This window comes from Melozone crissalis, unplaced genomic scaffold, assembly GCF_028551555.1.
Source record: "Melozone crissalis strain CALT ecotype California unplaced genomic scaffold, PUWL_Pcris_2 ptg000080l_1, whole genome shotgun sequence".
NCBI classification, from domain to species: domain Eukaryota; kingdom Metazoa; phylum Chordata; class Aves; order Passeriformes; family Passerellidae; genus Melozone; species Melozone crissalis.
The window spans coordinates 168,670-311,559 of NW_026535857.1; the positions used below are offsets into that span (position 1 = coordinate 168,670).

A 142,890-nucleotide genomic window follows, 5' to 3' on the forward strand; every position below is an offset into this window, starting at 1 on the left:
GATTTGGGAACAGGGATGGAGATTTGGGAACAGTGAGGATGATTTGGGAACAGGGATGGAAATTTGGGAACAGGGATGGGAATTTGGGAACATGGATGGGGATTTGGGAACATTGGTGGGAATTTGGGAACAGGGATGGGGATGAGGATTTGGGAACGGGGATGTGGGAACAGGGATGGGGATGTGGGAACAGGGATGAGGATTTGGGAATGTGGATGGGGATTTGGGGACAGGGATGGAGATTTGAGAACAGGGATTGGGATTTGGAAACAGGGATTGGGATGGGGATTTGGGAATAGTGGTGGGGATTTGGGAACAGGGACGCAGATTTGGGATTTGGGAACAGGGGTGGGAATTTGGGAACAGGGACAGGGATTTCCCCCCAAAAGGATTGTGGATGGCAGGAAAATCTCCCGGAGAGGATGGAGGGAGCCACGGAGGCTTTTCCAACATTCAGCCCTGGTTGGATGAGGCTTGGAACACCCTGGGATCATGGGAGGTGTCCCTGGCCATGGGATGAGCTTTAGGACTCTTTCCAACCAAACCATTCTAGGATTCCGTGATTAAATCCAGCCCTCCATTAACAGCACCTTTAATTGCTCCCACTGTAAGAACCCCTAATTAACGAGCCCAATTCCAGCTGGGAACCCCAGCAGGGATTTCCTGGGCTGCTTTTCCACCCGGCAGGGATTTGTCGGCTCTTCCCTGGATCCAAAATCTCCGGGCACATCCAGAGGGTGCCGGGTGAGGCTCGGCCGGGGCCGTCTCAGGCCTGGCTCGTTATCCAATTACCAAATTATCCCGAGCCGGCCTCTCCTCCCCTCCACCCCTTTTCCTTTCCCGGGGTTGCTTAGGAACTGCTGCGACACCGGAGCTGCGGCCGGGGGGTTCAACATTCCCTGGCTGGGTGCAGGATCCATATTCCAATATCCAATATTCCAGAAATTCCCTCCTGGAAAGGGGCTGGGAGTGCTCCTAAATCCATTGGATTCTCATCCCCGAGCCACAAATCCCAATCCAAAATCCCTCTTTATTTCCAGCACCAGAATTCCATGGGGGAATCAGACATGGATGCATTGAGGGGCAAAGAGGACTTTTCTGCTTGGCTTTTTTCCTTTCCCCCCAATTTTTAGGGCTCAATTTGCATTTTCCAGGCTGTGGAAGGAGGAGAATTTCCCTAAAATCCTGCAGCAATCCCTTCCTCTGCCTCGAGGCTGATTTAGGGGATTTTATGGGATTTCTCTTCCTTCCAACCCCATTTTGGGGGTGATTTTCACTCCTTCCAACAGCTCAAATCCGTAAAGTTTCCCCAAATATTGGAAAACTCCATCCAATGGGGAAGAGGAGAGCTGGGAATACAAAATTTTGAATAATTATTTTGCCACGAGGGTTTGTGAGCTGGCGTGGTGAGCTTTAAATCCCCGATTTCCACAAAGCTCAGCCTGGCTTTTCCCAAATCCTTTCTCCAAAGGATGTTCAGGAATTTTCTGCTTCGGAGCCTGGAAAGCCACCAGGAAACCTGAAGCCTCTCCCCCCTCTGCTGCCCCGAGATAATTTCAAGGAACTCAATTAGGCTGCTCTGACATTTCCAGGGAAGCTCCAGGGCTCCGTTCCCGGAATGCCAAAGCCTGGATGGCAAATCCGTAGGGAACATTGGATTAATCCAGGAGAGATTTAAAATAATTCCAGTTCTCAGCTTCCCCAAGCTCTGATGGGAATTTGAGCTGGGTTTAATCCACTGGGCTCGACCTTAGGCCTGCCTAAATATCGGTTTTCGCTTCCCGGCTCTTCCAAACCTGGATTGAATCACTTGGATCCCTCAGGAATGTGGATTTTGGTGGAGGGTTTTGAGCCAAATCATTCCTTTGGGTGGCTTTTCCCAACTCCTTTGGATGCCCAAGTCTTTCTTGGATTTGGGATTTGGAGCCAAAAGCTGCTGAGAAATTCCAAAGCCAGGGAGGTGAGGTCTGATCTTTAAGGATGGCACTGGGCTGGGAAGGGAAAATGAAAGGATTGTCCCAAAAAATTCTGGGAATAACAACACAGGAAGGGAATTTCCTCAGGCTCCCACATCCCACAGGTTCACTCCTTCCCTCCTGCTGCCTCCAGCCCTGTGGATTCCCAGCCCTAAAAAGGATTTTCATGGAATTTCTGCTGCTTGGGGTCTCCTCAGCCTCAGTCAGAACTTCCCACAACTTTTGGCTCCAAATCCCAAATCCAGGGCTGGAGAAGGATTTGGCCTCCTGATCCTGGAGTATCCAGGGGAGTTGGGAAGAGCCTACCAAGGGATACATAGCGGGGAATGAGGGATTTTTGCTCTTGGATTTGGGAGAAAACTCCACTTTGACTTCTTAATGAGCACTTAATTATCGAATAGGTCGCTATCCTTAATGGAATGGAAGGAAGAGGATTTTTAATACGGAGCAATAGGACACAGGGAATGGCTTTTAACTGGAATAGGGCAGGGATGGATGGGGTCTTGGGAATTGGGAATTCCTGCCTGGGCTGGCATTGCCAGAGCAGCTGGGGCTGCCCCTGATCCCTGCAGTGCCCAAGGCCAGGCTGGAGCAGCCTGGGATGGTGGGACTGGAATGGGATGGGCTTGAAGGGCCCTTCCCACCCAAACCATTCTGGGATTTGGGACACTCAGAATCCATCCCCAGGGATTTTTATGGAAGTTGGGGATGGCAAAGGGAAGGGAGACCCTTCCTGGAGTGCTGAGATTGCCAGTGAAGCCCCCAGATCCCAAAATTCCTTCCTGGAGAGGAGTCGGGGTGGGGATGGATCCAATGGCAGGCTGGGAGAGCTGGGAATGGAGGGAATTCCCTGGAGAGGGAGCCTGGGGTGGGATTTTGGGAAGGGATTCCCAGAGCAGCTGGGGCTGCCCCTGAGCCCTGCAATGGCCAAGGTTGGACACTGGGGCTGGAGCAGCCTGGGACAGGGGGAGCTGTCCCTGCCATGGATGGGGTGCAATTGGATATTCCTCAAAGTCCCTCCAATCCAAACCATTCCACGATTTTATTTTCCAACCAGGGAACTTCCAAGCCTCTGTTTCCCTGATCATTTTTGTCCATTTAATTCGGAAGTGAGATTATTTCCTGATTATTTGGAATCCTTTTATTTCCCTGCATGGTCTCAGCTCCCTTCAGGCTGGAATTCCACTCATTCCATATTTCCTGGGGTGTTGGATTCCAGAGGCTGCAGCATGCCAAGATCAGCATCCTTCAGCATTCCTGGGTAAATTCTCACAGGGAAACCAGGAAAATGGGAAAATGTGGGAATGTTTCCCAGAATTCCACTTGTTCCCATTCCCTCCCTTCCAGGTGACGCCGCTTTTCCCACCGGGAATGTTTTGTTTCTTCTCCCAGGGAATATTTTTCTGGAATGTTTTTCCTGCCCAAGGACATCTCAGGCCAGACCAGGATTTCAGGAGGAGAGGCTGGGATTGTCACTCTGGAAGTGTCTCCTTGCCAAGGCTTACAAAATTCCATGTTTTTTGGTTTTTTGCGGGGGGAGAAAAAGGAAGAAAAGTCCCCAAATCTCTGCTCCTCCCTCCTCAGTGCCTGGGATGTTGTGGGGCCGGAAAATCCTGGGATTTTGGGAGTGAGGAGAATCCTTTTTCTACCTGTGCTACCAGGAGCAAAGGGCCAACCCCAAATCCTGGGAAATCTGGGAATGCTGAAACCTGGGAAATCCTAGCTCAGTTTTACCAAGTTACATGGAAAACTTTTAATAAATCCCTGTTTTCCCATTGGAAATCCTGGGATTTTGGGAGTGAGAAGAATCCTTTTCCTACCTGTGCTACCAAGAACAAAGAGCCAACCCTGAATCCTGGGAAATCTGAAATCTGGGAACGCTGAAACCTGGGAAATCTGAGCTCAGTTTTACCAAATTACATGGAAAACTTTCAATAAATCTCCATTTTCCCATTGGAAATCCTGTAACCTTTCCCAAGGATTGTCCCATGGAGCAGGACCCCTCTCAGCTGTGTCCGTGTCTCCATGGGGCCAAAATCCTGGGATTTGGGATCTCTCTTCCTGGATTTCCACAAGCTGCAGCTCCAAGCTCCTTGAGGAATTGGAAGTGGCATTTTTTAGGGAGAAGCCTGGCTTGGATCTCTGTTTTTTTCTTGGAGATTTTGGGATGGCTCCTTTTAACCTGCCCAGGGAATTCCTAAGTGGAGGAGAAGGCTGGAATTCCTGAAGGCCATAGAAAATTTCTAAAGGCCTCAGGGAATTTCCAAGTGGAGGAGAAGGTGGGCATTCCTGAAGACCACAGGGAATTGCCAAGTGGAGGAGGAGGTGAGAATTCCCAGGGAATTTAGGGCCAGGCCAAAGGGATGGGGCTCCACCCGATCCAGCTGGAAAAATAGATATTCCCACCTTTCTCTGCCATTCCCAAGGTTTCCCTCTTCCAGGCGAGAGATCCAGAATTCCACAGCATCGAGACACTTTTATTTTACAAAAATAAAACTCGGGATTTTGTGCCACCTGGTTTGGCTCAGGAATTCTGCCCTTCCCATCCTCCTTTTCCTGAGCATCCACAGGTTTCCCTCTCCTCATCCCATAACGTCCATAATTCCAGTTTTCTGACATCTTTTTTTCCAAGATTTTGGTGTTTGTTTTCCTTGTCCATCCTGGAGGTGTTGGAGTCACTCCTCCCAGTCCCATTGGATTTAAATGAAGCACTTGGAGCTGCTCATCTCCCTCTGCCTGGTTTGGGAAAAAGAGGGAAGAGAAAACAATGGGAATGTTGGCTGCAGTCTGGGCTCCCTCTTGGAATTCCCAAGCGGCTCAGGAGGTCCCTGACACCACGGGATTGTCCCATCCCACACCCACAAAAAGCAAAATCCCAATCCTGGCTGGATCCTGGCTCTGTTTAGGATCAGCCAGGAAAAATGGGCATGAGGAGGACTCAGGGATCTGTCTTGGATTGGGATTAATCCCATTCCCAGTGGTTGTTTCTTCCCACAGACTGTGCTGGAGGTACCTTCAGCTGCTTTGTGAAGCTCCCAGTGGCTCCTAAAGCAAATTCCCTGGAAAAAAAAATTTCCAGGGAATGAGGAAAAAATTTCCAGGGAATTCCCTGGAAAAAATTTGGGCAGGAGGAGCTTCACTCATTTTCTGGTGCTGCTGGGCCTGGATTTCAAGCCCTTGGAGGGATTCCTAAAATTATGGATCTGAGCCTTGAATTCCTCTCTCTTTTTAAAGTTTCCCTCAAACCCAGCGCAGATGAACCTCACCAGAGATTTTTTTAATGGATTGTGGAGAATTTATGGATTTTTTTTTTCCAAAGGTCTGCAGGCAGAGGGAATTCTCAGAGAGGAATATTTTCCTTGGAAGGCTGGGATCAGTCCCAGCTCCTGCCCTGCTTGGAGCAGGGTTTGCCTTCCTGCCAGGCCCCATTTTCCCTGGGATCACCTGGAGATGAGGGAAAATCCACATGAACGGACCCCAAAACCCCTGGATCTGGCAATGGGAGCCAAGCTGTGCTTCCAGGAGATTTTCCCACTGAACCCCTGGATGAGGTGAGACCCCAACCCTGGGCTGTTAATCCAGACTTAAACTGGTCTGGATTAGATTTAAGGCTCTGCCTGGAGATGCCAGACTGTGCCTGGATGGAACATTCCAAAGGGTTCTGAGAGCGCAAATCCCCAAATCCCTGCAGAATTTCACTCCTTGGAAAGCAAAAAAGGCATCCAAAACATCAGGACCTGGTGTCCAGGTGGGTCCATGCCCATCCCACCCATGGAATTAACCCAGAGGAGATGTCCAGGAGCTCCTGGGAATGATCTGGGAACGGGAAGGGAAGAAAACTCTGCAACTTCCTGGCGCTTCCACCTTAGGGAAGTGGGAATGGGCGAACTCTGGGTGGGTTTTCCTGCTCCAGGCTGGAGGAGGAGGGAGTTTGGGGGGCCCAGGCTCACCTGGGGGGCTGTGGCAGCGGCGCTGGCATTCCCGCCGGGATGGGAAGCGGTTGCTGTTCCCGCCGCAGCCCCCGAACAGGAAGGGCCGGCAGGAGCTGGAGGGGACGTGGAAGTACCAGAGCAGGGAATGGCGCTGGCAGGAGCCCTCATCCATGGGCTGCAGGCACCGGGCTGCAGGGAAACACCCACAAGTCCCAGGGGATGGATCCCAGTGGGAAAACACCTCCCAATTTCCAGGGGTTGGATCCTGGTGGGAAAACATCCCCACTATTCCCATGGGATGGATCCTGGTGGGAAAACACCCCACAATTCCCATGGGATGGATCCCAGTGGGAAAACACCTCCCAATTTCCAGGGGTTGGATCCTGGTGGGAAAACATCCCCACTATTCCCTTGGGTTGGATCTGGGTGGGGAAACATCTCAGTTCCTCATGGTTTGTATCTGTGCGGGAAAACACCCCACAGTTCCCCTGGATTGGATCTGGGCTTCATTCCTGCCCAGTTCCACATTCCCTGTGGGTTGGCTCCAGGTGGGAAAGCACCCCACAATTTCTCATAGGTTGGGTCCTGGTGGGAAAACACCCCACAATTCCCAGGGGTTGGATCCATGTGGGAAAACACCCTAGAATTCCCCATGGGTTGGATTCCCATGGGTTGGATAAGGGCTATATTCCTGCCCAATCCCACATTTCCCATGGGTTGGATCCCTGTGGGAAAACACCCTACAATTCCCATGGGTTGGATCCAAGTGGAAAAACACCCCACAATTCCCACGGGTTGGATCCCAGTGGGAAAACATCCCACATTCCCCATGGGTTGGATCCGGGTGGGAAAACACCTCACACCCACCCCAGGGGTTGGATCCACTCTGGAAAACACCCCACAACCATCCATGGGTTGGATCCAGGTGGGAAAACACCCCCACAATCATCCACAGGTTGGATTCAGGTGGAAAAGTACCCCAACATTCCCTTGGCTTGGATCTGGGTGGGAAAACACCCCACATTCCCCACAGGTTGGATCTGGGCCTCATTCCTGCCCAGTCCCACATTACCCATGTGTTGGATCAAGGTGGGAAAACACCCTCACAACCATCCAGGGGCTGGATCCGGGTGGGACAACACCCCCACAACCATCCACATGTTGGATTTGGGTGGGAAAAGGCCACATTTTGGAAAATATCCCCGTAACCATCCATGGGTTGGATTTGCTGTGGAAAACACCCCACACCCACCCCTGGGCTGGATCCCAGAGTGGGCAAAGGAGGGAATCCAGCAGTGGATTCCCAGAGTGGAAAAATGGGGATATCCAGGAGTGGATTCCCATATTAAACAAAGGAGGGAATCTGACAGTGGATTCCCAGAGGAGACAAAGGGCACATCCAGGAGTGGATTCCCAGAGTGGAAAAATGGCGATATCAAGGAGTGGATTCCCAGAGTGGACAAAGGGCACATCCAGGAGTGGATTCCCAGAGTGGAAAAATGGGGATATCCAGGAGCGGATTTCCATAATAAACAAAGGAGGGAATTAGAGTGTATTCCCAGAGTTGAAAAATGGGATTATCCAGGAGCGGATTCCCAGAGGGGACAAAGGGCACATCCAGCAGTGGATTCCCAGAGTGGGATGAGCTCCGTGTTGCTCCATCATCCATCCCTGCGAACTCCACCATGGAGGCCCCTGACCTTTCCAAAGGGATGGTTAAACCCTGGATTCTGGGTGGGATATTTTCACAGGAATGTCCGCATTCAGGGAATTCCAGGAGAATCCTCTCAGTGTGTTTTTCTGGATCAAATCCCCCTCCAGTTCCTTCACCACCAGCTCAGCACCCCTGGGGCAAGCCCAGCTGCTTTAAGCCAAGCCCAAACTGAGTTTTAACCTCGTGTAACTCCTTCAGTGCCACATCCCTTGATCCCAAGGCCGAGCAGCCCTTCCCACCTGGGAACTGACTTCCCAAAATGCCACTTAATTCCCAGCTTTTCACCTGGTAATTGGCTGTCGGCTTCTCCCAGAGAGGCTCCCGCCGTCCGCCGCGCCTGGGCTGGGGGGGATAAAAACACCAAGGAAATCACACGGAATGAGGGCGTGCAAACAAATTATCCCTCATTTAAATAAAGCTCCTCGGAGCCTTCCGTGGCTAACGAGTTCTCCTCATAAATGTCACGGAGCAACCGGGCCGCGGGCAGCGAGGAGCCGGCGGCGGCAATAAAACCCTTAATGGTGTTAAACAACTCCGTGGGAAAGGTTGGGCGTTCGTCAGAGAGGATGGCAGTGCTGGTGGTTGTTTGCAGGAGATAAATGTCAGGCTGGAGCTGGGGAGGCTCGGAAAAGCCGGGAGCGATCGGAATCTGGCGGCAATAACGCTCCGGCCGCACAATCCTGTTAACGTCTGGAGCCTCGTCACTTAGCAGAGGGATTTATGAGCCCTCCTGCCTCAGCCCCTGCTTGTAATGGGATTGTTGGCTGCTGCCGTGATTCAATAACACCTGGAACGTCCCATCCATCTGATCCCGGGCGCTGCCGCGGTGCAAATCGAGTTTGGATCCAGATGGGAGACTCTGACGTCCGGCACAGACATCGGGAGAGAGCGCGCAGTGGGGATGGCTGGGGTTTGGTTCGGTTCTAGGCTTGGCTGGGTGTTTTGGGATGTTTTCATCCCTTACATGGGGCCATCATCCATGGGTTTGACTTAAAACCCTTCCCAAAGCTCTTCCCAAAGCTCCCCATCCTGGGGAATCGTGGAATCGTAGAATATGAGCTTGGAATTGGATGATCCTTAAGGCCCCTTCCAACCCAAACTGTTCCATGCCTCAAGATGGAAAGGGGGCTGTAAAAACCCTGGAATCCAAATCTCTGTTGGACCTCTTGGATGATTTTTAAGGTCCCTTCCATCCCAAACAATTCCACATTCCAAATTGGAAGGGATCAATAAAGACCATTGAGCCCAACTTTCTGTTGAAATCCCTGGCCTGGAATTGGATGATTTTTAAGGCCTCTTCTATCCCAAACCGTTCCGTGTCCCAGACTGGAAAGAGGCCTGTAAAAATCCCGAAATCCAACTCTCTGCTGGACCCCTTGGCCTGGAATTGGATGATTTTTAAGGCTATCCCAAACTGTCCCATGCCCTAAATTGGAAGGGTCCATAAAAACTCTGGAATCCAAATCACTGCTGGACTCCTTGCCTTGGAACTGGATGATTTTTAAGGTCTCTTTCATCCCAAACCATTCCAAGTCCCAAACTGGAAGAGATCAATAAAGACCATAAGTCCAACTTTCCGTTGGAATCCCTGGCCTGGAGTTGGATGATTTCTAAGGCTATCCCAAACAGTTCCACGTCCTAAATTGGAAGGGTCTGTAAAAATCCTGGAATTCAAATCTCTGTTGGACCCCTTGGATGATTTTTAAGGCCTCTTCCATCCCAATCATTCCATGTCCCAAACTGGAAAGAGGCCTGTAAAAACCCTGGAACCCAACTCTCTGTTGGACCCCTTGGCCTGGAATTGGATGATTTTTTAGGCTATCCCAAACCATTCCATGTCCCAAATTTGAAGGGGCTGTAAAAACCCTGAAATCCAAATCACTGTTGGACTCCCTGCCTTGGAACTTGATGATTTTTAAGGTCCTCTCCATCCCAAACCATTCCATGTCCCAAGTTGGAAAGGAGGCAGTAAAAACCCTGGAACCCAAATCTCTGTTGGACTCCCTGGCCTGGAATTGGATGATTTTTTAAGGCCCCTTCCATCCCAAACCATTCCATGTCCCAAACTGGAAGGTGTTGGAAGGATCATGGAGTCCACCTCTCTCTTAAACTTGAGTTTGGAGCATTGAGACCTCCCCTAGAGGATATTTTTGGGGTGACCAACAGGATTTAATGACAGTGCTTGACCACGTTTAATTAAACCCCAAACTCTCAGGCTGGAAAAGCATTCCACTGCTCCATCTCCCTAATTTGGAAGAAATTCCCCAAGAACTTCACACTTGCATCCCATAATAAACCCCCACACCTGTAAACTGCAGGACAACACTGCAGCTGATTTTGGGGTGTAAAGGCGACAACACTGGGGTGTCTTGCTCAGTTTTTAAAATTATTTTTAATTTTAAATGGGATTTTTAATTTATTTTCAATTATTTCTCCAGCTGTGCCATCCATTGTACCCAACCTTCCTCCTCTTCCTCCTGGTGACAAAATCTGAGCATCTTCACCCGCTGAATTACAAGAAATTATCCCAAACTTTTTAATCCTGTCCTGAAGTTTGGATTTTGAGCTCCAAGTAGGAGAAATCCTGCCACAAATCACTCCACAATCCCTCAATTTCCCTGTCCTGTTTTCCCTCTGTCCCACCAATCCAGATGGAAATCCAAGCCCCGGTGAGGAGATCAGGAGGTCCGTGGGTGGCTCTTGCCCTGCTCTGGAGCAGACCTGGCTCTCCCAGGGCCCTTCCCTCTTGGAAAACACTAACAGGAACAGCTCCAGTGGTTTTCCATGAGGAAAAGCTCATGGAAAACATGTTTTCCCATTTTTTAAGCTGTGGTTTTATCTTTTATTACAATGTTCACAATGCCCTGGACAGGAATAGTCTGGGATGAGGGTTTGGTCTCAGAGATGCCATTTCTGCCTGGTTGGAAGTTTTACTGGCACTTGCCAAGGATGTGGTAGGAAAAATTGGACAAAACCACCCTGGAAATGGCTGCCTCCTCCCAGCTTTTTAAAAGGAGCCTTTTGGAACATTGGGATCACCACTGATCCCATGAATATTTAGATTTTCCTCACTTCCAGGGGCATGGGCTCGTATCTTCTCCAAGAGTGTGGGAGCCCTCACTGGGAATCCCATCCCTGCCCAATTCCAGGGAAGAGGATTTACCATGGAACGCTCCAGAGGATTCATTCCATGGTTGGGAAGATGGGAAGGAAGAAGCTGAACTCACCTGCAAGGAGTGGAGGTGGCTCCATGAAGGGCTTCACTGCAGTCTCCAATGTGGTCTTGCTGTGAGTTGTGTCAAGCTTTTCCTCCCAATTTCCACCATTCCTGGCGTATTCCCGAGGCTGGGAATACCCTTGGAGCCCCCTGTGGACTTCAGCCACCTCCAGACCTGCGGATTGAGGGTCACTGAGGACGGATCCGAAGCTTTGGGGTGGGCAGATCAGCTCTTCAGGCTCCGTGGACCATTGGATGTGAGGATTCCATGAGTCCTGGAGCTGATCCTGGGGATGGTTTGGGATGTGGAGCAATCCCGGAATTTTGTGGGCAGGGATTGGGGTTCCTGTGGGCTCAGCTTTAAAAACTGGGAGTCAGGAAGGGATTTGAGCACGTCCTGGAGGAGAGGGTGAAAACAGGAGACTCCCAGGTGTCCCTCTGATCCCTCAGATTCCTCTCAGGAAGACCCATCCCCCTCAAACCAGGATCCAAAAGCTGTTGGTGATCCAACATTTTCTGCACTGTATCCCAGGAAAAAACCCCATTTATTCCTAAAAACAACTTTTTACAGTTTTGGGCTGATCTGGGGCAAGGAGAAAATCCTTTCCTGCATGAATTCCCAGCCTTACCCTTTTCCATGGACATCGTTCCCAACTCACCTCCACAACCTGCAGGCAGAAGAGACAGGGAAGAGTTTGCTGCTTTTTTTCCCCCAACATAAATAAGATTTTCCAAAGAAATAATTATTTTATTAATTATTTTTCATCCCTTTCCCCCCCTTTTCAAGGATCCAAATGCTTCCTAACAATTCCAGTGGTGGTGAACCTAAAAATCTTCCATGTCCATAGGGAAAGCCCTGGGAATGGGTTCTGCCGGATCTCAAATAAATGGATTTCTTCAGGGCAAGGAAAGCAAGACCCCAAAAAGTTTCAATGTTGGGATTCTGGGATAAAACCATCCCCAAATTTGGTTGTTGTGGTTTTTTTTGTTTTGAATTATTGTTTGTTTTTTTTTTTTGTTTGTGGGGTTTTTGATTGTTTGTTTGTTTTTGGTGTGTTTTTGTTTGTTTTGGGGATTTTGCTTTGGTTTTTGTTTTGTTTTTTTGTGGTTCTTTTTTTTTTTTTGGTGGTGCTGGTGGCAGTTATTTCCTGTGGGAGCAGAGAATTCTGTGTGCCAAGGAATGCCACAAAAAACTGGGAATTAAAAGGTTCAGTGAGCTCCAAGTGACCCAGCACCTTCTCAATCCACGAGGAAATGGGGGAAAGATTTGCTGACAAAACCAAATGGGAAGAGGAGGGAGGTTTTAAGGGATAAAAATGGAGAATTTCAGGAGGTCAGGAATCTGCAGAGCCTGGAATTCCAGACTCCTGGAGAGGGGCCCCAGCTCCACCTGCTGCTGACGGTGACATTTGGATGTGTGCTGGCACAGAAATGGCTCCAATTTAGCAGCTGGCAGGGTCACCACGGGGCCAACTCACCACAAATCCCTCGCATTTCACTCCTCAGCACTTCCTTCACCTCTTCCTCCTGTGCCAGAGTGGGAAAAACGGAATTTAGGGATGAATTCCAGCCCTGGCACCATCTCCTTGCTTGTCCCATTGAGGTGGAGACACCTCGTTTGGGGTGTAATGAGAGCAGAGATTTGGTGTCATGGTTCAAGATTTACACCTCATTCCCTCTGGAAATTCCTGGTTTTCCTGCAGCTCCTTTGGCCATGAATGTGACTCAAGTCCCACCTCAAACCCGGGCTGGCTTTCCAAGGAGTGTCCCCACCCTCCTGGTGTTGTCCCACTGATGTGGAGCCACCTCGTTTGGGGTCCAATGAAATAGGAGATTTGGTGTCACGGTTCAAGATTTGCACCTCATTCCCTCTGGGAATTCCTGGTTTTCCTGCAGCCAGCTCCTTTGGCCATGAGGAATGGACTCCAAACCCAAATCAGCCCTCAAACCCAGGCTCGCTTTCCAAGGAGTGGATGATTTTTAAGGTCCCTTCCATCCCAAACCATTCCATGTCCCAATTTTGAAGGGATCCATAAAGACCATCGAGTCCAGCTCTCTGTTGGAATCCCTGCCTTGAAACTGGATGATTTTTAAGGTCTCTCCCACCCCAAACCATTCCATGTCCCAAACTGGAAAGGATCCATAAAGACCATCGAGTCCAGCTCTCTGTTGGAATCCCTGCCTTGGAATTGGATGATTTTTAAGGTCCCTTCCATCCCAAACCATTCCATGTCCCAAACTGGAAAGATCTGTAAACATCCTTGTCACCCATCAACCCATGTCACCCATCACCCCATGTCACGCATCAAACCTGGGCTGGTTTTCCAAGGAGTGTCCCCACCCTTCTGATGTTGTCCCATCGAGGTGCAGCCACCTCATTTGGGTGCAATGAGATTGGAGATTTGGTGTCATGGGGAGCTCCAGCCAAGGTTTGTGGCTCATTACCTCTGGAAATTCCTGGTTTTCCTGCAGCCAGCTCCTTTGGCCATGAGGAATGGAATCCCAACCCAAATCAGCCCTCAAACCCAGGCTTGCTTTCCAAGGAGTGGATGATTTTTAAGGTCCCTTCCATCCCAAACCATTCCATGTCCCAAACTGGAAGGGATCCATAAAGACCATTGAGTCCAGCTCTCTGTTGGAATCCCTGCCTTGAAATTGGATGATTTCTAAGGTCCCTTCCATCCCAAACCATTCCATGTCCCAAACTGGAAGGGTCTGTGAACACCCTTGTCACCCATCACCCCATGTCACCCCTCAAACCTGGGCTGAGTGTCCCCACCCTCCTGGCCTTGTCCCCAAAGCCACGATCTCCCAAACTTCCCTGAGCTCTGGAAAGCCATGGAGCCACCTGCACCCAAATTATCCTCCAGGACTGCCCCTTGGGAATGTGGAACCACATTTGATCATTTGGAGCTGCACCTCCTCCTGCTTTCTCTGCCTCCTTCCCAGCCAACAGCATTCCCCATGGAATGAGACCTCCAATCTCCTGGGTTTGGAGCCCATCCTTCATCCCTGGGACAGCCAACGGACACTGATCCCATTGGGAATCTTCCCTGTGGGATGGTCGATGTCCTGCCGGACTTCCTGGGGTCATCGCCTCTTATCCTTCTTGGGATTCCAAATTTTGGGGCATTTTCCCATGTAGGGAGCTGGAATTTTCAGCAGCCCAAATTTAGGGGATCCTTTCCCTGCTAAAATTAATCCTGCTTGGAAAATTAATCCACACCCTGGGAAATTGGAAATATTGTCTCGTGTCAATCAAGTGGCACAAAATCCAGGATGAAGGGTTGTGGAGGGAGCTGCCACAGGAACTTTGTCCTGATCCATGTGGCTCAAGCCCTCCTCTTCCTCAGGATTTGGAAGCCCAGGCACATCTTTTCCCTAAAAGCTTTGAAAATGGGCACAATTCCCCTCTCCTGTTTTTCTTTCGGCCTTGTTGGCATTGATCAGCCCTGGAGCACCGATTCTGGTCGGACAATCAGGAGTTGAGAATCATGGTAAAGATGGGAGAGGGAAAATCTGCTTTAGGCTTGGCTTTGTAGAGCCCAGCTCTGCTCCCGCTCCACTCTGCCATCCCTGGGTAACACCCACAGCCTCATTTCCCAGATATTCCCAGAGCAAATCCATTTCTCAGCATTTCCCTCCTCCTCTTGGCCTCTTACGGCTGTTTGGCCAATTTTCTCATTTTTCCCCCCAAAATGGGAAACGATCTTGGGAAGAATCACTCACGGAAAGGCCCGGCTCTCCCTTGGCTCCTTTCTGCCCGGCAGGACCAATTTCCCCCTGTTAAAAACACTTGGATCATTATCACATCACTGGAGATTGTTGTGAAATGCTCTGGGGATAAGTGCTCCTCAGGGATGATAGCTCCAAAGGGAGATGGGTAAAAAGCCTAAAAATTTGTAGGTGTTTTCCTATAAATTTCAGGGATATCTGTGAGTGGCTCAGTGGGGTGACAGGAACAGCCTCATCCATGTGTCCATTAGATCATCCCAGATTTTTTGGGAGCTCTGCTCCATCACAACAATACTCATTAAAAACGGGAGCTGAGAGCCACCGGCTGTTTCCCAAGCCTCGGCATTCTGATCCTGGGATACATTACACAACCTGATGTCCTGATCACTTGCAATTATCTCTCCATGGAGAGGTCAAAACTTCCCCTGAGGAGATGAGAAAGGAGGGGAGGAAAGGGGATGGAAAATCTCCAGACGGAAATGAGGTGGGAGATGAAATCCATGGATCAAGTCAGGTTGGTTTTCCATCTGGAAGAGGTGGATACATGGAGGGGGTCTGGCCTGCACAGAATCTTTGGGAATCAGCTCAAGCAGAAGATTTGAAAGTGGAGCTGCAATTCCAGCACTGGAAAGATGGAAAAACCAGGAGATGTTGAGCTTTGTCAACAAGGGATAAAAAACACCCAGACAAATTTTCCACTCACAACTGCTGGAAACTGGATTTGTGGATTAAGGGTGCTTCAAAATATTAAAGGACAAGGAGCACAAGAAGGATGATCCCAATTAAAGCCGGCAGGATCATTTTTCTCAATCCATGCTCACTTCCAGCGCCAGGGAAAATCACATTATGCACCAGCAGCACACGGAGTTACAGCAGTGCCACTGCTGACCCTAAAATCCCTTGGGACATTGGGGTTTGCAGGGTGTAGGGACAGACCCCAGACTAGTTGGGATCCAAAGCTCTTGTTGGAATTCTCTGCTGAGCGTTAATTATGCATTAATTACCCTGCACTGATTATTGGTTCATTCCTGCTCTGCCTCGGGGATTTGCTGATCCAAAGTTTGATGTTTTCCAAAGGAAAGTCCCTTCATCTTCCCCACAGCAGGAGACACCTCCAGGCAGGAATCTGGGCAGCACTGCCCGTGCCCAACACCTGGAATTTGGGATTCCAACAGCTCTGCTCTTGTTGGAAAATCTGGAGAGCTGAGAAATGAAACCTGGAAGCTCCAAGGTTCACCCAACCCCAGTTTGGAATTTTGGGAACCCCACTGGATCGTTCCCATACTGACCATTTCTCCTTTTGGCCCGTCCATGCCCGGGGGTCCCTGGAGGCAGAGCTGGGATCTCCCTCTTTTCCCTGGTGGACCCTGGAGAAGAAAAGGAGAATTCTGTCAGCACTTCCAGAGATATCCCACTTTTTTTTTTCCAGGATTTTCCCCCAAAAACCCAACCTGGATGGGAATCTGCTCTGGAATTTTTCCCTTTCTCCCCCAACCCCTCAAGCCATTCCTGGAGCTTCTCCTTTAATTCCAGGAGAAACCAAGGAGCAGTGTGGGTGGAAAGAGTGGCACCTCACAGCCTCTCTTTAATCAGTGTCCAAAAAAAAAAGCCGTTTATTATCCCAGACAGGCTTTTCTGGGCTCGCTAACAACATCAAAAATCCAGCCTTTTAAAATATCCATGAGGGAATCTTGTACTTTCGCCTCCCTCCTCCCTCCTGTCATTCCTTTGATTTATTTTTCATGGCAAGGCACAGCCTGGGGAGCAAGAGGAGGAAGAATAATTTTGTTTCCATGGGCTGGAGTGGGATTTAATCCATATTTTATTGTTCTGGAAGGACCTTTTTCCACCTTTCTCCTATAACCACCCTTCAAAATTCCTTTTAAAGATCCCTATCACACTTGCAGCATCTTTATTCAGTGACTTCAAGCTCTTATTTTTAAGGAAGGTGCTGATTTCCAGAGGTATTTTCCAGGTAAAATTCAGCTCCCAAAAAGGCAAATTAGCAGGGAGAAAATCCAAGTGTCTTTGGGGGAATAAAAAAATGAAATATTTAGGAGTTGTTTTAAAGTGGATTTTTTGATAAAGGAGTTAATCAAGGAGATCTTGTGCCACAAACAAAAAAAATTATTGGGAATTTCTGGATGTGGATTGAGTTCCTTGCTCATCCTTTCTGTTCTGCATCCTTCTTATTGCCTTAAATCCCTTTTTTCTTTGGGAATTCCATGGGATCACAATTTTTTTTGTCTTTCTGAAGAGAAGCCTCGTGTTCTGATCAACATCTCCTGTTCAAGATATTGATATTGCAGTTTACATAATTAGATATTGGAATTGTAGTTTTTAATTAATTAATTAAAGCATTATTTTTCATGTGGAATTTGCCAAAATCCCACCAATATTTGATCCTGCTGGAGCTGATGTGTAAAAGTTGTCAGTGGATATCAGCTTGGGAAAAAAGTAGGAAAATTATGCTGAAATGAGGTGGAAGAGAGATTTTTTAGTGACCAATCCATGTCAGAATTCCTGCAAAAATCTGTAGGACAGGGAGACCTTGGAGATCCAGGAGAGTGGATCTGATGAGATCCAGACTTAGATTTTCCCAGAAAATTGGGAATTGTCCCAACTTCCATCCTCCAAAATCCAAATTATTGCCAGGAATCAAGCTGGGCTTACAGATAAAATTTGGTTTTCCAGGTTATTTTATTCCAGCTTTTCTTTGATTCTTGGATCATCCAGGTAATTTTTATGTTCTTTAATCCAAGCCTGAAACTCTCCCAGCAAAACCACGGAGGAAATTTTAATTTCCAGCCTTTTTTTCACTTTGGAAAGTTACTTATTTCTCAGAGCTGTCTCAAGAAAACTTCCAGGGCAGGGTGATCCTGCTCATTGATGGAATTAACATCTCATTTCCCAGGATTTTTTTCCCCTGCATTTCTAAAGGTGCCCAGCGTGGCTGGAATGCAAAAATATTCATTAAAAACAGGAGCTGAGAGCCAGCAGCTCCTTCCCAAGGCCTGGCACCCTGATCCTGGGATAATGAACCACTTGGTGTCCTGATCACTTGGAATTATCTCTCCATGGAGAGGTCAGATCTTCCCCTGGAGAGAGGGAAAGGAGGGGAGAAAGGGGAGGGAAAATGTCTGGAGGGAAAGGAACTGGGAGAGGGAATCTGTGGATTGAGATTCTGTAGGAAGAGGGAATGTGGGAGAGCTTGGGAGAGGGGGGACATGGGGACATGGGGACATGGGGACACTTCAGGGGTGTTCAGGCACACGAGGGTGTCCAGGAGTGGATGCCTGTGGGATTTGGGATCTGTGGGATTCAGGATCTGTGGGATTTCTGTGGGATTCAGGGCCTGCTGGGATTTGGGATTTTTGGATTCAGGACCTGCTGGGATTCGGGGCCTACTGGAATTCAGGACATGTGGGATTCAGGATTGCTGGGATTTGGGACATGCTGGGATTCCTGTAGGATTCAGGATCTGTGGGATCCCTGTGGGATTCAGGGCCTGCTGGGATTCCTGTGGGATGCAGAATCTATGGGATTCCTGTGGGATCCAGGAGTTGTTGGGATTCCTGTGGAATTCAGGACTTGCTGAGATTCAGAACCTGCTGGGATTCATGACTTGTGGGGTTCAGGACCTGTGCGATTCCTGTCGAATTCAGAATCTGTGCAATTCAGGACCTGTGGTATTTGGGATTTTTGGGATTCAGGATCTGTGAGATTCCTGTCGAATTCAGGACATGCTGGGATTGAGGACCTGTGGGATTCAGGATCTGTGGGATTCAGGACCAGTGGGATTCCTGTGGGATTTAGGGCCTGCTGGAATTCAGGACATGTGGGATTCAGGATCACAGGGATTTGGGACCTGCTGGGATTCAGGACCTGATGGGATTCCTGTGGGATTCAGGATCTGTGGGATTCGGGGCCTGTGGGATTCCTTTGGGATCCAGGATCTGTGGGATTCCTGTGGGATTCAGGACTTGCTGGGATTCCTGTGGGATTCGGAACCTGCTGGGATTACTGTGGGATTTGGGGCCTGTGGGATTTGGGGCCTGTGGGATTGAGGACCTGTGAATCCTGTAGGATTCAGGGCCTGCTGGGATTCCTGTTGGATTCGGGATTTATGGAATTCAGGGCCCACTGGGATTCCTGTGGGATTTGGGATCTGTGGGATTCCTGTGGGATTCCTGTGGGATTCAGGACTCGTGGGGTTCAGGACCTGTGGGATTCCTGTGGGATTCAGAACCTGTGGGATTTGGGACCTGTGGAATTCAGGATCTGTGAAGATCTGTGGAATTCTTGTGGGATCCAGGACCTGCTGGGATTCAGGATCTGCTGGGATTCCTGTGGGATTCAGGACCCACTGGGATTCCTGTGGGATTCAGGACCTGCCCTCACCTGTGGGCCTGGCTCTCCCTGTGGCCCTCGAGGTCCAGCTGCTCCGGCCCCTCCAGGCTTCCCAGGCCATCCCGCTTGTCCCTTGAATCCTCCCAATCCTGGAACTCCCTTGGCTCCCTGGGAATCACAGGGGTTTTAGGGATGGGGCAGCCAAACCTCATCCAAACAATTCCATGGCATTGGAAATACGGGAACACCTCCCACATTCCTTTGCTCTCCACCTTTCCTTGTCCAGAAGGTGCTTGGTGACTTGGATTTTCCATCCAACTATTCCCAGGAATCCCTAAATTCCCAGCTCACCTAAACAGAACCCTTTCATTTGTAACCCTGGGAAAAACGAGGAAAGAGGAAGATCCCAAACCTACAAATTTCATCTTCACCACTGAGCTTTCTCCCAGAGCTGCTGGAACGGAAAATATTCCCATGAAACCCTCCAGAAGGAAAAATCCAACACCCAGCAGTGGTGGAAAACAATTCTGTGGGAGAGGAGAGGGCCAGGAGGGGAAGGGAATGAGAATTCCTTGGGAATGATCTCCAAGCCACCAACCAGAGACTTCAGGATGTGCTCGACCATCAGGGAATAGGGAACAGATTTGTTATCAATGAAATCCTTTAAGATCCCAAATCCATTGGAGACTGGAATGTGGGAAGGGCCTGAGGGGCTGGAAAATGCCAAGAGATTTGATGCAGGCTGATGAGATTTTGTTTGGTTTTTTTTTTTCCCTTAAAAATTTACTATTTTAGCAGAAATCACTATTTTCTTCCCCTACGGAAAAATACAGATTTAGGTGTGTTTTTTTTAAAGAATAAAGCAGGAAATTAAGGAATGCCAAGAAGGAAGATCGGTGGGGGAGGTGATTCAGGTGGGAATTCCTGAACGAGATGGGAACAGAACTCGGATCAGCTTGGAGACCTTTCCCATTTCCCATGCCACAGCCTGATCCACTTTTATTCAAGGATTTACCCTGGGAATGGTGGTGGAATAACCCTGCAAAGTGAATCCCAGCCCCTCTGGATGGCTTCTCCTCACACCCAACTGGCTCCTCCTGGGATTTTATCCATGCACAGAGGGGAATTTAAGGAGACCCTCTCTCTCCTGCCCTTTTCCAACTGCATTCCCAACCCTAACATTCCAGCCAGTTGACATTTCCCCTCTGAAAGGGCACCAGCGATGTGGAAAATGTTAAATTTTGTTAACTGCACCTGATGGATGTGGGATTTATTCCTTGGAAATGGCAGCGTGCTCAGCACCAACCTTTTCTCCTTTCTCCCCAGGAATTCCCGAGGCACCGTCGCTCCCTGAGGCTCCTGGCTTGCCCTGGAAGGTAAAATCATGGGCTTGGAAAAGCTGGATTTTGGGAATTAACTGTTTTTTTCCTCGATTAGTTTTTTACTGAGTGTCACCTCAGTCTGGGCACTGGTGGTATTCAAGGAGAGGGAAAATTCCCATAAAAATGGAAAAGAGCCTGTGGAGCATTGAGATTGGGATGGACGAACTCAGCTGAGGAGGTGAGTAAAGATCCCAATCCAATATCCAAGAATCCTCACCCTATCCAGGCTGATTTATGGGAGCAGATCCAGGAAAACCCAATTGATGCCCTTTGGAAGAAATGGGCATTTTCCACAGGTGGAAGGAGCCAAGGGTAAAATCATGGCTAACGCGGGCTTGGAAAGGCTGGGATTTTGGGAATTAACTGTTTTTTTTCTTGGATTAGAGTTATTTACTGAGTGTCACCTCAGTCTGGGTGCTGGTGCTATTCCAGGAGAGGGAAAATTCCCATTAAAATGGAAAAGAGCATGTGGAGCATTCCATTAAAATGGAAAAGACCCTGGGATTGGGATGGACGAACTCAGCTGAGGACATGAGTAAAGATCTCAATCCCAATATCCAAGAATCCTCACCCAATCCGTGCTGATTTATGGAACAGACCCAGGAAAATCCAATTTATGCCCTTAGGAAGAAATGGGCATTTTCCAGAGGTGGATTTGGGAAAACTTCTGGGAAAAGTCTTGTGGGGCGACCTTTAATGTCCCTTCCCAAAGCATTCCATGATTCTGGGATGGTTCAGACCCTCACCTTCGGTCCATGCTGTCCATTCAGTCCTGGAATTCCCGGTTTTCCAGCACTGCCAACTTCTCCCTGTGGATGGAAAAGCAGTGGAGGGGCTGTGAGGACAAAGAATCCCCCCCAAAAAATGGGAAAACTCTGGAAAAAGCAAGGCAAGGGATACCCAGGGGTGACACTCAGAGATGAAGTCTCACCTCAGCCCAAAAATTTCAGATCACTAAAATTTAACTAATAACAAATGAGACAAATTAACAAACTAACACTAATTTAACTCATAACCAAGATAATTTGGGAATCCTTAAAACTGGAGATTATCCAACTCCAAGCTCACCTGGAGGGGAAGTAGGTGGGGAATTCCCCAGATAAAAATTCAGTTACCAAATGGAGCGGGGCTGATGAATCCAAATGTTCATAACAACAACAATAAAAATAATATTAATTTTAAAAATTATTATAACCACAATAATAACCACAACATTGCCTCTGTCACCAACAGCTCCCATTTCTCTTATCAAGCTTCCCAATCCCTCCATAAAAAGCCCATTAAGGCTCATTAGATGTTGTTTACTGATAGGGAACTAATGGTGATGATAAGAGCCGGGCACCAATTTAGACCTGAGCCCAGGCCGTTGCTAAGCCACGGATCAGGAGGGATTTGGGCTGGGTTTAGTTTCGTTTTTAACCCTAGATTATCCCAAAGTTCCCTGCAAACCTTAAAACCTTCCGATCCGTGATTCCCTGCTCTTCACAGGCTTTCAAGGGGGATTTTCCCTCAGAAATGGGGTGGATTCCTCAGGATTCCCAGATCAGGAGGGATTTGGCTGGGTTTAGTTTAGTTTTCAACCCTAGGATTATCCTGAAGTTCCCTGCAAGCCTCAAAACCTCCTGATCCATGATTCCCTGCTCTTCACAGGCCTTCCAAGAGGGATTTTCCCTCAGAAATGGGGTGGATTCCTCAGGATTCCTGGATCAGGAGGGATTTGGGCCTGGGTTTAATTTCATTTTTAAACCCTAGATTATCCCAAAGTTCCCTGCAAACCTTAAAAACCTTCCGATCCGTGATTCCTGCTCTTCACAGGCTTTCCAAGGGGGATTTTCCCTCAGAAATGGGGTGGATTCCTCAGGATTCCAGATCAGGAGGGATTTGGCTGGTTTAGTTTTCATTTTTAACCCTAGATTATCCCAAAGTTCTCTGCAAACCTTAAACCTTTCGATCCGTGATTCCCTGCTCTTCACAGGCTTTCCAAGGGGGATTTTCCCTCAGAAATGGGGTGGATTCCTCAGGATTCCCAGATCAGGAGGGATTTGGCTGGGTTTAGTTTAGTTTTCAACCCTAGATTATCCTGAAGTTCCCTGCAAGCCTCAAAACCTCCTGATCCGTGATTCCCTGCTCTTCACAGGCCTTCCAAGAGGATTTTCCCTCAGAAATGGGGTGGATTCCTCAGGATTCTGTGCCATGGATCAGGAGGGATTTGGGTGCCACAGACCAGGAGGGATTTGGGCTGGGTTTTAGTTTTGTTTTTAAACCCTAGATTATCCAAAGTTCCCTGCAAGCCTTAAAACCTCCCTGATCCGTGATTCCCTGCTCTTCACAGGCTTTCCAAGGGGGATTTTCCCTCAGAAATGGGGTGATTCCTCAGAATTCCATGGATGAAGCTTTCCTGGGAATGGGTGGGAAGTTTTGGGAATGGGGCAGCTGGAGCAGGGTGGAAAGCTGGGCTCGGCTGGGCTTGGCTCACCTTGGCACCTTTGGCTCCGGGAGCGCCGGTCCGGCCTGGAAGGCCCCGCAGGCCCTGGGAATTGAGGAGATCACAGGGAATGAGGGCAGAGGAGGAATTCTGGGCCTGCTGGAAGCTCCTTCCCCATCCCTGCTCATCCAGCCTTTATTTCCCAGGATCATGGAGTAGTTGAGGCTGGAAGGAGCTCTGGAGAACGTTTCTCCAGCTCCCAATCCATGCAGGGCCATCCAAGCTGTTCCACCACGTTCCCATCCCAAGGAATGGGATTTCCCAGGATCTCATCCATGTCCTACCTTTGTCCCTTTCTGCCCAGTGTCACCAGTGGTCCCAGGGTCACCTTTCCCTCCCTACATGGAAAAAAGGGACAAAGGAGATGAATTTTCAGGAATAACGGGCCAAAATCCCAACCTGGAAGTTTTTTTGGAAGCCTCCCTGTAGTGAGGGAGCTGATCCCAGAAAATCCATGAGGGATTTAGTGAAGGATTCCTTGGTTTCCTGCTCTCCATCAGGCTTGGGATGTGAAGGGAATTGAAATTTGGGTGTTGGTAAGAAACAGAGGAAAACTCAGGATGGGAAACACGGGACAAATAAGAAATTTTGGGATATGGACGTGCTGGGAACGGGAGGAGGACAATTCCTAAAAACCAGGCCAGGATGTGCATTGAAGACTGTTCTAGGATTTGGGAAAGACCCTGAGGAAGGCCCTGAGGCTTTTAGGGTGTAGGAAGGGAAAGGAAAGTGGATCTGGGAAGGAGCAGAGAGGAACGTGGGATTTGGAAAGGCCCAAAATGAATGTAGGGATCTGGGAAAGAGCAGACAGGAATGTGGGATTTGGGAAGGCCCAAAAGGAATGTGGGACCCAGGAAGGCCCAAAAGGAATGTGGGATTTGGAAGGCACAGACAGGAATGTGGGATCCAGAAAAGCACAGACAGGAATGTTAGATTTAGGAAAGCACAGACAGGAATGTGGGATCTGGGAAGGGCCCAAAAGGAATGTGGGGTCTGTGAAAGGAGACAGAGAAGGAGCAGAGCGGAATGTGGGATCCCAGAAAGCGCTGACAGGAATATGGGATTTGGGAAGGAGCAGAGAGGAATGTGGGATCCCAGAAAGCGCTGACAGGAATATGGGATTTGGGAAGGAGCAGAGAGGAATGTGGGATCCAGGAAAGTACTAAAAGGAGTGTGGGATCTGGGAAGGGACAGGAATGTGGGATCCATGAAAGCACAGACAGAAATGTGTGGGATTTGGGAAGGCCCAAAAGGAATGTGGGATCTGGGAAGGCACAGACAGGAATGTGGGATCTGGGAAAGCACAGACAGAAATGTGAGATGCAGGAAGGCACAAAAGGAGTGTGGGATCTGTGAAGGAGGTGACAGGAGTGTGGGATTTGGAAGGAACACACAGGATTGTGGGATCCATTAAGGCACAGACAGAAATGTGTGATCCCAGAAAGGACAGGAATGTGAGATCTGGGAAGGAGCAGACAAGAACGTGGGAGCTGGGAAGGCACAGACAGGAATGTGGGATCCACATTCCAAACAATCCTTCCACTCACCGGCTTCCCCTTCTGTCCCTGAAGGCCTCTGTCCCCTTTGGCTCCCTTGATCCCGTTCTTCCCCATCCAGTCCTGCTGCACCCTGCCAGAAAGTTGGGACAAATCCATTCCAGAGCCTGTTTTTCCCAGGGAAAAGGGATGAGAACAGTCCCGGATGGAATCTCAACTCTAGAACCCCTCAATCCAAGGGCAGAAGCTCCCCCAGGAACAGCCCCAAGGCCTGAGGCTGGGATTTCTCTCCCACTCCTCGCCCCAATTCCATGGATTGCAAATCCCTGGGAAATGAAACCTGGGAGGGGATGAATTTGTAATTCCAGCTGGGGAAGTTGTGGCAGCAAAAGGGTCATTCCAGGCATGGAGATTTGGATGGGGTGGGAATGGGAACGGGGATTTCAGGAATGATTTAAGGGGGCTGCAGGTTTTTTATCCCATTGTGGGATTTTTTGGCTTCTGGAGCCACATCCAGCACTGGGAGCTCATTTCATGGAGTATCCCATTGTTGTGGCAGCAAATAAAGCTGCTAAAAATCCTCTTTTTTAATTTTTATTTTTAAATTTTAATTTTTTTCCCAAGTTTGCTGCAGTCTCCTCATCCATCCTGGCCAATTTTGATGGCATTTTCCAGCACCTGGATGTGAAGGAAAAAATTGGATTTATCCCCACTTGAGCCCCTCTCAGGGGAGAATGAATTGGCTGCTTGACAAAATCAGGAGCTGAACAAGTGGAATTCTCTGCTTGGAATTTGTTTGCTGTGGTTGTTGGAAGGAAACAAATTCATTAAGATAAAAAAAAAATCAGATTTGTGTGCCAGGGACTCCCTGGATCAGGGCAAATCCATGTTCCTCCATATCCCAGGCACGGATATCTCTTTATTGGTAACTATTTATTGACATACTCAATAGAAAATTCCATCTGGGGACGTAAATAAACCATAAAACCCCGGGAAAATGGGAATATTTCTGTTTGCTGGGACAGATTGGAGGGTAATAAACCATTTGTGTGGTGGTTAAATCCCACAAATCCAGGATACCTTCAAGTGCCTGGAGTTTTGAAGGAGCTGGGAGCTGGGATCAGACCAGGAATGGCTCAAAAATCTTCTTTTTTTTGCACTAAAAACCCTGACATTAATTAGAGTTCTTCTAATTTAATTTAATTTAAATTTAATTTAAGCTTTAATACTTCTCTTAATTATCCCAATTATCTCCAGTGCCTGGTTTTCCATGTTTTCCTGTTCAACTCTCCTTCCTGCTTTCCATGAGATCCTTCTCCTCCTGAGAGGATCCCAGATGGTTTTAAGAAAAGTTAAACTCACTTAAGGATATGCTGAAGGAAAGCTGGGCCTAAGCCTGGCCTACTTAGTCCAGGCAACATAAATAAGATTTAGACTCAGGTTTTACCTCTCTATAATTGGTTTGCTGCTTGTCCTGGGCTGGAGAGATTTTGCAATGTGGATTGGAAGGTTTAAAATCATAAGGATGGGATGGAAAGCTGAGTCTAAGCCTGGCCTGCTTAGTCCAGGCAACATAAAGATTTAGACCCAGGTTTCACCTCTCCATAAGTGGTTTCCTGCTGGAAAGATTTTGGAATATGGATTGGAAGGTTTAAAATCTTAAGGATATGCTGAAGGAAAGCTGGGCCTAAGCCTGGCCTACTTAGTTCAGGAAACATAAATAAGATTTAGACCCAGGTTTTATCTCTCTATAATTGGTTTGCTGCCTATCCTGGGCTGGAGAGATTTTGGAATATGGATTGGAAGGTTTAAAATCTTAAGGATGTGTTGGAAAGCTGGGTCTAAGCCTGGCCTACTTAGTCCAGGCAAATAAATAAGATTTAGACCCAGGTTTTACCTCTCTATAATTGGTTTCCTGCTTATCCTGGGCTGGAGAGATTTTGGAATATGGATTGGAAGGTTTAAAATCTTAAGGATGTGTTGGAAAGCTGGGTCTAAGCCTGGCCTACTTAGTCCAGGCAGCAAATAAGATTTAGACCCAGGTTTTACCTCTCCATAAGCGGTTTCCTGCTGGAGAGATTTTGGAATGTGGATTGGAAGGTTTAAAATTGGGATTGAGCATGGCCTGAAAGGGAAGAAGGTCGTGGAGGTGATGCTTTCCTAGGACAGGGAAAAGGTGGGATTGGAGGAATTTAAAGAGAAGAAAAAAAAAAGGGGAAAAAAGAAAAAAAAAAAAAAAGAAAATGCAAAGAAGCCAAATGGAAATTTGTTCCCTCGGATTTCCATCCTGGTGTCGTGCCAGGGAAGTCAAAGCCGGACAATAAATGGGAGCAAATTAAAATTTAAATGGCAATTTAAAGGCAATTACTGCAGGAATACTGGAAACAGACTCCGGCTCTTTGGATTTGGGATTAAAACATTGCTGGAATTGCGCTGCCAACGCTGCGGGTCCACGCAGGGAGGCTGAGTCACCAACCCTGTGACGCAGGCTGAGAAACCTCGGATCCTCCCCGGCTCCTGGGCAAAAATTCCTGCGGGCTGGAGGCAGGGAGGAGCTGGGAATGAGCAGGGACACGCTGGAATCCATCGGGATGCTCCCCCGAAAGGATGGAGCCCTTTGAAGGCACGCATCAAAAGGAGGATGATGAATTCCCAAACTTCTCCTGAAAGGTTTTGCACCTCCTGGGCTCCCGCTCCTCAGGATTTGATGGGATGATGGAAATGGAATCTCCACCCTGGAGCTCCAGACGTGGTTTTTAGCCCTGGGTTTTAGTTGGGTTTATTTGGTGCAGTTTTGAGCAACTTTTCACCTAAAAATTTGGTGTTTGGGGTGGGAATTGCCTGGTTTGGTGGAAAATTCCCCAGTTTGATGGAAAATTCCCCTTGGCAGGGGATTTGGAATGAGAGGATCTGGAAGAGAATGATCCAACCTTCAGCATTTTAGGATTCTGTGTGATCCCAGTTTTCCTGGCAGACTTAATATCCATCACAAACTCAAATTCCTGCTTATAAACCATTCCCACTCCTGCTGCACTTTTCCAGGGATTCAGAATCCCTGGAAAACTAAAACAGGGAGCAAGAAACAAGGGAAAAGCGCATTAAAAACCAGAGTTTTGGGGAGAATAACGGGCTAACCCAATGTTATTTTAATGCACAATCACAGGGAATAAAGAAGAGGAGCTGGAAGCCCGAGTCCATGATCCAAATGACGAGTTCAAGGTTTTGCACCTCCTGGGCTCCCGCTCCTCAGCATTTGATGGGATGATGGAAACGGAATCTCCACCCTGGAGCTCCAGACGTGGTTTTTTAGCCCTGGGTTTTAGTTGGGTTTATTTGGTGCAGTTTTGAGCTCCTTTCCCCCTCCAGAAATTTGGTGTTTGGGGTGGGAATTGCCCGGTTTAATGGAAAATTCCCCTTGGCAGGGGGTTTGGAATGAGAGGATCTGGAACAATCCAACCCTCAGCACTTCAGGATTCTGTGTGATCCCAATTTTCCTTGGACACTTAATATCCACCATAAACTCAAATTCCTGCTTATAAACCATTCCCACTCCTGCTGGACTTTTCCATGGATTCAGATTCCCTGGAAAACCAAGAAACGAGGAAAAAGTGCCTTAAAACCCAGAGTTTTGTGGAGAATAACGGGTTAAGCCGTGGTTATTTTAATGCACAATCACAGGGAATAAAGAAGAGGAGCTGGAAGCCCGAGTCCATGATCCAAATGACGAGTTAATGGGAATAAAAGGCAGCAATTGGAACATAAAAGAGGGAAGCGAGGCAGGAACAGCAAAATAAAAAGGGAGCAGAGCTTTTAGAAAAGAGGGGGAAGGAGGAGGAGGCGCCCGGAATATCAAAACTGAACCCGTGTGGGAAGTCAAGAGGATCCATTGAAATTTTCCGAGGAATAATTGCAGGGAGAAGACACAGATGCTGTCAGCTCTGTTGGGAACTTCCATGGATCAGAAAAATCGGGAGAGTAAATGGATGAGGACGCCGAAATCGCTGCCAGGGAGTTCAGCAGGAGCAGCAATTGTGGGCAATTTGTGGGAATAAAAGATGGGATTAGAGGGAAATGAAGGAAAATGAGGAGGACGAGGCTCTGCCTGGAAGATTTGGTGCTGGATCCAGGCAGGATGGGAGTTCTGTCCTTGGTAAAAGAGGATTTAGGAATGAGGGAGAGCTTGGGAATAACTCAGGGAAGGAATAATCAAAGGGGAGCACTTAGGAAGTGAAGTGGGAGCTGAATTCCCATCAGGATCCTCCCTCAGGTGCCTGAATGGACGGGAATGATGGGTGGGAATTCCCTAAATCTTCCAATGAAACCAGTGGGAAGTGAAGCTGGCACAGGTGGCCCCAGATGGGATGAATTCCAGAATTTGTCATGGATCCTCCAGCAGCGTCCCAGCTTGGATCTGGCTTTTGCAATTTTGGGAATGTGGTGAGGGATCAAACCCCAGCTTGGAATCCCAGGATATTTCCAAAAGGAAAATTCCTTTGCTTTGCTAAGATGGTGGATGGCAGGACACCACTCTGTGGGAATGATTATCCCCAAAATCCAGGGAAAACCAGGATGCTGGGATCCCTTTGCACTCAGCAACCTCTGCTCCATTCCTGGATGGATTCCCCCCGTGGAGCCAGGTGTTCCCTACAAAACAATTCCACAAATATCCTCAATCCCACACCTGGCAGTGCTGATCCCAGGTCTTGCAGCATGTTCCGGCGTCGAGAGTTTGGCCAAGAAGGTTGTTAATAATTATTAAAAACAATAATAATTAATAAAATTACTAGTTGGATGAGGGCCTTTTCCTCAGGGAGCAATTCCCACTTGGGGTTTCAGGCCTGTCAATAATTCCATGGCTGTGACCAGGAATCAGTGGGGATTTATTTCTTTGGACAACCGTGGAAATTTGGAGTTTGGGCCCTTAATTTAAGAGCTGATGATCCTGGTGGGTCCTTTCCAACTCCAAATATTCCATGATTCCGTGATCCTGAGAGTCTTGGGAGCTTGGAGTCTTTTCCACTTGGGGCGAATACACCAAAGGCATTAAACACATTAAAGAAATGTATTTTTCTTGCGTTCCTTAATGCAAAATCATGGAATTGTGGAACATTTTGGGTGGGAAGGGACTTCAAAGCCCATCCCAAGGGCAGGGACACCTCCCACTATCCCAGGTTGCTCCAAACCCTGTCCAACCTGGCCTTGGACACTTCCAGGAATGGGGCATTCATAATTTTTCTGGGAATTCTGTGCCAGGACATCCCAAACCTCACAGACAGGAATTTCTTCCACAAACCTCTGGCTGTGATCCCTGATATCCAGGCTGGTTTTCCAGCAAAACCTCCTGGAACACGGACTTTGGGGAGCAGCTCTGAGTTCCCACGGCCTCTTCCCACCCTTTCCCAAATTCCTGGCCCTGGGAGAGTCCCAGGGCCCTTCTCCACACCCAGGGTTTGGAAAGGCAGGGAAACGTTTGGAAACGTTTGGAAGCGTTTGGAAACGTTTTCTGACTCACGGAAGATCCCGGCGAGCTCGGTTCTCCTGGCTCCCCCTGCAAGGAAAGCGGGGATGAGTTACCCTGGGGAACAGCTGGGATCCCTCTGGAAACAGGGAATGCTGTAGGAATTCTGGAAAAGGGACAAGGAGAGCTTCCAGCAGCAGCTGGAAGGGCAGTGGGATATCCCAAATATCCCACCTGGAAAATAATTGATTCCACTGGCTCTGAATGGAGCTTGGAGACCATCTCTCACCTCCTTCCTGGAATACTGACATTCCAGCAACTCCTTACTGACCATTCCAGCCTGGGAAAGCTCCCAGAGCACTCTGCTCCTTTAAAAGCTTCAGGATTTTCCTGGAAAATGCAGCTTCTCCTGCTTTTCCAGATCCTCAGTCATTCCAACCAGTAATTTTGGGTAGGGAATGAGGGATTATATCCCATGGGAAAACCAGGATGGGATTTTCCACCTCCGTCCTGGCAGATTTGGGGCTCACCTTCTGTCCCACGGGTCCTCTGCTCCCGAAAAGTCCCATCATTCCCTTGGATCCAGCTTCTCCTTTCATTCCCTGAAATGTTAAAATCCCTGTTAAATACATTGTGAGCACCTGCTCTCTGCAATTTATCCATGGAAAAACCCGTGGAGATAACCAAGATGACCAAAAGCACCATTTCCATCCCAAAATTCCATCCCAGGGGTTGGGAAAAAGCCACCAGTGCCAGGAGTTTGCAGGAACCCCTGGGAATTGTTCTGGAAAAGATTCCAGTGGTGGGGATTGAAGGAAAACAGGCAGGAAGGGGGTTTGGATCCTCGGGATGAACTCTGTCTCTGCCAAAAATCCAGGAGAAGACCCTGCTGGGCTCACTGGGGCTGGAGATTCCACTCTCCAAAGCCATCCAGATATTTATCCAAGAGGAGAGGTTTGTGCGTTATTTTATGGATTATTTTTCATGGATTATTTTTTCTGGAGTATATTTTTGAGTTATTTTTCATGGATTATTTTTTCTGGAGTATTTTAATGGGTTATTTTTCATGGATTATTTTGAATGGAGGATTTTTATGGGTTATTTTTCATAGATTATTTTTTCTGGAACATTTTAATGGGTTATTTTTCATGGATTAATTTTTATGGAGGATTTTTCATCAGAGTCCAACCGGGCAAATGAAATGCGTGGAATTTTATCCGACTTTAAAAAAACATGGGAGAGTCTCCAAGAGTTTCCTTCACTTTGGGGACCTGAGCAGCGGGATCAGAAACGGGCAGGCTCTGCCTCTTCCCAAGGGACGTGCCCACCTTGGATCAGGCAATTCCCACCTGGATGCAGCTTCCCGTGGGAAATAACAGGAGCTGGATGTGTCACTGCTGCTGCGGGAACTTCAATTTATTCAGCCCGGGGTCAGGCTAGAGGAGCCAAAGCCATTTCCGTGAGATGGAAATTGGGATGAGTAGGACACGGAGATGACAGCTGTGACTCAGCTGGGAGTGGGAGAGTTCCGTGATTCCTCCCAGGAAAACGGGGCCGGGTTGGGACCTGGGATGAGCTCCTGGGGAGCTGAGGGAGAGGAGGAGCTCTGCCACCACCCAGGGGACACAACAGGGACACGGGAGCCATCCAAGCCTTACCAGGAGCATTCCAGAGGCTCCAGGAGGAGGGACGGCTCCTGGAGGGAGAGGGGGATTGTCGCCCTGATTTTTAAAATTTTCTAAGCCTTCTGATGTTGACATTCTTGTAACGAAGTTTCTCACACACTTTCTGTAAACAACTCATTGTTTTACATTCTTTCATGGAGGAGGACTAACTTGATGGACTGCTGGTTTGCCCATTGTCATTGGAGAGGTGGCACTGTCACCGTCCAATCCACTGGCACTTTTGGAAAACTATAAATGTTGGAGTCAGGAAATAAACTTCCCTTTTTTCACCTTGAGAGTAGCAATGTGTGCACTCGTGTTCTTTCGTATCCTATAGTGACAGGGGATGTGGGAATGGAATGGTCGCTTTTCCCAGTGGGACACCTGAGGAATGGGACATGTTTGGGGTCCCCAAACCCCTTTCCAGCCCCTTCCTCTCCCTGTCAGTGACAGAACTGGGTGTGGCCATGTTTTCCAGCAGAGACCGGAGAATTCCAGGATGGTTTGGGATGGAAGTGACTTTAAAGGTCACCCAGTTCCAATCCCAGCCCTGGGACACCCTCCATGATCCCAGGTTGCTCCAAGTCTCATCCAACCTGGCCTTGGGTACTTCCAGGGATAGGGTAGCCACAATTTTTCTGGGAATTCTGTTCCAGGGATCCAGGGGTATCCATAATTTTTCTGGGAATTCCTTCCACCACCCTCAGTCCCTTCCTCACAGGCACTTTGGGAAGTTCCCACCTTTTCTCCTACGGGTCCATCCTCTCCCTTCTCGCCTTTGTCTCCATCAAAACCTGGCAGTCCCTGCTCACCCTGAAAGGAAAACCAGGAATTGGTGGATTTGAATCATTCCACCTCTCCTGGAAGGATCCAGCTGGATCCAAGTGCTGCTTCCCTGGGAAGGGACAGCTTGGAAAGCCAAACTTACGGGATCTCCTTTGGTGCCTTTGTAGCCCTGGGGTCCAAAAATTGTCATGGATTCACCCTGGAGAAAGGAGAGACAGGGAAAGGGATCCACCAGGAGCTCATGGATCCCACTGGGAATGCAGTGATTAAAACCAATGTTAATTGTTAGGGTTAATCACCCTTCATTAAAAGCTGGGTCATGAATGTGCCCAAAAAGCCCCAAATCCTGAGGTTTCCCAGCGGCCTCCTGTCCCTAAAATCATCGGAGCCCGCTGGTGTTATCGCAGTGGAAAGGGATAAAGGGATCATTCCCTGATCCCAGTGCTGGGACAGATTCCGTGAGTGACCCGTGGCTTTGTCACTTAGAGGATCCCACTGGGAATGCAGTGATTAAAACCAACGTTAATCACCCTTCATTAAAAGCCTGATCATGAACACGCCCAGAAACCCCAAATCCTGAGGTTTCCCAGTGCCCTCCTGTCCCTAAAACATTGGAGCCCATTGGTGTTATCCCAGTGCATTTCTCCCAGATGGAAAGGGACAATGGCATCATTCCCTGATCCCAGTGCCAGGACAGATTCTACAAGTGACGCCTGGCTTTGTCACTCAGACGATCCCACTGGTAATGCAGTGATTAACAAAAATGTTAATTGTTAGGGTTAATCACCCTTAATTAAAAGCTGAGTCATGAACATGCTGAGAATACCCCAAATCCTGAGTGCCCTCCTGTCCCTAAAAATGTTGGAGCCCACTGGTGTTATCCCAGTGGAAAGGGACATCGGGATCATTCCCTGATCCCAGTGCTGGGACAGATTCCATGAGTGACACGTGGCTTTGTCACTCAGAGGATCCCACTGGGAATGTGGTGATTAACAATGACGTTAATTGTTAGGGTCAATCACCCTTCATTAAAAGTTGGGTTATGAATGTGCCCGGAAAACCCCAAATCCTGAGGTTTCCCAGTGCCCTCCTGTCCCTAAAAATGTTGGAGCCCACTGGTGTTATCCCAGTGGAAAGGGACAAAGGATCATTCCCTGATCCCAGTGCTGGGACAGATTCCGGGAGTGACACGTGGCTTTGTCACTCATGGGGTCGGGATTCCCAGCTCTTCCCAGCTGTGGGAAGCAGCCACCAGCAGGGAATGGAGCTGTCCATGGTGCCCTGGATTGTGGATGCAGCTCAGGAATGGCACCAGGATCACCCCTCAGAGGGAGGTTTGGGTGGGTGACACCCCCAAAGTGTCACCCCTGGGAGCCACAGGGACACAGGAACCCCATGGACACACTCATGCCGAGCTCCTCATGGCATGGAATGCTGTTTTTCCAAGGAATGTGTCTGCTCTGGAGGAGGGATGGTTGTATCTCCAAAGGTGGGCAGCTGTGTTCCCTTCGGAAAAAATTCCCTTCACTCAATTCCCTTCAGTGCAAATATTTCTGATCTGGGTGATTCTGCCTTGCTGGGGTTTTACCAACTCCACACCCGTCAATATTCTCAAAAATCCAACACTTTTTGGACTCTGTCCAACCCTCACCACAGGACCATTCCCAAATTCTGGTTTCGTACACATTCCTGCTTCCCAGCTCTCAAACAGAGCCAGGATGGGGCTCAACAAATTTTGGGAACAGAAGGGAGACTAAAAATCCTGCAGTTTAATCCAACCCTGGCATCCATGGAGTTATCCTTACACTAATCCAGGGAGAATGAGATGGAAAATAAAGCTGGAATCAGGTGGAACAAACCCAAACCGGATTTTCCCCTCCGGCTCCCGTTTTATCTCCGATTCCACCTCATCTTTTACAGAGGCATCCTTTGGAAAACTCATCCCACATTCCTCCGGCCTGGGAAGAATTCCGAGGCCTCCTCACGAAGCAAATTAAGAATTGATTGGTCTCCGGGGCGAGTTCCTTTCCAGAGGAGTTTCCTCAGAGACAAATGGGCCTTAATCACGGAATATTGCGTGACTCGAGGGCGGCATCATCACGGAGCTTTTCCAAAACCTCATTTTCCGACCAGCCATTCCGGCCAGGAAGGGACTTAACAAAACGCCGGGCACGGGTTCAGCGGTTTCTGAGCATTTTTCCAGGAGCACTTGAGGAGTTATTTTCCCATTACCTGTCAGGAGCCAGCTCGGGCTGCTGGAAATTAAGGTTGGCTCTGGGGTCAGCTGCTCATTCCAAAAATCAGGGGGAATTTTCTTCCTCTCTTAATTCAGGATTTTTGTGCCCCAGCAAATCGTTCCCAAAATTACTTTCTCTTTTTCTTTGGGTTTTTTTTTTTTTTTTTTCTGTTGTGCTTTGTAGGATCCCTTCAAATCCATCCCACAAACTCAGCTCCCAGAGATATTTGCAGTGTGAGGATGGAATAAAAAAATTTGATTTAAAGTGGTGGAGACCCCCACAAAGGAAGGGGAGAATCCAGGTGTTGTCTCCTCTTAATTTCATAGGCACAGCAAGGAGAGGATGGATCCAGGCTTTTGTGGGAGCCACACAGAGAAAGGAAAACCCCAAAAAATCTGGAATGTCCTTACTCGTTCTCCTTTTGGTCCCAGAAGTCCCCGATCACCCTAAAAACAGGAAAACAAAACAAAAAAGGTGAATTATTCTCTTTTTATTGCTGCTTGTGTTGCTCAGGCCATTGTTTCCCACTCCAATCCACTAAAACCTCCTGGAGCTGGAAGTCAGATCCTCTGGACACTCTGGAAAACCCTCAGCTCGTCATGAAATGTTGTGGAAACCCCAAATTTATGGATTAGACAATGAATAAATCCCCAGGGGACTGAGGTGGGGTTTTCCTGGCTCCATGCTCAGCACAATGTCGGATTGATGCTGGATTTCCCACTCCAATGGGATTCGGCACTTCCATCCTGCAGGCGTGGGATGGCACCCTGAAAATGAAGGATTTCCCAAATTCTTCCCTCAAACCTTTTCATGGAATTTGCATGGAATAGGAGCTGGAGTGCAGAGCACATGAGGCTGATCCAAGGACTCTCCCAGGCCATTCCCAGGAGATCTGGGATAATTCCCAAAGGCTGATCCAGGGCCTCTCCCAGTCCATTCCCAGGAGATCTGGAATTATTCCCAAAGGCTGATCCAGGGCCTCTCCCAGTCCATTCCCAGGAGATCTGGAATTATTCCCAAAGGCTGATCCAGGGCCTCTCCCAGTCCATTCCCAGGAGATCTGGAATTATTCCCAAAGGCTGATCCAGGGGGTCTCCCAGTCCTTTCCAAGGATATCTTGGGATGATTCCCAAAGCCTGATCCAGGGGCTCTCCCAGCCAATTTCCAGGAGATCCCGGGATGATTCCCAAAGGCTGATCCAGAAGCTCTCCCAGGCCATTCCCAGGAGATCCAGGAGCTCTCCCAGTTCTTTCCCAGGATATCCAAGGATTATTCCCAAAGGCTGATCCAGGAGCTCTCCCAGGCCATTCCCAGGAGATCTGGGATAATTCCCAAAGTCTGATCCAGGGACTCCCAGTCTATTCCCAGGAGGTCCAGGGGTTCTCCCAGCCCATTCCCAGGTGATCTGGGATGATTCCCAAAGCCTGATCCAGTTGCTTTCCCAATCTATTCCCAGGATATCCTGGAATTATTCCCAAAGGTTGATCCAGAGCCTCTCCCAGTCCATTCCCAGGAGATCTGGAATTATTCCCAAAGGCTGATCCAGGGGCTCTCCCAGTCCTTTCCAAGGATATCTTGGGATGATTCCCAAATCCTGATCCAGGGGCTCTCCCAGCCAATTCCCAGGATATCCTGGGATGATTCCCAAAGGCTGATCCAGGGGCTTTCCCAGCCCATTCCCAGAAGATCCAGGGGCTCTCCCAATCTGTTCCCAGGGGATCTGGAATTATTCCCAAAGGCTGATCCAGGGGCTCTCCCAGCCCATTCCCAGGAGATCCTGGGATGATTCCCAAAGTCTGATCCAGGAGCTCTCCCAGTCTATTCCCAGGAGATCCAGGGGCTCTCTCAGTCCCCACTGTATTCCCAGGAGATCCTGGTATAATTCCTAAAGGCTTATCCAGGGGCTCTCCCAATCCATTCCCAGGATATTCTGGGATGATTCCCAAATCCTGATCCAGGGGGTCTCCCAGTGCATTCCAGGAGATTTGGGATGATTCCCACTGGTTTACAAGGGCAGCTGCTCCCCGCAACACCAGGACACCATGTGGATAAAAGATGTAGATAAGAGTTGTAGGTAAGAATTGCAGATAAGAGTTGTAGATAAGATCAGTTCTTACTCTTTGGCCTTTCATGCCTGGGAATCCTTTCGGACCCTGGAAAAAAACACATAAAAAATATGTGAGGGTCCACAAAACCAGGAGGAAAGTGGGAATGTGGGAAGTTGGGAAAGAGCAGCCTCCATCCAAAGGCAGAGCTGCTTCCAGGGATGGGCTCCAGCATGGAAAATCTGCTGAAAGAACCAGCACAGGAGCTCCTACTTTAATCCTCTGTGCACCACCAGGATCTCCTGGCAGGGGGATAAATTCAGCCAATTTCCCTCATTTTGAGAATCCCACTGGGGTTTTTGGACCCTCAGCATCAAGGAAAAGCTGGGTTGCTCCAAGAGGTTCCTCCCAGGTGGAGGTGGATCCTTGATCCCGTGGGATCTCCAGATCCCGTGGAGGCCAAGCCGGGATGGGAAGCACATTTGGGGAGGGGAAAAGCCATTGTGGTCACCCCTGTTTGCTAAATTCCTGGGAATATGCAGGAAGGTGGGAATTTCCATCTGCAGGGACAACTTCCACTATCCCAGGGTGCTCCAAGCCTCGTCCAACCTGGCCTTGGACACTCCCAGCAATGGGACAGCCAAAACTTTTCTGGGAATTCCGTGCCAGGACCTCCCCAGCCTCACAGTGAAGAATTTCTTCCCAGTATCCCATTTATCCCTGCCCTATTCCAGTTTAAAGCCATTCCCTCATTTCCTATTGCTCCGTGTCCTTATAAAAAAATCCTCTTCCTTTCATTTTAAGAAAAACTAATACATAATAAATAATAAATATATAATAGTAAATAAAAAGCCTAATAAATAATAATTAATAAATAATAGCGAGTTTATCCAAATTCCAGCTCCAATTTGTGTCTCCCCCTACTGAGCCCCCTCCAACAGAACAAGAGCCTGAAATTCCTGCCTTGAAATTCCTGAAATTCCAGCAGACTGACAATAGCAGGGAGAGATTGAAATTCCAGGAGAGCTTCCAAACCTTGGGATGAGCCACCCAAATGAACAAGGACAGTAAGGAACTCACAGGATTCCCACTCCCCCATCCCACTGGAATTCAGGTTCCCAAATCTCTATTTCCCACTGGAAGAATCCCATTTTATTTCTCTCACGGCCATGGATCCATGGTTTTCCGGGAATATCGGAGCACTCACCATCATTCCGGGGGGACCCCGCATTCCCACGATGCCCTCGTCACCCTGGGGGACACAGAGGGGCAGGGACAGAAACGGGGAGTGAGGCACACAGGGGATCCCAAACCCACAAACCATCCCGCTGGGAATGGGGCAGGCAGAATTCCCTGTCTCCAGAGGACCTGCCCAACCTCCTTATCCCTCCATCAGGATGAGGTGGCGGCTGTTCTTATGGATTGGGATGGAAGAGCTGCACTGGAGGTCCCATGGAAGCCTTGAGCTGACCCTACAGGAGCTGCCTTTAAACCTCAGGAATTGCCCAAATTCCAAACAACTGAGGCCAAATTTAGGTCTCCCATATGAAGCCAACACAACCTGAGATCCTGGGATTTAGATTTATGCCGGAAGTCGGAAGAGCAGAAACATTATTCCATCATTTCCTTTGGATAATGAAGCTCCAGCGAGGTTTACCCACAGCTGTTGAGTGTTTTTCCTCAGGGGCCTCATCCCAAAGCAGGTGGGGAGTTTGTCCCAATGGATTGGGCCATAAAATCCCGATTTTTTTGTGGGACAGCCACAGGAGCAGCAAATTTAAACACGGCCTCCAATTCCGACTTCATCTTTGCTAGAACAAGACCAAAACTCCTCAGGGACAGGGAATTGGGATGGGAATGGAAAGGGAATTTTGCTGCCTGAAACCCTTCAGGAATTTCTGGGATGGGTGAGAGGGATGGATGAAGCTGCCTCCAAAGGGGGCTGGAGGCTGCAGGAATCCAAGCCTGGAATATTTATGGGATATTTATTTATTTATTTACCCGAGGGCCAGGGAATCCATGGGGACCTCTCGGGCCAGCGGCTCCAATGCCGGCTTCTCCCTGGAAAACAGAGAATTCCAGAGGTGCCACCGGGAGCAGGGAAACCCCACCACACAATTCCTGGTTAGTTGGCCAGGATTGAAGTCCCAGGAAGACTCAGGAGACCCAAATCCATGGATTTTCTGCTGTTCTCTCTGGAGGGTGCTCCAGGAACCGTGGGAGGAAGGGAGCGAGGGTGGAATGGGATGAAGTAGGATGGGGTCAGGGATGAGGAGCCAGAAGAAGGCGGGGATTTGTCCCATTCCCATGCCAGGATTTCTGCTCATGACTTTCCTGGGAGGGGGGCACTGACCTTGTTGCCTTTGGGTCCAGGTGTCCCAGGAATTCCCTGTGGGAGAAGGAGAACAAAATAAAAGGGAGGATTTGCTTTGGAAGTGCTCAGTGGTCTCCTAGCCCAACATTCCCAGGGGATTGAAGCCCACCCAGCCCAGATCCCTCATCCATCCATCCCTCCCAAAAGGCACAGGGAATATGAATCCACCTCTTTTCCTGGGGATCCTGATGGTCCCATGGGCCCAGGAGATCCACTCCGGCCTCTCCTCCCACGTTCCCCCTGGAAAACAAAACCCTTTGAGAGGAGAACACACGGATGGGAAAGGTCCCAATTTCCCTGATCCAAACAAAGGCAGGAGCTGGTGATCTGAGGGTTCCCTGCACCAGCAGGAATTTCCTCATGGCAGGAATTTCCCCATGGAAAGGGGGGTCAGGCCTTGGCAGGGGCTGCCCAGGGAGCTTTGGAGTCCCCATCCCTGGAGGTTTCCAAGGAATTCCTGGATGTGGCACTCACTGGGGATTTGGCACAGCTCGGACCCCATGACCTTGGAGGGCTTTCCCAGCCTGGGATTCTGGGATTCCTCCCTCTGTTCCCAGGGATTAATGACCCCAAACCTCCAGCTGCCATCCCCATGGCCACTCCTTCCCAGTCCCACCACTGAATTCCCAGGAAGAACAACTTCCTGGGAGCTCTACTGATTTCTTTTGGAACCTGAGGATCATCCCGTCATTCTAATCATTCTCGGTACCTTTCCTTTCCCAACTTCCTGACAACCTCCAGGCTCAGGAAAACCTGGAATTGTGGGGGTTTGGCCCACAGGGGCCACCTGGCACGGGCAGTTTGCTCACTGTGGTCACCTCCAGGTGACAAACACAGCCCATGGTGTGCCCTCACCTTCTGTCCCGGAATTCCGGGCACACCCGGAGCCCCTCTGTCCCCCTGGGATCCGGGAGTGCCGGCGTTGCCGCGGATTCCTTGGATGCCCTGAGCTCCTGGAGGTCCTGGGGCCCCTGGCTCGCCCTGGAGAGGGAATCACAAGGAATTGGGATATTGGGTGGGATTTGCTGGAGCTCCTGGAGAAAGTCTGGGATGTCTATTTGAATTCCCACCACCAGTGCATGGAATCTGGGACACCACTTCCAGTCCTGATCCATGAGGAGATAAAAGGGGTGGAGAAATTGCCACTGAATTTCGGGATGTCTTTTCTTCTCAAATTTTGGTGACAAAAGGGCTTTTCCATGGCTAAATAAGGACAGAGCCTTTGGCTGTTGACCTGTGGCATCCCAGGGATCCCTGGAGCTCATCCCTGGATTTTTTTCCCAGCCTGAGATGTCCCTGCTGATTGCAGAGGGGTCAGCCCAAACTCTTCCACGATTCCATATTTATCCTCAGGATCTCCCTCTGGATCTCCCTCTGGAATTGGGATACTGGGTGGGATTTGCTGGAGCTCCTGGAGAAAGTCTGGGATGGCTCCTTGAATTCCCATGATCAGTGCATGGAATCTGGGACATTCCAGTCCTGACCCATGAGGAGATCCAAGGTCTGGAGAAATTGTTACCAAATTTTGGGATGTCTTTTCTCTCCGTATTTATCCTCCTCACCCTGTGCATCTCCTTCTGGAATTGGGATATTGGGTGGGATTTGCTGGAGCTCCTGGAGAAAGTCTGGGATGTCTATTTGAATTCCCACCACCAGTGCATGGAATCTGGGACACCACTTCCAGTCCTGATCCATGAGGAGATCCAAGGTTTGGAGAAATTGCCACTGAATTTTGGGATGCCTTTTCTTCCCAAATTTTGGTGACAAAAGGGCTTTTCCATGGCTAAATAAGGGCAGAGCCTTTGGCTCCTGACCTGTGGTGAATTCAAACATCCCAGGGATCCCTGGAGCTCATTCCTGCTGAGCCCACAATTCCCTGGATTTTTTTCCCCAGCCTGAGATGTCCCTGCTGACTGCAGAAGGGTCAGCCCAAACCCTTCCATGATTCCGTATTTATCCTCAGGATCTCCCTCTGGAACGGCCCTTTGGAGGACACAGAGCATTCCCTCTGTCCCAAATCCCTCTCCTGCCTTTCCAGGATGATTTTGGTGCTTTCTCTTTGCAGCCACTTCCGTGCTCCACACCCAGCAGTGGAAAACCAGGATGGCAAAGAGGAAAAACCCAGGGAATAAAAAATTCCATGTGAGATTCAACCTTACCTTAAATCCAGGTGCTCCAGCCTGGCCAATGGGACCTCTGAACCCAACTCCAGGCTCTCCCTGTGAAAGTCAGGAAAAATCAGGAATTCTCCTTCCAGTGTAAACCCAGCACAGGGAGATTTCGGTTCGTGCTGCTCCATGGAGATCCAGCTGGAATCCCACGGAGCTGATCCCATTCTGACGGCTCCTGCAGAGCCCTCATCTCCTCTGGATGAGACAAAGCTGCTGGGAAGCAGCTCTGGAAAAGAGGGAGCTGGAATGTTCCTGGGAATGGTATCCCAGGATTCTGGGTCAGACACATTGCCTGGCATAACTTCCCAAGGTGTCCTGTCCATGTGGTCCTCCTGGAATATTCCTGGGAATGTTATCCCAGGATTATGGGTCAAACACATTCCCTGGCATTATTCCCGAGGTGTCCTGTCCATGTGATCCTCCTGGAATATTCCTGGGAATACTACCCCAGGATTCTGGATCAGACACATTCCCTGGCATTCATGACTCATTTCCAAGGTGTTCTATCCATGTGATCCTCCCAGAATATTCCCAGGAACAGGATCCCAGGACTGTGGGTCGCATTCCCTATCATGACTCACTCCCAAGGTGTTCTATCCATGTTATCCTCATGGAATATTCCCAGGAACATTATCCCAGGATTCTGGGTCAAACACATTCCCTGGCATTACTCCCAAGGTGTCCTGTTCCTGGGATCCTCCTGGAATATTCCTGGGAATGGCATTCCAGGGTTATGGGTCAGACATATTTCCTGGCATTCATGACTCATTCCCAAGATGTTCTATCCATCCAATCCTCCTGGAATATTCCCGGGAACGTCATCCCAGGATTATGGGTCAAACACATTCCCTGGCATTACTCCCAAGGTGCCCTGTCCATGTGATCCTCCTAAAATATTCCCAGGAATGTTAGCCCAGGACTCTGGGTCACGCTCATTCCATGACATTACTCATTCCCAAGGTGTCCTGTCTATGGGATCCTCCTGGAATATTCCTAGGAATGTTATCCCAGGATTATGGGTCAGACTCATTCCCTGGCATTATTCCCAAGGTGTCCTGTCCATCTGATCCTTCTGGAATATTCCTGGGAATGTTATCCTAGCACTCTGGGTCAAACACATTCCCTGGCATTACTCATTCCCAAGGTGTCCTGTCCATCTGATCCTCCTGGAATATTCCTAGGAAGGTTATCCCAGGATTCTGGGTCAGACACATTCCCTGGCATTACTCCCAAGGTGCCCTGTCCATGGGATCCGCCTAAAATATCCCCAGGAACGTTGTCCCAGGGTTCTGGGTCAAACACATTCCCTGGCATAACTCATTCCCAAGGTGTCGTGTCCGTGGGATCCTCCTGGAATATTCCTAGGAACGTTATCCCAGGATTCTGGGTCATGCTCATTCCCTGGCATAACTCATTCCCAAGGTGTTCTGTCCCTGGGATCCTCCTGGAATCTCCTCCTGGTCCCCAGCCACACCTGAGGAGGTGCCCTGGACGCTGATCCCGAGGTGGGAATGTGGGATTTGGGAAAAGGAGGAAAAGTCCCCCCTGGCTGGCCCCAGCTTTGTCCTTTACCTTCTGACCTTCTTCCCCTCGGTCTCCTTTGGTGCCCTGGGAATAAAGAGAGGATTCCGAGGTCATGGAATTGTCACCCCTGAGCAAGAGATTTCCAGGGATTCTCTGCATGGAATGTAGGGAAAAAGCTGGGAAAACTCCCTAATTCCAAGGAATTCAGTGATGGAATGAGAGGGGAGAACAAACGCCCCTCTCAGGTCGTGTCTGGGTGAGTGACATCAATCTCTACTTCAATTATTGGGATTTTTGGCCAATTTTAAGATAATTGCTTAAAAAATATTTATGAAATAGGAAATATTACATAAAATAATTATTATTAAAATTATTATAAAATAATAACTAATTGCTTTAAAAATAAATTAATTCTTTTCAAACACCGAAATAATTAATTTAAATTAATCTAATTACTTCGGTATCATGCACTGTTCCGTCCTGTCTTGGGAGTTTCAGCTTCTCCATAATAAATAATTCTGATGAATATATTTTTGTCTAATTATTTATTAATAATAAATAATTAGACAAAAAGATCTTCATAATAAACAATAAAGAATTAGTAATTATATCATTAAATAATTAAATAATAAATAATAAATAATTAAATATCAAACAAATAATTATTTAAATAAACAAGCAAGCAAATAAATAAAATTAATAAATAATAATTTTTTATGTCAATATTTTTGGTTTGCAATGTTAGTCCTGCTGGACAGCAGCTCTGTAATTCCTTGGATTTAATCCATTGATGTTCCAGGGTTGGGATTGGATCCAGCCCCACCCAGGCTGCTCTTGGAGGAGATTCCCAAATTAACTTTGGAGCCAATTCCAGCACTCACCTTCTCTCCAGGTTCTCCCATGTCCCCAGGCTGTCCCTGCAAGACAAAATTCCCTTTCCAGCCACTCCTCTTCCCTCCTTTTCTCCCAGGATTCCATCCGAAATTCCCCATGGGATTCTGCCTTTTCCCAACCCTCCCTTTCTCCTGGAATTCCGTGTCCCGTGCCCCTGGATCTGCCACCTGCTCCCTATAAATTTTCACTGCCCAAAGTGTCCATGAAATGAGTTTTTTTGTGGCATTTTTTTCCATCCTGGCCCTCACGCAGGGCTGGAATTTCCTTGTCCATCCCATCTTTTAGTTCTCTTATCCAGCAGAAAATGAACATTGGGGACCCCCCCTTGAATTTTCAGCATCATAGAACACAACAATTCCATCATTTAGGCTGGAAAATTCCTCAAAAATCACTAAATTCAAACTTTAAATTTTGGATTTCCTCCTGAGCATGGCAGATGTGTGGGGAACTGCTGGAATTTCAAAGGATCAGGCTGGAAAACCCCATCCCTACCTTTTCTCCTTTGTCTCCACGGGCTCCAGGAGCTCCCATTTCTCCCTGGAAAAGAACAAATCCCAAAAAATAAATCAATCCCAAAACTTCATTATTCCTAGGAACTTTCCCTTCCTTCTTTGCACTGCTTGAATTTTTGGAACTGTAGGATTGAATAATTCCATTATTTAGGCTGTAAAATTCCTCAAAAATCATTAAATCCAACCTTTAAATTTTAGATTTCCTCCTGAGCATGGCAGGTATGTGGGAAACTGATGGAATTTGGGAACAAAACCCCCAAGGAAGGTTTTGGGATAAAGGTGGGAATGTGCCAATCCCATTTCCATTGATTGCCCTCTCCATAATCAGATTCCCAACTGCCTTTCCCTTTCCAGACCCTCTCAGCACAGGGAATTCTGGTTTTAGAGCATCAGGAAAACCCCATCCCTACCTTTTCTCCTTTGTCTCCATGGAATCCAGGAGCTCCCATTTCTCCCTGGAAAACAACCAATCCCAAAAAATAAATCAATCCCAAAAATTCATTATTCCAAGGAACTTTCCCTTCCCTCTTTGCAGCAGGTGGGTGCTGCCCCCATTCCTGCTCCATTTTTTGGCAAATATCCATGGAGGAATCCCTGAATTCCACCATCCACATTCCCACAATGGATTGGGAATTCTCCTGTGCAGTGGGAATGCAGAGGGAAAAGCACAAATCCTGGAGCAAAGAACAAATCCAGGGTTTCCCTATCCCAGGATACTGCGGGTGTTGAAGAATTCCATGAATTTGAAGGAAACACAGGAGGAATCCCAAGCTGCTTGAGGATTCCCAAAACACAAATCCCATGTTTGGATCAGCTGTGAAAGATGAAAGATTCCACCCTGGAATTTCTGCTCATCACCAATGGCAGAACTGGTGATTTCATCTCGATTTTCCTGGGGTTTTTTTCCTGTGATTCCTCAGTTTCCAAAGTGAGACAGCTCTGGGAAAACAGATCATTATCCTGGGAATGTCCATTAAAATGTGGGATAAAAGCACTGACCTTGGGGCCAGGGGAGGAGGGATCTGCTGGGCCACTTCCCTCCTTCTGCAAGGAAAAAATGCACTGGGATGGGAAGGGATCATCCATGGGATGGGGTGGGGTGGGATGGGATGGGATGGGATGGGGTGGGGTCCATGGGATAGGATCCATGGGATCGGATGGGATGGGATGAGATGGGATCCATGGGGTGGGATGGAATCCGTGGAATGGGATGGGATCCATGAGATGGGATCCTTGGGATGGGATGGGATCCATGGGGTGGGATGGGATGGGATCCATGGGATGGGATCGGACAGGAGGGGATGGGATGGGATCCATGGGATGGGACAGGATTAATGGGATTGGATCCATGGGATCCCATGAGATGGATGGGATGGGATTCATGGGATTGGATCCATGGGATTAATGAGATGGGATGGGATCCATGGGATCAGATGGGATGGGATCCATGGGATGCATGGGATAGGGTGGGATGGATGGGAGAAAGGAGCAGCTGCCTCCTCCCTGGGATAAGAGCAGAACAGACAGAATTCCGTACCTTAATTCTCCTTGGATGATGAGGGCCTGGATATGCCTTGGATTCAAAAAGAGGAGAGGGAAGTGTGAGAGCAGCTGGAAAAACTTTTCCTTGAGCCATGGAAAAGAGACCTCTGAGGAATGGGATGTGAGGAAGGAGGTGGGAAATCCCAGAGGGAAGCTGGGATTTTCCAGGGATCACCGGGATTCTTTGGAGGGTTCCTGACTGGATTTGGGGTGGCTCCAGGCTCCCCATCTGCTCCAGCCTGGATGGGACACCTGGGAGCCACCAGGACCAAGGAATTCCTGAGCAATTCCTGAGCAATTCCTGAGCAATTCCTGAGCAATTCCAGGCTTTTGGCAATGGCACAGGTGTCCCACTTTAGCCCTGGAATTCCTGGAGAAGGTGTGGATGAGCTCAGCTCATTCCTCCTGGGAATGCAGGGCGAGGGTCACTCCCTGCTTTCAAAGAAATTCACGGGAAAATCACCCTGAATTTCCATCCTTAACTCCTGGGAATAGGAATTTTTGCTCCTAAATTTTATAAAAATCAACTTTTCCCCCCCCCCCCATTTCTCGGATCTTGTGTTAAAGATCCCTGGACTGTCCAGGTGTGCCAGGAATGGGCAGGTTTATCACCAACCACCCCCACAGGGAAATATCTTCGACATTCCAAGGCGATTCCAATTGCTCTGTTTTCCCCAAAAACCAGATTATTCTGTTCCCTCATTTCCCTGGATAAATTCATGGAGAGGGATCTGTTTGCCCATGAAAAATGGTTCCTGCAGCACCCGTTTCCTGCTTTATTTATGGATATTTATCCCCAAATTTCCACGTTCATCGTGTCTTTACCCAGGTGGGAAAATAAGGACCCACTTCCATGGCTCACCGTGGATCCCAACGGGAATTTCCGAGCTCCTGGAGCACCGGGGGGATGAGCTGGTGGTGGAGCCTCCGGGGAAGGGGAATTGCTTCCTCCTGGATCACAGGGATGGCTCTGGAACGGGATCCTCACGGGGTGGGATCTCCTGGATCTGTGCCTCAGGATCGCGGAGCCGTTGTTGGAATTCCCGTTTTCCTGCGGGAAGGGAAACGCAGCGCCTGATATATGGACAGGGAATGGTTTAAAACCAACAGAGAGGAGAACTGGATGGGGTGGGAGGAAAAGATTCCTTACCCAGGGAATGGGGAGGCCCTGGGAAAGGTTTCCCGGAGGAATTGTGGATTCCCCGTCCCTGGAAGTGTCCAAGGTGAGGCTGGATGGGGCTTGGGAGAACCTGGGATAGTGGAAGGTGCCCCTGCCCATGGAACTGGGTGGGCTTTAGGATCTCTCCCACCCCATTCCACGATTCCATGAATTTCTAATTACACAATAACAATATTAACACCAATAAACCAACATTGTCTTTCCCAACCTGAAGAATTCCATGGTTCCATTTTCCAGTTTACGGCCAGGCCACAAATCCGTGGCCATTTCAAAGCAATAAAACCTAAAATATTCCAAATTTGAGCTAAAAATCCCTCCCTGCTCCAACCATTCCCAGGCAACTCCGTGTTTATTGCATCCAATTGGAAAAAACATCAATTAATGCCAATTAAGGGCCATATGTTAATCAGCCCCCTGGTGATAATTTGGAATATTTAAGGCACACAAGGTAAAGCAAGTAATTCCTGACCTGGCTCCTAAATTGTTCCTGCTTTTCCCTAGCAACAGTAGGAAATAATCCATTGGAAAAATGAGAATATTCCTATCGAGAATATTCCCAGCAATTATTTCCTGAGGCAAATATTTGGGGTATATTTGGATCTGAAAGCAGAAATTTGAATTTATTGGTCATAAATGTCCTGAGATCTTCCAGGAGCACAAGAAGGAGAAGGAAAAATCAGGATGTGGTGCAGTTATTTAGGGATATTCCCTTTAAAAAAATTATATTTATATATTTATGTATTTATATATTTATATATTTACATATTTATATTTATGCAATTTAGTTTTTTATTATATTTTAATTTTTTTATTTTATTTTTTTCCCAATAATTTAATGGATTTTTAGACGGTTTAAGCAGGCAAAATAAATCCTAAACTCCGAGGGAATGTTGGTGAGTGCAGCCCAGTGAGGTTTTCAGGGATGTTCATCCCGTTTTCCTGGATTTTAACAAACCACGGGATAATTCCACCTCATGGATAATGAACCCAGCAAATTTCTGGCTCATGACGGGATAAAAAAACCAATTTTGAGCCAATTAAAACTGGAATTCTTTACTGGAAGAGGATGAGGGAAAAAAGGATAAAAGAGGGATGAAGGATAGGGCGGCATTTTTGGGATAAAGGAGGGAAAATCTCCCAGATTTTTGGGATAAAGGAAGGAAAATCTCCCAAAGGTGCCACCCTGGGGTGGCATCACTGCTCATTTCCCTGGGAATGGCTCTAAAAAGCTCCACAGATCCTCCTGGAGGCAATTCCAGAGATTCCAGAGGCTGCCAAGACCTGGCTGAGGTTTGGGATGGATCCCATTTGCTTGGAAAACGCCTGGGGTAATGAAATTCCATTAATTCCAGTAATTCCTCTGTGATTTTGGCAGTTTCCTGCTCCAGGAATGAGGCGCTTCCAAGAAAAATTGGGAGGCTGCTGCTTCCTCGAGGAATGATTTGTTGCTGGCAAAGGGGGAAAAAGAAAAGGAAGGAAAAGAGGGAAGGGGGAGAAAAGGAGGGAAGACAAAAATGTAAATAAAAGGGAGAGGGAAAAAAAATATTCCTATTTAGAATATTAGAGGGAAAAAAAATATTCCTATTTCCCTAAATAGAGGGAAAAAAAAAAAAAAAGGAAAGGGAAAAATAGAACAAAAAGAGAGAATTTCAGGGAGGAAAATGAAGCAATTGTGGGTTTATCCATGTGGAGATGAGGGGGATTTATCCAAATGAACACTGGAAAGGAATAAGCGGAAATCCGGGGATGGAGGAGCAGGAATTTTTTGGGATGGTCCCATAACCCCAAAGCAGAGGCTCATTCATGGGTGAGTATCCAGCCTTGCTCTGGACGTGTGGATTTGGGTTCATCCCGCTCTTCCCAACGGTTTCTTTGGTTCCAATTAACTCCTGCCAGGAACTGCTCCTCAGGGATGGAGCTCCTGGGCTGTTCCAGGTGGAAATTTGTGATTCCTGCTGCTGCTACCAGGAAAAACTGGCAGGAAAATCCGCTCCATCCCCCTTTGGCATTTCCAGGATGTGGAGCTGCTCCTTCCCTGCCTTTGGAATCTGCTGTTCCCTTCTCATGAGGATAAATGGGATTTTACTCCAAATGCAAGTGAGGAAAACATCCTTGGGATGCAGATCCCGTCCTGCTGAGGGAGTTTGGAGTGTCCTAAGAAATTTGTGGGAGTCGTTCTGTGTTTATAAAGCTCCTGAGAGAATGGGGATCATCAGGAGCTGCTGGAGCAAATCCAGAGGAATCCATGGAGCTGCTCCAGGGCTGGAGCCAGGCTGGGAGAGCTGGGAATGGAGGGAATTCCCTGGAGAGGGAGCCTGGGGTGGGATTTTGGGAAGGGATTCCCAGGGCAGCTGGGGCTGCCCCTGATCCCTGCAATGCCCAGGGCCAGGCTGGACATTGGGGCTGGGATGGTGGAAGATTCCCTGCCATGGATGGGGTGCAATGGGATGATCCTTAAAATCCCATCCCACCCAAACCATCCCAAATCCGATGGATTTGGGCTCCATCCTCTGTGTTCCTGCAGCCCGACCATTCCCAGGAGAGGGAATTGCTGCATCCAGGAGGAAAAGCAGAGCCCGGGATGCTCCTGGCACATCCCGGTGCCTCCAGAGCCGCAGTTCCCACTCCAGGATTTTCTGTTGGAGCCGGGAGCCCTCTCGTGGCTGCTGAGCCATCGGGATCCCAGCTCCGTGGTTATCCCTGGAATTCATTTCCCGAGCCAGGGCTGGGATAAAGGGACGGGAGCAGAAGGAAGAGCTGGATAAACCAGAGCGGGATTTCCTGGGGCTGGATCTTCCCACTTCCAGTGACTCCCGTCTTGCCAAATAAAAATAAAAATAAAAATAAAAATAAGTAAAAATAAAAGTAAAAATAAAAATTTTAAAAAATTAAAAATAAAAAAATTATAAAAATAAAAAAATTAAAAATAAAAATAAAAATAAAAATAAAAATAAAAATACCCTTGCTGATGCTGTTCCTGCAGCTCCAAGGAAACATCCCAGGAATTTTTCCCCTTTGCTTTTTACAGCTGGTGCTGTCCTGCCTCTGGGCATTTCCAAGAATTCCATAGGGATACAACAATGTCCAAACTGGAGAGTGCTGGGTTTGGAGAAGGATTTGGGAAGGGAATCTCTGCCCAGGAGGGTAGGAAAACAGATTTTAGGGATCAGAGAAAATCCCCAAATTCCTGCCTGGACCCTAAAATCCTCCTCTTAAAATGACTCAGATGCTCCAGAGCACAGCAGGAATATCCTGACACCATATCCATGAATTTCCATACCCATGGAAAGTGGGAAGGAAAAGGAAATGTCCTGTAGGAGTCAAATTTTCAATTCCCTGTTTGGAGTCTGCATTATCCCTGTTTTAAAAGTCTTGGGAATCATCAACTCTTCAGCCAACCAAGCTGGAATAACACAAGGGTGGGATCAGATAAAATGGGATTATCCTGGTTTTTCCCCCAAAATTGTGGAATTAACCAACAAAACATTTCCCAAGGGATTTTTGACACTGCCAAAGGGATTTTTTTTTTCTTCCTGCCCATTCCAGGAGCTCCCCAGGGATATGGAGAAGCCTCCCCAGGATTAAGATTTGCATCCCAGTCCTTCTGAAATCCTTGGAATATCGTACCTGGCTGGTGTCCTGCTGGGCTTGTCCTTCCAGCCTCTCCTCCAGGGGCTGCAGGATTTCCAGGGAATGGTTTTCCTGCAGGTCTCCTGGATGTGGTGGGGTCACAGCCAAGCTCTGCAGGGAGGGATGGATAAATACCAACAAAATTCCATTAATTACTGGAAAAACTGGGAAAAATGGACAGCAGGACCCTTTCCCAAGTCCTGACGCTGATCCAAAAAATCCTTTCTCTAATTTCATTTTCCATTGCAATAAAATAGGGGGAAAACTCAGAATTCCAGTGATCTGTCCAGTCAAGCTCTGGGAATTTTAACTCCTCTGGGAATTTGCACCATCCAATCAGCACCAATGGAAAAGGAAGGATTCCCTGAGGGAATTCCTTCCCTGAGGAACTGAGGGATGCTCTGATGGTCCCAAATCCTTTTTTTCTGGTTTGGGTTGGGCTCCCAAAGCTCACCAGAGGCAGTTTTGGGGTCTCTGCATCCCAAATCCCAACTTTTGCCAGCTCCAGGGTTGTGTCTCTTGGTGCAAACCTCCCCTCTCAAGCCCCCCTAAAATGTCAAAATTTTGGAAATTTTGAAAAAATCTGGGAAGAGCCTGAAGACATGGGAGGAGCCTGTGGCTGAGGGGGAATGTCCTGTCCCACCTTGTCCAGGTCTCCGAGGAATTGGATCATCCTGATCCAGCCCCAGAGGGAGATACAACACAGGAAGCCCAGCATGGAGAGAAGCCTTAAAAATTGTGGATAAATTCCTGATTCCCATAAATAGGAGCTGTTAATCAGGAGGCAAATGAGGCCGTTCCCTCTGCTCCTGTCCCTGTTCCCTGGACTGTCCCCTCCTGGCAGGGACTTGTGCAGAGCCACAAGGGCCCCTGAGCCTCCTTTGCTCCAGGCTCAGCCCCTTCCCAGCTCCCTCAGCCCCTCCTGGTTCTCCAGACCCTTCTCCACCTCCATTCCCTTCCCTGAACACCCTCCATGTCCTTCCTGCTCGGAAGAGCCCAGAACTGGACGCATAAAAACCCCAATTTCATCTTTCCTGCTGTTTATTTTCACCTCAGGGAATCCTCCAGAGTGTGGCACCTCCAGGGCCTCCAGGTCCAGGCTCTGTCCTTCTCCTGCCACCTCGGTCCAGGTTGGGACATGGTGGGAAGTGTGGGACACCAGCGGATCCTGCCACACCAGAACAAGGGATTGGTGTGACAGTGACAGCCCTGAGCTCCCAGGAGCCAAACCCATGAGGAGCTGGGTCCTGGTGGCGTCATCCCAACCTTTCCCAGCCTTCCAGCACGCTCTGTCCCACTTGGTGACATTTCTGAGCCAGGATGGGGCAAATATGGGCAGCAATTCCTTGCTGGCCACATCCAGACTTTTCTTCCAAGGAATCCTCCTCCCTCCCTGGGATCCTTTTTGTGTGGGACACCAGTGGATCCTGCCACACCAAAACCAGGGATTGGTGTGACAGTGACAACCCTGAGCTCCCAGGAGCCAAACCCATGAGGAGCTGGGTCCTGGTGGCTTCAGGGGTTGGTGTGACAGTGACAGCCCTGAGCTCCCAGGAGCCACCCCAGAACAAGGGATTGGTGTGACAGTGACAGCCCTGGGTCCTGCCACACCACAAAAAGGTATTGATGTGACAATGACAGCCCCAGGAACCAGACCCATGAGGAGCTGGGTCCTGGTGGCTTCATCCCAACCTTCCAGCCCGCTCTGTCCCACTTGGTGACATTTCTGGGCCAGGATGGGGCGAGTGGGCAGCAATTCATTGCTGGCCACATCCAGACTTCCCTTCCAAGAAATCTTCCTCCCTCCCTGGGATCCTTTTTACTGTCCAGACCCTGCTCATGACCCCCTTTGGTGCTTCCAACCCCACACCCACCACTCCAAAAGCTCCCAGAGGGCACAAGGACGCTTTGGTGGCTCTGGGAATGGCTCCTAGGGAAAACAAATGATTGAATGGGGATGATTGAATTTCCTACAAGACATTGGGAACGATTCCTTCATTCCCATTTAAAAATGAGTGTTTTGTATCCCTTTATCCCAAAGATCCCAGATCCTGCTGCCAGCCACAGCCTCTCCCAAGCCACTGTGACCTGCTCGAGGACAGAGGTGACCCCGATGGCTTTGGTGGCTTTGGGAATGGCTCCTATGCACAACAATGACTGATTTCTTAATTCCCATTTAAAAATGAGTGTTTTGTATCCCTTTATCCCAAAGATCCCAGATCCCGGTGCCAGCCACAGCCTCTCCCAAGCCACCATGAGCTGCACAATGACAGAGGTGACCCCGATGGCTTTGGTGGCATTGGGAATGGCTCTGATGGACAACAGTGACTGATTCCCTCATTCCCATTTAAAAAATGAGTGTTTTGTATCCCTTTATCCCAAAGATCCCAGATCCCGGTGCCAGCCACAGCCTCTCCCAGGCCAAGGTGACCTGCTTGAGGATAGAAGTGACCCTGACAGCTTTGGTGGCTTTGGGAATGGCTCCGATGGACAGCAATGACTGATTCCCTCATTCCCATGTTTTGTATCCCTTTATCCCACAGATCCCAGATCCCGGTGCCAGCCACAGCCTCTCCCAAGCCACCATGAGCTGCACAATGACAGAGGTGACCCCGATGGCTTTGGTGGCTTTGGGAATGGCTCTGATGGACAACAAAGCTTGGCTGATTCCTTCATTCCCATTGAAAATGAGTGTTTTGTATCCCTTTATCCCAAAGATCCCAGATCCCAGTGCCATCCACAGCCTCTCCCAGGCCACCATGATGACAGAGGTGACCCCGATGGCTTTGGTGGCTCGTTCCCACCTCCCTCATTCCCTGGCAGCTGAGGTGACTCACGGTGACCGGCACGGCTGCCTGGTTTTCCATGGAAGTTCTGCTCGTCCTGGATCCATCCCGGTGCCACAGGAGCCCGTCCAGCCCGTCCCGCAGGATCGCCTCCGAGAGCTCCCTCAGCAGCGCCAGCTGGGGTTGGGCAGTGATTTCAGGGTTTACCTCAGAACTTTGGATCCCTCCCTGGTAATTCCCTCCCAGGTGTGTCAGGCACCTCTCCTTCCCCTTCCCAGCACTGTCTGTCACTCCTGGAATTCCAGAAGTGATTGGCAGATTCACAGGATGCCCTCTACCCTTGGGGGTAGATATTGGGAAGGAATTTTCAGTTGGGAGAGTGGGGAGGAGCTGGAATGGAATTCCCAGAGAAGCTGTGGCTGCCCCATCCCTGGAAGCGTCCAAGGCCAGGCTGGATGGGGTTTGGAACAACCTAGGATGGTGGAAGGTGTTGGGGTTGGAATTAGAGGTGTTTTAAGGTCCATGTGTCACTGTCACAGGGGCCTCAAAGCCACCATATAAAATTGCAGCAAAAAAATCTGGTCCAGAAATGTCTAAATACAGCCTGGAAAAGGAAACGGATTGAACCTTCCTGGGATGGCTGAGGGAGCAAATGCCACCTCCAGGATTCCAGAGGGAAGAGATGGAGAAGCCAAATTACAGCCCCAAGGTCAGGAGGGAGGACAAAGGATCTCCTACCTTGATCCCGTACTCTTCAAAAAGCCTCTCCAGGTCCTGCAAGGGGAGAGAAAAGTCCCATCTTCTCCCCCTCTGCTCTCCAGGAGGTTTCTCCTGGAGGTGGCCGATGGCCAAGGGGACACACATTGGGTCCCCTCTGCCATCCCAACCCAGACAGAGGGGGAGGTGATTCCAACATTGATACGGTCATTAATTTTGATTTATTTACCTTCATTTCCACTCCTCTTCCTGGTGGGCCAGGTTCTCCCTTGGAATAAACGAGATCAACTCATTAATTCCATCATTTCCACGAGGAGCTAGAAGAGGGAGGGGGGTAATCCCATATCTGACCCTTCATCGGCCACCAGCCCACTCCATAATCCCAGATAAATCCCATTTAGGAGTTTGAATCCCTCCCTGCTCCTTCTCTCCTCCACTGGACACAGGCACAGATGGATTTTTGGGGAAGCCTGGCCCATGAGCAGCATCCAAGTGAGGTTTGGGCCAGAGCTTTGCTCCATGCTTTTCTCCACCTCTTGGCCATGGGGGAAAGAAAAGATTGTTGAGGTGCCTCGGTGCCACCAGCTCACTCCATAATCTCAGACAAATCCCATTTAGGGGTTTGAATCCCACCCCACTCCTTCCCTTCTCCACTGGACACAGGCACAGATGGAATTTTTGGGAAAGCCTGAAATATGAGCAGCATTCATGTGAGGTTTGGGCCAGAACTTTGCTCCATCCCCTTCTCCACCTCTTGGCCACAAACATGTGGGAGATTAAAGATTGTGGAGCTCCCTCAGTGCCACCAGTGCAGAGGACACCAAGAAGGACGATGGCCAAGGTGTCCCCGAGGCTGGTGGTCCCTTCTGGAGGTGGCCATGGTGCTGGTGGCCCCACACGTGGCTGGGCCCAACATCTCCAGCAGGATGGGCTCCCACAGAAGGTCACGGCGATGGAATTCCATCTCCAGGCCAGAGATCTTGGATCATGCATGGATGAAATCACGGAGGAGCTGCAGGGTTGGGGAAGGTCCAGCCTGGAGGCTCCTGGGGTGAGGAACATCAGCTGAGGTGGGGCTGACCTGCCTCTCTGAGGGGCTTCATTTCACTGAAATCCGGGTTCTGCATCGACAGATTCCGGTGGAATGAAGGGCACCAGGAAGGCCCCGAGGGCATCTCCAGCCAAGGGACAACTTGGGATGCCTCTTCCCTGGACAAACTTCTGCTTTTCCAAAGGTTTGGATCTTGTGGCAACCAGGAAATCTCCCTGTCTCCACTGGTGCCGCTTCCTGCAGCATTTTCCTCTCCGTTAAGGAAGGAGCTGTTCCCACTTCTAAAGATCTTGGATGTGTGGGATCCAAAGACATTCCTCCTTCCAACCCTTTCCATGTGCTCTTCTTCAGCTTGCAGGAGGAGGGAAGGAAGGAATAATCTGTGAACATTCCAGAAATTTATCCTGTTTGGCTTCTGAAGAACATTCTTCTTCCTTCTCTTTGGAGATGCGGGACCACGGCCCAGGAGCCACCACGAGTTCCTGACCCCATCCCAGGAGATCTGCTTTGAAATCCTGAACTTTTGGGGGGTCAGAGGAGACCTGAGCTGGGTTTTCCTCCCCTCTGACCTGCCTGAGGTGGTGGCACTACCACAGAAACGTGGACTCAGGACCTACCTTTGGGCCTGGGGGGCCTCTTTCACCTCTCAGGCCGTCCTTCCCCGGATCTCCCTGAAAAACAGCAAGAATGTGTTAATTCCCATCCATAAATGGATCCATTTCCTGGATGCTGGTCCCAAACTAACGCCACCTTTTCCAGAGGGACCAACCAACCCCTTCTTGTGTCTCGCTACTCCTATTTTTAGGTTAAATTTGGGGTAATTCCTGGAAAACCAGTAGGAGTGTGTTAGTACTCCTTTATAATTCCCATTTCCTGGGTTCTGATCCCAAACTAGCACCACCTTCTCCAGAGGGATCAACCAAGCCCTTCTTGTGTCTTGCTACTTCCTATTTTTAGGTTAAATTTGGGGTAATTCCCAGAAAACCAGTAGGAATGTGTTAGTCCCTCTCTAAAATTCCCATTTCCTGAGTGCTGGTCCCAAGCTAACGCCACCTTCTCCAGAGGGATCAACCAAGCCCTTCTTGTCTCTCCTAATTCCTGTTCTTAGGTTAAATTTGGGGTAATACCCTGAAAACCAGCAAGAATCCATTCGTTCTCCTTTATAATTCCCATTTCCTGGGTGCTGGTCCCAAACTAACACCACCTTCTCCAGAGGGACCAACCAAGCCCTTATTGTGTCTCCCTAATTCCCATATTTAGGTTAAATTTGGAGCAATTCCCTGACAACCAGCAGGAATGTGTTAGATCCCCTTTATAATTCCCATTTCCTGGGTTCTGATCCCAAACTAGCACCACCTTCTCCAGGGGGACCAACCAACCCCTTCTCGTGCCTCCCTAATTCCCATTTTTGGGTTACATTTGGAGCAAATCCCTGAAAACCAGCAGGAATGCGTTAGTTTCCCTCTAAAATTCCCATTTCCTGGGTGCTGATCCCAAACTAATCCCACCTTTTCCAGAAGGACCAACCAATCTCTTCTTGTGTCTCCCTAATTCCCATTTTTAGGTTAAATTTGGAGCAAATCCCTGAAAACCGGTAGGAACATGTTAGTTTCCCTCTAAAATTCCCATTTCCTGGGTGCTGATCCCAAACTAATCCCACCTTTTCCAGAGGGACCAACCAACTCCTTCTTGCGTCTCCCTAATTCCCAATTTTAGGTTAAATTTGGAGCAATTCTGCTCCTCACTCAAAGCCTGACCTCCAGAAGGGCTCATGTTCCTGCAGTTTTCCTGCTTTTCCTGGTTTTTCCTTTGCTATCCCACCTGGAATAATGGAATTACCCAAATTTTGCTTTTATTTCCCTGCCACCACATCCTGGCTGAGGAAGCAGCACCATTTATTTGGGAAAACCTAGGGTTGGATCTGTTTGGGATCCATGGGGATATTTCCTGCCGCTTTTCTCCCAGTCCCATTTTTCCTGTGACTCAGGACACGATTCCTGCAGGCAAATCAGGAATTTGGCAGGAATGACTGTAAAGGATCCATCCAAAGACACCCTTTGGACCTCTGGGAATGAGTTTTTCCTCCCAGCACAGCAAAATTTCTTGGGAATTGCTGCTGTGGCTGCTCTGCCTTGTGTCCTTCCCTGTCCCCAAAAAAAAACCGGCAGGAATAGATAAAATCAAAAAGGAATAAAGTAATAAATAAAAAATTAAAATAAATAATTAAATGTAATAAGTTAAATAATTTGCTAGAATAAATAAAGTAAAGTAAATAATAAAGTAAATGAAATAATTAAATTACAAATTTAAACTCTCAGTTCTTGAAATTGGGAAATTCCCTGGGCCACAGGGAAAATGGTGGGAGAAAGGGAGAAGCTGCAATATTTTTGGGAATCTCCCAAATAGGATTTAGGTAAAGTCATGAGAAACTTGGTAATATTTTCCCTCATTTTTTTTTTCCCACAGGGATGATAAAAGGATGGAGTGAATCCATCTCTGCTGGATCTACCCGTGTTGGATCCATCCAACTCTAATCTGAATAAATAAATATTATTTATTTCTGATGCTGGGAATAAATAAAAGCTCCCCTAAAATCTACCCTCTCCCAGCTGCTCTTTCAGGGATTCCTTACATCTTTTCCAGGTTCTCCCGGATTTCCTTTCAGTCCTGGCTCTCCAGCTCGTCCTGGGAGTCCAGGAGGACCCTGCAAGAAGAAATTGAGAGAAAAAAAATCCCAAACAGAGCCTGAGTAGCCACTCAGAAAAGGAAAATAGCAAGGAAAATATTATTTTTTCCCCCACAGGAAAGGAATAATTGGAAGGGGATATTTCCAAGTGAGGTCTCCCATTGGGATGGAGAAGGGAAACAGAGCAGCCCCACCACTCTCCAGGACAGGAAATTATTATAATATAAATATAATATAATACAATATAACACAATATAATATAACACAATATAATATAATAATATAATAAAATATATCAGAAAAATTGAATTATTACCCTGATTCCTCTCACTCCTGGCTCTCCAGGAACTCCAGCTTCTCCCTAAAAGAGAGGAGCAGCTTTCCAAATGTTTTCCCATCAAGTGACAGGGATTTTATTGCACTTACACCTGGGGGAAATGGTTTAAAGGGAGAGAACTGAGTCCATCCCCAAACATTCCAGGGGATCTAATGGAGGTTAAATCTCTTTAGCCCTGCTTAATGCTTGGAAAACTGGGATAGAGGCAGGTTTTGGGATACCTGGGATATCCTCAATTAGGGATGGTGCTTTACAGCATTCCCATAAATGAGGAAAAAGGGCAACAAAGTGAGGAGTGACCGTAATATTTAAATTTAGGGGTAGGATGAGGTAATTGCCACCAAATCCCACTGGTCTGAGCTCCAGGAATGTCTGGATAATGATGCTGGGTACAGATGGGATTGTTGGAGAGTCCTGGGCAGGGCCAGGGGTGGGACTGGGTGGTCCTGGTGGGTCCCTTCCAACTCAGGATGTTCTGGGATTCCATTCATGGCATTCTGTTTTCAGCATCTCCCAGAAAACAAACAAACAAACAAACAAACAAAACCCCAAAACCAAGAAACCCCACAAAAAACCCAAAACCAAAATAAAAAACCCCAAAAAAACCCCCCAAAAACCACCAACAAAAAAACATTTAAATTATTTTTTGGCTTTTCTATTCCAGTCTTTTGGAATACGAAATCCAAGGTAAAAGAAAGGTGAAGAGGATTCTCCACAGTCTCATTTAAGGACAAATAAAGAGCAAATAAAACAAGCAGGGATCAACTTCAGGACAAATCCAAGATTTTAATTTTCCAGCTGCTCCTTTCCTGGCATCTTGGGAAAGGGTGGGAGCACCTTGGTCCCAGGGGAGCCTTTCCTCCCTGCAACACAAAAGTGCTGGGTTTTCCCTAGTTTTTTTACCCTAATTTCCTACTCAAATTCAGAGTTCTTGTTCTGGAATCATGACTCCAAAGTCAGGGCTGTTGGAATGCAGCTGCTTCCTTTTTTCCAAGATTTCCCTGCGTGATTCTATTCCACTTGTACAGGAATCAACCCAACACACATCCAGGGATCAACTCACCCCTTGGAGCTATGGAAAGCTCTACACCGACTGCGGTCAGAAAAGGTCTTCCAGGAGCAAAATTGGGAATTCATGCGAGGTTGGGAGGAGACAGAGGCAGGACAGGTGACCCAAACTGACCACTGGGATATTCCAGATCATGTGACATCAAGATCCATATTTAAAAATCCACTTTTCTAGAAGCCAGTCAGGATGTTTTTGTGAGGGGTGATCTTCTTTTGTGAGCGACCATCTTTTTTTGTGAGGGGTCACCTAGTTTTTGTAAGGGCCCGTCTTGTTTTTGTGAGGGGCCCATCTTGACTTTGTGAGGGGCCATCTTGATTTTGTGAGGGGCCATCTTGATTTTGTGAGGGACCCATCTTGATTTTGTGAGGGCTCACCTTGTTTTTGTGAGAGGCCATCTTCTTTTCTGAGGGGCCATCTTGTTTTTTGTAAGGGGCTATCTTCTTTTGTGAGGGGTCACGTTGTTTTTGTGAGGGCCCATCTTGATTTTGTGAGGGCCCATCTTGATTTTGTGAGGGCCCATGTTCTTTTGTGAGGGCCTGTCATGTTTTTGTGACGGTCCACCTTGTTTTTATGAGGAGCCACCTTGTTTTTTGTGAGCAACCATCTTCTTTTGTAAGGGCCCATATTGTTTTTTTAAGGGCCCATCTTGATTTTGTGAGGGGCCCATCTTGATTTTGAGAGAGCCCATGTTCTTTTGTGAGGGCCCATCATGATTTTGTGAGGGCCCACCTCATTTGCTCCCAAGAGGGAACTCTCAATAGGGTTCCCATTCCATTTCCAGGGACCAACCCAGCCCTCAGAGCTGAGGGAAGCTCTTCACTGGGGTCAGAAGAAATTTCTAGAAGTTCTGATGTTTTTGTGTGGGCCCACCTTGTTTGGCCATAAAAGGGAATTATTTGGGCAGTTCTGTGGGGACCAGGGAGCTGTGCTCCATGATTTTTATGGATCCTTTCCAAGTTGAGATCACCTGAGGCTCAGAACCAGAAGTGACCCCTCAGGGCTGGTGTGGCTGCACCTGGGGCTAAATCCACATCAAGCAGATGTGACTCAGTGACAGAAATCCTGATCAAAGAATCCCAGAATGGTTTGGGTTGGAAAGGACCTTAAAGACCCTCCAGTGCCACCTCTGCCATGTCAGGGACAGCTCCCACTGTCCCAGGCTGCTCCAAGCCCTGTCCAACCTTTCCTTGGACACTTCCAGGGATCCAGGGACAGCCCCAGCTGCTGTGGGCACTGATGATGAATAACAAGGAAGAAAAGTTGTCCGTTGTTTGTCATTTTAGGGCAGAGCTGGAGTTGTTGGTTGGTCCCAAGGGATCAGCAGCTCCATCCCCCTGGATCCTGCCTTTACTCACATCCTTTCCTCTCAGCCCGGCCTCTCCTGGTTTTCCAGGGAATCCTGGTTCGCCTCTCTCCCCCTGAAGGAAACAAGACTTGTCACATTCCTGTCCTGCATTCCACAGCCCTCAGACACCGAGGGGCAGATCCCAGCAGCACATCCATGGTCATGGAGCTGCTCCCACAATCCTGGATGGAATTTGGGCTCAGAGCATTTACCCTGTGCTAGGAAGGGCTGGGATTGTAAGATTTTTACTATTAATATTTATTTTATTTTGATTTATTTAATAATATATGTGTATAGCATTTAGGTTTATTTAATTATAGCATTATTATTTTTGTAGGATTTTTACTATTAATATTTATTTTATTTTTGTTTTATTGAATAATATATGCTTATAGCATTTCAGTTAATCTAATTATAGTATTATTATTTTTGTAGGATTGTTGGCCTGGAAAGCATCCAGCTCTAACCTCATTTATCCAGACTCCACAATCATCCCTGGAATTCACTGAGGACAGAATCTGTTGAGGTTCTCCACCTCCAGGAGCAGCTCAGATTAGCAGAGACTTGAGATGGATCCAGTCTAGGACACAGGATCAGTTCCCATTTCATGTTTTAATTTCTGTTCCCATTTAAATCAGCTGAGCTCTCATGGGTCCTCATCTGCCCTGTTTGATGTTTGTCCCACAAGGCCGTGGATTTGATCCCATTTCCTTAAGAGCTGGATTGGATGATCCTTGTGGGTCTCTCCCAACTCAGAATATTCCATGAAATCTGGAAAATTTGTGACACCACCTCTCCAGGCTTTCTCCCAACCCAAACACCTTTCCTTGCCTCCATTTTGCAACCTCATTAACACATCTCATTAACACCTCCTGGCTTGGCTGCATCCCATTTTGTGACATCCTATTTTTCCAAGCCCTGGAAGCTGATCTGGTCTAAATATTCCATTCACAGATCTATGGAACAATTCCCAAACCCAAACCATCCTCCAGCCAGGTCTGGGGAGATCCCTGCTTGAGGAATGCCCACAGTGAGACACTCACTGAACAAATTCCACAGGCGGGATCTTTTCCGGAAATTTCTTGACTGGTTTTGAACTTTTTCTGGGAAAAATCCTGCAGGTGAGGATTAGCAGGAGTTTTTTAAGCCCTAATCAGAGATGCTGGAAGGAAACCTCTGAGAACACTTGGTTCCACTCCCATCCATGGGCAGGGACATATTCCATTATCCCAGGTTGCTCCAAACCCCAGTGTCCAACCTGGCCTTGGACACTGCCACGGACCCAGGGACAGCCCCAGCTGCTCTGGGAATTCTGTGCCAGGACCTCCCCACCCTCCCAGGGAACAAAGCTTTCCATGGACTCACCTTCTGACCTGGCTTCCCAGACAATCCCACATTTCCCTGCAGAAGGAATGACACAGGTGAGATAATTCCAGGTAAAATCAGAGAAGGGGAAAACGGGGAATGTCCCATGAGAGGCTGTGCCAAGTGCAGCCTGTCCAGAGGTCTCTCCTGTCTCCCCCACTTTGAAACCATCAAGATTTTGAGCTTCCCACCCCTCTTCCAAAGATACTCATCCATAATATTGGGATGTAGCCATGATATTTTCTGATAAATCCCTTTGCCAGGATTTTTCTCCTGGGAAGCTGGGAGGCCTCAGGAACAAAATGTGAACATTGATTATCTGCTGCTGTGGAATGCAACAGGTGCATCTGGGATTGGTCTCATGTGGTTGTTTCTAATTAATGGCCAATCACAGTCAGCTGTATTGGACTCTCTGGTCAGTCACAAGATTTTATTATCATTCCATTCCTTTCTATTCCTTGGTAGCCTTCTGATGAAATTCTTTCTTCTGTTCTTTTAGTACAGTTTTAATATGATATACATAACAAAATAATAAATCAGCCCTCTGAAACACGGAGTCAGATCCTCATCTCTTCCCTCATCCTGGGACCCCTGTGAACACTACCACATTGGGATTTGCCAATTTTTATTGGATTAAAATGAACTGGATTGGAGAAGGGAACAGCAAGAATTAACCCAACTGTTCCCGGACATTGCTGGAGTCATCGTGGGAGCCACCAAGACCTTCCTAGACACAAAAGTCAGGAAGATGAAGATCAAGGTGACTTTCAGGAGGAGAAATAATTGGAAATTGGACTTCTTTGGATTCTGTCCACAGAGCCACCAGTTGAGCACTGACCATCCGTGTTTTCCTCCAGCCATGAGGAATTCTCCACATTTTGGGGGATTCCACCTTTGCACCTGACCCCGTCACCCCAGGCCTCCCCAGGGTCACCAGCCTGGTTCCTTGTCACCTCCCCAGCGTTCATCTCCTCAGGGCCAACAAATCCATGGAGGTGACAAAGAGGTTTTGTCCCTAAACCTCCTGGTTTGTCCCCTGGGCCCTTCTTCCCATTCCACACCCACCCCACTGTCCCACTCACCCGGTCACCGATGTCTCCCTTCAGCCCAGGCTGGCCAGGAATTCCATATCCTGGACTTCCCTGAAAAAACAAAGGGGTTCAAGGTCTCACCAAAGCAACTTTTCCAAGCTCAGGAGAAATTTCCCCAGAGCAGGAAAAGCCAGAGCAGATACAAGGTTCTTCCATCCCCATGGATAACCAAGGAGCTGAGCATTTATCCCCTCCCTGATTTCCTTTCCAGGAGCTTTGGATTTCCACACATGGAAATCTTCCCCTGGATTCCTGGATGGATGGAATTCCATCTCCCTCAGAGTTTCCTTGGTGGCCACAAACAAAATAAATCCTTTTATCCCTGAAGGAAGTGCGAGGTCATCACCTTCTCCCCTTTTTCTCCTGGGATTCCTTTGTCACCTCGTGGTCCGGCTGGTCCGGGATCTCCCTGGGAATAAAAGACACACCTGGAACCAGGAATATCCTGCAGGAAGCCAAGCCGTGCTCCTGTGACTCCTTAGGGCTGCATTTTGCACTTTTAATGAACCCTGGAAAAAATTCCTTTGCCAAATCCATCCATCCATCCATCCATCCATCCATCCATCCATCCATCCATCCCTCATCCATCCCTCATCCATCCAGGATTTTTGTGGAATTTTTTCCAACCTGCCTTCTGCCATCCAAAATTCATCACAGTTGTTGCCACCCTACATAGCACCATAAACGCATTTTTAGTGGTTTAAAGCAAATTAAATGAACCCCACTAATTTCTCTGCACCCTGGAAAAAATTCCTTTGCCAAATCCACCCATCCATCCACCCAGGCTGGATTTATGTGGAATTTTTTCCATTTTTTCCAACCTGCCTTCTGCCATCCAAAATTCATCACAGTTGTTGCCACATTACGCAGCACCATAAACGCATTTTTACTGGATTAAAGTGAATAAAATGAACACGTGTCATTTCTCTGCAGGTTGTCAGTGAAATATCACGAAGAATAATAAAAAATTTCAGATATTCCAGGCCACATTCCATCACAAGGCCACAGCAAAATTCCCAGGACACCACTTAAGCTCAGCCTAAAAGAAAAGAGGGATTTTTGCCAGCTGAGGTTAACAGTCTGGGTAATTAGGACCAATAAAAGGAGGTGATTCCAACATCAAATCCCAGCAAAAAAGTTAAAATTCATTGTGTCTGTGGAATGAGGGAGGTCTGAAGCACTGTAGGGAATTTCCATGGAAAAACCACAGGGAATCAGTCCTGCAGCAAATCCTTCTCACAGAGAGAAGGTTCTTGGCAGGTTGGCAATGAGAAAGCAAGACTGAAAAGAAAAAAAAAGTTAAAAATTCCATTTAAAATATTCCAGGTCGTGTTCCACCTCAAAGCCACTGAGAAAGTAACTGGAATTGTCTAAAGCTGGAAAATATGGATAATTCAGCCAGGGAACAGCTGGAAGAATCTTCTGGGATTGGGCTGGATCTGCACTTGAGTGATGTCTCCATTCTGAAATCCCAAATTTCCCCCTGGACTAAGAAGGGGAATACCAGGTACAAAATGTGAATAAAAGCAAGAGAAATATCCCCAGGACAAGATTTTCCAAGCTCTCCTCTCCTGTCAATCACAAGGGAGATGGAATTCAGAAAACTTGGAACAACCTCTGCTTTTCCAGGAATAGATCTTGCCTTTTCAAGCAGTGCTAATTAAGGAATTAATTAATTAAATGTCAGTCTTACCTTGACACCTTTCGTGCCTGGAGGCCCCGAAATCTGAGGAGAAGAAGAAATCACAGAAATGTTAAACTCTATTTAAAAAATTTAATTTACTTAATTTAAAATTTTTTTTAAAAAATTAATTTAAAATTTTAAAAATTGCCTTTTCATGGTACCTTTTCCAAAGCACGCAAGGAATGTTACGGGATAAAAATTGTTATGGGATAAGAATTATTATGGGATGAGACGTTTTATGGGACGCAGAGGTGGCCACTACAGAGGTTTCTCCTGGAAGCTGGAATTTGGGGGGACGTGGAGAGCTGTGGGTGTCCAGCAGGGCTCATCCCTGTGGATGAGGAGCCTGGAGCACACGGATTCAGTGCTGGGAAATTTCATCCTCATCCTTCCTGGAGATGAGTGGAGCCCCTTTGAGGGGACAATGGGAATATTGGGAATATGGGAAGTGGAGCAAAGGGAGAAGAGGACAAATTTGGCAGGAGGGTGAGGGAAAAGGTCTGGGTGTTCTTCCCACGGTTCTGTGGGACACAGCCCTTGGAATGCTGGAATTCTGGGGTTGAAGCTGCACAGCTGAAGGACAAGAAGGGCTCTCAACCACTCCAAGTTACCTCCAAGGCTGGAGCACCTGGAAATCCTGGATTTCCCTGCAAGGCAAGAGGAAGGAACGGCGGCCAATGGAATGGGAAATGTGAGGCAGGGAAAACTTTTTGCTCATCCCTTTCCCACCAATTATTCCTTGAAAGCACCCAAAAGTCATCTCAGAAGAACAATAGCCAAGGAGAGGGGAGAACTGAGCTCAAGGTCATCCCTGCTGGATCTCACAGGGAACAAGCTGGGAAAAACAGGATGAAAAATCAGGATAATTGCACCTGAGCTGGTCAAATGTTCTCTCACTGTTCCACTCACTTGGTCTCCCTTCTGCCCTGGAGGTCCTGGAATTCCCTGGAAGAAATCAGAAGGGAATTTCCACCAGAATGGAAACAGATCCAGCATTTTTGGCTCCTGCTGCCTTCCAGAGGGAGGGAGGGAAGGATGGAGCTCCTCAACCCAATTTTCCATTAATTACAGACCAGCTCTTCCAGCCTGGGACTCTGGAGTCTCCCCGGCCACAAAAGTGCTGTTTATTATTGAAAATATCCCACCTTGCTGCCATTCCAGGCCTCTCCTTGGCAGCAAGGAATTCCAGAGTGCAGGGAGTGGAAAATTATTTCCCTTTTTTTTGCTTTTGAGCCTGGAAGGCTCCAGGTCAGGTTGGTTTGAAGGTGTCCCTGCTCAGTCCAGAGGGTTTCGACCAGGCTTTGGAAGGTCACCTCCAACCCAAACCACTCCATGATCCAATGGTTCCCACAGGAATTATGATGATGATTAATTATGATCCTGGTTAGGGGAAGAAATTTCCTTGGAACCTGAATTCCAGGTTCAAGATTTCAGCACCCACCTTTGGTCCTGGTGCTCCTGGAGGTCCCATCATTCCCTGAAAACAACAGAGGAAACAGTGAAAACTCAGATTTTAAACCCCAAAATTCTCCCTCTTCTCACCCTTTCCACATGGAACTCTGATTTTAAACCCCAAATTCCTCAATTTTCTCACCCTTTCCACAAGGAACCACGGGATTCCAAGGAAAACCTAAAAACTGGAGGAGACTTTGGAGACATCGAACACTCTGAGAGGATTTTAATGCAACCCTCACTGCAGGGTTCCCAACCCACCTGCTCTCCTTCTTCCCCCTTCGTGCCAGCAGTGCCAGGGATGCCAATTCCTGCCATTCCCTGCAAGGAAAGCACAGAATCCTCGGGAATGCTGACCCCAGATCACCCATCCTTCCCAGATTTCTGCTCCAGAGTCTCCCTCAGCAAAGCAGGAGGGGAGAAATTCCCTCTGGAAATGTTTGGCTCTGAGCAGAGCAAATTCCAGGAATGTTGGGACATCCCAAAACGCCTTCCCTGCTCTTCCTGTCATTTTCCCCCCGGGCTGAGGGATTCAGGAATTTCCAACCTTTTCTCCCTGTGGTCCAGGCAGTCCAGGAGCCCCATGGAGCCCCACAGGGCCTGGCAAACCAGGTTTTCCCTGGAAAGGAAGGAACATCATCAAATCTTTTTATTTCCCTTCAAATTGGCAAGGTTTATTTTTAATTCTGCAGAGAAATATTTATCCTGATCTGTCCACCTGAGGAATTCCTTTGAAAGTGAGGAATTACAGAGCTGTCTGTGCATTCCCAAATTTCCTTTTCCCTCAAAAATAAGTTCTGAATCCCTGGATTTACTCAGGAAGGGGAAACGATGGGAGGCAGAGGCTGGGAGCCCACGTTGGTCTGGAATGGTGAATGCAGACCCATGGAGAGGGCTGGTTTATGGGATATGGCTCTCCAATATGGCAAAACCAACCAAAAACAGACCCAGGAAGGATGGAAGAACAGCACAGGGATGTTATCCTTCAGATGGAGCCATTTGTAACACAGGGAATTCCCAAACCAGTCCTGGTGTCTTGTATTCCCAGTAATCCTCCATGGACTTCGTTCCCTCTCATATCTCCCCCCGAACTCAAACTCCCCACACCCCAAACCTCCTTGTGGGGTGATTTCTGGGAAGAACCATCCCATTCCCTGTCACCAGCCAGGCTCTCTGTACAAACCACAAACAGGACAGGGCTGCTGGGAACGTGCCTTGAGCTGTTTGATTTTCCAGCACCAGCCTCATTCCATGGCTGTGGCAATGGGAAGGTGCCCTCAGCTCACACCCCAGGCAGCAGACACAGAACTCAATGTCACAACTCACTTTAACAGTTTTTTGGCCAATCCCACACAGCAAAAGCACATTGACAGCAGTTCCATCCAACCACTGCAAGCACAGGTGCCTTTGGTTAAACAGTGCTGGCTTATTTCAAATCCAATTCCTGCTTGTGAGCCTTAAACACAACGCACAGAGCTCCTTTATTAACTTAGAACTCCCTCATATCTCACCAGATAAACTTTTCTGCAGCTTAGGGAGTTATTCTAGACAAGCATTAATATACAGACCATTGTTCTATTTGTCTTTAATTTTCTACTTCTACATAATTTTTCTGCTGACCAATCTCATGGCTGCTGCTTAGCTCTAATCACAGTTCTACTGCTCTGAGCTGCCTTTTTCAGCTTTCCCAAAACCCTCTAATTTTGTGGATTCCCACATTCCCTTGTTTTGGATCTGCTCCCATTTTTGGGCCATTTGTTCTTGATTCACATTTTCCCTCCTCTGTACCTGCCCCAGTTTTTCCCTGATTTCCTGGGACCACTCACCGGCTCTCCTGTGTCTCCTCTGTCACCTTTGAGGCCACTCCTGCCACGGGGACCCTGCATGAAGCACAGGAAAGTCCCACTCCATGATCCCTTCATGGATCTCCATGGAATTTTGGGAAGTTTGGAAGCCAGAACTTTGGAAATAATGATGGAAAAAAGGCTTTTCATCCCCAAGTGAAAGCTGATCTCAGGTACTCACCCTGATTCCTGAGTCCCCTGGTTCACCCTGAAACACAAAGGACAAGGAGAATCCCCATGGGATGGGCATTTAGGGGCTCCTCACCAAACTTCATCCCAGAAAAAAATAATCCTGCAGTCTGACAATCCAGGAGAGCAAAATTCCCACTCCCAGCAGAAAGCAGAGCTTTAGGAGAGGTCTCCAGACACCTCCACCTGCGATATTGGGAGTTGGGTCTCCTTTTCTTGTGCTGATAACTCAGGGTTTAGTTTTTATATTTTTCACATTCTGTGCTGCTTTAGTGTGTGGGTCTGGGCTTCATATAATGGGATGGGATGGTAAGAGCCTAAATGAGGGATGTGGGACTCCAGGGGTTCTCCAAAATGCAGTTTATTGTATCCAAAATGCAGTTTATTGTATCCAAAATACAGTTTATTGTACCCAAGGTGTCACAGCAGTCCAGGGTTGTGGGTGACAGAGCTGTGCCCACAGCTGTCAGCTCCAGCTGCAGGCAGCCCTGGAGACCCTTTGGTTTTGGTTACAATGCATTATAGACTTTTCTTTGCTGAGCACCTTAATGCAGCAGAACCAATCTATACCTGAACTGTTATCTATGGCCTGTCATAACTACTGTAATTACCATATTCATGTTACTGTTCTCCAGTCACTCAAAGTTAGTGCATTACAGTTTCGGCTAGAAGTTGTTTTTCAGTTTTCTTGCAGTGGAAAATTCTGAGCCCTTTTTTCTACTTGCACCATTTGCTGCCTTGTTTGCCTGTGCTCTCTTTGTGCTTGGTACAAACATCTTCTTGTTTGGGGTGGGTTTATCCTTTGCTCTAAGCCATAAAAACCCTTCTAACTAACACACCCTTTGCCTTCTTGGTTATCCAGTGAGACTGACTCTGCAATTCTTCTCTTTTATATCAAAACTTGCTTCCATCTCTATTCCTTCATCAGACTCCACATTTAAAAATCTTTCTGCTAAGCACACATATCTGTGAGATCTTCTTGTCAAATTTTCATCCCTCCCAACATAGAACTCTGTGCACAGAGAAAGGAGACAAAACAATTCCTGCTCCAGCTGGGCACCAAGGACAAATGATCCCAATCTCAGCCCAGGAGCACAAACCCCGTGGGCTGCAGAGAGAAAAACAAGCGGGGTGGGACTGCCTGGGCTGAAGCTGGAATGGGACAATGAACTGCAAGGTGCAAATGGAGCAGAACTGATCCCAGGGAGAGACCCCGGGAGCGCTCGTGCATTTTGGGGCCGTTTTGGTTCATCTTGGGTGCAGCCCTGGCTGGGCTCTGGTGCTGCCCAAGGTGCATCCACGGAGGAGATCCTTTTCATGAACCCCTGGTTTATTCTGGAGCTCTGCCCAGCCTCTGTTCGAGGTCAGACTCTCAAGGCACCAGTGGTACATCCAAGAATGGTGCTGCAGACTCACCTTGATGGAGATTCCTGGTGGCCCTGGAGAACCTGGTGGTCCTGGAACCCCAGGCACCCCCGGCTGCCCCTTCTGTCCCTGCAACAAGGAAAAACGGGAGAGAGAGGGATTTGGGATCTCTCCCAGCTTTTGGGAAGCTGAAGGTTCCCCTCACCCAGGGTTTGATACTCACAGGGGGGCCAGGCTGCCCATTCCGGCCAGGAATCACCTCCACGCCTCCCAGGACATAGCCGGGCTCTCCCTGTGGATAAAGGCACTTTGGGAGATCCAGGAGCAGACTGGGTGATTTAGGGCAAATTCCATCAACCCAAAGCACCTGGTACCCAAAACCCGCATGGCCACGACCTGAGTTTTGTTTGCTGGCATGGAAAAAAAATTAATCCCAAGGGAAAAAATGAAAGTTGGCTTTCATCAGGATCCGTTCCTGATCTTCATCTGCACAGACAGCTCAGGGAGATGCAAGGAAAGAGGAGGAATGGGGACTGGGAGAAGGGCAGGAAGCTCCTCCTGGGGTCTGCCCCCAGTAAATATTGAAATATTTTAGTGTCCTAAATGGATTGTTAATAATGGAAACTCAGGTTTGTTAGTTTGTTAATAATGGTTTGTTAATAATGGAAATGGTTAATAATGGAAATGGTTAATAATGGAAGCTCAGAAAGGCACAATGACCCCACCTTCTTCTGCAATTAATTAACTAATTAACTGTGCCCAGAACCTGAGATTAGGATTGAGCACTTTTCTCCATGAAGACATAAAATTCCTGAGGGAAACTGCTCAAAGTTGAAGTCTGGCAGTGTAGGATTAGGTAGATACAGCTTAAAAATTCACATTTGCCAGAGATCCTGATGAAAATGCTTGGAAAAGAGAGGTCACAACAAATGAAATGAATTTTCATTTCACACATTTCATTTCATGTCACACACAAAGAAGTGATTTTTTCCCAGTGAAATCCAGGAATGGAACTCACTCTGTCTCCTTTCGGCCCTGCAGGTCCTGGATAGCCCGGAGATCCCTGGAATTAAAAATAAATTCTGCAGTGTTAAACAGAAAAACAGCCCCAGGACCATGGGTGCTGATCCCTGGCAGTGTCCAAGGGCAGGCTGGACAGGGCTTGGAGCACCCTGGGACAGTGGGAGGTGTCCCTGCCCATGGAATGGGATGAGTTTTAAGGCCCCTTCCAACCCAAACCAACCCAGGACCCCAAATACTCACAACGTCACCTTGGCTGCCAGGGAGGCCCTGCAAAACAGGATGGGGGGGATGCGGGTGACTTTTCTCTGGAATGGCCCTTTGGAAAAGTTTGTTAGGAAAAGTTTGTTGGAACCAATCCATACCATGATTCCAGGGGGGCCTGGAGGGCCCGGCCGGCCCGGCCTGCCCGGCAGCCCAGGAATGCCGTCCTTCCCAGGGAGACCCTGAAATCATGGAAAAGAACAGTGTGGGGGGCATGGCCTCAGATATGCAAACCCAAACAGCTTCAGGCTGAGAGCATTCCCAAATCCCAGAGCAGGTCCCTTTCCCTGGATTTTCAAAGCCAGCATGGAGCAGGAGGAGCAAAACACCAACAGGAAAGATCTGAGGGTGAGTCTTTGCTCAAACTCTTCCTTGGTCATAATTTGATTGTATTTTCCAAGGAGACTCTAAAATCATGGAAAAGAGCAGCGTGGGGGGCATGGCCTCAGACCTGCAAACCCCAACAGCTTCAGGCAGCACCCTGACACTTGAGAGCATTCCCAAATCCCAGAGCAGGTCCCTTTTCCTGGATTTTCAAAGCCAGCGTGGAGCAGGAGGAGCAAAACAGCAACAGGAAAGATCTGAGGGTGAGTCTTTGCTCAAACTCTTCCTTGGTCATAATTTGGTTGTATTTACTACCAGAGGCAGAGATGGATGAGATATTGGGAAGGAATTCCTGGCTGGGAGGGTGGAGAGGCCCTGGAATGGAATTCCCAGAGAAGCTGTGGCTGTCCCACCCCTGGAAGTGCCCAAGGCCCGGGCTGGATGGAGTAACCTGGGATGGTGGAAGGTGTTGAGGTTGGAACTGAATGATCTTTCAAGTCCCTTCCAACCCAAACCATTCCATGATTCCACGATATAAATTATCCAAGTGGATCATGCTGTGGGGCCATCCCCTTAAGAGCTGGACTCCATGATCCAAGTGGGACCCTTCCAACTGAGAAAATTCCGTGACTCACCCGCTCCCCTTTCTCTCCCTTTGCAGTGTGGGGGTCATAACCCCTGTGAGCAGCTGAGCCCCTGGGGATCTTCAATGGAAAAGAGAAAAAAAATTATCAGGGAATTAATATCCATCAAAGGATGGCAAATAAACCAGAGTGACCAGGAAACACAGACTAAAACATTCCTTGGCTTAGGCAAAAAAAAAAAGGGAAAAGCAAAGTTGTGACCATCCTGGAGAATTCTCAGATATTTAAAGTCTATTCCTATGGATTTATAATGTGAATTTTTAATATATCTCAGTGTTCTGCAGTGGCTTTATCCACCAAAACATTCCCAGCTCTATCCTGGCTTCCCCAGTTCCACTCCCTGGATTTCAAAGATTTCTTCAGGGCTGAACAGTGAGGTCAGGATGGGACACAGTGTCCTAAATACACTCTGATTCTGCTCTGAAACTTCCCTCGGGGAAGAAGATTTTCCTTGTGCCTGACCCACTCCAAGCTGGATTTACTTCCTGGAGTAGGAACTCACCTTTCCCAGTGGGATTTGGGTCCCTAGAAGCTGAGGATCAGAACAAATGGCTTCTATGAGTTCTTGGAGGATTTGGGGGAAGTCATCGAAGGTGCTGACGTAGAAAACGTTCTGGGGGTTCTGCTGCAGCAAGATCCTGTGGAGCTCCATGGGGTCAGCTCCCGAGACCCCCACAGCAATGACACGGAGCCCTGGAATGACATGGGTCCCACCACTACCAATCCTTGGGATCAGTGTTTCCAAACTCCCACCTGGTAAAAACCTCTGGTGGATCAGGTGGAGCCCACAGAGAAGTCACCTGGAGCTGGGTGTGAGTTACAGCAAACCAAGGTGGGGAGAGAAAAGAGAAAGGATGAAGGAGGGAAGGAACCAAGAGTGCCCTCAAAGTGACTCCTCACACAGGGCACCAAATCCCTAGGAATTAATGGAAAACTGAGGGAAACACAACAAGGTAACTTCAACCCCTGGAAATTAATGGAAAACTATGGAAACAAAATGGGGTAACATCAACGTCCTGGAAGTTCATGGAGAACAGAGAGAAACAAAACTGGGCAACCTCAAACCCCTGGAAATTCATGGAAAACCAAGGAAAACCCAACTGGGGAACCTCAAATCCCTGGAAATTCATGGAGAACCATGGAAACAAAATGAGGTAACATCAACCCTCTGGAAATTCATGGAGAGCCAAGGGAAACACTTGGGGCAGTCTCAAACTCCTGGAAATTAATGGAGAACAGAGAAACACAACAGAGTGACCTCAAACCCCTGGAAATTCATGGGGAACCATGGAAACAGAATAGGGCAACATCAGTCTCCTGGAAATTCATGGAGAACCATGGAAACAAAATGGGGTAACATCAAACCCCTGGAAATTCATGGAGAACCAAGGGAAACACAACAGGGTAACCCTCAACTATCTCAAAATTTATGGAGAACTGAGGGAAACCCAACTGGGAGCTCCTACCCAAGGCATGGGCTGCTCTGGCTGGGGACACCACGTCGTCCTGGGATTGCCCATCGGTCACGAGCACCAGGATGTGAGGAAAACCCGGCCTCATCCCTCTGGAGGGCTGGAATAATTCCTTCAGCACGTAGGATATGGCATGGCCTGAGCAGACAGGGAGAGACAGGGTGGGAGTCTGGGTTAATTCCACAGGTTTGGACTCTGGATCTCCTTCCATGGGTGGAGGGTGAAGGGAATTCCTCAAAAGTGGAAAGCCCTGGGTGTGGGACAACATCTTTTGGAGGATAACAGGTGGAAATCAGCTTGGCTGGAATGGTTCTGGTGGGATCAGCTGATAGTTTTGGAAAAGGGGAGCCAAAATATTCAGAAAATTTAATTAACTTTTCTTACGCTTCTGGAATAAAATCCACAGAATTCCCATTTCCAAATGTCTTTGGAAAGACCAAGGAAGCTCCACAAAGAAATCACCCGCAGATTGAAATGGTCAAGAAGCTCCAAAACACTATGGAAAGATTCCTACATGGAGTAAAATGTCCCTATTGACACAAACTCCATAAAAAGAATTAAAAAAGGTGAAGTTAGCCAGGAATTTCCAGCCTGACCAATTCCATGCCTTCTCTCCCTAAGCAATCCCATGAAAATTCCTGTATTTTGACTTTTTCTGTTTTTTTGTGCTCTTATCCAATACCACTGAGGCAGGATGAGGGATTTGGCTGCCTCAAATGTGAAGAATTCATTGAAAAATCACAAAACTACAGAATATTCCAGGTTGGAAAGGATCCACAAGGATCATCGAGTCCAATTCCTGAATAGTTCATAGGGGGGATCAAATCTTGGAGTTACTGGCACCAGCTTTCAATCAACTGGGCTAAATGATTAAATAAAAATTAACCATCTTTAATTTGCCATTCCTGGTTGTGTTCCTCCAGGGAACCAGGTATTCCCAGTGTCCAGCTGGGAATAAACACATGGAAAGTGTCATCCCTCTCTGAGTTTTTTAAATGAGCCAAAATATCTGGATTTCAGGGATGCACGAATGCTTCACTACAGCCATCCTTATGTTTATGGTGTAAAAACCTCCCTCAGGTGCAGGAAAAATCATAAAATAATGAGGAAAAAACAGGACATGGATAAAGCACCAAGTGGTTGGAAAAAACACTCCTGAAAATCAAATTTAATCTCTTCTCAAATTGAAAATGACTTTGAGCACAACGTTCCCATCAAGGAAATGGCTCCAAACCACTCAGAGGAATGTTTTCCTTGGCTTCCAGGTTCTGTCCTGGGCCAGAAGGACCATCCCAGGTGTCCAGGTTCCTTTCCCAGACCTGTTTTGGTGTTGCCTCCGGTGTAGCTCAGCCCCCTGATGGCTCTGAGGGCTCCATTGCGGTCGCGGTGTTGGCTGAAGTGAAAAGCTGCCCTGGGCTCCTCGCTGTACTGAGCAACAGCAACCTGCCAAAAACAGGGATTAAAAACCCCAAATCCACAGGAAATGGGACAGACTGCCTCGAGTCAGAGCGTGGTGCACCGGGAATGGGAAGAGGTTGAATTCTCTGGGAAAAGGGAGTCAGATCCTCACCTAAATCAATTTTTTTTAATGTTCCCAGAGTTATTTGTTGACCCAGGGTGACTTCATCATTCACCTAAAACCTCCAAGCAGAGTCCAAGAATTTCCCATTTCCTGCTAAACTTAAACCGAGCTCCGTAACTCTCCCTTCCTAATTTAAATTACATAAATGACCCCAAATAAATGAGGAACTGAGTCTCCCCATTGGCTTTGCTGTCATTAAATCCTTCAGGCTTCATTTGTCCTGGGGGTGATTCCCATCATGACCCAGTGTTTTGGGTCTCTGTTGGAGGAGGGAGCTGCTGGGACATCCTGCAATTCCCACTTTGATCTGCATCTGGATTTCCAACCATTCCCACTCTGGATTTCCATCTGTCCTCACTCTGGATTTCCCACCATTCCCACTCTGGATTTCCCAACTGTTGCAGTGTGTTGCACCCAACCATCTCTGCTCTGGATTTCCAACCATTCCCCACCCTGGATTCCCAACCGTTTCCCCACTCCAGATTCTCATCTGACCTCACTCTGGATTCCCAACCATTCTCTCTCTGGATTTCCCAACCATTCCCCACCATTCCTCACTCTGGATTCCCCACCATTTTCCCTCTGGATTTCCCACCATTCCCCACTCTGGACTTCCAACCATCTCTGCTCTGGATTTCTAACAATTCCCCACTCTGGATTCCCACCAATTCTCCCTCTGGACTTCCAACCATCCCCACCCTGGATTTACAACCATCCCCACCCTGGATTCCCATCTGTCCTCACTCTGGATCTCCAACCATCCCCACTCTGGATTCCCAACCATCCCCATTCTCGATTTTCCATCATTCTCCCTCTGGATTTCCCACCATTCCCACTCTGGATTCCCATTTGTCCTCACTCTGGATTTCCAACAATTCCCCACTCTGGATTTCACACCATTTCCCAGTCTGGATTTCCAACTACCCCCACCCTGGATTTCCAACTACCCCCACCCTGGATTTCCAACAATTCTCCCTCTAGATTTGCCCCCATTTCCACTCTGGATTCCCATCTGTCCTCACTCTGGATTCCCATCTGTCCTCACTCTGGATTTCCAACAATTTCCCACTCTGGATGGGATCAGAAATGGGATCCGAGAGGGGAATATGCACCCAAGATATCTCTGGCCTAACCTAGACAGCATTTCAGGTGTGGAATTTGCTTTATTCCTGTTGATTAAGTCTTAGAAAAATAACCCAGAAGTGGAAATCTGTCCAAATAGGAAAGCTGACATTGAGGAGACACTAATTCCTGTCTTTTTTGTTCCACACAGGTCTTTCCCTGGCCTATCTGCTCCACAACTCCTGGGTGAGCAGACTCTGCTCCAGGAGAAAAAACTTAAATAAATCTTGCCTGTGTCCCTTCAGGCCCAATTTTGGGGAAAAAGGAGACGATCCGGAAGAGGAAATCCTTCACTTTGTTGAAGTTGCTCTGGCCAATACTTGAGGATTCATCCACCAGGAACCCAACGTCTGCCTTGAGCTTCCCACAAACTGCAGAGGGAAGAGAGGAATTCCATGAGCTGAGGGGTCCTAAATCACCCTAAATCCTGGGGTTTTGCGTGTTCAGAGCACCAAAACAAACCCCAAACCTCTTGTGATGCCATTTTTTGGGAGACCAGTAGCACCTTCCCCCCTCAGGGTTGCGCTGAGGCCTTCACCGCATTTATGGGGTTTGGGCCTTCCCTGACATTTTCCACTCTTGTTATTCCGGGAATTAAGACCTTAGTTGAGTTTAAGCTTAAAACTAAGTTTTAGCTCCTGGGATCAGAGAAGATCTTGGTCTCTGAGCTTTGCATCAGAGAAAATCTTGGTCTCCAAGTTTTGGATCAGAGATCTTGGTCTCCGAGCTTTGGATCAGAGATGATCTTGGTCTCTAAGCTTTGGATCAGAGATGATCTTGGTCTCTAAGCTTTGGATCAGAGAAGATCTCTAAGCTTTGGATCAGGGGAGATCTTGGTCTCTGAGCTTTGGATCAGAGAAGATCTCAGCTTTGGATCAGAGATCTTGGTCTCTGAGCTTTGGATCAGAGAAGATCTCTAAGCTTTGGATCAGAGAAGATCTTGGTCTCTAAGCTTTGACAATTTAATTTCTACATCACCATCATCCCCACACTCACTTGGCCCAGGCAGGGCTGTCAGCGGTGCCGGCACCGTGCTGGTCCACACTGGTGGCTCTGGGAGCTTTGTACTGGTGGGCACTGGGAGACGAGAGGTCCCCACACTGCTGGGAGATCCTGATGGAGATTCCCTCGTATCCAAGGGCGCAGGAGCTGCTGGAGCAGTTGGTGCCTCCCTGGGAGCTCCTGCTGTAGGACCCAAACAAAAAAAGTGAATTTTAAACCCTTTTTAAACCCTCTCCAGCAAAAAGAAAAATAATTTAAAACCCCACAACCAGCCTCAGGAGCAGTTTTCCCTGGAAAATCCAGGTCTCCATCCTTCAGACCTGTTTGTGCAAGGAGCGTTGTCTCTGGTCCTTCCAAATCTCCAAATATTGGTTTTATGGAAAACAAATAAATTTCCTTGGAGCTCAGCCCTGTCACTCGATGGGATCGGGAAGCTGCTGGTAACAATTCCTGAGAAAGAGCAGGAGCTGTGGAAAACAGGAGGAACATCACTGGGAGCCAGGAAAACACAGAGTAATTCCCATTTTGGTGGCATCACTGTTGGCAAACAGGAATTTGAGGATGATTCCCAGGATTTGGAGAGGAGGCAAAAGTAAACAATTAACAAAGTGCAATGGTCAGGACCTAAACCAGATGAAATGATGTTGAGTTTGTGCATTGAAAATTTGGAATTTATGCAAAAAATTTAGGGAATTTGGTGCTCAAGGCTGAGAGAGCAATTTCTATCCAGCGGTTCTTATGGATAGAAATAAGATTATTTTCTATGAATGAATGGAAAGTTTGATGAAAAATAAAATCAGACTTGACTGAGAAATTTGGTTGCACACAATTCAGAATTTTGATTAAAAATAATGATAGGGAAAAAAGTGTCATAATAATGATTGACATTTCCTAAGTGCTTTACTTTAGAAATAACAAATGATGAGTGTGACACTGTTCAAAGTGGAATTTGTAACTTTTTTATTCTGAAATAACATTTTACTTAGAAAAAAATCACCCCAAAACCTCAATTTGTATGGCAAGAAATAAAATCGGGGCAAATAATCTGCTCCACTGTCATCAACTCATAGAATTAAGGTTGGACAAGATCTCCAAGGATCAAATCCAGTTTGCTGTTCTCAATTCTCCACAAAAATTTTTGGAAGGGAGGTTTTCCTCCTTTAAATAAAATAGTAAAATCCCGCTTGAAATTTGATTTAAACTCTTGTGCTTCCCTCATTTTGGGAAGTCTTGTCAAAATAGCCATAATTGGGTTATTTTGTCTGATGCACAGGTGGAATGATCCCAAGTGGAATAGAAAGGGATCCAATTTTTTATGGGATAGGCTGGACGGAATCAGCAGGGAAAAAGGCATTAAATGAGCTTCAAAAGGAGCAAGGAAAATGAGTAATAAAATAATGTTTATTTAGGGAAAAAAATCAAGTTGTGTGAAGGAAAATTATTCAAGACAAAAAATAAGGGCCAAATTTTAAATTGCTTTTATACACTAATGTTGGCAGTCGGGATAATTAACCAGAAAAAAATAGAATTATTCACTCAGGAGCATAAATTTTATCCTATGGAGAAGAGGGGTCAGGATTCATCTGCTGGTGATGGAAAATCAATATTTATGAACCCATTCCAGCTGGATCGATGGAGGGAGGGCACAGGGGGACTGTCAGACATGGGATTATCCATTCCTGATTCCCTGACAACTCTGAAATCAGGGATTTCTGCATCCTTCCCAATCAATATTTGAACAGCACAGCACAGGAGGGGGAACAGTTGCTTTGGATCACTAAAATCACCCCAAAATTCCAAAGGTTCTGTTCCCAAATCCCTTTTCCATAATATTTATCCCAAAAAAATGCTGCTGTCATGTGTCACACATCCTGAGTGACATAACCTGCAAGTATGGAGCTGCCAATCCTGAAATATCCTTGGAATTAAAAAAAAAAAAAAAAAAAAATTAATGCTCCTGGTAGCTCCAAAAGCACTGCAGGGATTATAGGGAATTCCATCGGATTTGGCTTCTTTATTGACTTTGGACGTGAACTGATCCTAGAAAAAAGTTTGTAGTTGAAGCCACAGGGACAGGAAACTCCAAATTCAAAGAGGATTTTAGTCCAATCCAGGAAAAAAAATCATGAAGTTGGTGCTTTGAAAGGGCAAATCCTGAAAAGCCAAATCAGTTGGGAAAAGGAATGGTGAGGAATGATTAAGGAATTTTTAAAAGCCCTTCACAGTAGAGCAGAGATTTGAAACAGATAAAAATGAGGTTTTATGGATGACAAAAATCCACCTTTTTTGGTGGATTTGATGGACAGAAAGGGACACAGATAATGCCAAAATTCCTTTTTTCTGAGCTATTCCCACCCCTCCTTTTTTTCTCCCCCCAGGGATTTTGCAAAGGCCAAATGGGACATTTTGGGAGCCTCCTCCAGCTCCCCTTTTCCCTCTTTTTCAGCCAAATGGAGAAGCTGAGCTGAAGGAAGCCATGGAAACCCCCAGGGTTCTCCTGCTGAGCAGGATCCAGAGGAGCTCAGGAGAAGGATCAGGGCTTCCTTCCCTCACCAAACGTTACCTGAGGGCAATCCCCACGTCAGCGAATACACGGATGCTCCAGGAACAGAATTCCAGGACAACAAAACGCTGGAATCCGCGGCCTCCTGCACGGTGAATTCCGTCACTTTGGGCAAATCCACTGTTGGAAAAGCAAAGGGACAAAGCTTAGGGGCTGGAAATGGCTTTGGGGACATTTCTGCCTCCCAAATTCCATGATTCTGGTGAAAGGGAGCAGATCCTCCAGCACTTCAGGTGTTTTCCAAGAAGCTGAATCAGACCAGGTTCTCATTTTGTGGGAATTGGTGGAAATTTTGAAAGATCTTCAGTCTGGACTCGAAACTGACTGAAACTTGAGTTTTTGGGATGGGTAATGAAGTTTTCCCTGTGGTTTTTTTCCCAGATGCTCCCTGAAATCCCAGTGTTGGCTCCACATCCCTGATTTTCTCCTCAGTTTGATCTCAAACCTGCCCATTTTGGCACAACTCATGAGGGATGTTAGCCTTTACCTGCTGGAAAAGGTCAAGGTATTGCATAAAGAGGGAATCCCAAGACAATGTGCCACAAAAATGGGAATTATTGGCAGGAGAAGACAGGGAAATCCCAATATTTCTTGGTAATAAGAAGAAAGGATCAATGTCTGGTTTTTGGTGGGATCTGAGAAGAAACGAGTCCGGGTTGGATAGGGCTTGGAGCAACCCACAGAATGTTGGAGGTGGATGATCATCAAGGCCCCTTCCAACCCAAAAAATCCTGGAATTCCAGCAACAAGGTGTGCATCAACCAAAACTGCTCTTTTTCTTTCATTCCCCTATGGAGATGCCGTTATCCCAATCCATGAAACCCAAAACATCCTGGAATTCCAGGAATAAGGTGTCCATCAGCCCAAACTGCTCATTTTCTTTCATTCCCCTACGGAGATGCTGTTATCCCAATCCCTGAATCCCACACTCACAGGTTTTGGCCGTGAGGACCGTGGGGTTTCCCTGCTGCCCCTTTCCCAGTGCAGACACGGAGATGGTGTAGGTGGTGTTGTCCCTCAGTTTGGGGATCGTGAAGGGAACGGCCTCTGCCGGGAGCAGATGGGAGGATTCCGAGTCACCTGAGAGGAGACATCCCAAAAAAACCGTGGTGTCCATGGAAAGGGAAGTGTAACAGTCATGGTTACAGCAGCTTCACACACATCTGACAGGACCTGGCCAGGGAGGAGAGTTAGGGACTCATTCTGCCCATGGGGAAACTGAGGCACAGACATCTTTTATGAAAAATCATTTAATTAGAATCTTTTTCTCCTGAGAAGCTGGGAGGCCTCAGGAACAAAATGTAAACATTGATTATCTGCTGCTGTAGAATGCAACAGGTGCATCTGGGATTGGCCCAAGTTGGCTGTTTGTAATTATTGGCCAATCACAGTCAGACTGTCTCGGACTCTCTGGTCAGTCACAAGATTTTATTTTCATTCCATTCTTTTCTTTGCCAGCCTTCTGATGAAATCCTTGCTTCTATTCTTTTAGTGTAGTTTTAATATATCATTTTCTCTTAATATAATATATATCATAAAATAATAAATCAGCCTTCTGAAACATGGAGTCCCCTGCAAAAATTTATTATTTTATGATATATATTATATTAAAAGAAAATTATCTATTAAAACGACACTAAAAGAATAGAAGAAAGGATTTCATCAGAAACTGAGGCGCAGGCAGTGGAAAGATGAGGTCACAAATGTGGAAAAGAGCTAATTCTTGGAATTCCCAAACCCCAGCTATATTTATACTCTTGGTTAGAGCCTAAATCTTAGCTCAGGGCTTGTTTGGAGGAGTCCAAGCTGTCCCTGTAGACATTGAAGTCTCCACCTACCCCAACCAGCCATGGAAAAGGAATTTCCTGAGCCAAACTCCCCATTTTTGTGGGTTCCTCGTGTTCCTTGACAAAGGATTGGGATTCTCACCATTGGGTGGCTCCCAGGATATCTTGTAGTGACTTATCCCAGGAAGCCTTTTCCAAGCCAGCTCCAAAGTGTTGACACCAGCGTCAGTCACCCTCAGGTCCTGGATGGTCGGGATGGGGCTGGAATCTCCAGAAGGAGCTGGAAAAACGAACCAGGATAAGATTTCAGCTCGGTCCCAGAGCAGCACCATGGCTCCGAGCTGTGGTGGAGGAGGAAAATTTGGGCATTCATTCGATATCTACTTTCCACACATTATCCAGGATTCCAGGCTGAAATTCCTAATGGATCCACGGAATCCAAGCTGAGGAATTTCAGCCTGACATCTCACCACCCACACGAAACTGGTGACACACAGAGGGACACAAAAAGAATTCCAGGATCATCCAGACACATCTTCAAATTCCACAAAAAACTGAGATGGAATCAGGCAAATAAGACAGGGAGAGGAGCCAGAATTCCGTGTTGGAAGAGGCAGAGCCACAACCTGTCGCCCTGATTTTTTAAGATTTTCTAAGCCTTCTGATGTTTACATTCTTGTAACAAACTTTCTGTAAATAACTCATTGTTTTGCATTCTTTTATGGAGGAGGAGAAATTTGATGGACTGTTGGTTTGCCCATTGTCATTGGAGAGGTGGCACTGTCACCCTCCAACCCACTGTCACTTTTGGAAAACTATAAATGTTGGAGTCAGAAACTAAACTTCTCTTTTTTCACCTTGAGAGCAGTGGTGTGTGCTTGTGTTGTTTTGAGTCCTATAGTGACAACAATACAAGGAATTCCCAAAACCCCAAGAGTGAAGGCTGGTGAGAGACCCTGCAGAGACTCCTGCATTCCTAAGGTGGTTTTGGATAAAAAACTCTAGGAATTGCGTTGATAAATCCAGGATTGTCCAGTGTGCCAGAAAGATCTGTCCACTCCCTGCCATGGGAACAGCCATGGATTATTGTACCAAGCAGTGAGGGCTGCTTGTGCCTCCACCACCCACAGGATATCCTGAGCTGGATCCACCAGGATCACGGAGTCCAGCTCTTAAAGGGATGAACACAAGTATTGAACCCAAAATTGTGGTGTTTTTATCACCAGACTTTGACCAACTGAGCGAATCCCGTGCCCAAGACCAATCCAAGCTTTGCCTCCCAAACTGAAGGAGGGTTTTTCTGTCGCCGTGATATTTTATGAAAAAATCCTTTCACTAGGATCTTTTTCTCCTGAGAAGCTGAGAGGCCTCAGGAACGAAATGTAAACATTGATTATCTGCTGCTGTGGAATGCAACAGGTCCATCTGTGATTGGCCTCATGTGGTTGTTTTTAATTAATGGTCAATCACAGTCAGCTGGCTCAGACTCTCTGACAGTCACAAGATTTTATCATTCCTTTCTATTCCTTGCAAGCCTTCTGATGAAATCCTTTCTTCTATTCTTTAGTGTAGTTTTAATATATCATTTTCTTTTAATATAATATATATCATAAAATAATAAATCAGCCTTCTGAATCATGGAGTCAAGATTCTCATCTCTTCCCTCGTCCTGGGACCCATGCAGACACCACCACATTGGTGACCCCGAGTGAAGAAGAATTCCACATTTTCCCATCAGGACTCACCTGTGAGGTGAGTCAGGGTCACCTCGGGCCCCTCGGTCCTGCTGAACACAGCCCGGACACCGACCCTGTACAGGGTGTTGGGCACCAGCTGCTCAATCCGATGGGCCAGCACTCTGCTGCCCAGGTACCGAGTCCTGGCAACCTGTTTTCCTGGAAAAACAGGGATATTTCAGAGCCTGGAGCTCACTTCCTTCCTCCAGAGGAAATTGCTGCATTGCCCCGAGCTCTGGGGATTATCTCCATAAATAAAACCATGAAAACAAAGAGGAGGAAGGACCTGCCACAGGACCAGGCTTCCCAGCTGTGGGATCTCTTTCCCACCCTCCAGGACCGGGTCAGGAATTTGGGAAGGTGCAGCTGTGTCACAGACACATTTTCTGAAAAATCCTCTCCTTAGGATTTTTTCCTCCCGAGAAGCTGAGAGGCCTCAGGAACAAAATGTGAACAATGGTTATCTGCTGCTGTGGAATGCAACAGGTCCATCTGTGATTGGTCTCATGTGGTTGTTTCTAATTAATGGCCAATCACAGCCCAGCTGGCTTGGACTCTCTGTCTGAGCCACAAACCTTTGTTATCATTCTTTCTTTTTTTATTCTTAGCCAGCCTTCTGATGAAATCCTTTCTTCTAATCTTTTAGTATAGTTTTAACGTAATATATATCATAAAATAATAAATCAGCCTTCTGAAACATGGAGTCAGATCCTCGTCTCTTCCCTCACCCTCAGACCCCTGTGAACACCATCCCAGTTCCTGGAATGTCCTTTCCCTGCTCACCTTTTCCTGCCCCCACAGGGCTCCAGCTGAGTTTGAATTTGGTGGCAGCGGCCGTGGCACTCCAGGCCAAGGACAGGCTGGTGCTGGTGTGGGACGTCACCTTGAAGTTGGAGACTGATCCCAGAGGAGCTGCAGGACGGGGATGACATCAGGAGTGTCCTGATTGCTGCCCAAAGGCTCATCGTTAATGAGTCAAAATTATATCAAAGGGTTAAAGAGTCAAAATGATATCAAAGAGTTAAAAATGTTGTCTTTGTTTGTCCTTGGTGTCTCCTCATCCTCACCTGGAGAAACACCACTTTGTACTCCTTGAGGTTATGAAGGAGCACGTTCTACCTTAGATCCAGTGGGAGCAAGGCTAGGACAGGCCAGGGTGATGGGGACAACATCAGGAGTGTCCTGATTCCTGCCCAAAGGCTCATCATTGACACATTAATGAGTCAAAATTGTACTGAAAGGTTAAAAACTGTGTCTTTGTTTGTCCTTGGTGTCTCCTCATCCTCACCTGGAGAAACAGCACTTTTTTACTCCTTGAGGTCATCAAGGAGCACATTCTGCCCAGATCCAGTGGGAGCAAGGCCAGGACAGGCTAGAGTGATGGGAACAACATCAGGAGTGTCCTGATTCCTGCCCAAAGGCTCATCACTGACACATTAATGAGTAAAAATGGTATAGAAGGGTTGAAAATGGTGGCTTTGTCCTTGGTGTCTCCTCATCCTCACCTGGAGAAACACCACTCCTTGAGGTCATCAAGGAGCACGTTCTGCCCAGATCCAGTGGGAGCAAGGCCAGGCCAGGCAGTTCAGGGATCCATGGAGTCAGGAGATCCATATCCCAGTTCCCCAGGTGAAACACCCACCCCGAGCTCTCCTGGCTCTGGAATATTCCCTGTTCTCTTCCGCACAAGGGTCAGACCATTTTCTCCCTGTGGTATTCCAGGGTTTCCAGTCACCCTCTGCCACTTTGGAACCTTTTCCAAGAATCCCTCTCTGCTTTTGGATCAGCAGTGCTGCCTCTCCCGGGCTCCCAGGGCAGCAGAAGTTTCAGACGGGGACAAGGTTTGTCCGTCAACCTTCCCTATTTGACACAAAGGATTTGCACCTGCTGCCTCTTGTCCAGGGAATCTGATCTCGCAGAAGGATTCCTTTGGAATTATGGAATTCTTTGAGGCAGGGGACAGCCCTTACCACCTAGGAAAAAGGACTGCACTGGGATGTTCCACCCTCTTCATCTTCCCATGGTTTCCTGCAGCAGATTTTACACAGATTTCTCGTTTTTCAGTTTTTTTGCAGATGGATTTTAACAACTTTGAGGACTCAATATTGGTGTGAATTTTGGGATATTTGGAAGCTCAGTGGGAGCAGATTGGGCACTTCACCACTGGGAAGGGGCTTTGGATAAGGGAGAGTGGCTTTGAACTGAATGAGAGCAGGTGGAGGTGGGATTTTGGGAAGGAATTCCTGCCTGTGAGGGTGGGGAGGTCCTGGCACAGGTTTCCCTGTGAGAAGTTGTGGCTGCTCCATCCCTGCAAGCATCCAAGGCCTGGTTGGATGGGGCTTGGAGCGAGCTGGGATAGTGGAAAGTGTTGGAACAAGATGGGCTTCCAACCCTTCCAAACCTTTCAACCCTTCCAAACTTTCCAACTTTTCCAAAGCTTCCAGCCCTTCCAACTCTTCCAACCCTTCCAAACCTTTTCAACCCTACCAAACCTTTCAACCCTACCAAACCTTTCCAACCCTTCCAACTCTTCCAACCCTTGCAAACCTTCCAACTTTTCCAGCCCTTTCAGCCATTCTAAACCTTCCAAACATTCCAAATCTTCCAAACTTTCCAACCCTTCCAAACCTTCCCACTCTTCCAATCCTTTTAAACTTTCCAACCCTTCCAAACTCTTCCAACCCTTCCAAACATTCCAAACCTTTTTATCCTTCCAAACCTTCCAACCCTTCCAAACACTTCCAACTCTTCCAAACTTTCCAACCTTTACAAACTTTCCAACCTTTACAAACTTTTCAACTTTTCCAAACCTTCCAACCTTTTACAAACTTTCCAAATCTTCCAGCCTTTCCAACTTTTCCAAACCTTCCAACTCTTCCAACTTTTCCAACCCTTCCAACCCTTCCCACTCCTCCAACCCTTCTAAACTTTCCAACTCTTCCAACTCGCCCAACATTTGCAACCCTTCCAACTTTTCCAGCTGTTCCAAACTTTCCAACCCTTCCAACCCATCCAGTAATTCCATACCTTTCAACCCTTCCAACTTTTCCAACCCTTCCAACTCTTCCAACCCCAACCAATCTGGGACCTTACAAATCTGAAGCTCTTCCCAAGCCCGGGGCACAGGGACAGCCCCAGTCAGGGACACACGAGGTCGCACCAGATACTCAGAGGTTACGTCCTGTGGTAGCTCCTCCATCCTGCCCCTGCACTCACCTGTCCTGGCCGAGGTGGTGACGCCGGGGCCCTCCCCGGGGCCGAAGAGCACGGACAGGGAGATGACGTACTCGGTGTCGGGGGCCAGGCCACGGAGCTGCTGGGACGTCACCGACCGGCCCAGAGACAGGTGCCGGGGACGGTCCTTGCCAAAGAACTCTTGGGAAGAGAAAACAGAGGAGAAAGAGGCTGGAGAGCAGATCTGTGGCATCCTGGGAAACACACCGTGTTCCCGCTGCTGGACGACACCTGCTCCAGGACAATTCAAAAGGAATTTCCTCATGGAGGACATCTGGTCCAGGACAATTCAGCAGGAATGTCCTTGTGGAGAACAGAAGCTCCAGGACAATTATTTCCTCATGGAGGACACATGCTCCAGGACAATTGTGGAGGGATTTCCCCATAGAAGACACATGCTCCAGGACAATTCAGCAGGAATTTCCTCATGGAGGACACCTGCTCTGGGACAATTATTTCCTCATGGAGGACACCTGGTCTGGGACAATTCAGCAGGAATTTCCTTATGGAGGACTCAAGCTCCAGAACAAGTCAGGAGGAATTTCCTCATGGAAGACACATGCTCCAGGACAATTATTTCCTCACGGAGGACACACGCTCCAGGATAATTCAGGAGGAAATTCCTCATGGATGACACCTGCTCCGGAACAATTCAGTAGGAATTTCCTCATGGAAGACACCTGCTCCAGGACAATTCAGCAGGAATTTCTTCACGGAGGACACCTGCACCAGGACAATTCAGCAGGAATTTCCCTCATGAAAAACATGGTCAGGCATTGGAAGGGGCTGCCCAGGGTGGTTTGGAGTGCCCATCCCTGGAGGTGTCCAAGGAACACCTGGAGGTGGCACTTCCATCACAAGGTGGGGATTGGGCACAGCTTGGACCGGGAGGTGTTTTCCAGCCTCAGTGCAGCTGGGATTCCGTGTATCCACCAGGGCAAGGGAGAGTTTTCCTGTGGTTATTTATTTTGGAATTTTAACACCTCAAAGATCCAAACCAGTTGAGAGGGACTGAGTCCAAACCATCTCACATCCAGGGACCACAGGAACTTGGGAATGTTCCCTGTCTCCTTCCTGGGGACTCACTCTGTGTGGGGCTGGGGCCAGGTTGGTACCTTGTAGGAAAGACATTCTGCGCTGTTCTTGTGAGCCAGCAAAGGCCTCCTGATGATAAGGAAAGCCCCTTATCTCTCCTGGGGAAGACACCAAGGTTGTCACCATGGAGATGTGATGAAGGAAAGAAAGTTAAGAGATACGGACTCCAGCTGGCTCACAGAGTGATGTGGCTCCCTGTTCACCCACTGAGAACTTTGTTTCTTTCCTACAACAAATGGGCAGTCAATGTGTCTGTTCAGTGAATGTAAATATCTTGAAAAAGTACAAAAGCAACGTGTTGCTATAATAAATCTCTCTCGTGTCGCAGACATATTTTATGAAAAATCCTTTCCTTAGGATTTTTCCTCCTGAGAAGCTGAGAGGACTCAGGAACAAAATGTAAACAATGGTTATCTGCTGCTGTGGAATGCAACAGGTGCATCTGTGATTGGCCCATGTTGGATGTTTGTAATTAATGGCCAATAAAAGCCCAGCTGGCTCGGACAGAGAGTGCAAGCCACAAACCTTTGTTATCATTCTTTCCTATTCTATTCTTAGCTAGCCTTCTGATGAAATCCTTTCTTCTATTCTTCTAGTATAGTTTTAATGTAATATATATCATAAAATAATAAATCAGCCTTCTGAAACATGGAGTCAGATCCTCGTCCCTTCCCCAATCCAAAAACCCTTGAGAAGACGGCCACACTCTTGCACCCTTCTGATGGCGTTGTGTTGCTTTGTGCTGTGTCAGATACTCAGATGTTGTGTGCTTTATAACGACACCTCAGGGCCAGGAATAATCCCTGGCTTCAGTTCACGCTCTGGAATTGTGGGAGAGGCTGCTTGGGGCAGTTCATGAGCTGCACCTGCCCCACTCCCAGCACTCCTGAGGCTCTCCCATTCCAGGAGACCAGAGATGGATCTCACCTGGTGTCGGACCCCAGGCCAGCCGGTACCCGGTGGCTCCCATGACTGAATCCCAGGACACCAGGAGGCTGTTGATGGAAATCTCGCTCACTTTCAGCATCTGGACAGTGCTGGAAGCCACTGCAGGAGAGAAGAGTTGCCCAATTCCATGGAGGTCACAACAGCTCCAAAGACATCCCCAAACCCAATGACACAAAGAAGTGACAGAAGTGACACCAGCTCTGTGCCAGCACCCCCCCATGTCTCCATGGGCTGAGCGCCACCCCTGCTGCAGGACACTCACCCGTGGTGGCTTTGCCGGTCACCACCGGTCCCTCGATGTCCCCAAAGATGGGGTTGATGGTCACCGTGTGCTCCATGCCCGCCTCCAGCCCCTGGATCATGTAGTAGCTGTAGGAGCTGCCGAGGGTCACGTCCTGGATGCTGCCCTCTGTGAAGGAAACGGTGTCCCCTGGCTCAGACACTGTCCCTTGGCTCAGCCTCTGTCCCCTGGCTCAGTCCCTGGCCCTGGCCCAGCCCCTGTCCCCTAGATCATCCCCTGACCCCTGGCCCAGCCTGTGTCCCCTGGCTCAGCCCTTGTCCCAGCCCCTGTCCCCTAACTCAGCCCCTGTCTCCTGGCTCAGCCCACCCCACCCGGACCACCCCGGGTGGGTGCAGGTGAAAATAACCCACATCCACCTGGGAAGAGCTCGGGGATCACTGAGGCAGCTCAGGATTTGCAAAAAATCAGAAAAACCCCAAACCGGGCATTTTGAGGTCTGGGAGCGATCCCGTAAAGGTTCCACAGCCTGCCCAGCCCTTGTGACTCCGTGCTGGAGTCACCCTGCCCTCCCTGCAGGAGCTGAAGCCAGCGATGCCCCAAAGCCCCCCAAAGTTTTACTGTCCTTGTGGGCTAAACCCAGCTCAGCTAAACGTGCCCAGCGGGAGAAGAGTTAAACCCGAATTCCTGCGGATCCACCCCAATTCCCAGCGGCAGGCAGCAAGATATGTAAGAAAACCTCTAAAAGAGGGAAAATGCCTTTTCCACTTTGGTCACTGGATGGTGCCACGTCCCCATTTTCCGTTCCAGCAGCACCAGGAGCCCCATCCCCCTTTTCCCACTGCTGTCAACATCCCCCAGCTCCGGTTTGTGCTCACCTAATCCCGGTTTTAAAAGACAGACGAGCAAAACCAAACCCCTCTCGTGCAGTAGGGTCCATCTGCATCATTCCATCACCTCATCCCTAATCCCAGGATGGGGTGGGGTTTGGGAAGCAGATCCAGAGTTTGTGCTCATCTAATCCCGGTTTTAAAAGCCAGACCAGGAAAACCAAACCCCTCCCGTGCTTGGGATGGGATCTCATCACCACATCCCTAATCCCAGGATGTGATGGGGTTTGGGAAGCAGACCCAGAATTTGTGCTCATCTAATCCCAGTTTTAAAAGTCAGACCAGGAAAACCAAACCCCTCCCGTACAGTAGGGTCCGGATTCCATCACCAGATCCCTAATCCCGGGATGGGGTGAGGTTTGGTAAGAGGACCCACATTGTGCTCATCTAATCCCGGTTTTAAAAGCCAGACCAGGAAAACCAAACCCCTCCCATGCTTGGGACGGCATCCCATCACCACATCCTTAATCCCGGGATGGGATGGGGTTTGGGAAGCGGACCCAGAGTTTGTGCTCATCTAATCGCGGTTTTAAAAGTCAGAGGAGGAAAACCAAACCTCTCCTGTGCTTGGGATGGGCAGCAGAGTCCGGATTCCATCACCAGATCCCTAATCCCGGGATGGGGTGAGGTTTGGGAAGCGGATCCAGAGTTTGTGCTCATCTAATCCCAGTTTTAAAAGCCAGACCAGGAAAACCAAACCCCTCCTGTGATGGGACGGGATCCCATCACCACAGCCCTAATCCTGGGATGGGGTTTGGGAAACGGACCCAGAGTTTGTGCTCATCTAATCCTGGTTTTAAAAATCAGACGAGTAAAACCAAACCCCTCCCGTGCTTGGGACGGGATCCCATCACCACATCCCTAATCCCGGGATGGGGTGGGGTTTGGGAAGAGGACCCAGCATCCAGGGGGGGCTGCCCTTGGGATTTTCCACCCCTGGAATTGGGGTGAGCTGGCACCAGGTGCAAAAGCAGCTGGAAATTCGGGGTGGAGGTGATGTGGTCATGCCACTGTCCCCTCAGTGTCCCCACTCCCAGACTGAGCTCCATTCCCAGCTGGGATCCTGGGCACAGCAAACTGCTGAGTTTTGGGTTCATTACAAAGCCATAAAAGCTGTTTTATGTCTTCCCTGTGAAGGCTTTTCCCTCCTGGTGACCTCTGGAGTTGTTCTCCCACCTGTCCTGGTGGAGATGTCTCCTTCCACCATAACCAGGGGAGCTGAGGGAGAGGAAAATGTGGTTTTTGTTCAAAGCCTGCGTGTCCTGACATCCCTGACCCCCAGAAACATCCACCTCACAAGGCCAAAATCTGCCATCAAACTGGAATTTCTCACTCCTGCTCCCCCTCCCAGCACCACAGAAAATATCTTTTGGGTTCAGGGCAAAAGCTCCAGCTGCAAAGGTGGATCTGTCTCCAAACTTCCAAATTTGCCTGAAAATGAGGATTCTGTGGGATACAGCCTGGTTTTAGTGCTGCAGAGAGAAAAGTCACAAGCACAGGAACTTCCAGGCTGCCCCTCCAAAAATAATGTACTCAGTTTTCCCCCAAAAAAGGGGTGACCCCCAATACTCAGGGCTGTGCAGCTCTGCAGGGAGGGTTTTCCCAGCTCCTCTCAGCTATTCCAAAGTTCCTTAGGTCCAGTAAATCCATGGAATAATAATTCCATGTAACAAGGCTGGATATCCAGCAGCCTGTTCCATGCAGAGCCACAGCAGGAAATTTTGCATCCATGGCAGAGAAAACTACACCTGGTACAGACCCCAAAAAAATCCTAATTACCTATGAACAAAGATAGAATCCAATCCAATCCAAAGTGCATCCAACACTTTGGGAATCTCACAGCTCCCACCTTTCCATGCCCTGTGTGCCCTACACATCCCCAGCCCTGTCTGTACCTGCTGATATCCAGGTGAGCCTGAATCCCACCTTGTCCATCCCTGCTGATGTCCAGGTGAGCCTGAATCCCACCCTGCCCATCCCTGCTGATGTCCAGGTGAGCCTGAATCCCACCTTGTCCATCCCTGCTGATGTCCAGGTGAGCCTGAATCCCACCCTGCCCATCCCTGCTGATGTCCAGGTGAGCCTGAATCCCACCCTGTCCGTCCCTGCTGATGTCCAGGTGAGCCTGAATCCCACCCTGCCCATCCCTGCTGATGTCCAGGTGAGCCTGAATCCCACCCTGTCCATACCTGCTGATGTCCAGGTGAGCCTGAATCCCACCCTGCCCATCCCTGCTGATGTCCAGGTGAGCCTGAATCCCACCCTGCCCATCCCTGCTGATGTCCAGGTGAGCCTGAATCCCACCCTGTCCATACCTGCTGATGTCCAGGTGAGCCTGAATCCCACCCTGTCCTTGCTGATGTCCAGGTGAGCCTGAATCCCACCCCATCCATCCCTGCTGATGTCCAGGTGAGCCTGAATCCCACCCCGTCCATCCCTGCTGATGTCCAGGTGAGCCTGAATCCCACCCCGTCCATACCTGCTGATGTCCAGGTGAGCGTGAATCCCACCCTGTCCATACCTGCTGATGTCCAGGTGAGCCTGTATCCCGTTGCTCCCCGGACAGGGCTCCACCGGGCCTGGAGCGTGTCCGTGGTCTCGTTCTGCAGCACGAGGTTCTCCACAGGCAGGAGCTTCACTGCAAGGAGGAAAAGAAAGAAAATTTCAGAGCATTCACTTTTTCTGGCTCTCCATGGACGTTCCTCCAGCTCACCTGGGTGAAGGAAACACGTGAAGGGAGGTGGGCAGGCGGGACTGGGCTCTGCTCCCATGGAATGAGGGGCAGGACACGAGGGAATGGCCTCAAGCTGTGCCAGGGGAGGTTCAGGTGGGATTTTGGGAAAAACCTCTGGATGGAAAGGGTGGTCAGGCACTGGAAGAGCTGCCCAGGGCAGTGGTGGAGTCACATCCCTGGAGAGATTTCAAAGCCACATGGATGTGGCACTTGGGGCATGGCTGGGGATGGTTGGATTCAGGGATCTCAGAGGGTTTTTCCAGCCTTAATGATTCCCTGAGAGGGATTTCCAGGAGCTCCTGCCCAGGGGCTGAAGGCATCTCATAAACCAGAGGGAGAACAGCCCAACCTGTCCCTGTCCCCAGTTTGGGACCAAACAACCTTGTGAAGTGTGGGTGCAAAACAGGAGGGACACGATCTCCCACATTCCCCCAAAATTTAGGATGGCATTGAGGGAACGTCCATGAGGGAAGAGTTAGGATGGAATTGGGAAGATCCTGGTGCTGGTGACGGTTGGATTCAGGGATCTTAAAGGGTTTTTCCAGCCTTAATGAAGCCAAGAGAGGGATTTCCAGGAGCTCCTGCCCAGGGGCCGAGGGCATTTCATAAACCAGAGGGAGAACAGCCCAACCTGTGACCGTCCAGGATGAAAACATCCCCAAGCACCAACCTTGAGAAGTGTGGGTGCAAAACAGGAGGGAAAACGATTCCCCCAAAACTTTAGGATGGCACTGAGGACGTCCATGAGAGAAGGGAAGAGTTAGGATGGAATCGGGAAGATCCTGGCGCACGAGGGCACCAACTCTGAGGTGGGGACAAGACAGCTGGGGACAAAAGGGACCAACCACAGAGGGGACAAAAGGGCCCACCCATCTCTTACGTGTCCTGCCCAGAGCAGCCACGGGCTGGCTCGGGCCCTCGGGATACACGGCGTAGATGCTGATGCTGTATTCCCTGTCCTCCTGCAGGTTTTCCAGCAGGTGGGAAGAGACATCGCCCCGCAGGATCTGCTCGAGGGTCACACCGGGCTTGTTGGCTGCAAAATCAAGGGGAAAAGGGATGGCGAAGGATTCCCGTGAGGATAAATCCCCACCAGGGAGGTCTTCACACCATGGAGGTGGCTCAGGGGTGTGGTGGGAGTCTCCCAATCCATGTGGTGCTGCTTGGAATTCTGGCTGTGCTGTGCCAGCCCTCAGATCCCACAGAGGGGAGTGGGAGGCATCCCAAACTCATCCCAAATCCAACCAGAGCAGGTACTCGAGAGGGAAAAACATCTGGATGTGCCAGGGAAAACAAGGAATTCACAGCATCATCCTCAGCTTGTTCTTCCAAGGAAAAGCCTTTTCAAGGAGTCTCCTCCATCCTGGAAGAACCACAATATTTGGAAAAGTCTATCCTGGACTTTTTCCAGTCATGCCAGGAGTTCACAGCACCTTCCCTTGGATCACTGTTCCATTTAAAGCAAACACCAAGAAAAAATGGGAAAAATCAATTAAAAATTGATTGAAATCAATAAAATTATTGAAAATTTAATAAAACTCACCCCTGGGGATGTAGATCTTGTAGCCCTCCAGCTTGCCCAGGGGAGGTGTCCAAGCCACCCTCAGGCTGAAAAGTCCTTCTTCTATCACACGGAAATTGGTGACTGGAGGCACGGGAGCTTTGGGGACACAAAAACAGAAATGGAGCTGGAAGTGCTGGAATAATGGGAAAAATCCTTGGAAAATCTTTTGTCCTCAGGGGCAGAGAGACACAAAGAGGAGAAGCACCAAATCTGTTTCCTTAAAATCAACAATCTCCCTCCTGCCACTTTAAAATAGGGATGAAACATCCCAGGGCTGAAAGTTTGGGAGTTTTCTCTGGGAATGATGCTGGGATCTGAAATCTCCCCACGGCAGGGGAAACTCCGCATTTCTTGCAGACTGAGCAGGAATCAGAGCCATGAATCAAAGCCTGCTTTGCTCCCACGGCCACAATTCCAAGGGAGAGGAGCCCGTTTGGATCCAGCCAGCCACGGCAGGCGGATTTATGGCTCCTGCCTCTGGCCTCGGGTTGGGGATAATAAGAGGAGAGATCAAATGGCTTTATTTCCACCCATAAAGACATTCCATCTTCTTGCTGGCAGGTACAGATGAGCCAAACCTCATTGAGGAGCTTTATTTATTCATCCTGTCAGAGACCTTCCCTCAGGAAGACAAACAATTCTGGACGTTGCAGGAGGTGAGGGGAGGAACAAAAGTCAGGGAAGAAAGGGGAGGGAGGGAAGGAATAATTCTTCACAAAACCCCTCAGGCAAAGCAGGATTGGAGCTTCATCCAGGGAGCAGAGTGGGATTAGGGAACTCTGAAAATCCCTAAAAGCAGAGGTGGTGAAAGTCCAGTCCCACTTCCAAACGTTCTCCTGACACGTCCCCATGTCCTGTCTTGGGAATGGAGATTCCTGCTTTGGGTGGGGACACCCCTCGAAGTCACCCTTTATTTATTCATCCTGTCAGAGATCTTCCCTCAAGAAGACAAACAATTCCGGACGTCACAGAGGGTGAGTGGAGGGAACAAAAGGCAGGGAAAGAAGGAAGGAAGAATTCTTCACAAAACCTCTTGGGCAAAGCAGGATTGGGGCTTCATCCAGGGAGCAGAGTGGGATTAGTGAACCCCTTAAATTGTGAAAATCCCTGAAAGCAGAGGTGATGAAAGTCCAGTCCCACTTTCAAACGTTCTCCTGACACGTCCCCATGTCCTGTCCTGGGAATGGAGATTCCTGCTTTGGGTGGGGACACCCCTCGAAGTCACCCTTTATTTATTCATCCTGTCAGAGATCTTCCCTCAAGAAGACAAACAATTCCGGACGTCACAGAGGGTGAGTGGAGGGAACAAAAGGCAGGGAAAGAAGGAAGGAAGAATTCTTCACAAAACCTCTTGGGCAAAGCAGGATTGGGGCTTCATCCAGGGAGCAGAGTGGGATTAGTGAACCCCTTAAATTGTGAAAATCCCTGAAAGCAGAGGTGATGAAAGTCCAGTCCCACTTTCAAACGTTCTCCTGACATGTCCCCATGTCCTGTCCTGGGAATGGAGATTCCTGCTTTGGGTGGGGACACCCCTCAAAGTGACCCCTTGAGGGTCAGCAGAAGAGATCTGCCCCTGGACATTGGTCTGGGTGAGTGACATCAATCTCTACTTCAATAAATTTTTTTTTGTTAATTTTATTAAAATAACTTTAATATAATTACTTCGATATAATTACTATAGTATAATTACTTTGATAAAGTGCATGATTCTGCCCTACGCTGGTAGTTTTAGCTTCTCTACTGTGCAGTAAATAATTCTTATTAAGATCTTGTCATCTACTAGTTTATCATAAGAAATCATTAATTTTAATATAAATTTTATATAATATAAATAAACCTGGTTTGCCATTTTTAATCCTTGGACAAAGGTTCAGCCACACCTCTATAACTCCTTAGATTTAATGCATTGACAGCCTGGGGTTGGGATTGGATCCAGCCCCGTCCAGGCTCATCTCGGAGGAGTTTGGAAAGCCAAGGAGCTTCCTGCACCTCAGGACTCAAAGGAAGCTTCTCTAATAAAATTTGAAGCTCCAAACCCATGCCACCATCCATCCATCCATCCATCCATCCATCCCACCATTCCACCATTCATCCATCCCCCATCCATGCCTCTATTCCCCATCCATCTGTCCACTCATCCATCCCTCGTGCCTCCATCCATCTATTCCGCTATCCATCCCACCATCCATTCCTCCCTCCCTCATCCCTCCATCCCACAATCCATCCACCCACCCACCTTCCTTTCCTCCCACCATCCCTCCATCCTTCCTTCCTTTCTTCCAAGCCTCCATCCCTCATCCATCCATCCCTCCATGCCTCCATCCATCCATCCTGCTATCCATCTATCCATCCATTCCTTCCTCCATCATCCATCCATCCATCCCATCTATTCCTCCATTCTTCATGCCTCCATCCATGTCTCCATCCATCCATCTGACCATTCCATCATCCATCTATCCTGCTATCCATCCCATCATCCATTCCTCCCTCCCTCATCCATCCCTTCCTCCATCATCCATCCATTCCTCATCCATCCATCTATCCTGCTATCCATCATCCATTCCTCCCTCAATCATCCATCCATCCATCCATCCATCCATCCATCCATCCATCCCTCCCACCCATCCCTCCATCATCCCTCCATCCTTTTTCCAAGCCTCCATCCCTCATCCATCCATCATCCTTCCATCCACCCCTCCACCCATCCCAGGGGACCCTCACCTGTTTTCCCTTTGGTGGCCGCTGGCTCCCCAAGGGTCCCTCCGTAGCTGGCCCTCACCGTCAGCACGTACTTGGTGCTGGGCTTCAGACCTGTCACCAGCACCGTGGTGGCGTCCCCGTCCACCTCCATCTGCCACACAGGGGGACAAGGGACACGGTGTCACACCCACAGCAGAACACCAGGCCACCTGCCACACCTGCTCGAGGTGACTTCCATGAGCAGGAGCCTCTTAAACCCTCACCCAGATGTTGTGATCCTCAAATTGTGGGATAGCCCAGGAAATAAAACATGCGGAGTGCATTAAGAGCAAAGGTGACCCCAAATTCCTTTGAAGAAAATGAAGGGAAAACAACCAAGAAAGTTCCTTTTTCAGCTCAGAGAAGGAATTTTTGATGTAACCTGAGGGCAGGAGATGGAAACAGAAGTTCAGGATCTCATAATAACAGGGAAAACACAGAAGCTGCCAAGGATGATCATTCCAGTTAAATACAATTTTAATAATTAATACAATTAATAATCTCCACTTTAATAATTTAAGCTTTCATAGCTTTGTTCTATTATTAGGAATCAAAGCTTTTAGGGCAAGTATCTTGTGCCCTTCAGTCTAACTCCCAAACTTAGTGGTGTGTGGGATGAGCTGGAGCACACGGCAGCATCCCTCACACAAGGACATGGAAAATCCCAAAATCCACGGAGATCTCACCAAAATGAACAGCCTTGGCAGCAGGAGGGGCAGGAGATGCTGCCGGAGAGGCTGGATGGGATGGAGTGGTGGCACCATAAAGATAAGGAGAGGAAGGATTGGATATTGGGAAGGTTGGGTGCCACCTCCTAACCAAGCATGACCCCCCAACGTTGGGAGATGGAACCCAACACTGGAAATTGTAACTGGTGGATCCCATGGTGGATCCACACCCATGGTGGATCCACATCTTCACTTCAATCCTCAGGAATTCCTGCCAATCCTTCTGTCACCAGGACACCTGAGGGACATGGAGTGATCTCCTAACCGTGCTGTGCCCTCAACATGGGATGAGCACCCAACTTTAGGAACTGAAACTGGTGGATCTACACCCAGAATGGATCTATAGCTTCATGTCAATCCTCAGGAATTCCTGCCAATCCCACTGTGCCCAGGATGGTTGAGGGACATGGTGTCACCTCCTCACTGGGCTGTGCCCTCAACAGGGGATGACCCCACAACATTGGGAAAGGAAACCCAACACTGAGAACTGAAACTGGTGGATCCACACCTTCACTTCAGCCCTCAGGAATTCCTGCCAATCCCACTGTGCCCAGGATGGCTGAGGGATGTGGTGTGGACTCCTAACTGGGCTGTGCCCTCCACACAGAATGAACCTCCAACTTTGGGAACTGAAACTGGTGGATCCCATGGTGGATCTACAACTCCACTTCAACCCTCAGGAATTCCCACCAATTCCGTTGTGACCAGAATAGTTAGGGACATGGTGCCACCTCCTAACTGGGCTGTGGGATCAACATGGGATGACCCCACAACATTGGGAAAGGAAATCCAACATTGAGAACTGAACCCACCACTGAGAACTGAAACTGGTCGATCCATACCCATGGTGGATTCACATCTTCACTTCAACCCTCAGGAATTCCTGCCAATCTTTCTGTCACCAGGACAGCTGAGGGACATGGAGGGACCTCCTAACCGTGCTGTGCCCTCAACATAGGATAAACCCCCAACATTGGGAACTGAAACCCAACACTGGGACTGAAACTGGTGGATCCCATGATGGATCACACCCGTGGTGGATCCACACCTTCATTTCAACCCTCAGGAATTCCTACCAATCCCACTGTCACCAGGATAGCTGAGGGACATGGTGTGACCTCCCAACTAGGCTGTGCCCTCAACATGGGATGAACCCCCAGCATTGGGAACTGAAACTGGTGGATCCCATGATGGATCCACACCCATAATGGATCTACAGCTTCACTTCAACCCTCAGGAATTTCTGCCAATCCTGCTGTGCCCAGGATGGCTGAGGGACATGGTGCCACCTCCTAACTGGGCTGTGCCCTCAACATGGAACGACCCCACAACATTGGGAAAGGAAACCCAACAGTGGGACTGAAACTGGTGGATCCACACCATGGTGGATCCACACCTCCACTTCAACCCTCAGGAATTCCTACCAATCCCACTGTCACCAGGATGGCTGTGGGACATGAAGTGACCTCCTAACTCGGCTGTGCCCTCAACACAGGATGATACCACAACATTGGGAAAGGAAACCCAACACTGAGAACTGAAACTGGTGGATCCCATGATGGATCCACACCCATGGTGGATCTACAGCTTCATTTCAACACTCAGGAATTCCTACCAATCCCACTGTCACCAGGATGGCTGAGGGACATGGTGTGACCTCCCAACCAGGCTGTGCCCTCAACATGGGATGACCCCACAACTCTGGGAACTGAACCCCAACATTGGGAGCTGAACCCCAGCTGGTGCCGTGTGACGTGGGAACATGACCCTACCTGTCTCTGGTGCTCTGGCTCCAGCTGCCCCGGTGGCAGCGAGGGGTGGACGTGGACATGGTACCCTGTCACCCTGCCCGTGGCTGCCACCCACGAGAGCCTCAGGGAGCTGTGGCTGTGCTCGCTGACACGCAGCTCCCGAGGGCCCAGGATCTGCTCAGCTGCAAGAACACAAAGGAAAGAGCTTGGATTGGATTCCACCACCTGTGGAAGTCCATGGATGGAGTCAACACATCCCACACAGAGAAAGCCATGGGTGTTGTTCAGGCTGGGAGCGCAGGGACACCTGGGATCTGTTTCCAGACAGAAGATGATCCAGCAGAAGTTTTTTTGGGCCAGTTTTTTGACAGCACAAAGCAGGAAACCAAATCTTTTTGGTTACACTTCCCCAGTGAACACCTGGTTAATGCACAGGGCAGCAGCTCCTTCCTCTGCCCTTCTCCTTCCCAACATTGGAGAAATCTGCCAGGAAGCTTGGGCTCTCCATGGAATGTCACAGGAAGCCTGGATTTTCCATGGAATGTCACAGGGAGCCCTGAAGTGCTGCAGAACCACAGAAGAAGCCAAAAAAAAAAAAAAAAGAGACCCTTTAAAGTTTCAGGTGAAGTTCTCCCCATTTCTACCCCAAGCTTTGAACTCAGCTTCTCCTGAGCTTGTGAGACAAGAGAGGGCAGGAATTCAGCGCCATCACCTCTGAGTTCACTGCAGGGTCAGGATCTCTTTGGAAATCTCTTTTTGGAAATCTCTCTGGATCTTCAGCAGGGAATGAAGTTCTTCCCCAGACCTGAGCTGTGCTTCCAGAATTCCCTGCGACGATCCCACAAGAAAAAAACCCAAAGAGCAGAAATGCTGCTCCATCCCATTGCTGCTCCTTTAGTTTGATCCAGCATCAAAATCACAAAATCAAAAAATAGGGATACCAGGATCTGGTATCCCTAAAAAAAAATCGAAATATAGGGATACCAGGATCTGCATGCCTAAAAAAAAAATTTCAAAATATAGGGATACCAGGATCTGGTATGCCTAAAAAAATAGGGATAGCAGGATCTGGTATCCCTAAAAAAATAAAAAACTAGGGATACCAGAATCTGGTACTGCTAAAAAAGAAATCAAAATATAGGGATACCAGGATATGGTATCCCTAAAAAAATGAAAAAATAAGGATACCAGGATCTGGTATCCCTAAAAAAAAATTTATCAAAAAATAGAGACACCAGGATCTGGTATCCCTAAAACAAATCAAAAAATAGGGATACCAGGATCTGGTATCCCTAAAAAAAAATCTATCAAAAAATAGAGACACCAGGATCTGGTATCCCTAAAACAAATAAAAAATAGGGATACCAGGATCTGGTATCCCAAAAAAAATAATAAAAAAATAGGGATACCAGGATCTGGTGTCTCTAAAAAAAAAATCAAAAATTAGAGATACCAGGATCTGGTATCCCCAAACAAACCATGGAGAGGCCGCCACACAAAAACCACCCAGGATCACTGTCCCCCAAGCAGGAGCTGGTTGCTCCTCTGGGATCACCCAACCCCTCCAGCTCCCTCAGAGGGACGTGGGAAGTTCATCCCCATGGAAGCACATCCAGGGGCTGGTTTGAGCAGATGGGAAGCAGGATCAGGGGAGAACCTGGCCACACCTTGCACCCTGTGCCTGACAGGCCGTGGTGGCTCCGAGGCGGTGAAGCAGAGCCTCCGAGAGAGTTTGGGGGCCACATCTGGGAGCAGCTGGAAATCCTCCACATAAAGCAGGTGCTCCGCAGTGGGATCTGAAGCAATCCTGCCCAACTCGTTCTTGTCAGCGTCCTTGATCCCTAGGGGAGGGAAAGAGGACATCAAACACCATCCATGGGGCAGGGCAGGCTTTGGGAAGGGGGAGCAACGGGTTGGGCTTTGAGTTTGATGCCAATTTTGGGTTGTGCTGCCAAGGAAAAGGAGGGAACAAGGAATGGAGCCTGAAGCTGGATGGGGGAAGCAGGGGAAGCCTCATCCACCAGGGAAAAGAGGTCAGGATGTCTCCAGAGGTTTCACAGAGATGTCTCAGTGCTAGTAATGGGCTGAGAGGTGGGAAAAAAGGAACAGGGCAGGATCTGGCCTTGTCCTTTCCATTGGGTACAGAGACATTCCTGTGCTGAGCAGACAATGGGATTTTGGGACGCAGTTTGAAAATTCCAGGGTCTTCCTGTGGTTGAAAAAAAAAAAAGGGTGAACAACCCATCCAACAAGCCAATCCTTCCCCAGTTTCACCTCACGTTGGTTCAAATCGACCTGGCTGCTTTGTATTCAAACCTCACCCCCACTCCTGTCATTCCCTGAAATATTTGGGGGAGAGAAGGATTTGGCTGGTGGAATTTCACTCTTGGGTATGGGGGGAGCAGTGGAACCTTTTGTTGCTCATGGAATTATTCTGAGGGACATTTTTGAGTCAATCTCTAAGTCCCATTAAAAGAAAACTTCAGACGCAAAAGCATTTTCAATTATTTTTTTTCCTAAATGTCACATCAAAACATTTTGACTTTCATAGAACCATTTCTTGAACCCCTTCTGAATTCCCAAGTGGCTTTGACAGATACAAACCCACAGATTCTCACTGAATAAACCATTTTTTGACAACAACAAAAATATCCAAGAACACAACAATTTTCCTGGACTTGCAGGAAAGGCTGAGCTTAGGGATGGGAGCAGTTTTTAGGAAAAGAGTGTTGAGAATCAGGAGTATTCCCCGGGGAGAAGAACGAGGGTTGGTCACACGGGAGAAGAACGAGGGTTGGTCACACAGAGGATTTGGTGGCCACACGTACCCACAGCAAACACTGTCACCCCTCCATCCTGCAGGATCTGGGCTCCCTCTTCCACGGAATCGCTGGATTTCCCATCTGTGATCAGAACCACCACCTGCAAGGGTTGGGATAAGAACCAGGGCTCAACATCAGGAGGTCACAAACGGAGCTGTGGGGTTTCACATCCATGAAATCCCTCTCTTGGAATCAAATCCTTCAAAAACCCCACACCTTGAGGAACCACCCATGGAATCATTGCCATGAGCTGCTCCTCTGAGGATCTTCTCTGCAGGGCCCTCCTGCCCTTGGGTCTCATCTCTGCTTGGGGCAGGAACTCCAGGAGGAAATTCCTGCCAGCACTGGGAGAGGATTCATCCCTACAAATCCTCATGAGCAGCTCTCAAAGGAGGATTAGGTTTGGATTGGATACTAGGAAAGAATTCTTCCCTGTGGAGAGGGACAACTTGCAAGGTCATGGAGTGATGGGACAAAGTGGGAATGTCTTCCTACTGCCAAAGGGCAGGGATGGGTGGGATCTTGGGTAGGAATTCCTGACTGGGATGGAATTGCCAGAGCAGCTGTGGCTGCCTCTGCATCCCTGCAATGTCCAAGGCCAGGTTGGATGGGGTTTGGAGCAGCCTTCGATGGTGGAAGTTGTCCCTGCCCATGGCAGGGATGGCACAGGATGATCTTTTCTTTCCCTTCCGACCCAAACCATTCCAGGATTCTGGGATGACCCATCTGCTCCTTGGACAACACCCCAGGAGCTCACCCACCTTTGCTGCCTCCTGTCTCAGGGTGTCCTGGTGGGCCAAGGCCTGAGCTGCAAAAGCCAGGGCTGAGCCTGTGCGGAGGCTGCTGCCTTTGGAGGAGAGATCCTGAGCTGCATCCAGCCTTTCCCTGATGGTCACGTAATCCATGAGCTCCACACTCATCCTGGGAATGGGAGAGGGGGGAATAAAGAGCAAGGGGTGCACTGAAAGTGGCCATAACCAGCAATAACATTGACATTTAGTTTTTTTCCAGTTGCCCAGAGAAGCTGTGGCTGCCCCTGGATCTCTGGAAGTGTCCTAGGCCAGGCTGGACAGGGCTTGGAGCACCCTGGGATAGGGGAAGGTGTCCCTGCCCATGAAATCTGGGATGAAATGGTCTTTAAGGTCCCTTCCCACCCAAACCATTCCATGGATTCAACTCATTCCAGAAAGTTCTCCTCACTGTGGTCAGGGGAGTGCAGGGAACCAGCCCCAGACCCTGGTACCTCAACCCAGGACCTAAAACTTGGAATTTGAGTGTTAAACCCATCCTTCCTGTCCTGAACTGGGAATTTGAAGGTTAAGCCCATCCTTCCTGCCCTGAACTTGGAATTTGAGTGTTAAACCCATCCTTCCTGCCCTGAACTTGGAATTTGAGTGTTAAACCCATCCTTCCTGACCTGAACTGGGAATTTGAGTGTTAAACCCATCCTTCCTGCCCTGAACTGGGAATTTGAGTGTTAAACCCAACCTTCCTGCCCTGAACTGGGAATTTGAGTGTTAAACCCATCCTTCCTGCCCTGAACTTGGAATTTGAGTGTTAAACCCATCCTTCCTGCCCTGAACTTGGAATTTGAGTGTTAAACCCATCCTTCCTGCCCTGAACTTGGAATTTGAGTGTTAAACCCATCCTTCCTGCCCTGAACTGGGAATTTGAGTGTTAAACCCAACCTTCCTGCCCTGAACTGGGAATTTGAGTGTTAAACCCATCCTTCCTGCCCTGAACTGGGAATTTGAAGGTTAAACCCAACCTTCCTGCCCTGAACTGGGAATTTGGGTGTTAAACCCATCCTTCCTGCCCTGACCTGGGAATTTGAAGGTTAAACTCATCCTTCCTTCCCTGAACTTGGAATTTCAGTGTTAAACCCATCCTTCCTGCCCTGAACTGGGAATTTGAATGTCAAACCCATCCTTCCTGCCCTGGAGGAATTCCCTGTGTCCAAGCACCTCTGGGTGACTCTGCTGAGGGTTCATCTCTTGCTCAGAGGTTCCCCAGAGCTGCAGAAGCTCCATCCATGAGCTGGGTCCCAAGAGAGGCTGGAGGAGGAGGCTCAGACCCACCTTGGTGTCTCCCCATACAGAGCCAGGCCCAGCTGGACCCCTCCTGCTCCCGTCTCGAAGGATCTGGCCACGCTCCCGATGAAATCCTGGAGCAGCCGGGAGCTCTCCTTCCCCGTGCTTCCCTCTGAGTGCCCCACCAGGAACAGGATCTCAGCCACCTCTGCTGTCCTGCAGGCTGGGGGACAAGAGGGACAGGGAGTGAGGGACATCCCCCAGAGCCACCTGAATTCCCAGGACACCAAAGGGAAGGAGATGGAGGGACCACGTTTAGGTGTTTCCCAGAGCGTTGTGTTCCCCTAAATTTCCTCTACTAATTCTTCATTTGGATGTTGTGACCCAGGAGAAGCTTCTCATCCATGCCCCATCCTGGGAAGTGTCCAAGGCCAGGACAACCTGGGGCAGTGGAAGGTCTCTGTCCATGGCAGAGCTTCCTCCATCCATCCTGATTTTTGAGAGTCTTCCTCACCCCACCCTCATTTGCATCTGGGGATAATGGGGAGGAAAACAACAAATATGGGATTCCAAAGGGTGGGATTTTGCAAAAATGGTGGTTTTGTCCTTTCCCCTATAAATGTGACTATCCCAGCTCATTCTGGGGGCTTTCCTTTTTTTTTTTTTTTTTTGGGCAAAAATTTCCCAAAACCTTGGAATTCCTGCTTGGATCAGGCACCCGGAGCTATCATGGGAAATGTGGGATGTTAATGATATTTGGATTGGTACCTTCTGGAGGAAATCCCACCCTGGACAGCTCTATCAATCACAGGGGGATAGGATGGGAGTTGGAATTTTCCATGAACATCCTGTTCCATCCATCACGGCTTTGCCAGAGACATCTCCAAACTTTGATTTATTGCCCTGCTCCCAGCCCGGAATTAAACAGCACCAGAGTCGAGTTTCTTGGTTAATTGATGGACAGCAGCTTAATTAAGCTAATTTCCGAGCTGATGCTGAAGATTCCATTAACTCCTTGTTGAATTTAAGGGGTTTAGATGGATCTGCACCTCCAAACCTGGGGGCTGTTGGAAAAAGGAGGATCCCACCCAGTCTGGGACAATCCTGGGAGCTCTGGATTCACTCTGGGGGATGCTCCCAAGGATCTTCCCCACCTGAGACCAAAAAATGCACCCATGAGGCTCTTCCCTGGAATTCCTTTTCCTCCTGCTTTTTGGATCCAGCCCCTCATCCCCCAAAAGCTCCTTGTGAGCCTGCATGGAGCTGGGGAGGTGAATCCTTGTGCCATCCCCACTAAAAACCAGGAGAAGGATTCAAGGCTTCCTTGAGGATTTTCCTCTCCCATTTCCCGTGTGGTGGCTGGAACCAGGTCTTGGAATTCAGAGGGGATTTGTTTTCCCTTTCTCCCCACTTTCCTCTGGAGCAGAGGCAGGACAATGAGCAGAGCCCTGATTTCTCCATGAATCCCAGACAAGGAATTCAGGCCCTGAATTCAATCCCAATTCAGGCCTGAATTCAATCCCAGAGCAGGAATTCAGGCCCTGAATTCAGTCCCAGAGCCAGGCCTGAATTCAATCCCAAAGCAGGAATTCAGGCCTGAATTCAATCCCAGTTCCAGGCCTGAATTCAATCCCCGATTCAGGCCTGAATTCAATCCCAGAGCAGGAATTCAGGCCCTGAATTCCCCTGAGGATCTTCCCTGCAGGGCCCTCCTGCCCTTGTGTCTCATCTCTGCTTGGGGCAGGAGCTCCAGGAGGAAATTCCTGCCAGCACAAGGAGAGGATTCATCCCTAAAATCCTGAGTTCCTTTGGAGGTGTTCTGTTATCCACACCATCCCAACCCAAGAGAGTCCTGAGCAGGAATTAAAGGCACCACAGCTCCACCCTGACAGACCCATGCGTGGTTTCAGGAAAATCTGCTTGGAAAAGGGATTTTAGTCCCCAAAATATCCCTGTGGTGACCCAGGTGTCACTTATCATTTGTCACTCACCTTCATGAGCAGCCCCAGCTCGGAACGGCCCCATGGCCAGGGCCAGGACCAGGATCTGGATCTGGGCACACAACATTTCCCTTGGGAAGCAGCTCCTGGGAATCCCTGGGAGCCAGCACCGAGCCTGGAGAGCCCCTCACCTGCAGAAGGAAAGAGGTTGGAGCTGGGCCCACCTGAGGGTGACGCTCCCGCCCACCCTCAGCGCCAGGAAAAGCTTTTCTCCTGCTGAAAAGGCTCCTCCTGGCTTGGAAAACTGGGATTGAAATCCATAAATCCTTGAATTCCTTCATTTCTTTGCTAATGCTGAGAGTTCAGCTTTACCCCTCCTTTCCCAGCATCCACCTGAGGCAATAAAGCCCAAATGGAATATTGGTGGTGGGATAAAAGCAGGGAAAACTTCACATTTCAATTAATCCATGAGAAAAGGCCAGGAAAATCAGGAATCAGCTGCATTCAACCCTGATCTCCAGGCTCCTAAATCCAGGATGGACTTCCTTGAGGATGCAGCCCACCATGCCAGAGGAGTTTGGAATTTTGGTGATTGCTGATGGTTTAATGACTCCCCAGAGCTGCTGCAGAATTCCCCCTCTGGAAAAAAATTACACCCAAAAATCCAGTGATCCCAAAAATCCAGTGACACCCAAAAAGGACCGAATGACACCCAAAATTCCAGTGATCCCCAAAAGTACCAAATAACACCCAAAATTCCAGTGATCCCAAAATTCCAGTAACACCCAAAAAAGACCAAGTGACACCCCAAAATCCAAGGATCCCAAACATCCAGTGACACGACACCTAAAAAGGACCAAACGATGATCAAAAATCCAGGGATCCAGTGATCCCAAAATTCCAGTGACACCCAAAAAGGACCAAATGCCACCCAAAAGAGGCAGGACGTGTCCCCATATCCCTGTGCCAACCCTCCAAACAGAACCTCCAGCCCTTCCCAAGGATCCTTGGAGCTGCAGGAAAATTGGGAATCCCCAACATTCCCTGTCCCCTTTCCTGGTGCAGCGACCACAGGAGACAATTCCTGCAATTCCCACCCCAAACCACAAAGAGCCTCAAAGCCTTCTGAGACATTCCAGGAACCTTCTCCTGGTGGTTGATTCCCTCCTCTCCCTGGAATGAAAAGCATTTCCCTGCAATTCCTGATTGCAGCAGAATTCCCGTTATTTTGTGGCCACGATGGAGAGCAGCCAAAAAATAATACAAATTAAAAAATTGTGAATTAAAATGAAATTTGTGGAACGATCATTCCAGAATCCACAGGGAATGGTGAGTGGATCTCAGTCCCCACCACCACTGGTGCTCCTGGGGCAGGAAAAGTTGGATTGGGAAAGGAGCAAATCCACGGCTGGGTGTGGATTCTGAACCCATTGCCACCATCAAACCTGCAGCAGGAAAGGAGAATTCCAGGCTGGAATTTGGGAGTTCCCCAGCCAGGAATGGCCCCAGACCAGCTCTTCCTGCTGCTTCTCCCAAAATACCAATTTTTTTGGGAATTATAACCAGTATAGCCCCATTCCCAGGGGATTTGCTCCGTTGTTGTCCCAGCTTTGATGCAGGATTTGCTTCATGCAGAACAAGGGAGAGCAGAGGGAGAATCCATCCCCTCATCCCACTGGTGGGAACTTTTCTGGGATCAGATTCTGCCCACTCCACGCTCAGACCCCCTGGGTGCATCAAAGGAGCAGCAGGAATTGGATTCTTCCCAAAAAGAATTTGTTGTTTGTTCTTCTCAAACAACCCCAAAATAAACCCCAAAACTGGGAACTCTGGCAATGCCGACAGTGGAAGCTGGGGCTGCTTCTGCTTCCTCATCCTCCTCACCAGCGGCTGCTGCCTCCTCATCATCTTCATCTTCCTCATCATCTTCATCCTCCCCATTGGGAGCTGCTGCTCCTCAACCTCTTCTTCCTCCCCCATCTCCCCATGTGGTGCTTCCTCACCCACAGCTGCTTCCTTCTCATCCTCCTCTTCCTCCTTATCAGGGAGCTGCTGCCTCCTCACGCTCCTCATCCTCCCCTTTGGAAGCTGCTGCTCCTCCTCATCCTCTTCCTCCTCATCTGGAGCTGCTGCCTCCTCATCCTCCTCATCGAGAATTGCTGCTTCTTAATCTTCCTCATCCTCCCCTTTGGAAGCTGCTGCTCCTCATCCTCCTCTTCCTCCTCATTTTCCTCATCCGGAACTGCTGCCTCCTCATCTTCATCTTCCCCTATCAGGAGCTGCTGCCTCCTCATCCTCCTCATCTGGAATTGCTGCCTCCTTGTCTTCCTCATCCTTTTGGAAGCTGCTGCCTCCTCATCCTCTTCATCTTCCCCATCAGAAGCTTTCCTCCTCATCCTCCTCTTCCCACTAGAAGCTGTTGACTCCTCATCCTCCCCATTGGAAGTTGCTCCCTCCTCATCCTCTTCTTCCTCCCTCATCAGAAGCTGTTGCCTCCTCATCCTCCTCTTCCTCCCCTGTTGGGAGGTGCTGCCTCCTCATCTTCTTCATGCTCCCCTCTGGGAGCTGCTGCTTCCTCATCCTCCTTATCCTTCTCATGTGGAGCTGCTGCCTCCTCATCCTCTTCATCTTCCCCATCAGAAGCTGCTGCCTCCTCATCCTCCTCTTCCTCAGGAGCTGCTGCCTCCTCTTCCTTCCCATCAGAAGCTGCTGCTTCCTCATCCTCCTCTTCCCATAGAAGATGTTGGCTCCTCATCCTCCTCTTCCTCCCCATTGAAAGCTGCTCCCTCCCTATCCTCCTCTTCCTCCTCATCAGAAGCTGCTTCCTCCTCATCCTCCTCTTCCTCCCCATCAGATGTTTGCCTCCTCATCCTCCTCTTCCTCAGGAGTTGCTGCCTCCTCTTCCTCCTCATTGGAAGCTGCTCCCTTCCTCATCCTCTTCATCTGCCCCCATCAGAAGCCGTTGCCTCCTCATCCTCTTCTTCCTCAGGAGCTGCTCCCTCTTCATCCTCCTCTTCCTCCCCATCGGGAGCTGCTCCCTCCTCATCCTCCTCATCCTCCCCATCGGGAGCTGCTCCCTCCTCATCCTCCTCTTCCTCCCCATCGGGAGCTGCTCCCTCCTCATCCTCCTCTCCCTCCTCAGTTTCCTTATCCGGAGCTGCTGCTGCTCTTCATCCTCCTCTCCCTCCTCATCCTCCCCCTTGGGAGCTGCTGCTTCCTCTTCCTCCTCTTCCTCCTCCCCCAGCCCCTTTCCCTTCCGCGGTTCTTTAACTGCAACCTGAGACCAAAGAGTGGCAAAAAAACCAAACAAAAAACAACAAAAAACCCCAAAACAAACCCAAAGCCAAACCCCGGACGGACACGCAGACGGACAGACAGACGGACCGCGCTGCTCACCCGGCTTCTTCCCCGTTCCCAGGAGCGTCCCGGGGGTCCCTGCCCCGGGAATCCGAGGCAAAGGAAACTTCCCGGGGCTGGGGAAAAGCAGAAAATCAGGAATTCTGAGGCGGGAGGAGGGGCTGCTCCGGGCGGGCCCCCCCTTCCAGCTGCCCTTCCTCCCCTGGGATGGACGGACAGACGGACGGACGGACGGATGGGGAGAACGGGGCACGCAGGGGATGCCACCCCGCACGCTCCCGGCAGGAATGTGGGAATGGAAAAGGGGGGAGAAAAGGAGGGGAAAGGGGAAGAAAAAAAAAATTAAAATATTTTTACCTCGTGGGCATAAAACGATGATAAAATAACTGGGATGTTTGCGAGGGAAGGGGCCGGCGCAGGGAAAGGGGGGAATTTGTTCCCAGGGGGATGAAAACTCCAGGTATCAGCACCTGGAGAGGGGGGAAACAGCAGGATCGGCGGGGAAAAATGTGATTTATGGGAAAATGTGGGAGTCTGACATTGCTGGGGGGCTGGAGAGGGGGCAGCACAAACGAAATCCTGATTTATCTCCTCTCCCCACAGCAGAGATTTCTATGGAATTGTGTCATGGATGGAGAACTGGAGGCAGGGAGGGGAGTGAAGGGTCAAATGTTGGGAAATGACCGCAAAAAGGGCCCGAGCACCACACCGGGCTCTGTGGGGTGGGGACAGGGCAGCGACCCCAAAGCTCCGGGTTAGGTGGGCAGGGAAGGAGTGGGACACATCCATGGGAATTCCTGGGGAGGGACAGCAGCTCCAAACAGGATCCCAGGAATTAATTGGAATTCTCCCCTCAGCTCCAAACAGGATCCCAGGAATAAATCTGAATTTTTCCCTTAGCTCCAAACAGGATCCCAGGAATTATTTGGAATTCTCACCCTCCTGTGACCAAACAGGATCCCAGGAATAAATCTGAATTCTGAACCACAGCTCCAAGCATGATCAAGGGAATAAATCTGAAATTTTCTCTCAGCTCCAAACAAGATCCCAGGAATAAATCTGAAATCTCAACCCCAATTTCAAACAGGATCAAGGGAATAAATCTGAATTCAAAGTCCTGGCCCCAGACAGGATCCCAGGAATAAATCTGAAATCTCACTCCCAGCTCCCAACAGGACCAAGAGAATAAATTGGAATTTTTACTCTTCTGGGACCAAACAGGATCTCAGGAATAAATCTGAATTCTCCCATCAGCTCCAAACAGGATCCTGGGAATAAATCTGAATTCTCAGCCCTGGCTCAAAACAGGATCTCAGGAATAAATCTGAATTCTCACAGTCCTGGGACCAAACAGGATCTCAGGAATAAATCTGATTTCCCAGCCCTGGCTCCAAACAGGATCCCAGGAATAAATCTGAATTCTTCCCCCTCAGGGAAGAATAAAGAGGAACCCAGGAATAAATTTGAATTTTTCCCTCAACTCCAAACAGGATCAAGAGAATAAATCTGAATTCTCGGCCCTGGCTCCAAAAAGGATCCCAGAAATAAATCTGAGTTTTCACCCCCAGCTCCAAGCAGAATCCCAGGAATAAATCTGAATTCTGAACCCCAGCTCCAAACACGATCAAGGGATAAATCTGAATTCTCCCCTCACCTCCTGCAGCCAAATCCGGAGCTGCATCCCAAGGCAGCTTCCAGCCACTGAGAAAACCCCAACCCAGCCACCCCCAGAGCTCCCACCACACAAACAGAAGAGATTTCAGCTCAGGAAATGTAAAATAAGAGAATTAGAAGAATTAGCGACCCCACATCCCAAAATCCCATCAGTTTTCCTGTCTGGAGCAGGGACCTGCAGTGAGGATTTCCGTGCCGGGGGTGCTGGGGATTGCAGAGCTGATGAGGAGCACATCTCACCCTGGTGGGTCCCATCCATCCCCAAAATCCCCTGGCCAGGAGCTAAACGGGCCAAAAAGGTCAAGGACAAAGGAAGAGGGAGAACGTGGAGCCTCCAGGGTGAGCAGGAACATCGGCTTGAGAAAATGGAAAAAAAAATCCCAGGGAATCCCAGCCCCACCTGGCTCCAGGTGAGGCCGAAGGAGCTGCAGGGCCCCGTTAATAAACGAGAGCCTCAAAGAGCTGCTAAAAGGGATTTAAATCATCCATCAGCTCCCAGGTGTTCAAACATCCGCGGGTTAGGAGGGTGGGAGAGGTGGAATTTTTGCTCTTCCCTGCAGGGAAATCACTTGAGCTGATGTTCCCCCACTCCAGCAGAAAATCCCAGGAATTAACCGATTCCTGCCCAGAAATATCCACAATTTTTCCTCCCTTTCAGATGATTTTTGCCTCTGAGCTCTCCAGGATGACCCCAGTTTTAGGGACTGGTGCTGATCCCAGGCTTCAGAGGAGCACTCCATAAACTCAGGCCTAACAACTGAGCCTAATTAAACCCTGCAGAGCTCCCAGAGCCCTGAATGCCTCGTTAGGGAGCTGAATGGGCCTAATTGCAATCGGAGCCGCATTCAGCAGCTGGATCCACTCCCAAACCCGGAGTGGGGCAATCAGGAGCTCTTTGTGCAGCTCCAGCACAATTCCTGACAGGATTGGGGCTCCCAAAAATGCTGCAGGATGAGGAGTTGTGGGTTTAACCCAGGCCCAGAGGGGTTTAACCCTGCCGGGGTTGGGAAGAGGTGGAGATGTGGCATTTGGAGAAACCCTGGAGCAAATCCAGAGGGATCCACGGAGCTGCTGCAGGGCTGGAGCCAGGCTGGGAGAGCTGGGAATGTTCCCCTGGAGCAGGGAGGGATCCAGGGAGAGCTCCCAGCACATGGCAGGGCCTGCAGGGGCTCCAGCAGAGCTGCAGAGGGACTGGGGACAAGGCCTGCAGGGACAGCACCCAGGGAATGGCTCCCACTGCCAGAGGGCAGCCATGGGTGGCATCTTGGCAATGAACAATTCCTGCCTGGGCTGGCATTGCCAGAGCAGCTGGGGCTGCCCCTGATCCCTGCAGTGCCCAAGGCCAGGCTGGAGCAGCCTGGGATGGTGGGACTGGAATGGGATGGGCTTGAAGGGCCCTTCCCACCCAAACCATTCTGGGATTTGGGACACTCAGAATCCATCCCCAGGGATTTTTATGGAAGTTGGGGATGGCAAAGGGAAGGGAGACCCTTCCTGGAGTGCTGAGGTTCCCAGTGAAGCCCCCAGACCCCAAAATTCCTTCCTGGAGAGGAGTCGGGGTGGGGATGGATTCAATGGCAGGCTGGGAGAGCTGGGAATGGAGGGAATTCCCTGGAGAGGGAGCCTGGGGTGGGATTTTGGGAAGGGATTCCCAGAGCAGCTGGGGCTGCCCCTGACCCCTGCAATGGCCAAGGCCAGGCTGGACACTGGGGCTGGGGACACTGGGAGGTGTCCCTGCCCATCAATGTTGGGATTGGGGACTTTTCCCCATGGATGTGGGCTCGGGCCATGTGGAATTTTCATGCTGGGCTCTGGACACGTGTGATGGGAACACCTGGAGCTGAACAATTCCGTGATTTTATTCCCAAAACCTGCGGCCAAACAGGCTCCACCAAAGGCCCAGGGCAGGGGTGAAGAACAAAATGAATTCTTTAATTGTCAAAAAAATAAAACCCAGGAATGGGGAACACCAAAGTCAGGCCAAATGCAAACCACAAAAATAAACTGTGCTGAAGCAAATCTGGGAGGTTTCCAAGCCAGGCTCCTCAGCTCCTGGAGCAATCAGGAATATTTGGGAGCAATCAATGGGAGCAGGGCGAGGCAGACCAAGAGGAGCACTCAGCACTTCCCGGAATGTCAACGCTTTTGGTGAGGGAAGGGTTCCCATCTGCTGGAATTCTGGCTTCATGTTGAGCTAAAAGTCCTGGCAGCCACTCCTCAGCCATAAGATAAAAGCTGGGAAAGGTCCAGCAGCATTTTCTGATCCCAAAACACCTCTGGAAAAACACCAGGAGTGCCCCCAGTCCATGTTTCTGTCCCATTATTCTTCCTGAGGCTCTAAAGGCAGCAGGGAGGACCCAAAAATGACTTTTGGGATGAGAGATGGGACCAAGAGCAGCTGGAGTGAAGATGCTCCATGAAGTCTCACAGCCCTGTGGAGCTTTGAGGATTTCCAGCTCATGGGATGGTTCCTATCAGCCCCACTTTGAGATAAGGGCTCTTGTTTGATAAATTTGGACCCCAAATCACTGGAGTGGCTTTTGCTCTGGTCCTAAATTGTGTTCCCAGTTGTTTTCCTTGCCAGACTTGGCACTTTGCTCTATGGAAAACCCAACAAATGTGGTTTAGAATTCCAGAATGGGTTGGAAGGGACCTCAAAGCCCACCCAGTTCCAACCCTCCCACCATCCCAGGCTGCTCCAGCCCCAGTGTCCAGCCTGGCCTTGGCCATTGCAGGGATCAGGGGCAGCCCCAGCTGCTCTGGGAATCCCTTCCCAAAATCCCACCCCAGGCTCCCTCTCCAGGGAATTCCCTCCATTCCCAGCTCTCCCAGCCTGCCATTGGATCCATCCCCACCCCGACTCCTCTCTAGGAAGGAATTTTGGGGTCTGGGGGCTTCACTGGGAACCTCAGCACTCCAGGAAGGGTCTCCCTTCCCTTTGCCATCCCCAACTTCCATAAAAACCCCTCGGGATGGATTCTGAGTGTCCCAAATCCCAGAATGGTTTGGGTGGGAAGGGCCCTTCAAGCCCATCCCATTCCAGTCCCACCATCCCAGGCTGCTCCAGCCTGGCCTTGGGCACTGCAGGGATCAGGGGCAGCCCCAGCTGCTCTGGCAATGCCAGCCCAGGCAGGAATTCCTGTTAGGATGTTCATAATTTTTAAATAATATTAACATGCCAGGACTAAAAGACTTGGAAAGGGAAAAGAATAATGGGAATAAAATAAAATACAACGAAATGAAATAAATATTTTTTTAGGCATTCTTGTCTGTGTTTCCTGAACAAAGCAAGGGTGGCCGCTGTCACCTGCCCTTCCTGGGGTATGGATTTTGTTTTTCCATGGGATGAAATCCCTGGCTGTTCCACACGGAATGAGGTGGAAAACAGAGGGATAAAATCCCAATTTCTGCCATGGAACAACATCAGGCTGAGCTTGTTTTTGGAATAAAAATAAGTGGAGAAGGAAAAAAGTGGGGGACACAAAACTGTCCCCTCATGGTGACAGCGACCCACCCCAGCCATGGCACAGGACCACAGCTGCTGCCAGCCTGGAATTCTGATTTATCCAATGGCAAAACCAGCCGGTGATCCCTAAAAATAACCAGAGCCACTCCTGTGGGTGAGAATTTAAACCTCCACTTCAGATTTTATCTTCCCTGCAAATATTAAACTGCAGGATTTGATTTAATGCAAGGAGGGAGGGAAATTATCCCTAAATTTGCATCACCCTCATGAATCCAAGTGTCCCAAGGAATATTTAAGGAACCTCCCAGATCTCTTTTTAATTTTTTTGTCCCTTTCCAGATATTTTTTGCTCCAAGTTGGATTTACCAGCCTGGAAATTCACGGCAAGTAAAAACCCAGTAACAAGAAAAGGATAAATCTCTTTTTTCCCCTTTGCAGTATTTTTTTGCACAATTCCAATTTTACACAATTCCAGAATCCCAACCTCATCTCCTCTCCTCACTTTGGAGGGCAGGGACTACAACAGAGTTTTCCCCTCCCCATTTTTCCAGAGATTTTCCCCATTTTTCACTCACCTGCTCCACAGGAGACACAAGGGGAGCATCCAAAATTCCGCATTTTTGAGATGTTTCACCCTCAGATGTAAAGGGAGCTGAGCACTCCGGGATGCACCGAAAATCCTGCAGATTCCAGGGAAAACCAAGGAGCTGGGAGTGAACCCTGCTGCCTCTGGTGCTGCCAGGGAGCTGCAGCTGTGCCAGGGAAATATTCCTGCAAAGGCAGCAGATGTTGGGAGAGAGGGATGAGGGGAAAATAACAGGAGTGGAGGAGCAGGAAAAGCACGTGGAGAAGCTCCATCCTTCCACAATCCAGGGATTTCCTGCATGCACCTTGGAATGTGTTTCCATTCGCCACCCTGCAGGAACTTCTGGGAATATTTAAATTTTTTAACCATTAAATTTCATTTTTTAACCTTCTCCAGATTCCGTGCTAATGATTCCTGTAAGTTTTTATCCCACTTTTCATCTCCTCTCCTTGAGGTTTCCAACCTCAATTCTTGGTTTGAATTGTTGCCACTCCGGGGAAATATTCCTGCAAAAGCAGCAGATGTTGGGAAAAGTCACGGGAGGAGGTCGGGGTTTGTTTCTCCAGGGATAATGGGAGTGGAAAAGCACCTGGAGAAGCTCCATCCTTCCATAATCCAGGGATTTCCTGGATACACCTCGGAATGTGTTTCCATTCACCACCTTGAAGGAACTTCTGGGAATATTTACATTTTTTAACTTTCTCCAAGTCCTGTGGTGATGATTCCCACAGGTTTTTTATCCCACTTTTTATCTCCTCTCCTTGAGGTTTCCCACCTCAATCCTTGGTTTAAATTGTTGCCATTCCAGGGAAATTTTCCTACAAAAGCAGCAGATGTTGGCAGAGAGGGATGAGGGAGGAGGTCGGGGCTTGTTTCTCCAGGGATAATGGGAATGAAAAAGCAGGAAAAGCATCTGGAGAAGCTCCATCCTTCCATAATCCAGGGATTTCCTGGATGCACCACGGAATGTGTTTCCATTCGCCACACTACAGGAACTTCTGGGAATATTTACATTTTTTAACCATTAAAATTTTATTTTTAACCTTCTCCAGGTCCTGTGGTGATGATTCCCACAGGTTTTTTATCCCACTTTTTATCTCCTCTCCTTGAGGTTTCCAACCTCAATTCTTGGTTTGAATTGTTGCCACTCCAGGGAAATATTCCTGCAAAAGCAGTAGATGTTGGGAAAAGTCACGGGAGGAGGTTGGGGTTTGTTCCTCCAGGGATAATGGGAATGGAAAAGCAGGAAAAGCACCTGGAGAAGCTCCATCCTTCCATAATCCAGGGATTTCCTGGATACACCTTGGAATGTGTTTCCATTCACCACCCTGCAGGAACTTCTGGGAATATTTACATTTTTAACCATTAAATTTTATTTTTTAACCTTCTCCAAGTCCTATAGTGATGATTCCTGCAGGTTTTATCCCACTTTTTATCTCCTCTCCTTGAGGTTTCCCACCTCAATCCTTGGTTTAAATTGTTGCCATTCCAGGGAAATTTTCCTACAAAAGCAGCAGATGTTGGGAGAGAGGGATGAGGGAGGAGGTCGGGGCTTGTTTCTCCAGGGATAATGGGAATGAAAAAGCAGGAAAAGCACCTGGAGAAGCTCCATCCTTCCATAATCCAGGGATTTCCTGGATGCACCTCTGAATGTGTTTCCATTCGCCACCCTACAGGAACTTCTGGGAATATTTACATTTTTTAACCTTTTCCAGGTCCTGTGGTGATGATTCCCACAGGTTTTTATCCCACTTTTTATCTCCTCTCCTTGAGGTTTCCAACCTCAATTCTTGGTTTGAATTGTTGCCGCTCGATTCTTGCATGAGGGAAAATCCCAAAATTCCCTGGAAGAAGGTTTTGGGTTGGGTCTGTTCTCCCAGGAATCTCGGGATGGGATGAGGTTGGAAAAGGCCTCAAGTTGTGCCAGAGGAGGTTCAGGTTGGATTTTAGGAAAAATTCCTTCAGGTTGGATTTTGGGAAAAATTCCTTCACTGACAGAGTGCTCAGGAATTGGGACAGGTTTTCCAGTGAAATTGTGGAGTCTCCATTCCTGGAAGTGTCAAAAAATAAAAAATTGGATGTGACACTTGGCAACGAGGTTTAGGATATTCAGGGTTGGACTTGGTGATCCTGGAGGTCCTTTCCAACCAAAATCATCCCATGGTTCCGTGATTTGGGTTTGTAAAATCTGGGAGAACTGCTTGGGAATGCTGTCAGTGCCTGTGGGGCTGGAAAAACCTGGAAAAGCCACAGGAAAATGGGATTCCCTGGAGGCTGAGCTGCAGGGAAACCGTAAGGGCCAAAGGGGAGAAAGTAATTTAGGGAAAAATTGAGTAATTTATGGGAAAATTGTGTAATTTATGGACAACCAGAGGAATTTATCAGCAACTAGAGTAATTTATGAAAAGTTCAGTAATTTACAGACAACTGGAATAATTTATGGAAAAACAGTGTAATTTATTAAAGAATTGAGTAATTTATGGAAAAATTGAGTAATTTATGGAAAAACTGGATTAATTAGAGGTGTTTTAGAATGAAGGTGTGAGGGTCTGCTGGCTCTAAGGGAAAGGAAAGGAAAGGGTCCAAGGAATTCCTGGATGTGGCACTCAGGTCAAGAAAAGTTTGAATTCCCAAATTTTCCAAACCCCTCCACGTCCTGCAGCGAACTGAAATGGAAGTTTGGTTCCATGAGCTCGGGAAGAGCTCAAATTCCCAAATTTTCCAAACTAAAATTTAGTTCTATTAGGTTGGGAAGAGTTTGAATTCCCAAATTTTCCAAACTAAAATTTTGTTCCATAGGGTCGGGAAGAACTCAAATTCCCAAGTTTTCCAAATCCTCCACATCCTGCAGTGCTGTGAAATGAAAGTTTAGTTCCATGAGCTCAGGAAGAGCTCAAATTCCCAACTTTTCCAAACCTTCCATGAGGTTGGGAAGAGCTCTAATTTCCAAGTTTTCCAAATTAAAACTTTGTTCCATGAGTTTGGGAAGAGCTCGAATTCCCAAATTTTCCAAACCACTCCAAGTCCTGCAATGAATTGAAACTAAAGTTTGGTTCCATGAGGTTGAGAAGAGCTCGGATTCCCAAATTTTCCAAACTAAAATTTGGTTCCATGAGGTCAGGAAGAGCTCGAATTCCCAAATGTGGGTAAAAGCAGAAAAATTTGGAGAAAAATTTAAAAAAAAGACACAAAACCCAGAGAAAAACATTTTAGGGATGGTTCCCTTGGATCCCACTGAAGGCCAAAATTCCAAATCCAAACATGTTTGGATATGGATGGCTCTGATTCACTTTCTGGATAAGGAAAAGAAAAATAAAACAGTTAAAAATTATAAAAATATATTTTCTTCATTTTTGCATGTTTTTAGGGAATTTTAATGGGAAAGATTCCCATCAATCACCTCTGGGAAGTCTCTTGCCTAAAGCGTGGAGAGACAAATCCGATTCAGGGAGGTTTTCCAAAGGGAAAAGCACCTCAGCTTGGAGCTTTTCCAGCTCATTTACAGGGATGTCAAATTTAACAACCTTGAGGAATGAGGGGGAGGAAGGGGGAGAGGGTTTAAAACAAAAAAAATTGAGTTATTTCAAATTTTCCCCCCAAAATATGCCTGGAGTTTTTAGGCTTTACTATTTTTGACAAGTTCCAACACACACAGGCAGTTGGAGCAGCAAGAAAAAAAAATGGAATTCACCCCTCAAAAAAAAACTTGGCAGAGGAAAATAAAAGGAATAAAAAATTTGGGGGGAATATAAAAATTGATGAAAAGAAAGGAGCCTGGAAGTTTGGACCAAGGGAAAAACTCAGGAGTGAAAAAAAATCTCCTGGATCTCAGGGAAAATGAAATGTTTGGGATAGCAGGAATTTCTCCTCTCCATCCAGAGAAACAGGGATAATTTCTGGAATGCTGAGCTCAGAAAGCTCCAAAAATGAGACATATTTTAGAAAATAACTGGAATTCCTGGGAAAAAATTCTCTGGGAAAAATCCCTCTCTCCTGAGGAGGGAGCAGCAGGAAGAGTTGGGGGAGCGGGAAGTTTTTGACAGAATAAATAATCCCAAAAATGGGACAATTTAAGGGGAGGAAACTCAGCCCTTCAAAAACTCCTAAAAATATCTCTGGGTTTATTTTGGTTATTTTTACTTGATGTGATAGAACACAAAAAGGGGGAATTTAAAGCCCAAACCCACAAAATCTTCCCAACAGAAGAAGGAAAAACTCCTCCAGCTGCAAAATTTCAGGGGTAGGAGCATTTCCAGTGGAATTGGGGAATTCCTCTGGAATTTCTGCTGGGCACATTCCCAAAAACAGGTGAAGGAGCTGAGATGGGAAGTTTTGGAGCTGAGGGATTTGATGGAATAAATAATCCCAAAAATGGGACAATTTAAGGAGAGCAGACTCAGCCCTTCAAAGGCTCCTAAAAATATCTCCGGGGTTTATTTTGGTTATTTTAAAGTGACGTGATAGAACACAAACAGGGGGAATTTAAAGCCAAAACCCACAAAATCTTCTCAATAGAAGAAGGTAAAACTCTTCCAGCTGCAAAATTCCAGGGGTGGAAGTGAGGAATTCCTCTGGAATTCCTGCTGGGTGCATTCCCAAAAAAGGTGAAGTTTTGAGATGGAAAGTTTTGGAGCTGAGGGATTCAGGACAGAGGGTGTCTGTCCCAGCAGGGTTGGATCAGTTTGGGATTCAGGCACCCAAAAGGATTTCATTTGTCCCCATAAATACTCACCCCTGCCACAGCAATGAAAACAATGGGGAGAATTCCAAATCCCAGGATCTGTTCCCTGGTTTTCCCTCACGATGGGGCTGAGTCTCTGTTTGCGTCCTCAGCTGGAATCCTGGAATGGTTTGGGTGGGAAGGGACCTCAAACTCCTCCAGCTCCACCCTCTGGGCACTCCCCACCATCCCAGGCTGCTCCATCCTGGCCTTGGCCATTGCAGGGATCAGGGGCAGCCCCAGCTGCTCTGGCAATCCCTTCCCAAAATCCCACCCCAGGCTCCCTCTCCAGGGAATTCCCTCCATTCCCAGCTCTCCCAGCCTGCCATTGGATCCATCCCCACCCCGACTCCTCTCCAGGAAGGAATTTTGGGGTCTGGGGGCTTCACTGGCAATCTCAGCACTCCAGGAAGGGTCTCCCTTACCTTTGCCATCCCCAACTTCCATAAAAATCCCTGGGGATGGATTCTGAGTGTCCCAAATCCCAGAATGGTTTGGGTGGGAAGGGCCCTTCAAGCCCATCCCATTCCAATCCCACCATCCCAGGCTGCTCCAGCCTGGCCTTGGGCACTGCAGGGATCAGGGGCAGCCCCAGCTGCTCTGGCAATGCCAGCCCAGGCAGGAATTGCTCATTGCCAAGATGCCACCCATGGCTGCCCTCTGGCAGTGGGAGCCATTCCCTGGGTGCTGTCCCTGCAGGCCTTGTCCCCAGTCCCTCTGCAGCTCTGCTGGAGCCCCTGCAGGCCCTGCCATGTGCTGGGAGCTCTCCCTGGATCCCTCCCTGCTCCAGGGAACATTCCCAGCTCTCCCAGCCTGGCTCCAGCCCTGGAGCAGCTCCATGGGTTCCTCTGGAATCTCTCCAGGTGCTGCTGCTGTGGGATCCACACCTGGATGCAGAATTCCAGCCATGTCAGTCCCTCTTTCTCCTTTTGCTTCCATCCCTGCCCAGCTCTCCCAGCCAAGTCCACTTCCACCTTCACCCCCAGCTCTCCACTCTTGGGAGTTGCTCCCTCCTGCATAAAACCAACCAAGTTTTCCCAGAATTTCCTCATCCTGGGGTACAGAATCCTGCAAAAATCCTTGTGCCTCTTGAGTGGTCTCAGCAATTCAATCTTCTCCTATTTACAGGAAATTTTAAACTTTCCAGTGCATAAATTGTGTCTTTATTTGGATTCTACAGAGCTGAGGATACAAATGGAGGATAAATATTCATCTTATTTCCCACTGTAAAAATAAATTATTTGTTTTCCATGAGCAGGGGTTCCCTTGCATTTGTTTCAGAGAATAATGTTGGAACATAATCTCCTATTTTTTGAATCAATTCTTGAGCCCTGAGCTTCCAAAACTTCCACCTGTGAGATCCCATATGTGGGCCAGGGAATGCAGCCCTCACATGGAAATAGGAAAAGGGATTCTAAAAGCACCAGGGAGAAGCTGTAGGTCCTGGACTCGATAAATTATCAACTTCTTGCCTTTCCTCCCTCAGTTTTTCTGCCATTCCTTCTTTCGTGCTCCCTTCCCAGACTACGTGTTGTCTTATGTATCAAGAGTTCCATTATAATTATGGTGCAAGGGTTCCATACCACCAGAGTTTCACACCTCCTTGATGTTTCTCACAGTCATCTCCTCCAGCACTGACTGTTCCTGGTCCTCACAGCAGCCATCTGACTCCAGATCCCACCAATCCACTCTTTTATAACGCTGCTCTTATTGGCTACAGCTGTGGCCTGTTAACATCAGGCCTGCTCCTAATCCTTAATAATTAACCCAATTCTAACTCTTTTGGAGATAAGATTACATTCTATATCACCTTCATTTACCCAAACTGTATCTCCCTACAATTCCCCCCTTTCTCCTTTAATCAAAGAGTTGCAGCATTTCTAGAAGTGCATATTCAAATAAATTAACATTATCACACATCCATATATTTCATTTAGAACTAAGAGTTATACAAATGTTCAGACAACATATTACAGTACAAATATATGTATTTCTGAGTGTTGGTTCAGTTTTGCAGCTTTTCTCAGTTTACAAAGTACTTATCTTCAAAATCTTTTATACCCATATTTAACAAACACTAATAGCTGCAATTTACCAATAGTTTAGTATTCAAGTCCTTTTCCCCAAATCCATGGGGTTCTATGGTCGAATCCTGTTTCCCTGAATCCACGGGGTCATATGGTCGAGTCCTTTTCTCCCAAATCCACGGGGTCATATAGTTTAGTATTTGACTCCTTTTTTCTCCTGAATCACATCGGGGTCACCATTTGTTCTCATATATTGCAAAGGTTCCATACCACCAGAGTTTCACACCTCCTCAATGTTTCTCACAGGCGGCTCCTCTCAGCACTGACTGTTCCTGGTCCTCACAGCAGCCAACTGACTCCAGTTCCCACCAATCCACTCTTTTATAACACTGCTCTTATTGGCTACAGCTGTGGCCTGTTAACATCAGGCCTGCTCCTAATCCTTCATAATTAACCCAACTCTAACTCTTTAGGAGATAAGATTACATTCTATATCACCTTCATTGACCCAAACTGTATCTCCCTACAATTCCCCCCTTTCTCCTTTAATCAAAGAGTTGCAGCATTTCTAGAAGTACATATTCAAATAAATTAACACATCCATATATTTCATTTAGAACTAAGAGTTATACAAATGTTCAGACAACATATTACAGTACAAATATATGTATTTCTGAGTGTTGGTTCAGTTTTGCAGCTTTTCTCAGTTCACAAAGTACTTATCTTCAAAATCTTTTATATTCATATTTAACAAACACTAATAGCTACAATTGATATATTTGGCCAATAATTTAGTATTCAAGGCCTTTTTCCCCAAATCCATGGGTTTATACAGTCTCATCTGGTTTCCCTGAATCCACAGGGTTATACGGTCAAATCTTGGTTCCCTGAATCCATGGAGTTATATAGCTTAGTCCTGGATCCACGGGTCATCCTGAATCCACAAGACAATATAATTTAGTCCCAAATCACATTGGGGTCACCATTTGTTGTCTCAGTTATCGAGTGTTCCATTATCATTATGGTGCAAGGGCTCCATATTGCCAGAGTTTCGTACCTCCTCAATGTTTCTCACAGTCAACTCCTCCAGCACTGACTGTTCCTGGTCCTTGCAGCAGCCATCTAACTTCAGTTCCCACCAATCCACTCTTTTATAACACTGCTCTTACTGGCTACAGCTGTGGCCTGTCAACATCAGGCCTGCTCCTAATCCTTAATAATTAACCCAGTTGTAACTCGTTAGGGGATGACATTCTATACCACCTTCATTGACCCACACTGTATCCCCCTACAGGATCTTCTCTAGAACCCCACCCAACCAGGCTGAGTCTCCGCTATTTTCTCTCATATTAGAGAGAAATGGTGAGTTGTTACTCAGATTGGATATTCATGGAAAAATTCTTCATGGGAAGGGTTGGGACAGGGCAGTGGAGTCCCCATCCCTGGGGGACTCCAAAGCCCAGTGGAGGTGGCACTTGAGGACATTGATTAGTGGTGGCACTCATGGACAAAGCCCAGTGGAGGTGGCACTTGGGGACAAAGCCCAGTAGAGATGGCACTTGAGGACATTGATTGGTGGTGGCACTTGGGGACAAAGCCCAGTGGAGGTGGCACTTGGGGACATTGATTAGTGGCGGCAATTGAGGACAAAGCCCAGTGGAGGTGGCACTTGGGGACATTGATCAATGGTGGCACTTGGGGGGCATTGATTGGTGGCGGCACTTGGGGACAAAGCCCAGTGGAGGTGGCACTTGGGGACATTGATTAGTGGTGGCACTTGGGGACAAAGTCCAGTGGAGGTGGCACTTGGGGACATTTGTCAGTGGTGGCACTTGGGGACAAAGCCCAGTGGAGGTGGCACTTGAGGACATTGATCAGTGCATGTGACATTTGGGGACATTGATCAGTGGTGGCACTTGGGGCCAAAGCCCAGTGGATGTGGCACTTGGGGACATTGATTGGTGATAGCACTTGGGGACAAAGCCCAGTGGAGGTGGCACTTGGGGACATTGATTAGTGGTGGCAGCTGGGGACAAATCCCAGTGGAGGTGGCACTTGGGGACATAAATCAGTGGTGGCAGTTGGGGACACCAATCGGTGGCACTTGGGGACACTGATCAGTGGCAGCACTTGGGGACAAAGCCCAGTGGAGGTGGCACCTGGGGACATTGATCAGTGATGTCACTTGGGGACAAAGCCCAGTAGAGGTTGCACTTGGTGACATTGATCAATGGTGGCACTTGGGGGACATTGATTAGTGGTGGCCTTGGGGACATTGATCAGTGGTGGCCCTGGCACTGCCGGGAAGGGCTGGATGACCTCAGAGGGCTTTTCCCACCCGAACAATTCCATGATCCCGTTGATTTTCCAGCCACCAGAGAAGCACAGAACGAGACGCCCCCAGCAGCCTCTGGAGAGGACACAGATTTATTTATTTATTTATTTATTTATTTATTTCACTTTAAAAAACCCGACCCAAACCCTCCCCAACCCCACCAGCCACCCCAAAAGCGGCCGGGCTCCTTCCCTCCTCCAGCCTCTGCTGAAAAATAGGTGCTCTGATCTCTGCCCAGACATTAACCCCACACCAATCAGCAGCCCCAGCCTCGAGGGGGTTAATTAATTAATTAATTAATTAATTAATTAATTTTGGCTGACCAGGCCCCTCTGCTGGACCCTTCCTGCTCTGTCCTGCAGCAGAAGGGAATTGCTGCCGCTCCTGCCGCTCCATAAATATTCCAAACGCGCTCAATCACACCAGGAAGTTTAAAAATGCCCCTGACAGCAACAAGCAACGCAAGGTTGATGTGTTGGGAGTGAAAAGAACGTGGTAAAAAACCAAAAATCAGGAGTGCCCAAATTCCCCAAAATTCCTGTGTCCTACAGGAACTGGGGACAATGTGCAAGGTCCTGGAGAGGCAGAGGGACCCAGAGGATGCACAAATGTTACACCTGGGAGCAGCTCCGTGTCAGCTCTGCTCAGCCCCTGGATCCCAAATCCCTGGGTAAAACAATCCCTGGATCCTGCAATCCCTGGATAAAACCCCTGGATCCCACAATCCCTGGATAAAGCAATCACCGGATCCCACAGCCCCTGGATAAAACAATCCCTGGATCCCAAATCCCTGGATAAAACAATCCCTGGATCCCACAGTCCCTGGATCCTGCAATCCCTGGATAAAACAATCCCTGGATCCCAAATCCCTGGATAAAACAATCCCTGGATCCCACAATCCCTGGATCCTACAGTCCCTGGATCCTACAATCCCTGGATCCTACAACCCCTGGCTCAGGAAAAATGGGAACTGGGGGGGGAAAAAAAATCCTTCAGGACGCTGGGATGGAGCTGCAGGTCCTGGCAGCGCCACGCTGGCTCTGGGTGGGATGGAATTCCCTTTTCCCACACTGGGATTTGGGGCTGGGGCTAAACCAGTGCTCCCAGCACAGATGGAACCTCTCCCTTTTCCCACTCTGCTCCCAGCACGGATGAGGCCGTGGAAAGCTGGGAAGGGAATTATCCCAGACAGCTGATAAAAATACAGGGAAAAAGTTTTGGAAAGGTGACCTTGGCTCAGGGAATGCCTGGCAGGGAGGTGCTGCCTTTCCATCACTTTGGGATTTTTTCCCATCATTTTTCCTTTGCTATTAAACCTCCTTCATCCCTCCACGTTCCCAGCTGAGCAGGGACAGCAGCTCCACCACGGGAGCTGCTCCAGGAAAACTGCAGGGAAGCTCCAGGAAAAGCAGCCAAGGGTGACAATGAGGGACAGGGAGCCATGAGGAAGCTGATCCCAAGGGATGGGAAATCCAGAGTGCCCTGGGCAGACTGGGAGCTCCAGCTGGGGCTGTGTCCCACATCCTCCCAGCACAGGGATCAGGGATTGCCACTGGAATGGGGCTCAGCCGTCACCTCCAGACACTGAGATTATTAAAGGACGGCACCAAACTGGCTCAGGGTCCAGCTGATCCAACAGCCATGGAAGTTGGGCTCCCAACAAACCTCTGGATCAGCTTCTCCTTAAAAAAGGTTATTCCAATGGGGGAAAAAAAAAAAAAAAAAAAAAGGAAGCAAAAGGGGTCGCCTAAAAAAATGCCAACTCGCAAAAAATGCCCGGATTGTTTCTCCATGATCCTTTCCCCAAGTTCCCAGTGCAGGCTCCCCATTCTCCCAGGAGCTTGGCACAGCCAACACCTCCCCTGGTACAAAAACACCCCCTGGACTGGGGGGCTCCCTGCTGCTCTGCTCTGGCACACAACCAGCAGCTCCCAGCGGGAATTCCCTGTTCTCACTGCTCCTTGGGCCGGCCCTGGCCCCAGCAGCGCGCCAGGAGCGGCCCCAGGCCGTGCCACAGCTCCGTGTACATCAGCGTGCCCACGAAGACAAAGGCCGTGCCCAGCCAGTGCCAGCCCGTGAAGGGGTTCTGGAAGTACAGGATGGAGAAGATGAGGCTGACGAACTTGCGCAGCGTCACCACCAGGGTGACCGTCAGGGACGTGCACTCCGTGGTCAGGATGAAGACGCCGCGGATGCAGACGTACCTGGGAGCAGCAGCTAAGGGACAGCAGGCATGGAAATGGGGATTCCCTCTGGGAATGGGCAGGAGCAGGGGATGGGCAGCCTGCTGTGGATGGGGGAATTCCCTCCTGGGATCAGCTGGGTTGGAATGGGACACACCAAACTCAGGGACATCCAAAATCTGATTCCCACACTGGAGCAGTTGGAGCTGAGTTGGAAGCTCCAAACTCCTCCATTTCCCCTGGAATTCCAGGGAGTCAGGGATCTCCTGGATCTCCAGGAGTTCCTGGATTCCAGGGAGCAGAAGTCCCAGATTCCCACAATGAACCAGGCTGGAAAAGACCTTTGAGATCACTGAGTCCAGCCTAAAAAACCAAAGTTCCCTTTCCCTGCATTTTTGGAGTTAAAACAACAGCAGCTCCCGAGGGCAGGGAAGACTCCAAGGATTTTCCTCCTCCTGAGATAAGCAGGGAGATGTGCATCCTGCTCTGGATGGGGAAATTCCCTCCTGAGATCAGCTGGGTTGGAACAGGACACATCAAACTCAGGGAAACCCCAAATCTCAGATGCCCCCACTGGAGTAGAATCCCAGAACAAACCAGGCTGGAAAAGACCTTTGAGATCAAGTCCAACCTAAAAAACAAAATTTCCCTTTCCCTGCATTTTTGGAGTTCCATCACCAGCAGCTCCCGAGGGCAGGGAAGCCTCCAAGGACTGAGGAAGGCAGCCCCAGCCCTGCAGTGGCACCCCACAAAAGGTGGGATCAGGGATAAAGGATACTGGGTGATGACGTTCATCAGGAGGTAGAACCACATGATGGGCAGGGTCAGGCCGATCACTGGCACCTGGAACAGCTCTGCAGGGGAAAAAAGGGGAAAAAGGGAAAAAGTAAAAAAGAGAAAAAGGGAAAAAGGGAAAAAGGATGGGATGAGGTCACTGCTGGAGGAGCCTCTCTCCTTGCCGAGCCTAACCATGACCCAGGACTCCCTGCAGCCTTACACAGCCTGCAATTGCAGAGGGGAGGATGGAAAATAAGGAAAAATATGAGGAGAAAAGCTCTGTCGTGCTCTCCTGTGTCGGAGGAATCCACTCTGCTCCCACAGCAAATCCTGGGGAGCACCAGCAAAAATAAACCCCAGCAAGTCCATGTTGACATCCCTTATTGAGGATCAGGTCCTGGTGCTCCCACTTCTGAGCTCCCACGTTCCTTTTCCCAGGAATCCCTCTTGGATGTGGCTGGTGTGTGGGAATTGGTAAGAAACTTGGGTTTCAAACAGGGAATTATGGAATGGTTCCTTAAATTCCACCCCTGCCATGGCAGGGACACCTCCCCTATCTCAGGCTGCTCCAGCCCCAGTGTCCAGCCTGGCCTTGGGCATTGCAGGGATCAGGGGCAGCCCCAGCTGCTCTGGGAATCCCTTCCCAAAATCCCACCCCAGGCTCCCTCTCCAGGGAATTCCCTCCATTCCCAGCTCTCCCAGCCTGCCATTGGATCCATCCCCACCCCGACTCCTCTCTAGGAAGGAATTTTGGGGTCTGGGGGCTTCACTGGGAACCTCAGCACTCCAGGAAGGGTCTCCCTTCCCTTTGCCACCCCCAACTTCCATAAAAATCCCTGGGGATGGATTCTGAGTGTCCCAAATCCCAGAATGGTTTGGGTGGGAAGGGCCCTTCAAGCCCATCCCATTCCAATCCCACCATCCCAGGCTGCTCCAGCCTGGCCTTGGGCACTGCAGGGATCAGGGGCAGCCCCAGCTGCTCTGGCAATGCCAGCCCAGGCAGGAATTCCTTCCTGAAATTCCCCAAAATCCAAAAGGCTTGCAACACCCCAAGATGCCAGCATGCACAAGTGCAGGAATGAATGAACTTCCCAGAGGATTTCCCAGAGGATGGGGAGGCCCAGGAGCAGGGATGCCCCAGCCCAGCACTCACCAGACTGGCTGAAGAGCACGGCGTGCTGGTAAATGTTGGGAGCCAGGAGCAGGAACCCAGGGAGCGGCAACGCGTGCTGGGGGAGAAACAAACCCAGGGTGGGATCAGGGGAGGGGAATGCACCCAAAATCCCTGCTGGAAACAGCTGGATCACAGCAGCTGGATCAGAGCAGCTGGATCAGAGCAGCTGGATCAGAGCTGGATCACTGCCAGCTCCCTCCTGGTAGTGTGGGATCCTTTTTGTGCCCAATGCAGGAGTGGAAGCGTGTCACAGACATCTTTTATGGAAAATCCTTTCCTTGGGATTTTTTCTCCTGAGAAGCTGAGAGGCCTCAGGAACAAAATGTAAACATTGATTATCTGCTGCTGTGGAATGCAACAGGTGCATCTGGGATTGGTCTCATGTGGTTGTTTGTAATCAACGGCCAATCACAGTCAGCTGGCTCAGACTCTCCATCCAAGCCACAACCCTTTGTTATCATTCTTTCTTTTTCTATTCTTAGCCAGCCTTCTGATGAAATCCTTTCTTCTATTCTTTTAGTATAGTTTTAATGTAATATATATCATAAAATAATAGATCAGCCTTGTGAAACATGAAGTCTGATCCTCGTCCCTTCCCTCACCCTCAGAGCCCTGTGAAGGGAGCCTGGAGCAGGGGGAGCCCAGGACTCACGTTGTAGAACAGAGCTTCCTTGGAGTGCTTCCCAAATCTCTTGTACAGAGTCTCCTGGAAAATGCCCATCCTGGCAGACATCAGCAGGGCAAAGGTGAGGGCAGCAATGCCTGCAAGGGAAGCACAGCCCAAATCACCAAATCTGGCTTCCAGGGGGAAAAACACCAAACAAACTGCCCAGGCTTGGTAAGAAAACTGGTAATGATTTTGGGGTTTGATTACAGGTCTCCAAGAGATCCCTTAAAAATACCAGGGATGCAGTTTGTGCCACTACTGACAACAATCAATCCCAGATTTCCCAAAGAGCCACCAGCAGACCCAGGGTGGAGGCAGGAACCACAGATAAGGCCTCATGTGTGAGATGTGGTGCTGAGGAGCACCTGGAGCAGCCCCAGCCCCTCTCTCTCCCTCTCTGCTCCAGGCAGGGCTGCCTTTGCCAGGAGAATTCCCGGAATCCGGCCAGCATCCCAGAAATGTGGCCCTCACATACCCAGCAGCCACCAGAGGAAAGCCTGGGGTCCATCCTCTTGATCTGAGCTGGAGTCAGACGCCTGAGGGGAGACACAAGAGTCACCAAGAGCCGCCAGGTCCCTGCAGCAGCCCCAGGCTGCCCACCCTGCTCCAGGGAATGCAGAGATCCCAGCAGAAAATGGCAGAGTCTGATCAAATCAGGATTTTTCCTGAAAGGAACGGCCTGGTTTGATGAGACTGAGCTCTTAACCACAAAAATCATCAGTGCTGCTTTTCAAGCCCTCAGAGCCAGCCCATTCCCAAATCCCTGTGTCCCCAGCCCATTCCTGTGTCCCCATTCCCAGGCTCCTGTGTCCCCATCCCCAAGTTCCTGTGTCCACAGTCTCCATCCCATTCCCACATTCCTGTGTCCCCACTCCCAGGTTCCTGTGTCCCCATTCCCACATTCCTGTGTCCCCATTCCATGTTCCTGTGTCCCCATTCCCAGATCCCCGTGTCCCCATCCCATTCCCACATTCCTGTGCTCCCATCCCATTCCTGTATTCCTGTGTCCCTATTCCCAGGTTCCTGTGTCCCCATCCCATTCCAGGTTCCTGTGTCCCCATTCCCAGGTTCCTGTGTCCCCATCCCATTCCTGTGTCCCTATTCCCAGATTCCTGTGTCCCCATTCACATTCCAGGTTCCTGTGTCCCCATTCCCACATTCCTTTTTCCCCATTCCCAGAGATGACTTTCTATGAAGGAATAAGAGCCCTGGCCAAGCCCATCAGGATCTAAAACCAGTCCTAAAACCAGTCCTAAACCAGACTTATGGTCAGGAAATGGAGGAGATGAGGCTGAGGACACAACTCCAGCTGGAGCCGCCTCAGCTCCCTCCCCGTGCTCCAGGACAATCGGATTTATTCCCCTTTCCCTCAGCTCCTCCCCAGGCTCCAGCCCTGCTGGGAGCTGCTCTGGATGAACTCGGAGCCCAGGCTGCAGAGCCCAGCCCTCCCTCAGCCCCCTGGGGTGAAAGCTCTGGGGTGATGGGGAATTTGGGGCTGTGGGAATGATGGGGAATTTGGGGCTGTGGGGTGATGGGGAATTTGGGGCTGTGGAATGATGGGGAATTTGGGGCTGTGGGAATGAAGGGGAATTTGGGGCTGCGGAATGCTGGGGAATTTGGGGCAGTGGGATGAAGGGGAATTTGGGGCTGTGGAATGATGGGGAATTTGGGGCAGTGGGATGAAGGGGAATTTGGGGCTGTGGAATAATGGGGAATTTGGGGCTGCGGGAATGATGGGGAATTTGGGGCTGTGGGAATGAAGGGGAATTTGGGGCTGTGGGATGCTGGGGAATTTGGGGCTGTGGGAATGCTGGGGAATTTGGGGCTGTGGGAATAATGGGGAATTTGGGGCTGCGGGAATGCTGGGGAATTTGGGGCTGTGGGAATGCTGGGGAATTTGGGGCTGTGGAATGAAGGGGAATTTGGGGCTGCGGGAATGATGGGGAATTTGGGGCTGTGGGGTGAAGGGGAATTTGGGGCTGTGGGATGATGGGGAATTTGGGGCTGTGGAATAATGGGGAATTTGGGGCTGTGGGATGATGGGGAATTTGGGGCAGTGGGATGATGGGGAATTTGGGGCAGTGGGATGATGGGGAATTTGGGGCTGTGGAATAATGGGGAATTTGGGGCTGCGGGAATGATGGGGAATTTGGGGCTGTGGGATGAAGGGGAATTTGGGGCTGTCACAGCTCCCCTTCATTGCCAACCCCTCTGAGCTGGATTCAGTGCACCAATTGTCACTCTGTGCCATTTTTTGTCACCAGCTGATGGGGTCAGGCTGTGGTGCTGACCCAGGGACAGCTCTGAGCGTGTTCCACGTGGATTTGCTTCCCTCCCTCCTGCTCCCCCAGCACAGGCACTTCATTTAAAGGTCAGGCTGGAAAAATCCAGCCTGAAAGGCAACAACCTCTTGTGGGATGGAAAGAGGGAAGATTTCTGATGGATTTTTGTTTAGGATTCACCTGCTCCTGCCTGCTACAGAAGGCAAGGAAAAGCAGCTTCTTTCTGTTACCTCTGAGACAAAAAAATGGGATTTATTCCCAAAATGCAGCATGAACAGGTGTAATTAATGAATTAATAATTAATGAAATCCCACAGGAAAATAGAACCAGGAGGAAAAGCTGCTGGGGAGCAGATGCAGAGGAAGGAGACACCTCCATGAAAAATCAGACAGAGGGAATTGCTGAGGTTGTCCCTTGCCATGCTTACCACTTGCTTTGCAGACATGAAGGTGCAGGTGAAGATGCCCAGGGACACCAGGGCTATGGAGCTGTATTTGGACACGCTGTACCTGCACAGGGGACAAGGGACACGTCACCAACCCCGCCTGGCTCACATCCACCCCTGCTCCAAACCTGGGATAAGGGGCACACTCCCACCCCTAACCCTGGCAGGGCCAGCTGACTCCAGCTCAGCACCTCAAGAAACTTTTCTCCCCAAATTTATCCCAGTTTATCCCAAAGCTCCAGCCTTGACTCTGTGCAGGCACAACTCTGACTTATCAATGTGTTATCAGCATGCTATTAATGTGAAATCAACATGTTATCAGCATGTTATTAATGTATTATCAATGTGTTATCAGTCTGTTATGCACAAGGGACAAGGGACACGTCATGGCTCACATGCATTCCTGCTTCCCTAAATTCCTGCTCCAAACCTGGGATAAGGGGCACACTCCCACCCCTAACCCTGGCAGGGCCAGCTGACTGCAGATCAGCACCTCCAAGCTTTTCTCCCAGAATTTATCCCAGTTTATCCCAACACTTCTCCCAGTTTATCCCACAGCTCCAGCCTTGACTCTGTAGGCACAGCTCAGAATTATCAGTGTGTTATTAATGTGTTATCAGCATGTTATCAGCATGTTATTAATGTATTATCAATGTGTTATCAGTGTGTTATGCACAGGGGACAAGGGACATGTCACCAACCCCCCCTGGCTCACATCCACCCCTGCTTCCCTGAATTCCTGCTCCAAACCTGGGATAAGGGGCACATTCCCACCCCTAACCCTGGCAGGGCCAGCTCAGCACCTCCAAGCTTTTCTCCCAGAATTTATCCCAGTTTATCCCAACACTTCTCCCAGTTTATCCCAACACTTCTCCCAGTTTATCCCACAGCTCCAGCCTTGACTCTGTAGGCACAGCTCAGAGTTATCAACGTGTTATTAATGTGTTATCAGCATGTTATCAGCATGTTATTAATGTATGATCAATGTGTTATCAGTGTGTTATGCACAAGGGACAAGGGACATGTCATGGCTCACATGCATTCCTGCTTCCCTAAATTCCTGCTCCAAACCTGGGATAAGGGGCACATTCCCACCCCTAACCCTGGCAGGACCAGCCCAGCACCTCCAAGCTTTTCTCCCCACATTTATCCCAGTTTATCCCAACACTTCTCCCAGTTTATCCCACAGCTCCAGCCTTGACTCTGTAGGCACAGCTCAGAGTTATCAACGTGTTATTAATGTGTTATCAGCATGTTATCAGCATGTTATTAATGTATGATCAATGTGTTATCAGTGTGTTATGCACAAGGGACAAGGGACACGTCACCAGCCCTGCCTGGCTCACATCCATCCCTGCTTCCCTGCATTCCTGCTCCAAACCTGGGATAAGGGGCACACTCCCACCCCTAACCCTGGCAGGGCCAGCTGACTGCAGATCAGCACCCCAAGAACCTTTTCTCCCCACATTTATCCCAACACTTCTCCGAGTTCATCCCACAGCTCCAGCCTCGACTCTGTGCAGGCACAGCTCAGCCTTATCAATGTGTTATCAGCATGTTATCAGCATGTTATCAATGTGTTATCCACACAGCTGTGGAAAATCTCTTCCCAGCCCAAAATTCCAGCCAAGGAAGGAGGGAGAGGTGGAGATGCACAAGGAGCTATTCCAGCCTCTGTGCCCTGCTCTCTGTCCCAGTTTCCCATCATTGAAATCAGAATATTTAACAGGAAAAGTGATGGCACAAAACACCCACAGCAGGATTTAATAATGCAGAGCATTCCCTGAAGAGATGAAGTTTGGGATTTACCTTTTCTTCAGGATGATGATCCCTAGAGCCATGCTTGCTATGAGAGAACCCTGGGGGAATAAAAAAATATTAAAAAAAAAAAAGAAGAGAAAACCAAAGCAGGAGGTCAGAGGCCAGAATTGCCCAGCTTGGGATGCTCACCCCAAACTGCAAGAACACCAAGAGAAACTCCAGATTGGAGCAGGAAAAGTGACAGGGAGAAGGAACAGCTTCCCTGAGGTTGGATTTTGGGAAAACTCCTGCCCTCAAAGGGCTGTCCCAGCCTGGAGGGATTTCCAAGCCCTGTGGATGTGGCACTTGGGGACAGGGGGCAGTGCTGGCCTGGCAGTGCTGGGAATGGTTGGAATCACTTGGGGACAGGGAGCAGTGCTGGGAATGGTTGGAATCACTTGGGGACAGGGGGCAGTGCTGGGAATGGTTGGAATCACTTGGGGACAGGGGGCAGTGCTGGGAATGGTTGGGCTCCATGAGTTTAAAGTTCTTTTCCTGCCTCAGTGATTCCATGATTGTGAGTCCCTTCACCAGGAGAAGGGGAGAAGGGGAGCTTGGGAACCAGGACTGGATCTCCTGGCCAGGGATCTCCTCTTTCTTTTTTTTCAGTGTGTGACCAGAACCCAAATCCCTCTGGAAATCCCATCCACCCTGCAGCAAATCCCACTGGTGTAACTGGGACCAGGAGCCCAGCTCCAGGATTGGCTGCAGGAGCAGAAGCACCCCTCAGAGTTCATGTGGGACAGGTCTCCTGCAGTGTCCCCAACCCATTCCCACACTGCTCTGTCCCCATCCCATTCCTGTGTCCCCATCCCATTCCTGTGTCTCCATTCCAGGTTCCTGTGTCCCCATCCCATTCCAGGTTCCTGTGTCCCCATCCCATGTTCCTGTGTCCCCATCCCACGTTCCTGAGTCTCCATTCCAAGTTCCTGTGTCCCCATCCCATTCCCAGGTTCCTGTGTCCCCATTCTGGGTTCCCGTGTCCCCTTTCTGCCATTCCTGTCTTCCTTTGCCATTCCCACTCCTGTGTCCCCATCCCATTCCCACATTGCTGTGTCCCCATCCCATTCCTGCATTCCTGTGTCCCCATCCCATCCCAGGTTCCCGTGTCCCCATCCCATTCCTGTGTCGCCATTCCCAGATCCCTGTATCCCCATCCCATCCCAGGTTCCCGTGTCCCCATCCCATTCCTGTGTCTCCATTCCCAGATCCCTGTATCCCCATCCCATTCCCGGGTTCCGGTGTCCCCATCCCATTCCCAGGTTCCTGTGTCCCCATCCCATTCCTGCATTCCTGTGTCCCCATCCCATTCCCAGGTTCCTGTGTCCCCATTCCCATTCCTGTGTCCCCATCCCATTCCAGGTTCCTGTGTCACCATCCCAGGTTCCTGTGTCCCCATTCCCAGGTTCCTGTGTCCCCATCCCATTCCCACATTCCTGTGTCCCCATTCCTACGTTCCTGTGTCCCCATCCCATTCCAGGTTCCTGTGTCCCCATCCCATTCCTGTGTCCCCATCCCATTCCCAGGGATAGGAAAAACCCTGGGCTGGTTTTATCCTTCAGAACCTCTCCTGATTGCAGCTATTCCACCCTCAGGATGTGCTGTGGGGAAAGAGCTCCCACCAGGAGATTTTGTTATTCCCAACACCTGGAGCTCCATTTCCTTGGGGTTTAAAAGATCTTTTAGCCTGGCACTCATCCACACTTAAGGTAAGAAGCAATTTAATGGGTTTTTTTCCCAAAGCAAAGACTTATGCAGGTGGAATTAATCCCAAATCCCAAATCTAGGCTCTGTGACCATGATACTCAAGACCAGAACATGACCCACTTGGTGGCAGGGAAAGCTGGATCCCAGCCAGACTTCAGGATTGGTTTTGTCACTGCCCCTTCCCCCTCAGCTCTGCAATTCCAAAGACTTTCCTGTTTCCCTGCCTGTCCATTAAGCTGGAATTTAATGATCAACTCCATCAAGTGAAACCTTTGGAGCGGGGCTGGAGCTCGGGATCTCCACAGGGGCTTGGTGCTCTCAGGACACGCGGAGCAGGGACAGCTCCAGCAGCAAGGATGGAATGGGAGCCCCAGGAGGATGAGGAGGATGAGGAAGAGGAGGGAGCTCACCGAGCGGAAGATCATGTGCAGCGGCATGGCGATGTTCAGGTTCAGGGCGTAGTTATTGACCACGCTGACGGTGAAGAACATGGCCACCATGATGAAATAATTCCTGAAACAGGGAAAAACCACCTGGGAGATGGGCAGGAACCCCCCTGAGATGCTGAGGGACCCCTCAGGAAGGCACAGAGAGCTCTGGAGCACAGCAGAGCTCTCGGCTCTGTCACCAGTGCAGGAATGTGAATTTGGGTGATTTTCCAGGAAAACTTTCCCTTCTCACTCCCACCACACCAAATCCCAGACACAAAATGCCCTTGAGGCACAACAAACTCTTCCCTGTGCAAAACTCTGCCCTGTTCCTGTGACAGGGAATGGAAATTTCCCATTGAAAATTGATAAACGAGTGTGGATCTTATCCAGCCTGACAGCTTCCCAACGTGGCTCTGCAGAGCATGGATGGGATTTCCAGAGGATAAATGGCAAATCCATTTTATGAGAAGCTTTTTGGAGATCAGAGAGAGGTGCAGGTGATTCCTGCCTGGGGCTGTACCTGATGGGGATGGCCGGGCGCTTCCTGCCGAAGTTGGCCTCGAAGATGAAACCTTCCACAGCAATGAACAGGAACTGGGAGAAGGTGACGATGTTCCCACAGCCTGGGAACTGCCTGCGGGCAGGGAGAGGCAGGGATCAGAGCAGCCATGGAGAGCTGACACTGGCACCCAAAAGAGGGGGAATCCTGTCCCTATTCCCAGAATCCCATCCCTTTTCCCAAAATCCTATCCCTATTCCCAAAATCGTTTCCCTTTTCCAAAAATCCTACCCCTATTCCCATAATCCTATCCCTATTCCCATAATCATATCCCTTTTTCCAAAATCCTGTCCCCTTCCCATAATCCTATATCCCTTTTTCCAGAATCCTATCCCTATTCCAGAATCCTATCCCTTTTTCCAAAATCCTATCCCTTTTCTCAGAATCCTATCCCCATTCCCAGAATCCCAACAATTTTTCCAAATTCTGTCCCTTTTTCCAAAATTCTATCCCTATTCCTAGAATTCTATCAATTTTTCCATAATCCTATCCCTTTTCCCAGAATCCTATCCCTATTCCCATAATCCTGTCCCTTTTCCCAGAATCCTATTCCTCTGTCCAAAATCCAGTCCCTTTTCCATAATCTTATCCCTATTCCCACAATCCTGTCCCTATTCCAAAAATTCTATCCTTATTCCCAGAATCCCAACCCTTTTTCCAGAATCTTGTCACTTTTTCCAAAATCTCATCCCTTTTTCCAAAATTCTATTCCAATTCCCAGAATTCTATCAATTTTTCCATAATCCTATCCCCCTTTTTCCAGAATCCTATCCCTTTTCCCAGAATCCTATCCCTATTCCCAGAACCCTGTCCCTTTTTCCAAAATCCTGTCCCTTTTTCCAGAATCCTATCACTTTCCCCAGAATCCTATCCCTATTCCCAGAACCCTATCCCTTTTTTCATAACCCTACCCCTTTTTCCATAATCCTGTCCCCTTTTCCAAAATCCTGTCCCTATTCCCAGAATCCTGTCACTTTTCCCACAATCCTGTCCCATTTTCCTGAATCCTATCCCTTTTCCCAGAATCCTATTCCTGTTTTTCAGGAATCCTGTCCCTATTCCCAGAATCCTGTCCCTATTCCCATAATCCTACCTCTATTTCCATAATCCTACCCCTATTTCCAAAATCCTACCCCTTTTCTCAGAATCCTATCCCTTTTCCCAAAATCCTATCCCTTTTTCTATAATCCCATCCCTTTTTTCATAATACTATCCCTTTTTTCATAATCCCATCCCTTTTTCCAAAATCCTATCCCTATTCCCAGAATGCTGTCCTTATTCCCACAATCCAATCCCTTTTCCAGAATCCTGTCCCTTTTTTCATAATTCTATCCCGTTTCCCAGAATCCTGTCCCTATTCTAAATATCCCGTCCCTTTTCCCAAAACCCCATCCCTTTTTTCATTATCCTATCCCTTTTTCCAGAATCCTGCCCCTATTCCCACACCCCAATCCCTTTCCCACACCCCAATCCCTTTCCCATATCCCAATCCCTTTCCCACATCCCAATCCCTTTCCCACACCCCAATCCCTTTCCCATATCCCAATCCCTTTCCCACATCCCAATCCCTTTCCCACACCCCAATCCCTTTCCCACATCCCAATCCCTTTCCCACACCCCAATCCCTTTCCTATTCCCCATACCCCAATCCCTTTCCCATACCCCAATCCCTTTCCCACATCCCAATCCCTTTCCCACACCCCAATCCCTTTCCTATTCCCCATACCCCAATCCCTTTCCCACACCCCAATCCCTTTCCCACAATCCAATCCCTTTCCCATACCCCAATCCCTTTCCCACATCCCAATCCCTTTCCCACACCCCAATCCCTTTCCTATTCCCCACACCCCAATCCCATTCCCACACCCCAATCCCTTTCCCATACCCTAATCCCTTTCCCAAAATCCAACCCCTTTTCCATTCCCCAATCCCTTTCACATACCCCAATCCCTTTCCTATTCCCCACACCCCAATCCCTTTCCCACACCCCAATCCCATTCCCACACCCCAATCCCTTTCCCACAATCCAATCCCATTCCCACACCCCAATCCCATTCCCACACCCCAATCCCATTCCCACATCCCAATCCCATTCCCACACCCCAATCCCATTCCCACACCCCAATCCCATTCCCACACCCCAATCCCTTTCCCACACCCCAATCCCATTCCCACACCCCAATCCCTTTCCCACAATCCAATCCCTTTCCCACACCCAAATCCCTTTTCCACACCCCAATCCCTTTCCCACACTCCAATCCCATTCCCACACCCCAATCCCTTTCCCACAATCCAACCCCTTTCCCACACCCCAATCCCTTTTCCATTCCCCAATCCCTTTTCCACACCCCAATCCCTTTCCCACACCCCAATCCCATTCCCACACCCCCAATCCCTTTCCCACACCCCAATCCCTTTCCCACAATCCAATCCCTTTCCCACACCCCAATCCCATTCCCACACCCCAATCCCATTCCCACACCCCAATCCCTTTCCCACACCCCAATCCCATTCCCACACCCCAATCCCTTTCCCACACCCCAATCCCTTTCCCACACCCCAATCCCATTCCCACACCCCAATCCCATTCCCACACCCCAATCCCTTTCCCACAATCCAATCCCTTTCCCACAATCCAATCCCATTCCCACAACCCAATCCCTTTCCCACAATCCAATCCCTTTCCCACACCCCAATCCCTTTCCCACACCCCAATCCCTTTCCCATACCCCAATCCCATTCCCACACCCCAATCCCTTTCCCACAATCCAATCCCTTTCCCACACCCCAATCCCATTCCCACACCCCAATCCCATTCCCACACCCCAATCCCTTTCCCACAATCCAATCCCTTTCCCACAATCCAATCCCTTTCCCACACCCCAATCCCATTCCCACACCCCAATCCCTTTCCCACACCCCAATCCCATTCCCACACCCCAATCCCATTCCCACACCCCAATCCCATTCCCACACCCCAATCCCTTTCCCACACCCCAATCCCTTTTCCACTCCCCAATCCCTTTTCCACACCCCAATCCCTTTCCCACACCCCAATCCCATTCCCACACCCCAATCCCATTCCTACACCCCAATCACTTTCCCCTTTCCCACACCCCAATCCCTTTCCCACACCCCAATCCCTTTCCCACAATCCAATCCCTTTCCCACACCCCAATCCCTTTTCCACTCCCCAATCCCTTTCCCACACCCCAATCCCTTTCCCACACCCCAATCCCTTTTCCACTCCCCAATCCCTTTCCCATACCCCAATCCCTTTCCCACAATCCAATCCCTTTCCCACACCCCAATCCCTTTTCCACTCCCCAATCCCTTTCCCACACCCCAATCCCTTTCCCACACCCCAATCCCTTTTCCACTCCCCAATCCCTTTCCCATACCCCAATCCCATTCCAACACCCCAATCCCATTCCCACACCCCAATCCCTTTCCCATACCCCAATCCCATTCCCACAATCCAATCCCTTTCCCACAATCCAATCCCTTTCCCATACCCCAATCCCTTTCCCACACCCCAATCCCTTTCCCACACCCCAATCCCATTCCCAGCCCAGACCCGCCCTGCCGAGGTTCCCTCAGCCTTTCTCCACCCGAGCTTGCCCAATCTCCTGCAGGGATTTCCCTCCACATTTCCCAACAGGAGCAGCTCAGAGAGGCCAGGAGTGACACAAACCCTGCTGGATGTCCCCTTTCCCACGGCAAGTGCCTTTAGGGGATTCTGTTCCTTCCCAAAAGCTGCTGAGTTTGGGGAATCTGAGGTAATCTGAGCTAATCTGCATTTCCAGGGGGAAAATGCAGCTGGAAATTCAACATTCCTCATTGCCGCTGTGCCAAGGTCAGCTCTGTGCTGGGGCAGCTTTGCTCAGTTTCCACTAAAAAAGCTTCAGCTCCTCTGGGATTTCTGGGTGCCAAAAATCCCTTTGGTTGTGAATTCTGGAATGGACCAAAACTGGGATTTCTGGGTGCCAAAAAATCCTTTTGGTTTGAATTCTAGAATGGACCAGAACTGGGATTTCTGGATGCCAAAAATCCCTTTGGTTGTGAATTCTAGAATGGAACAAAACTGGGATTTCTGGATGCCAAAAATCCATTTGGTTGTGAATTCTAGGAGTGACCAAAGCTGGGATTTCTGGGTGCCAAAAATCCCTTTGGTTGTGAATTCTAGAATGGACCAAAACTGGGATTTCTGGGTGCCAAAAATCCCTTTGGTTGGGAATTCTAGGAGTGACCAAAACTGGGATTTCTGGGTGCCAAAAACCCCTTTGGTTGTGAATTCTAGAATGGACCAAAACTGGGATTTCTGGATGCCAAAAATCCATTTGGTTGTGAATTCTAGGAGTGACCAAAGCTGGGATTTCTGGATGCCAAAAACCCCTTTGGCTGTGAATTTTAGAAGTGACCAAAACTGGGATTTCTGGGTGCCAAAAACCCCATTGGTTTGAATTCTGAAATGGACCAAAACTGGGATTTCTGGGTGCCAAAAACCCCATTGGTTTGAATTCTGAAATGGACCAAAACTGGGATTTCTGGGTGCCAAAAACCCCTTTGGTTGTGAATTCCATAATGGACCAAAACTGGGATTTCTGGATGCCAAAAACCCCTTTGGCTGTGAATTTTAGAAGTGACCAAAACTGGGATTTCTGGGTGCCAAAAATCCCTTTGGTTTGAATTGTAGAATGGACCAAAGCTGGGATTTCTGGGTGCCAAAAATCCCTTTGGTTGTGAATTCTAGGAGTGATTCAAGCTGGGAAATGCTCTGGAAACCAGGAAATTTCCAAGCTGTCCCCTCCAAATTCTCCTGTGTCACCCCACAGGGCTCTGAGGAGCAGCAGCACCTGGGGAAGGCAGGGCTGAGAAAGCAAAAGGGGAATTTTTTTTAACTGGGAAAAATCAAATCCCAGGGATTTCACCCTGAGCCACTTCCCTCTGCCCACCTGGCAATTCCCACATTCTTCCCAGAAGAATTATCAAGAAAACTTCATTATCCAGAAAACTTTGTTATCCAGAAAACTTTGTTATCCAGAAAACTTTGTTATCCATAAAACTTCATCATCCAGAAAACTTCATCATCCAGAAAACTTCATTATCCAGAAAACTTTGTTATCCAGAAAACTTCGTTATCCAGAAAACTTCGTTATCCAGAAAACTTCATTATCCAGAAAACTTCATTATCCAGAAAACTCTGTTATCCAGAAAACTTCATCATCCAGAAAACTTCGACCTTGAGGCTGAAAGGTTCAAAAGCTCCTGGGAAAAAGTGACCTTGAAGCAGAGCCAGAAGCTGCAGGATGGCCAATCTTATCTCCAGCCTTATCTCCAGCCTTATCTCCAGCCTTATCTCCAGCCTTATCTCAGCCTTTCAGCTCCAGAGAGGATCACAAGGAGCTGGAAATTTGGGATAACCCCAGGCTGGGTTTTGTCTCCTCCCAAAATCCAGAGCCCTGGGCACGACCCCATTTTATCAGCAGTTTTGGGTTTTGTGCTGGCTGATAAGACACAGATAAGAATTCTGGGCTCCTTTTCTGCCTCACAATCCTCACTCAGATCCACCTAAAAAATGAGATTAATCCTGATCTGCCAACACAAGATCTGCTTCAGCTGTGGACAACAGGAAAGAATCATCCCAACAAGAAATTTCCTTGCACTCTCTCCTACCTCACCACATGGAAAGGGAGAAAATCTGATTTTTTGGGCCTGATTTTTGTCCCTTCCACAGCAATTTGAGCCCCTTCAATCAAGAAATTGGAGATTTCTTGTTCTGCCTCCACGATCCAGCAGAGATATTTCTCTCCTCTGCCCTGCAGCCGCTCTCCACACATTGAAAGCTTTTTCTGTGCCCTCAGGCATTTCCAGATTAAACAATTCTCATTCCTTTGCTTTATTTATAAATCCTGAGCAAATTTCTTCCCAATTTCTTCACCTTTGCTACTCCTCACCAGCCTTTTCCTGGCATCCTGCTCCAGGATTTTGCTTGTTTTATGGGAATATCAGAGTTGGGATATTGGGAATATCAATATTCATCTGCAGGGGGAATTTTTCCTTCTAAAACTCAACGAAATAATGAAATTATCCCAATTTTGGGGCTAAAGGTGAGCAGGGCAAGTAAAAGGCACAGGAATTGAGATGTTAGGAGTGGAGGAATTTTAAAAGTGGATGGGAGGTGCTGCTTGAAAGAGGTTTTGTGTGAAAAGCAGCTTTTCCTTGATGTCTGCAATTGGACTTCTGGAATTTGCTCCTCTGGGTTTCAGCCACCTTTGAATAATTCAGTCTTTGAACAGGGCCAAATATTTTGGTTTAAGGTTTGCTTGGAGGAGAAATGAGTGGCAAAAAAAAGCCAAATTTAAAAGTTTTTTTGCTTCCAACGGGTTCATTCCTCCTCTGTCACTCAGGCAGGAAAGGCAGAGATTGGAGCAATCCCTGAGAGGAAAAACAACAACTCACAAAATTCTCTTCCTCCAGGAACTGCTCCTAGATTTATATTGGAGCAAACATCCCAGCTGCTGGGTTTTGCAGCCCCTTTTTCCTTTGTAATGTGGGATTTGGATGGGCTGGCAGGGATGAAGGGAGGGCTCAGGGTGCAGCCCCACAGTGACTCACTGGGTGTCACACACCAAACCAGTTCAGGCATCGCCCTGGGCCCAGTCAGGCTGCCCAAACCCTGCCAGGCTTCCCCCAGCACGGTGAGATCCTCAAAAATACTGGGGTGAGGAAGGTGAGAGCCCCAAAATTATCAGGGGGAGGAAACTGAGATCCCCAAAAACATTAGGGTGAGTGAGGAAGGTGAGATCCCCAAAAACACCAAGGGGAGGAAGGTGAGATCCCCAAATCATCAGGATGAGGAAGGTGAGGTCCCCAAAAGTATCAGGATGAGGAAACTGAGATCCCCAAAAACATTGGGGTGAGTGAGGAAGGTGAGATCCCCAAAAACACCAAGAGGAGGAAGGTGAGATCCCCAAAATCATCAAGATGAGGAAGGTGAAGTCCCCAAAAACATTGGGGTGAGGAAGGTGAGATCCCAAAAACACCAGGATGAGGAAGGTGACATCCCCAAAATCATCAGGGTGAGGAAGGTGAGATCACAAAAAATATCAGGGAGAGGAAGGTGAGATCCCCAAAAACATCAGGGTGAGATCCCTAAAAACACCAGGGGGAGGACGATGAGATC

General features: G+C 48.7%; 2 protein-coding genes across 2 annotated transcripts in view; both read right to left on the minus strand.

The window, feature by feature from the left end:
• Window positions 1-4,387: 4,387 nt before the first annotated feature.
• LOC128946379 (collagen alpha-1(VII) chain-like) lies at window positions 4,388-114,716 on the minus strand. Its single transcript, XM_054290110.1, is given in 83 exon segments — window positions 4,388-4,712; window positions 5,927-6,097; window positions 7,908-7,964; window positions 10,850-11,014; window positions 11,469-11,507; window positions 12,318-12,366; window positions 14,569-14,622; window positions 15,864-15,941; window positions 18,976-19,092; window positions 20,231-20,293; window positions 21,053-21,115; window positions 22,783-22,836; window positions 23,076-23,129; window positions 24,339-24,401; window positions 24,403-24,420; window positions 29,800-29,835; window positions 30,276-30,347; window positions 32,151-32,222; window positions 32,338-32,394; window positions 34,843-34,878; window positions 36,550-36,585; window positions 37,685-37,729; window positions 38,479-38,538; window positions 38,831-38,866; window positions 39,020-39,091; window positions 39,707-39,832; window positions 41,011-41,070; window positions 42,595-42,630; window positions 43,428-43,463; window positions 43,933-43,977; window positions 44,952-44,996; window positions 45,490-45,525; window positions 46,357-46,545; window positions 50,302-50,415; window positions 51,356-51,472; window positions 53,142-53,267; window positions 53,829-53,864; window positions 54,037-54,075; window positions 55,476-55,529; window positions 57,491-57,562; window positions 57,861-57,905; window positions 60,306-60,368; window positions 61,661-61,696; window positions 62,743-62,802; window positions 63,098-63,160; window positions 64,445-64,477; window positions 65,345-65,380; window positions 65,877-65,912; window positions 66,149-66,208; window positions 66,435-66,506; window positions 67,714-67,767; window positions 67,913-67,939; window positions 69,337-69,414; window positions 69,509-69,577; window positions 70,304-70,348; window positions 70,549-70,575; window positions 70,671-70,751; window positions 71,529-71,597; window positions 72,040-72,230; window positions 73,004-73,147; window positions 74,329-74,452; window positions 75,945-76,084; window positions 76,710-76,898; window positions 77,036-77,182; window positions 79,279-79,398; window positions 80,212-80,358; window positions 81,208-81,345; window positions 82,811-82,960; window positions 83,585-83,713; window positions 86,018-86,176; window positions 88,058-88,177; window positions 88,341-88,487; window positions 91,728-91,844; window positions 92,821-92,976; window positions 93,484-93,600; window positions 96,226-96,355; window positions 98,744-98,904; window positions 100,390-100,563; window positions 101,551-101,644; window positions 102,306-102,465; window positions 103,623-103,797; window positions 105,566-105,705; window positions 114,587-114,716. Coding segments are annotated over 82 exon segments (7,071 nt in total). The 5' UTR covers window positions 105,642-105,705; window positions 114,587-114,716; the 3' UTR covers window positions 4,388-4,698.
• Window positions 114,717-125,122: 10,406 nt separating this feature from the next.
• SLC35B4 (solute carrier family 35 member B4) overlaps window positions 125,123-142,890 on the minus strand; it is an 18,544-nt gene continuing 776 nt past the window's right edge. The window contains exons 2-10 of the mRNA XM_054290115.1: window positions 135,666-135,779; window positions 135,125-135,227; window positions 133,017-133,066; window positions 131,190-131,271; window positions 128,956-129,016; window positions 128,466-128,575; window positions 127,793-127,868; window positions 126,641-126,716; window positions 125,123-125,883 (exon numbers count right to left, since the gene is read on the minus strand). Of these exons, the coding sequence (XP_054146090.1) occupies window positions 125,631-125,883; window positions 126,641-126,716; window positions 127,793-127,868; window positions 128,466-128,575; window positions 128,956-129,016; window positions 131,190-131,271; window positions 133,017-133,066; window positions 135,125-135,227; window positions 135,666-135,779 (925 nt within the window). The 3' untranslated portion in view covers window positions 125,123-125,630. The remainder of the gene's footprint in view (window positions 125,884-126,640; window positions 126,717-127,792; window positions 127,869-128,465; window positions 128,576-128,955; window positions 129,017-131,189; window positions 131,272-133,016; window positions 133,067-135,124; window positions 135,228-135,665; window positions 135,780-142,890) is intronic.